Source organism: Rhinichthys klamathensis, unplaced genomic scaffold (assembly GCF_029890125.1).
Source record: "Rhinichthys klamathensis goyatoka isolate OS25496 unplaced genomic scaffold, OSU_Roscu_1.1 h1tg000246l_1, whole genome shotgun sequence".
NCBI lineage: Eukaryota > Metazoa > Chordata > Actinopteri > Cypriniformes > Leuciscidae > Rhinichthys > Rhinichthys klamathensis.
In genome coordinates this window covers 703,609-825,504 of record NW_026606768.1, presented here as the reverse complement: position 1 = coordinate 825,504, position 121,896 = coordinate 703,609, and the positions used below count along the sequence as shown (strand labels likewise).

Here is a 121,896-nt window from a genome sequence, read left to right as displayed (position 1 = left end):
ACAGAATGCTGTATTTTAAAGTGATATGGTGGAGATTATGAGGAGAAACGATTTAGGAGGAAACTGCGGTTTTACCAAGCTCAACGGCTCTGGCCGAGCTGTGATTTAAACGAAACGCTATTGACTATTTTTAAAAAGGGGAGGAGCTGTTCGATATGTGTCGCCCTGTCTTCCTGTTTCAGTGGAAATTACGTCATAATGCTGCGCGTTTCAAGGCACTCCAGTGGGCCTTTAAACGTGTTATCATGAGACTTGTGGTTGAATTTGTAAATTATATCCAGGAAAGTGAATAAGGAGCTCCATTCAACTGATTTCATCAACAGACTAGAAATTACCCATTGATTTCCTATTAGTTTGAATGAACGTCGAAAGGACCTTGATTATAGTTCACTGGAGGTGCAGAAGGACTTGATTGTAGCTTGGTGGAGGTTCAAAAAGACCTGGATCGTAATTTAGTGGAGGTGCAGATGGGACTGTATCATAATTTGGTGGAGGTGCAGAGTAGTATGCTGGAGATGCTGAAGGACTTGGAACGTAGTTTGTTGGAGGTGCAAAAGGGTCTTGTTGGCCCCGAAGCACAATATTGTTGTCAATCATGTAAGGCACATCTCTGTTTATGTAACTGACTGCAACGTGTCTTAACTGAGAGAAACAACAGAAAGAACATCATTATTGCGTCTAAATGGGATGCGGTGACACCTAGTGGCAGCTGTTAACCTAATGTCTAATGAATTAATTAACCAATCAGAGTGGATATGAAAACGAAGTCACTTGTTTCTGTCAAAGCAGTTAAAGGGATAGTTCACTTTGAAATACATTTTTGATATGTTTTAGCTTACCTCAAGGGCATCCAAGATGTAGGTGTCTTTGTTTCCGCAGTATTTTCAATTTTGATATTTTTAGGTCAAACCGTTCTTGTCTGTCAGTCATATAATGCAGGTCTATGGTCATAAATGTAAGTACACATTGATGGCCTAAGACACTAAACGAGCGGTTTGTGTGAGAAAACGAACAGTATTTATATCGTTTTTACCTCTTGTAACCACAACCACGTCCAAGTGATCTGAGGGCGCGGGCGCTTCGGTCTGTGCGTTACAAGAGGTAAAAACGATATAAATACTGTTTGTTTTCTCACACAAACCGCTCGTTTCGTGTCTTAGGCCATCAATGTGTACTTACATTTACGAGTCATTAAATCATGTTTAATTTGGACTTCTCTGTGCATGCTCTGTGAGGTGGTGACCATAGACCTGCATTATATGACTGACAGACAAGAACGGTTTGACCTAAAAATATCAAAATTGAAACTACTGCGGAAACAAAGACACCTACATCTTGGATGCCCTTGAGGTAAGCTAAAACATATCAAAAATTAATTTCAAAGTGAACTATCCCTTTAAATACACATAATACTATATATAATACTAATATGTAAATCCAACAATATCATTGTTGGATGATTCAGTTGCTTAGAGCATAGAACCGTCATTAAACAAATGTTCTTTCTGTCAGGCTAATTTTGTGATTTGTTTAAAAGAAGAGCTAAGGCTGGTTTTCAGTAAAAAGTTTCATTCTTCACACAAAGCTATCATTATTATAAGTCTTAGAATAAATATAGCTGGCATGGACATATGTTTTAATTTTTTGATGCTTTTTTTAATTTTATTTTGCAGAATGAAATTCCCAGTCCTCATTAATCTTCATTATATTGAAGGATGTTCTGTATAATTTCACCTTTTGTGTTCCATAGAAGAAAAAGTACGCCTACTATAATATGGGTATGGAACGGCATGAGGGCGAGTAAACAGTGTCAGAATTTAATTTTGTTTTCAATTGTTACATTTGTAAAATAACTTTTGAACTTCATCTTAAAGAGTTTTACCTTCATCCTGCAGCAATCACAAGAAGATGAGGTAACGATAACAGAGATGATGAAGACCAGAACATCACAGACAACCAAGAGAATAAGAGTCACACCCTGAGTGAGTATAGACAATATGATTATAAACACATGTTTATTAGTCATAAATAGAAATTTGTCTTGAAGAAATGGTCAGAAATGGCACATCATGACTTATTGTAGAGCTTATTAATTAGGTTAAAGTTGAAACCACTTTTATAGTTGATCACACTAATATGAGCACTTTTGATGTAGGTTTGGCAGATATATTTTACTTTTGTGAGATTCGAAGCAAGACGTCTAATACAGACACTTACATCACTGTCAAGTAAGTGAAATGGGATGGAGATACCAGATGCGATGGCATTGAAACAGTTTAGAAATTGTGAGATTCTGACCTGAAATGGGAGAAAGACCGTTTAGATTGATCAAAAATGTTTCAAACATAATGCATTGTACTCTAGTGCTATACTTTAAATAGGCACAGTGAAATGTAAAATATTTTATATTAGATATTCAGACTAACCCTAAATGCGTTACATTTGCATGCGGCTGATACTGTCACAGATCCAGTTAAAACTGACTACAGTGAAGAAAATGAACATTATTGAGTATTTGTTCATTGCACAATGTTGTCCTGGTGTTGAAATAAAATACTTACAATTAGACATGACCAGAGGAGATACAAAAATCCTGTCCAGATTGTTAAGACAATCATCCCTATACCTATTGATATTTCCAAAACCTGGAAGATATAAAACAAGATAGCTTCTGTTTCCTCATTTCCCCCATATCAAAATTAGCATGAAGCAGAAAGAAAAAAAAGGAAAGTCTTTTACCCCCAGGACCTTTGGCTTGATCGTCATGAATTTAGACACCACACGCTGGTCAAATAGCTGCTGCATAAAGCGTGTCACATCATCACGTCTAGGCATCTTTAAACACACTGAGAGAGAGATGTGTGTTGGGATGGGAGTTGTATGAAACTTTAAAATTTGATGCACTGTAACAAGCTAATGTACTCTAAAAAACATACTAAAATTGGTTCCGGTTTATTACGCCTATACAGAAGTTAAAGGCATGTTTTTATCTTTACTGTCAGTCAAAGTGAAATCAAAGTGAAGAGGAACCAAATGTCACTGTGAACATTCTCCAAACGTGGAAAATCTGGATTAACTGGAAGAGTTGCTCAGATGACACATGAGAAGCTAATCTGGCGATGACAGTTGGCTTAGGTTTAGCTTTGTTTTTTTCCCAATGCGACTTAAAAGTACAAACTAAAGATAACGGCACAGGGGATTTCACTATTTTCTGGTGGTCCAAAACAAAGTTGGGAAGGAGCATGTTCACCTGATCCTGCATGTCACAACATCAAATCTGCACGAACTTACAAAACAACTATCTGTACATGATATGCTCGTGCAAAAACCAACGTAAGAACACAATAAGCAAATTAAGAGGATTGATATGTGATAGTTTGCACTGGTATTCTACTTTAGCTTTCACCTAACCCACAAACATAGAGACAGACAACAGAATACTCACACTAAGTAACAATATTTCAGCCCCCAACTTAGAATCCATTCATATTAGTAGTATGTGAAGAAATGGTACTTAATACTTAGGAGTCATTATTGATGTTGATGGTGTGTTTGTCTTCAGCCATTTTCATTTGGTTTTTGATTTTGTTTTTCTCAGTAAGAAGTCTCAAGACTCCACCTCCACAAAATATGAAGAGAATGGTTCTTAAACGTCACACTGTTTCAAGATGTAAACATTGGGTGAATTCAGGTTATAAACTGCAGATAGGATGTTATAACATAAGAACAAATATCCTAAATCTGGGAAGTAAAAAAAAAAAAAAAAAAGACTGGTTGATCTTGAGGCATTTAGAATCAAAAGAGAAATTAGCATGGCACATTTTGCAGTCCAGGAAGTAATTATCATCAAGTTTGAGTTTATCGCTGCTTCACCGTGGTGTCAGAATGGCCGAGCGGTCTAAGGCGTCAGACTCAACAAGTTATGATCCAGTGTTGAGCATTCTGTTCTCCGGGTGGAGTCGTGGGTTCAAATCCCACTTCTGACACAAGGATTTTGGATTGACAGGACTAGAGGAGCCAGCTTCAATGACAGAATGTAAATAAGAGAGTTTTCTAAGATCAAAATGTGTAAGAGCAATGCAATAACTGATCACCATGCTAGTTGTTGATTTGTTCAAATATAACACAGTATAGGAAACTGCCTTTATTTGTATTATGTTAATCATTATATTTAAATAGTTAAATGCTGGAATAGAAACACAAAATAAAGTCATGTGACATTATGTTTAGAGTCTATTTTAGAACTCTATCCATCTACTGTAGCCCAGATTAAAAGATAATACATGCAGAGAAGTTATGAACCACAAGGGGGCATCCCTGTACAAAGATAGACATTTTCGAGCAATTGCAATCTCAGATTGGTACCAATTACCTGAAATAACTGGTTTAAAAAAGCAAAACAATAATAATAATAATAAAAATAAAAATAAATGAATCCAGACAATATCGGTCATAATGTGAAAAAAATCCTGTTATTGTAAAAATGTCTTGTTATTGATTGTCACTAATGCCAAAGTAACACAAATGAAGTCTTTTTCATCTTTTACGACTCTCTGACTTCAATACAGAACAATCTTATAGCTGTTAAGACATCTCATTTGTTGAGAAGGATACTTGATTTTTGATACAAGAATTGTAATCTTAATTCTTTTTATAGATTCAAGTGTTTTGTATGACTCTGTATTCCCCTATTGTTATTGCAATAATAATAATAAAAAAAGTATTTTTCATCATCAATGGTATAAGTATTCAGACAGTCATTCATAGTTGTTTTCTTGTTAATTTTTAAATCAAACAAATTTATTTAATCTTTGTCCACCTTAACTGTATTACTCCATTAATAAAATTAATTTTTAATGCAAATGTTTTGTATTGTTTCAGTCCTCATTTCACTGTAAAAAAAACTTAACTCATTATTTTGTGTTATCTTTTGCATGGTTTTTTTTAGTTTAACTAACTTATTTCGATAAGTTGAGGACAAGAAAACTTAAAATTTCTCGTTGTCTGGACAATCTAGTTATCTCTACACACAAAAAAATAAGTTGAAATAACTAAATTGCTAAAATATTTTTTACAGTGTTGCCACAACACAGCAGTTTAAATGAAACATTTTGACAAAAAACAAAAGTGACCAGTTACAGCTGTGATGTGCAATATGACGGACCTCCAGTAGGCATTACAGATGTCTTCAGATGAAGGATCTAAACAAAACTGAAGGATGATACAACTGAAAAATATTGACTATAAGTACTGTAAAAACTACAATGAATGATACATTTTGGGTCTTAAACCAGTTTGTGTATAACAGATGGGTCATTGGCTTAAAAAAAGTTTGTGAAATCCTGAGTTAGAACCCCTAAAATTTAAATGTATTTAAATGTAGATCAATATTTTCCTTACAATAGGCTACATGTTATTTGTCATACAATCTATTGTTGTAAAAACAACCCAGTCAAGCAGGGGGACAACTACCATTGACATTTAAATTATGATTTAATTAGCATTATGCAATAATGTTTTTTTTGTTTTGTTATAAACTTACTATGGGTTGGCTGGGAGTCAGAGTGGGGGTCAATGGTCTTGTAAAGGTTTACCCCTGCTGTTCAACCAATCCCTACTCAGGCTGTTGAGAGGTTGGATAGTTTTACCAAGACATTCCTTTTTGTTTTCCCATTAGGCCTAATAATAACACCATAATACTTCTTTCAAATCATCATGCTCATCCTCACCACGAGTTCTTTCTCTTCCCTAATATAATATTTGTAGACCACCCACCAATGAACCCCTCCCCTTAATTAATATTCATGTTACAGCGTCGTTCCGAAGCTGTTATTGGCTAGGGAAAACGCCGGTCGCGTGAGCGTGAACGGATGAAATAACCTGTCAATCTCAACAAGGGCGGGATTTGCCAAGCCCCAATATATGTAAAAATACCATTCACACGCTCTCAGTGGCTGTGACACGAGAGAAGGGGCATTTCGAAATATCATATTCAAATCAGTCTCCGGCGAGGGACGGAAGAAGTGCACAGTTTGAACAAATGGAGGAAGATAGCAATGAACAGATGAAACCACTCTTAACCACAGTAAGCATAAAGTTATTTGTTGTTGTCTCTTTAGAGTTGAGAGTTTGGATGCCTAGAGCGTTTCTGCGCGCGTTTATTTCAAAGAAAGAAAAGGGTCGTGGATGAGGGTAATGGATGGTGGGATTGGTTTAAAGCATCACTTTCTCTTGGTGGTTAACGACCCAGGATCATCCACATTGTCTTAGTGGACGTGAAATGTGTTTGTTTTGAGATTGTATTGCTGTGGAAATGTACTTTCATTGTTTTGGGGTGATCACGCTGCTGCCAGGAAGTGTCGTTCAGATCATTGCGTCACAATAACGGTGAAAGACGAGCGCATTAGACGCTCGCTCTCTCTCTCTCTCTCTCTCTCTCTCTCTCTCTCTCTCTCTCTCTCTCTCTCTCTCTCTCTCTCTCTCTCTCTCTCTCTCTCTCTCTCTCTCTCTCTGATAAAAAGTATTCATAAACATACATAAACACATACACGTTATAGCTTTTGTTGTGTTTTATTTTCTTCCTTCTAAATAATGTCCTCTTCTTTATGTGCCACATTTTGAAAATACTGTACAGCAACATACAAGCAATAATGAGTGTTTATTCTCTCTCTATAGATACATTTAGTTTTTAACTGAGATGATCTGCTGTTTAAAAAACAGAAAATTTCCTCTGGTTGTATGTCACTGTCACATTTCCCTTTTATAGTGATGTACTATTACAGAAAAAAAGTCATACTCGCATAATCCTTTCAGAATATGAACACTTAAGATTGAAGTCTACTCATTTTTATCACCTGTTATGTTTGTCAAGATAGGACTATTATAAAATGTCCACCCAGTTAACATGAATTTGTATAGTAAACAATTGATAATTCTCTCTCTCCTTCTGCTATTACTGTTTACATGTATGAGTAAGTGCAGTTCCTCTCTCTCTCCCCCTCTCTCTCTCTCTCCCCTCTCTCTCTCTCTCTCTCTCTCTCTCTCTCTCTCTCTCTCAAATTGAAATTTAAAATGTGCTTTATTGACATGACAATTGTTACAATGTATTGCCAAAGCATTTCTAATGTTTACAGTGAATCTAGAACACATATAAGACATACATGTACAAATAGATACATTAAATAAGAGTAAATAGAACAATTCCTAATTTCTCAAAAGCTCAATTTCCATAATGACTTTAGTATATTTCCTTCACGTCACAAATTATATGCCATCAATAGATAAGATACTAACAGCCTAGTTGCACTTTCAATTCATGTATATATTTAAATAAGGACAGTACTAAATCACTTATTTAAAGTAACAGAAACAACTATTAAGTAAAGAAACAGTATGAATATTGCTCACTTAATATAGTTAAGGGAAACTATACCTAAAAATTAAAATTAGCCCATGATTTAAGTCATCCTTAGCCTGGTTAAAAACCAGACCATTCTCAGTTGTAACTGAGTTATGGTCTGGCAAAGCGTCATAGACAAATCATTTCCAGAGGGGCGTCACCAACGGACGTCGCGGATAGACCTAAAACCAATCAGAGTGATGAAGGAGATGGCGTATGCAGAGCGGGGGGGGGGGGAGAAACATCTCCGAGTGTTGTTCTTTGCTCGGTTTTTAACAAAAAGGAAACGTTCAAATCGCTTAAAACAGATGCGATAGCTGATTCGAACGAGTGATGTTCGACGGCGGCATCCGTCTTTGTAATGTAGGCTACAAAATCTGCTTCAAAATCCCAGCGCTGTCGTCATCGTGTAAAGCCCGCCCCAACGTTTCTGATTGGTGCCTCGATTTCGACGGATTGGAAATGAGCTTGAATGAGCTCTTTGCCAGACTAACTTTCAGAGCAAATCTAAATTTGCCTGAAGTTGTCTGGGTTTTCCCAGGCTAAGTCATCCTAGGTGTATATGACATTCTTCTTTCAGATTCAGACGAATACAATAGGAGTTATATTAAAAAATGTCCTTGCTCTTCATAATGGCAGTGCATGGCTGTTTCTGTTTTGAAGTCCATACATGTGCATCTATCCATCATAAAAGTGCTCACACGGCTCTGGTGGGTTAATAAAGGCCTTCTGAAGCGAAGCGATGCGTTTGTGTAAGAAAATATCCATATTTAAAACTTTACAAACTGTAGTCTCTTGCGCTAACTGTCGGACGCGCGCTCAGAAGAGACTGGCGTTCCAGTGTATGACTTAGGACGCTCTGGTAAGAATATGCGCGACCGGTGTTTTGTTTTGCTCTAACCTCTGTGCTCGCCACCAGAATTTACGCTACGCCTGCGTCCGACGTCATACGCTGGAACGCCAGTCTCTCGTGAATGCGCTTATGATAGTTAGCAGAAGTTGGAGATGACACTTTGTAAAATTCTAAACATGGATATTTTTCTTACACAAACGCTTCGCTTCAGAAGGCCTTTATTAACCCCCCTGGAGCCGTGTGGAGCACTTTTATCATGAAAAGATGCACTTTTATGGACTTCAAAATAGAAACAGCTATTCACTGCCATTATAAAGCTTGGAAGAGCCAGGACATTTTTTTAATATAACTCTGATTGTATTCGTCTGAAAGAAGAATGTCATATACACCTGGGATAACTTGAAGGTGAGTAAATCATGGGTTAATTTTCATTTTTGGGTGAACTATCCCTTTAAGTGTAGCTCATATAAGTAAATGCATACAATGCTTGTAAATTAAGTAGTAACATGGAACACACCAAGCCGACGCCGACGAACTAGCGCTGATGAAAGCCGACTGTGTTGTCGCCTCGCATCGGGGTAAAAAGCTGCACTTGAACACACGAGAGAACTACTGCCGACTGTCAGCTAGAATGCGCGTTCTGCGCCTGTGTGTAAATGAGACAACTGTCTATTTCTGCAGATATATTAGTCCGTATATTATATATATCGTCATTCAAAAAGGGGAAACCGACGCTGCCGGTGTTACACAAACCACAAACAAAGCAGTGCGTGCTTACCGTTTTAAATAGATCCTGCTAAACACTTTCTTTATTCCACTTCGCTCGTGTTAATATTGAAATATTCGCCAAGGAACACTCAGGTAAGATGGCGTAACATAAGAACAGCCTTCTATCTGTAGAGTTTTGACTTCTTTGCTCGCTGTTTTGCTATTATTCTCGTTCATTGACTCTTTCACTAAGCTGAACAGCCAATCAGAGTTCCCTCTTTCACCGACGGCCCCACGCCGATTCAACATGTCGAATCGGCCGAAACAAAGCCGACGAGGACCAATGTCAGCCGACGGCACAGAACCGTGCGGAACACACCGAGGAAACTTAGTCGGCCGACGCACAAAAACTGCCCGACGGCCGACCGTCGGCTTTGTGTGTTCCAGGCTTTAAGTGGAACACTAAATTGCAGTAAGCAGTGGCTGAGAGATTATTTTAATTGACATTTAAATTGGCGGTGTGAACATTGTTACATTTTTTTTATCTTTTCAAAGTGTGTAAAGCATAACATAAGGGCTTATGTTGTCATATAAACAGTAACCAGTGGGCCCTCTCTACACTGATTTTTATTTACAGTTTTACACTTAAGTATTGGTAATACTTAAAGATAACCGTCTCTGACTTGCTACCATCATTCTCTTGTGTTTTCCCCTCAATGGTCCGTCTCATGTTGGTGCAGGTATGTTGTCTGTATTATGTAATGATGATTAAGGTTCAAATGGCAAATCTGAGTTTGACTGGAATCCAGATAAGGAAATGCTTGTACGTTATTGCATAAGTATGTATATTGTTTAGATGTCATTAAACAAAGTTAGCATATTTATCGGAAAATTTTGGAATGCCCTAAAGTTCCTGTTGTGTAACAAAGAGCCTTGTTTTAATTTCCTCCTGTTGCTTAGTTCACTACTACTCATCACTCAGGTGTCTTCAGGACAATGATGCTCCTCTTCTGTTCTCTGCCGTGACTCTATCAGGATTTTTGGCAACGAGGGAAGATTTCATGGTTCGTTGAGTGTGTGGTAATGTTACAGCACTGGTTCAGAATGGAAGATTAGACAGGAAGTTTGTCATTGTTCTCTCAGCTCACGGGGCAGCTGGGACCCTGCAGACAATGCTGTTGATAAAGCCACAGAGGGCACCGCCGTAAGCTCAGCATGGTTAGAGTAGGTGGGGACAGTTGGATGAGGCTCTGTCTGTGACCTGTCAGTGTACAGTAGTCAACACAGTTGCTCTGTTAACTTACAGCTAATTCACAAGTCTTTCTGGTTCCATTTGTTTACATATGTTGAGAGTGATATCTCAGAATTGATCAGACGTAATGTTGGTACAATGGTCTACATGTGTGTTAACTAGGCCTAGAGAGACTCTGGAAACATTTTATTTTGAGGGAGAGTCTGCAGAATAGATTTAAATGTATGTAACAGAATACTGAAGGTTTATTTTGGATCACAAATATTTATTAAATGACAAAAATAATTCATAAATGTGTGCAGAAGTGGTGAGATTTTTCATATAGATTCTCTAAAATCGCATGTAAAAACAGTCTGCATTTCTTCAGAAGTGGGTTTTATTGTTTCACATTTTTGTGCCGTAAAAGATTTTGTTAATCTTAGATGAGAGTTTGAGAGTGTTCAGCAGTGCAAAGTCTGTTTGCCAGTGCCTAGTATTAGTTTAGACTGTTTTATGTTTTTAAAAGCTTATCTGAGAAAAGTATGGTAACACTTTACAATAAGGTTCAATTTGTTAACATTAGTTAACTATATTAGTTAACATGAACAATGAAAAGTACTTCTAAAGCATTTGTTAATATTAGTAAATGTTAATTTCAACAATATTATTAACTAATATTAACAAAGATTAATAAATAATACGTTAACAAATGTATTGCTCATTGTTAATTAATGTAAACCAATGGAACCTTATTGTAAGTGTTATCAAAATTAATAATTGTATATGTTGCTTTAGTATTTTATTCACAAATCGCTGCAATAGATTTAAAATAGATAGTTTGATGTAACGGGCCAGACCACAACCAAATAAAGAAAATATGTCCATGTCCCCACTCCCCATGCAAAGCTCACTGTCTGGTGTACACCTGAAATATCACAAATGTACATCACAATATGTATATCGCAACAGCTTGTGACAACTGAATGATTTTAATACAATACCACCGTGTCTCTACGGACGCAAGCGATGCAACGCAATGAAAGACAATAGAATTTGCCCGAATTTGCAATTATAATGCCTGCGTCCGAAAGCTGAAAAATGCTGCTTTCGGAGGATGCATTCCATGGTAGGAAGGCTTCAAGACACGTCAGAAACCAATGTTAGCTTCACTTCCTGTCTCCTGAGATACCTTCATCTGATCGATTTTTGAAGGTATCATATATGTATCCTTCGCTGCCTTTGATATCCCACAATCCTGTCCGTTCCATTCTGTGGCAGTTGAGCTAAAAAATAAAGATGGCATCTGAAAGTCACGTTTGGTTGTCAGTTTGTGTGCAAAAGTAAGTTTTTGACCAACGTTTTCCACTTTTTATGTAATTTCTACTTTCTAGTGATAAAATTACTATTGTAGTAATTCGCCTTTGGCTAAGCCCCGCCCCCCTTAGTTACTGTTGCTACGTCCGACAAACAAACTTCATCTGGGTTCTGGTATCAACATGTCTTATGCTGTGACAACTCTTCCTGCTGAAATGTTATCAAACTTTTATAAAGCAGCAAATAAAGTGTCCGATAGAAGTAGGCAAAAGCGGCTGCAATATACGTTCGAAGGCTATATTTGCGACATACAGGTGAAACGCAAGGAACAAGAAGGCATCCAAATAGAGGCAAAAGCAGACCGGTCACAGTCAAAAAATGAACCACCGCGTATCCTACTAATGGAGACGGAGGCTGGGACTAACAATATCAAGGAGCAACATTGTTCATGCAAAGCTGGGTAGCTCTCTATTCACTTCTATAATCGTTATTACAACGCAAACCGACTACGCGAGTATAACGTTGTATTTATTAGCAGCGTGTGCTAGACGACACTTGTCAGGATTTGACTTCGGTTTTGGGAAGGGAAAAAAACCCGGACACCCACCTCCAACCTCTCTGGGAAACGCGTATCTGTGTTACAAATGCCCCAGGCACAACGTTTAACCATATTTTTGATAAAACTTCGACGGTAATAGCCGGCCGAGACCAAAAATATGAGACGCCTGTGTTAAAGTCAATGGAGCGCTGTGAAAAAGTGTCGGACCACTGTGGGAGCTCGTTCTTGGCTGCGCTGTGATTGGTCAATCTACATACACAGGGTGTGGCTTAGCCAAAGGCAAATTAAATATTCACTTAGTTATCACCAAAGCTCTCTCTATTTTGTTACAGATCATTAAACTATTACATTGCTACAGAAGTCTGTCTGAAATCAGTTTCGTGAGGTACATTCGTGCACAAACGCTGCCTGCGAAGTCATTGCCTGATAGGACAGCGAGGCAACAAGTCAGCTGCTTAAGCTTTTGGACGCAGCCAATCAGTGGTGCTGTCTACACTCGACAAATCCCTGACAGTAAACCGATGCCTCGTTTTATTTCTGACATGCTCCAAGCACTCGCGCTACTTCTGACATGAAGGACGAATGGATCTGGAATATTCGCTTTGTAGACCGTGTAGTGTAGACAGCCTCAAGTTGTAGCGGCGCTGAGAAAGATCCCAAATTCAGTTCTCTTCCTTTTTGATAAAAAAAATCAAATGTGGGAATGTAATTGGTTAACTTTTGCAAATGCTCAGCACATCAAAATACAATATTCGCTTATTAATCAGTGAATTCTTGAAGCATGCATGATTTTTTGTCTGAAAGAAAATTCTTAGAAACAAATATAACAGTGGTTCCTCCTAGAATAGAATGGGACTTTTTCCCATCCCATCATTCATACAGACTGCACAGCTTTAATTACAGGCGGTAACAGCTTCACTGGCTGAATGGCACGACTTCCTACAAAGGTTACTCTGTTGTCAGGGGTAAATTCTTCCTCTTCATGATCATAGTATCAGTGTGCACTGTGCACATACCTATGGCTTAGTAGCATTGTGTCTGTGTGATAGCAACATTTGTTCTCTTGTACACATTTGATATAACAAATATACTGGACTCTGACACCTTTATATTGCAGGAACTCTTTAGTCCAACTATACATTGGGTTAACTAAAAACTCTCCCTTTACTTGTATAACACACCCTTTATGGTCATCATAGTTTCTCACAAAATGTTAACTACCGGTAATAACTGATTTATGGAATGTAAAGAAATTATAGACAAGAAGTCTATGTGCAATGATTTATTATGATTCTTATAAAAATCAAAAAGGTGTGGACACTGTAAATAAGAGATTGATTGTGCTACACAGGATCATATTGATTATATTGTAATAGTAGCCTATATTGCTTTGTGCCCTTAAACACCTTAGGGCAATGGCATTCTGTCCTTGCTTCCCAGCGCTCAGGCCACGTATAGCTCCAGTGCTCGTGGAAAAACACATGCACGCGTTCACAACAACACACCCTCACACACTGAAACAGCTCTCGGATATAAATATCGCCGCTTGTTTAGGTCTTTGCAACCTGGAGTGAGACCCATCCGACGTCAGCATAAGAACTGTGCACTGGCAGAGTCTTGCAGGATTCTCCCTCACTTCTGCTTGACAGAGTGACAGATCTTGGTAGAAGCAGACTGCCATTTTTTAGGAAGTGCGTGGAGACTTTCTCTTCCACAGATCCTGATTGTAGCTTGCCATTCCTTTTTGCTTTTAAGTAGCCTAAATATTTTAATGCTTCAGGTTGATCTTTTGATCTTTGGTTTTAACATCTTTATTTAGGGGACCATATTTATGAGCTATATCAATTATGATCAGTATCTCCGGACCTGAGCGTTTGCATAATTGAAGTTTTGTGGTCTTAAGTGCAGTTTGATTTTCTCCAAGTGACGAAGTTTTAAAGTTCCTCCCCAGGGTCTGTGAAAAATGCAGGACTTCTGGGGAGATGTTGTGAATTTGAGGACCACCAGAGGATCTACGATATTCTCGGTATGTTTTTCTTTGACTCACTGTTGTGTATCTGACCTAATGCAGTTTTTTTTTTTTTTTTGAGCTTGGCATATGACTCAGATTCTGCGTAGCTCATCAAATAGGCTATGCTTTGGCTTGGTGCTTGCTCTGTGGGTTATGTTTCAAAATATTGCCTTAAGAACACAGTTGTGTGTTTAGTAGAGCTGCACGATTAATTGTTAAAAGATCGCAATCTCATTCCTAAATGACAATTCGCCTGTCTATTAAACATTTGACAAAATCACACCAGAACATTCAAATCTGCGTCGGCGCCCCAGAGACAGCAGTTGTCGTTGATAAGTATGAAACCGCTTCACAAACAGTCTTCGCCCACAGTATCGCTGTTTCTGTGTTACAAATAAACTTTTATCTCAGTTTTGTGACACTTTCTAATTCAGATACAAACACTGATGTCTTCAAAAGCAATCAAAGTAGAGAATTTAATCATTCATTCGGGAGATTTGGTCAAAACAATTCTGATTCATCAAGTAATGAAAACAAGTGAAGTCTTTATGAGTGAGGCATTGAATCATTCATTCAAACCGATATTTTAAAACAATTCATTCAGATTCATTAAACAGTTTGAATATACAGCAGCAATTAACATTTTGTCAGAACCTATAGTAAATTACATGTTATTTTGTTTAGTTGCCTGTTCAGAATCGTGGGAGGATCGTGATCTCTATTTGAAAAAAATAAAAAAAATAAAATTGTGATTCTCAATTTATCCAAAATCGTGTTTAGTTTGACATTTAATTTACATGAGATTGAAATTTGGTGGCATTCTGATGAATAAGGGCAAAGCGTGTCAATGGTCTTAAGACACCTTGCCTGTCACGTGTTGTTACGGTAAAGTCCACATTGTACCCTTTGCTGCGTTTTGCCCTTTGGGATGATATTTGATGCCATGGCACTCAGGAATGCTTGGACAGTGGCCCGTGCTGAGACAGAGCCAACTTGGTTTTTTTTTTATACACGGGACTGTACTAGAATGTACAGGAAGAAAACATATTTATCTCACATCTCACACCATAATATAGTCTAGCAAACTTTGATAGACTTTGATTCCAGTAGTATCAATGTGTATCCCCATGAATGTGTCAGAAATGTGTTTTGTGTGTGTATAAACCACGTTCTACAGGCTAAAATCTATAAATACTGCGCATTTGTACCAATCCAATGTCACAGTTTTGGGGTCTAAACGCTCTATCACTTGCCAAATGTATACAACAAACAATGCTAATATAATTTTGTCCCCGCTATAATTTAAATAAATTTACAAGTCACATCAGGCATCAATAATTATAAATGTAGAGGTGAGATGATTGTTTAGACTACTTTTAAAAACGTGCATAGAAAATAATATAGCATTTAAGGCGAGACACGGCAGGCAAAAACATAGTTTTTTTTCTTCTTCAATTTTGGGATATTTGTCTTCAATGACAGTCTTCTTTCAGACTTGTGGTGAAATAAATTCCGAAATACACATTTAGGTCTTTATTTTACTACACTTTGTCTGTTTGCATCTGTAGATTTCTCATAAATTAATCAAAAGTTTGCATTCTAAATCATCCCGCTGCTCCATGATCTTTGTCTGTACCCTGTCATCACATACACCGTTCTAATGCCTAATTTGCATATTTAAACATTAAATTACAGAAACCTTGTAATAATTTTTTTTCTCATCTTAATGTAGGTAATCAACTGGGAAAGTTTCATGGTGATATCTGCTAGTTAAAAAAATTACACTATTCACCTGTAGTGTCTCGCCTTAAAAAAACAAACAAACAAACACTGAATATCCATTTTTTTAGGTGTACATTAGGGATGTGACGGTGAGGATATTTTCCCACCGGTTAATCGACGTGTGACAACACCGGTAATACTGCTATCACTGGTTTTTAAATCACTAATTTAAAGGCAAACGTAAAATGCGCACGTCCGCACAGGCATTCATAATGGTGCGGAGCAGCACTGTTTTGTTGTTGTGTTTTTCATTAAAGGGATACTCCACTTTTTTTGGAAATAGGCTCAATTTACAACTCCCCCAGAGTTAAACTGTTGAGTTTTACCGTTTTTGAATCCATTCAGCCGATCTCCGGTTCTGGCGGTACCACTTTTAGCATAGCTTAGCATACATCATGGAAGTGGACAAGACCATTAGCATTTCTCATTAAAAAATGACCAAAGTGTTTCGATATTTTTCCTATTTAAAACTTGACTCTTCTGTAGTTACATCGTGCACTAAGACCGACGGAAAATGTAAAGTTGCGATTTTCTAGGCTGATATGGCTAGGACCTATACTCTCATTCCTGCGTAATAATCAAGAAACTTTACTGCCGTACCATGAGAGCAGCAGGCGTAATGATATGACGCAGCGCCTGAAAATAGTTCCGTTGTGTTGACGGAAGGTGGCCTATTTTCAGGCGCTGCGTCATATCATTACGCCTGCTGCACTCATGGTACGGCAGTGAAGTTTCTTGATTATTACGCAGGAATGAGAGTATAGTTCCTAGCCATATCAGCCTAGAAAATCGCAACTTTACATTTTCCGTCGGTCTTAGTGCACGATGTAACTACAGAAGAGTCAAGTTTTAAATAGGAAAAATATCGAAACACTTTGGTCATTTTTTAATGAGAAATGCTAATGGTCTTGTCCACTTCAATGATGTATGCTAAGCTATGCTAAAAGTGGTACCGTCAGAACCGGAGATCGGCTGAATGGATTCAAAAACGGTAAAACTCAACAGTTTAACTCTGGGTGAGTTGTAAAATGAGCCTATTTCCAAAAAAAGTGGAGTATCCCTTTAAGAATAATAGGCTAATGAACTCACCATTCAAGCAATCCGCCCCGAAGTGGCGCTAATTTGAAAGTGAAACTAAAATGTGCACGGCCGCACGTGTTCACGATTTATTAAGCAGACACGTTCAGTTTAATAGTGTCTGTTGTCTAACTGAACTAAATGATTTTATATTTAAAAAAAAATAATCAAATAAGTCACATCGACAGTGGGTAGCGGTGCCGCGGTGGTCAAGTGATGTAACCGGTGTTGCTTCTGAACACCGGTAACACCTACTATCGTAGCAAGCCTTGTACATTATTGAAAATCTAACCCTAACCATAAGCCTTTTCTGAGAACTGTTCTGCTGATAGGTATTTATTTTAAGGTAACCTCATTGATGATTCAGGACATGTGGCAGCCCTGGCACTATTGTATCAAACTATTGGCTTTCTCACAATTGTGATGGCCAACGCATTATGCAATTGTCGGTTGGTTATGGCAGAATTTATTTTTACGTTGTGCTCTTTTGAACGAGCTCAGAAAAATATGCCCTGAAATAGTTTCGTGGTAAGAATAGCTGTGAATGTGATCTGACCATAGTTACATCATCCTTGTCATGCAGCTGCCCAGAGGACGTAGTTACGTCTATTGTTTATTTTTAAGTTCTAATATGCAGGTTGATTCATTTATTCTTAAATTTTAGTTTAGATATGTTTAATGTATTATATATATATATATATATATATGTATGTATGTATGTATGTATGTGTGTGTGTGTGTGTGTGTTAAATATATATATATATATATATATATTTTAACACACACACACACACACACACACACACACACACACACACACACACACACACACACACACACACACACACACACACACACACACACACACATACATATATATATATATATATATATATATATATATATATATATTTATATATATTTAAGTGATGTCACAGGAAAGGAAGAGGTTATTTTGTTTTCTCACAGACCTATGCAGCGTTCTGTCTGGAGAATTGGCAAGTGCAGCAGCAATGGCTGGGAATTGTGGGAATTGGGGTATTATCTAGGGAATTGAAACAAATATGCAGTAGAGGGACTCATGCACAGTCCTGAGAATACCCTGGGTCGCATCTGGAAAAATGTCACATAATCACCATCTCCAATACACCAGCTCCTTCTACAGCGACCACCAAAATGTTCTCATAGACATGCGGGGATCTCTTGGGAAATTCTGGACAATGTCTAGTGCGCACTCGTGTGTCCCCCAAGCATACTTTAGGATCCTTTCTAGGCTGCAAGTGGAACATTTTTCTCATTTCATGATAATCGTTGTGCCTGTAAATTGCGGCTTTTTCCTGATAATAGAGCAAATAGAGTTAACTTGGTTTGGGACTTATTTAAGCTCATTGTCTTTGTATAAAAGTGAGTGGGCAGCATGTAACAATTCTAGCCACTCGTTTACATGGTCACGAAATGTGACTCAACCTTTTAAACCGATGTGGTTGGAAAATATTGTGCAGTAGACGTATTATAGACTGGAAGTGGACATGTGCAGCATGCATTTAAAGAAGTTTAGTCTAAGCCTGGACTTAGACAAAATGATACTTAGTTGAAGCGTCCTGTGTCTTAGTCCCTCATGATGGAGCACCGATAAGCAAGGGTGGAGAAACCATTATCATTTTTGGGGACATACCCCTTATCACTTTTTAGGAGACAATAATTATTTTTCAAAGACTAATGCCTTAATGTGTCCCCACCACTTTTCAGATCTTCCCTGCTTCCCTGCACAAAAGACAGGTGCCAACTGACAGCAGCTGTTAGATGATATGATCTTAAAGCATGTCTTATTTTAGAGACGTGTTATTATGGCCACAGGTTAAACATTTTTTTTTTTAACTTTCTGATGAAATTGTTAGTGGTGACTGATAACAATACATCATATTTTTATATTTGTGTTCAATTACTGATGAGCAGAACCATTTTTGATACAATAAGAACATGATCATTAGACTGCAGCATCAAAATCAAATGCATTATAAATAATTGAATATCATCATTATTAGGGCCCAAGCCCAAAGGGCGAAGGCCCTATTGTTTTCCTTAGGATTATTTATTATTATTATTATTATTATTATTATTATTATTTTTCTGCTACCTTTTGGACACTTTTGGAGGCCTTAACATGCTCAAAAACTCCTGAAACTTTGCACACATGTCAGAACCCGCGGCCATCAGGGCCGGGCTGAAGATGGTACCCGGGCGTGGCAGGGGGGCTCGACAGCGCCCCCTGGAACGGGGTCCGAAAACATGGTCCATAAATCAAACACGCTTGCATGTAATAATATGAAACTCGGTACACATGTAGATCTCCTCGTTTCATATATACTTCACACTCTTACTTTTTACCCCAGCCCAACAGGAAGTCGGCTATTTAGGGTTGTTGGTAAAACACACGCAATGGAATGTGAAATACTCCTCCTAGAGAATTCAAACAAACGGCACGAAACTCGGTCAGCATGAAGTCAAGACATTGAGGATGAAAGTTTGCGAGGGGATTTTTGATATCTCGAACGGTTTGGCCGTGGCGAGGAAACGAATTTATGGCGAGAAACAACAAACAAGAAGTGCGTTATAACTTCTGCATACATTAACTGATCTTGATGAAACTTCAGCAGTGTGATCGCTGTAAGAGGCCGATCACATGGATGTGACTATTGTGAGTCAAAGTTATAGCGCCACCAACTGGCAGCAGGAAGTGTGTCACTTTCTAAATGCTTTTGACAAAAGTGGGGGGGTTAGTTTTATCTACAGTAACAAAACTCGATATGTATATTGTACTCTTCGAGCCGGACAACTTTCTAATTTACCGTAATTAGCTACGACCAACAGGAAGTCAGATATTTTGGTTTGAATGTGGATTTCAGATTCTGAGTTTTTAGCTACTCCTCCTAAGTAGTTTATTTTATTCATGCCAAACTTTTTCAACATGATGAAAATACATTGAAGATGCTAAATTGTGAACAGATATTGAATATCTCAAACGGTTTTGCTATGGTTGAGGGATTCAAGTAATGTCAAAAAAAGAATCAGGGCATGTCTCATATCTTTCTAAAATGTAATTATACACCATTTATTTTTATATAAAATTATACAAATATTAGAACTAAACCCATTTTATTCCTTTTTTTCAATTTAAGAATTATTTTTAAGTTTAAAAACAGCCAGAATGGTTGTTTAGTCAAAAATAATAATAATCCAAATCATATATAGTGCTATACTGCCCTCTTGTGTTCAAAATCAGGTAGGCCTATTGAATTTATAAATATTTATATATTAGGGATGTTACTATGGGAATATTTTCCCACCGGTTAATCAACGTGTGATTGTGTAAACCAATTGTGTAAACCTCCCGCTGGGGGGTTTAAAAACACTAACTTGAAAGCGAAAGTATAATATGGACGTCCGCACAGACATTGAAATGGTGGCGCTCGAATGAATTCCTATGGAAGTAGAAATTAACTAAACGTTCGCTCTGTTCTGCTCGCTCGTCGCCATGGACGCGCACCATTATGAATGCCAGTGCAGCCGCATACTTTTTAGTGTCACTAAAATTAGTGCAATTTCGGGGGCCGATTGCTTGAATTGTGAGTTCAATAGTCTATTATTTTTCACGGAAAACACAACAATAAAAGAGTACAATGACAGATTCGCTTAAATAGGCGTTTTTACATAAAATAGCCTATTCCATCATCATCTTTTCAGTCAGCTCTTCACTCTCGTGATTAATGAAATTTGACTCCTGTTGCTGATATTTGCTGCAACTTTCGTTCAGCTCACAATTTAGTAAGCAAACACGTTTCAAATGTGTTTTTATTTTATTTTTGTGTATGTGTGTGTATATGTATGTATATATATAAATATAGCTTATGTTTCAAATATGAGTTAATTAACAATCGTTGGAAAGAATGATACTTTTAAACATAACACTAAACCGTCATTAGGTGTCGCCAGGCGACCGTCTTAATGAGCGAGTCATTGATTCATTCGTTTGAACGACTGAGTCATTCATGAATGAGATAGATGTTTATGGATTGATTGGTCATTGAATCTTTGAGTCAACCGATTCGTTCAAAATGCTGAATCATTCAGTAATGAGAACGCGTTGCTGTGAGATGCGCGATGGTTCTGCTGTGATCTTTGTTTAACTATTTTCGCTGCTGAAACAGAAAAAAAATCAATATTGCATGTAAAATGTAAGTGATTTGACTTGTGTGTGTGTGTGTGTGATTGTGTGTGTGATTGTGTCTGTTACAGTGATAAGAGTTTAACCCTTGTTAAACTTTAGGCCTTGTCTTTTTGGATATATATCTTTTTATATTAAAAAATAGTCATACAACCCATATATTTTAAATGTATTGTTTGCTTTAAATTACATTAAGATTGTATGTTTGGTAATTGAACCTGAATGAATTTTAAATGAATGTGCTATATTTCAGATCATATATTTGTTTTCCTTAAAATTTGAACTAACACTAACTTTATTCTCATCTGAATGATAGATTATTTATTTCTGTATAAAATAAAAACACATTTGATTTTTCTTTTTTAATCAATGTAGAATGTGTAACTGAAAAAATAAACAGATTAGGGCTCTGTTTGATGACAAGAAATGAAAACCAATGCGATATGATGAATGTCCAAAAGATGGCTCCCACAGACTGTTTTTAAATAGGATTGTTTGATATTTTTTGCTTTTAAACTGTGTGTGTGTGTGTGTGTGTGTGTGTGTGTAAGAGATTTTGGTTGGGTGACAGTTGTAGTTTACAGTTTGACAAGAGTTTATAGCTTGACAAAAGCACAATGTTGTGTTTTATTGCAAGTGTACACAAATATAAGTAAACACTTTGCAGTTTGAATAATGTCCTGTATGAAAAAAAGGACGGAGTATGTTTTTATGTCTACATTGTTCAATTACGCCACACACACACACACACACACACACACACACAAACACACACACACACACACACACACACACACACACACACACACACACACACACACACACACACACACAAACACTATTTTTCTAATCAGATCAGGCAAGTAATATTCTGTCTTGTCTCTTAAAAAAACAATATATATATATTTATGTATATATATATATATATATATATATATATATATATATATATATATATATATATGTGTGTGTGTGTGTGTGTGTGTTTGTGTGTGTATATATATAAATATAGCTGCGAGCAGCGATGAAAGGGCCAAAGCCGGCGGCACCGCCACCCCGGTTATAGCGCCACCAACTGGCAGCAGGAAGTCTGTCACTTTCAAAAAGCTTTGAAATCACCTGATTGCTTCAAACTTCACTACTATGATGTAAACACACGGCAGATGTAGACCTGGATGTAGACCTGACCTTTCAGAAGGTTGCTCTCGCATACTTTGTGGTTGATATGTGCCCTCAATGCACACTTTTGCAGAGCCCACACTGATACAAGCTCTACAGCACACTTCTTTTCGACAGTCAAAGCAGGGTTACGTTTTTGCACGTCGTGCACAATAACCCTAAAGGCACCAGGGTGGCGGTGCCACCGGCTTTATATATATATATATATATATATATATATATATATATATATAAATATAGCTGCGAGCAGCGATGAAGGGCCAAAGCCGGTGGTACCGCCACCCCGGTGCCTTTAGGTAACTAAAGGCACCGGGGTTGCGGTGCCACCGGCTTGGGCCCGTAATCGCTGCTCGCAGCTATATTTATAGTATTATTATTATTTATGCAATTTATGAAATGTGTGTGTTTTTTTATATATATATACGAATATTTAATGTATTTGGCTACAATTTATGTCGTTAGTTAAATAATGTGGGATGAGTTACAGTACATGACAAAGTTTAATATTTTAGGTTAAGAGTTTTTTCCTTAGTATGAGCAATAGTAATTGTGATAGTTGCCTTAGCCACTAATTAGCTTAATATTTCTGTGGACATGTCGTGTGTATTTCAGTTTTTAGTTACTCTTTTTGGCTGAGTTAGCACAGCAGTGCTGTCCACATGCTTTGGTTGATGTGACGCAAAATGAACTAGTTGTTTATTTTGTGACCTATTTCCTTCAGTTTTGTGCCAAGGAGAGCATTGTCAAAAATAATAGTCTTAAGCCCAATTACGTTATAAACTCAACTATTACACAATTCTCAATTACACAGATTAGGGGTGTAACGGTACACAAAAATCACGGTTCGGTACGTACCTCGGTTTTAAAGTCACGGTTCGGTACGTTTTCGATACAGCAAAAAGTAAGAAATGCCAGAGAAATTTCCTATTTGTTAAAAGAAAAAACATTTTTTAAATAAGTTGAGTTTTCCTACATCTTGAAACTTTCAGGTTTATAAATGGGTGTCATCTTTGAAGGATGAACAAATAATGTTTTGGTCATCACATTAAAAATAACATTTAAATATATGAAGAGTTCAGATGCAAAAGCCATTTGAAATTTTCTTTATTTTTATCAAGCTTGTATATTTAAGTTCAGTAATTTCACTTAAATGGCAATGAAGATTACCTATTAATTGTCATTTGAGTGAAATTACTGAACTTAAATATACAAGCTTCATAAAAATGATCATTCTAGAAGAAAATTTCAAATGGCACTTAGAGGCTTTTGCATCTGAACTCTTCATATATTTATTTATATAATATTTGAGTTTTGAAGTGCTGGAAAAAGATGTGTGAAGTACTTGAAAGCATTTCACTATTCCAGCCAAACTGGTTACAGTTATGGTGAATGTTGCTGGTCTGTGGACGTAAAGTATTACTAACTTAGTTCATTCACGGCACAATATTTCTCCTGGTGTCCACGTCAGCGCTGTTTGATCTAATAGAGATCTACGGTTAATAACGGAGAAATGTGAATGCTTCTCACTAGATCTCGCAGCGATGTTATTACTTAAGTGGCGAATTCAAATGTTTTCTTTACTGGATCTTAGCGCTGTGTAGTGACAGTGTCGCTTGATCGAGATTGGCTCGCGCTGCACAGATGTTGCTGGTCCGAACTCCGAACTGATAAACGATCCGTGAAGCACATGAGTAGCGCAGTTTCGTTCCGCTTTCTTTACGCTTGCCATTTGATGTTGCGCAACGTTGTGGTGGTCGCGCCAGCGCGAATTTTGTCGGTAGGAAAAATGGTCCAATGAATCGTTCGGTTTGTATGCGTACCGAAAGCCTTGAACCGAAACGGTTCAATACGAATACATGTACCGTTACACCCCTAACACAGATGAAGGCAGGAGTAACTGGAATGGATTGTTTGCGGACTCTGTTGTGACACACATTCATCCGCCTTTATCTCTCTCTATTCAGGGCAATGACGAGGAAGCTGTTGTTGATCAGGGAAAAACCAGCTCTACCATCCACACAAACTTTGAAAAAGAGGAGCTTGAAAGTAAGTCACTCCCTCCTTTCACATAAACCCCTCCTTTATTTTACTCCTCAAAATCATATGCTTTGTTTATCCTCAAGCATACCATCTGGTCTTTTGGCACATGGAGGTCTACAGTGAATAATATCTGCGGTTCTTTCACATTTGTTACTTTTGGGAGTGTTTTAAAGCACAATGATTAAAACCATCAACCCCCCTTAACCTCATTTCACTCTTTGACTGAGTTCAATGAGCTTTTTGACCTTAAACGAGTCTTAAACCGCCCCCTTCCCCTCTGAAGGCGTTCTCATGGGCTAAACGGCATGTTTCCAGGTGATCTGATCCTGCTATCAGCCTTCTGCATGTGTTCTGGAAGCTTGTACATGTTGGAAAGGAGGCACTAGTTGTTTGGTAACAGCGCTTTGTCAGATGAGTAAGGCAAGGAATGTCTAGAACTCTCAGGAACGCAGTCTTAAAGTGACTCGTACAAAGTGTGAGGGAACATATGACCTACATCTGGCTCTTACAATTATGGCATTCATAGTCTGGGAATTGATTCCCTTACTTTGGCGTCAGTGAATGAAACAAAACTAAGTAGTGGCGGACCGATATGTACTGATATACATAATAATCCAATTCAAGATTGAAATACACAATTTGTAAAAAAAAAATACTGATTATATTGCCTACATAAACAGACAACAATTTAATGTTGTTGACAAATGTTTTCTTTGTTAAAAATAATCATTAAATTGGATTATTTGTGTGTTTAGGTATTAAATTAAATGTTAGGTATTATTTATGTATTTCTATATTTATTTACAAGTTTTTTCATGTTTTTGAAAGAAGTCTCTTATGGTCACCAAAGCTGCATTTCTTTGACTAAAATACAGTAAAAACAGTAATATTTTGAAATATTAATTTTAAATAAATCGTTTCTATTTTAATACATTTTAAAATATAATTTATTCCTTTTAAAGTAGCATGTATGGGCTGCGCTGGCCTCCCGCTCACTTTAATAGTATTACAATGGATTAGACAACAGCTCAAGATCTAATTAATTAAACGGGGCCTGCTCGGGTCATGCATTTGTGCCCTCCAGTATTAACTGCACTCTCTATTTCTTATGTAAAACACCATCTTGCACTGAACATTCCTGTTTGTTCTCTTTCACTTTCTTTTTGAAAGCCTATGTAGTTTTTAAGGGAAGTAACAGGAAATCCTTTGCATATTATTCAGTATAATGATTTTAAAAAGCATGCTTCTTGCATTTCTTATGTAGCTGATTCAAGTTCTTTAGCACAATGTTTAATCTGGTCTTTTCCATACAGTGAAAGTAAATGGTGACCATTTTCATACCAATATTTTCAAGATTTCTATGATTCTCTACACAAAGCTATTATGCCGACAGACTCTTTAAAAAAAAAAAAAAAAAAAAAAAAAAAACATTTTTTAAACCTCAGGATTCTTTTGTTATCTTTGTTCATGCCGTTCTGACAGACACATGTAATGATATAATCGTAACCGACGTGGTCAATGAGTCATGTCATTTTTGTGCCAATTTGATCTCTTCAGCTTCATGCTCTTTGATATCTTTATCATTTTCTGTGTTTTCCCTGCCGACTGAGTGCATTGGCTGATTATTGTAATTAGTAAGGACCAGGATGTGTTTTCACAAGCATGCAGCTCTGCACAGGGCTGTTGTTTTGTAGCTGGTGTTTAGGGGAGTGTCGAGATAATGTGGGAGGAAGGTTAGTGTTGGTCGTCCCACCTCCACTCCCCTTTCCATATTGCTTGCCGTTGAATGTGTTGCTTTGTATCCACACCGTTATTTTCTTCTAAATCTAAATAGGGCACTGTTTTGCATGTAATCTGACTAAAACCATCTAATTGCCATTAGAGGCTTAATTTAGATTTAATAATGTGCTTTGGAGACCTTTGACCCCAGTGTTTATGGGAGTCAACAGTGACTCTGTTTACTTCAAGTTGGGGAATACATGCTTTAAAGGATTGATACACATGAGATAAGGGATTTATCTCTATGTGTCTGAAAAAATTTGCAAGAATGTTTTCATGAGCTGTTGTGGCTGACAAAGTGTGTACTCGAGTCTCAGCCTCCCATGCATTCTCCGCATAGACAAGCGTGTGAAACTGGTGTAGACACAGCAGGCGTTTGCTCAGACCACACATGTGTTCACACACTACTCACCCTGACACTATGAGCGCTCCCTGCACACAACCAGGCTGAATGAAGTTAGGTTCAAATTGCTTGTTTTTTTCCCTTTTCTTTTTGACATCATTCTTGTGACGCATGCCGCTTCTGCTTCCCAGAGATTTGCCTTCAACACAAAAACTTTAAGCATGGGTGGCAGACTTAACTTTTAAGCTTTCCTTAAAGCACGCCAGAGACCGTTAAGATGTTATCTATGTCTTTTTTAAAAGCACATCGGGTTTCTTGCAGTTTGTTCACAGTGTCATATTGAGTTTAGGAGGGTTGCTCCACAGAAGTTTGGGATATGTGTACTGGAACATAGGAGCACTTGTCTCGTTTTTACTCAAGGGGTTTGGTTTTAAAAATACCAGCCTCCATGATGCTAGAGATTTCTTGGTGGATATACAGGTACCATATTGGTTATCCACCGATTTAAGAGTTTTTTTTTCTTTCTCTGTATTGAATGATATGGGATATTTAATTGTGCATGTTTATTCCCCCCATTTTTACATTTAGATTACTTTGGGCATAACGAACCCTTAACCAAACCCTAACCGTAACTCTATAGTAAATGCATGTAATTAATTAATATTACTCAGTACTTAGTAGTAGTAAGTAGGGATGGGCATTTTTCAAAAATATTGCATTCGAATATTCGGGCTCATAAAAATCGAATATTCCAATATTCGTTTATTTAAATGAAGTTTAATGAAAAAGACGTTATTTTTTAAGTTTTTTTTTTTTTTTTAAGTTTTTGTCACCATTTCTGTACGGCCAGCAAAGCAACGTAGTAAAATTCGAATAGTATTTTATTTTTCGAATAATAATTACAGATCGAATATTCGAAAATTTGAATATTCGTGCACATCCCTAGTAGTAAGTACAATGTAACTACGTCACCTTAAAATAATATGTAACCAAAGTTTTTGTTTTGAGAACATTTATAATTTAATAACACTTTTAAATGTAATATTTAACAAATCTCAAAATTAATATCCAGTTTTCATACTGTATATTAGAATATTGTGATGCTTAAGTTTGCTTGTAGCATTTAAAATTCTATATTGAAGTTGTAGGGTTTTATTTTAAATTTTTCTTTTTTAGACAACTTGCTTTGTCTGTACACACACCAGTAAGTGCTAATATAAACCTGTGCTTATTAGTGGATGGAGTTTATTAGTGGATGGAGTCCATGTGTTTTGGGTAGATCTTGTGCATCATTGTGCATTTGTTTGCAGTTTGTTGGGAACATTTTTGTTTTTGCGCATTGAAATGTGGCTCAGGAAGTGCTTACTTATGAGATAGGCAATTCAGACAATGAATAATTCAGCTTGTGTGTCTGGAACATTGTTTGTATGTTGTGTCTTCCTTTTCTTGTCCTTTAAGGACTTTAAAAGGGACTCCTCTCACATGCAGTACAGGATAGGTGGATAAAGTCTTTCTCTTTATAGGTCACAGGGCAGTTTATGTGGGTGTACATGTACCTTTAGGAAGACAAAGCAGACGTAGACATCGCCATCGTGGTCACAAGCACCATCGGAAAAGGAAGGATAGAGGGTCTGAGAGAGAGGATGGGAGAGAATCACCAGCGTACGGTAAGAATAACAGTCTAGAATGTCTCAATGCAGCTAATTTTAATGAATGAATGGTAATAATTTCCTGTTTATTCCTGTGTATTTTGTCTAAGTATCTTCTGACTCATTGGCATTGGTCTCTCTCACTCATGGCTGTAGACACTCCCTCACAGAGGGTCCAGTTTATCCTCGGCACTGAGGATGATGATGAGGAGCACATTCCTCATGACCTCTTCACTGAGCTCGACGAGCTGTCCTTCCGGGACGGAAATATTTACGAGTGGAAAGAGACAGCCAGGTGAGGACACAAAATGAAGCCTGAGAGTGCATGTGTGTATTGGGTGTTCTTGTGTGTACTGGTTTATTGTAAACTACTATACTATATAGATATATATATTGGCCAAAACTATTAATTAGCTGATAATTATAGTGATTTAACACTGACTAAATTAAATAAATATATAAAGTTATTAAATGCATCATGTAATGTTGCAATAAATAAGTGCAATGAAATGTAAGCATAAATAAAAAAGGCATGACATACACTACACAATACATATACACTAATACACAAATAGACTAATTTATTGATTGAAACATTTCATTATGCATTGTTGTTTTGTGATTTATTTGATTTGTTTTATATTGTGTGCTTCATTTTGTTTCAATGTGTATTTTATTTCGTAATGCATTAGGTTTTTAATTTTAAGGTGTATTTCTGGTGGTTTCATCATGTTACATAAAAAATAATGTATTTCATGCCTTATTTATTTGTTCCTACATTTTATTGTACTTTTTATTTGTTTATTGCAACATGTAATTTCATTATATATTTATTTAATTTAGTATAATATATAATATTTAACTAAATAAAGGGCCATTTTGAAATTATTTGCATTGGCTGATTAACAGAACAAAAGTGTACCAGTTCCAAAATGTTGTCAATGGATAGTGTGCTTTTCTTTTTTTTAGCAAATTTGGTATGAATATGATATAAAACGCATGTAAAAATGTTAATGCCCTACTATTATATTACCCAGTGCCCACTCTGTTCTCTAGACATGGACTTCAGCTTTGATCTTGAAAACATAATGGTATCATTGGCCCCAAAAAGTATTTGGACACGGTTTAAAATGTCTGAAAGTCATTGCATTTAATAACAAAATATCAAACCAAGTGGCATATATTCTGCTAACAACATAAAGCTAGACCTTTTATCAGAACACTTTTCGTTGTCATTTTCACAAAGACTTTAGAAGGACTTAAAAAGATAGTTTTGTATGATGTAATTTCCTCAAGTTCACCACAGATGTAGCTCATCACATAAACTATGGACAATCTGAACATTTGTCCACCAGAATGTGTCAGAAATACTTGTCTTAATACATGGTCAACAACAAATCCTATTTTGCAGGTGGTTGAAGTTTGAGGAGGACGTAGAGGATGGAGGAGATCGCTGGAGTAAGCCTTATGTCGCCACACTTTCCCTGCACAGCCTGTTTGAGTTACGGAGCTGCATTCTCAATGGCACTGTCATGCTGGACATGAGAGCAAGCACCATTGAGGAGATAGCAGGTAACATTTGGCTGTTAGATAAACCCTTATGTCTCAGCATGAACACAATGAACGTCTACAAAATGAAGGTCTCTCTGCTCTCAGACATGGTATTGGACAACATGGTGGCGTCCGAGCAGCTGGATGAGAGTTTGAGGGAGAAGGTGCGGGAAGCCATGATGAAGAGACATCACCACCAGAATGAGAAGAAGCTCAGCAATCGCATCCCGCTCGTACGCTCCTTCGCCGACATAGGCAAGAAACATTCAGACCCGCACTTGCTTGAGAGGAATGGTGAGACCTTTTGCTGTGCTTGACTTTCTTTCTAATATTTATTAGATTCTCTTAAATCCACTACTTATTGATCCTTTGTTCCCACTCAAAAACAACAAATGAAGGAAAGTAGGGGTGCATAGGGTCCTTGTGCCTGTGGCCAGCTGTTGTTAAAGACGTCCGGCAGGGAGTGTATGTGACTAGATGTTCGGTTTCTTCTGTGCTAAAAGCATTGGACTTGAATGTGAAGTGCATGGTGCATTTCATTGACTGATTTCAGGCCATCACTGTGTGCTGTGTTGGTTGCATTTCCTGTCTTTACTCACACTAAAAACATTATCGATGAAGAGCTCAAGTGATGGTGTTGTCGTGGTCAAGGCCTGTTCCACAAGAAATGCTTGAACCAGCCATGTGACAGAACAGCGGAGTTATACAGAAAATAATTATGGGTTACTGCGGTACATTATGTTTTATAAATATTAATTTATATCGTCTTGATGTCTAATTTTCATGAATAGTGACATCATACGGTATTATTAATAAGTTTGGGGTCGGTAGGATTTTTTAAAATATATTTTAAAAATAAGAATTATCATGCTCCACCAAGGCTGCATTTCTTTCAATAAACAATATAGTAAAAACGGTAATATTACGAAATATTGTTTAATGTTTTTCAGGATACTTGAATGAATATAAAGTTCAAAAGAACAGCATTTATTTGAAGTGGAACTTTGCTTTTACTTTTTAACTATTTCAATTAAAATATTCATTTCTTAATAATTTTTTTTTAAATGTTACTGACCCCAAACTTTTGAACAGTAGCTTACATACAAATGGTGATTTAATATACATTGAGCAGAACTCAAACACCAAAATCTATTTTTAAACTGCTTGTATCATTTGGATTCAGTCATTCAGACAGACTTACTGAACAGAAAGTGCTGCATGTTTGTTTTACTGCATATTTGGAACTAGCTTCAAACCCAGCTCCCAATTTTTTTTTTAAAGGTCCCCTGACATGAAATTTTCACTTTCTGAGGTTTTTTAACATTAATATGAGTTCCCCTAGCCTGTATATGGTCCCCCAGTGGCTAGAAATTTCAATCGGTGTAAACCGAGCTTTGGCTATCTTTCTCTGCCTTTGAGAAAATGAAAGCTCAGACGGGTAACCTCCCCTTTCCTCCTCTTTCTCTGCTTTGCCCACCCAGAGATTTTGGCTCGCCCATGAGAAAATGAGCTAGTAGGAAGTACGAACGCGCGAGCGCGATTTGAGTGTTCCCTCGAGAGATATGATGGCTTGCAAACGAGCCAAGCATGGCAGTGGATCAGTGTTCGGATGTACAAATGAACACAAAAGTATTTTTTAGTTCCTTCATCCGAGCCTCTGAAGAAACAATGGGTTCATTTTATTTTCTCTGGAAATGCGCCGACACAACTTCCCAAAGTTCCCCCATTTTGTATGGTCCAAACATTTCACCGACGACTGTTTCCTCAACTTAGGCCAATACAGAGCTGGCCTCGATGAACGTCTGAAAATAAATCGATTGAGCTACCAAGCAACAATTTCTGATATGTAGCCTAATTGTTCAAGTTCAGACAGGTAATCTTTCTCTCAAAATCGTTCAATACTGTTAATGCATCAGTAAGTCAAGCCAGTGACTAAAATATCAACTTCACATCTTTTCTTTTAGTAGGATGAAAATAATCTTATTTAAATTGTGAACAAATTATACAGAAGGCGATCAAAGAACAATCTTTCCACACAGCGCAAGTTTATCTGGACAACTCGTTATGAAATCAATGACGCACGTTACACTGCACAACGAAGCTCTTACTGTATTTACATCATCGTGTTTGCATTGGTGAAAGCAGAGAGAGTGCAGAAACTGCTTTGCAATGATAAGATCTTCATGCTTGCGATCAACAGACTGTCATCTGCTCAATGCTCATCACGGCAACATTTTATGTGATGGGAATAGATCTAAATACTTTAAAAACTTTTCACGATTCGTTACTATCGATAGCTGTAATAGTAAAAACGTATAATAGCTGTAGTAAAAATATTCGAGAGAGTTTCACATGTAATACGTAGCTGTTTCATATGCAAGCATGTCAGCCAATCACAGCAGTGGCCGGTTACACTGAATCCCACAGCAGACACGCCCCTTCAAACAGAGCGTTCAAATCAGAGGCTAAAATCAGGCTAGGAAAAATGCCTTTTATTTCTAAATTATGACTATTTTTTATCTTAAAAACATACTAACATTATAAGGGCAACCCAGGAAACATTATAAAATAATAAAATAACCCCGTGTCAGGGGACCCTTAAGAAAATAATATTTGGCTCTTTTTTGCTTCTTAACTTGTTGAGCAAAAGATTGTATTGATTAAATATATTTACCGAGCGTTTTCCAAAAAAATTCTGCTTAGTTGAGAGTGTTGCATTACAAAAATAGGCTCTGTTCTGAAATGCTACTTGAGTGCTGCTTCTGTGAAACAGGCCTAGCTCTGATTCTTAGAGTTGAATGTGGGTTCTGTGATATTAAACTACAAGCTAGCCTGATTTATTAAAATGTTGACGATCAGCGTGTGATGGTCATGTTTCTGGGTGTTGAACCGTGACTGATTTGTACTTTCCGTTCTTGCTGCCATGCCATCTCACGTCCTTACTTCATTCTAACCTTCCCAACTCCCTCATCTACATTTTTGCTTTTATTTTATTCATCAATGTTATTTTATTCCATCTTCAGTCTGTTTACTTTGTTTTCCTCTCTTCATACTTTTCCTCATCCTTTTTGACCTCCTGCACTGGTCCCACCAGGGGAGGGTCTCTCTGCCTCCCGTCTGTCCCTCCTTAGACGTACCTACTCCACCTCCACACCCCCCAGCTCGCGCCGTCCCTCCAGAGACTCCCACGATTCCCGTTCCTCAATCATTTTCAACCAGTTTCTGCCCAGCGCCAACTCCACCCCTTCTGCCACCCCTCAAAACACCCCCCCTACCGCCCACCGCGCTTCATCATCTCTCCGCTCCCCAGGACCCTCTCAGCAGGGGCCCGAGCTGCTGGTGGCGCGGGGAGATAGAGAGGACATTCCAGAGGTTATGGTGTTCCCGCCCGAGGAGGAGGAGGAACCGCAGTCACGGTCTTTCGCCACTCGGGATGAGAAGGTGGTTCATGACCCCAACAGGCTGGCACAGCTATTGCTCCTACCGCAGTCAGGCAAATATCCAGCCCATCAGCATGATGTGTCTCCTGCATGATACATTTGCTCAGCCTCACACTCTTTTTATATTTGTCATGAGTGTTTGAGTCCAGAAAACTAATTATATTAGATACGAAATTAATTTGCTACACTGTGTTCTAAGTAGAAATGTGCAGTTTGAGTATTCTTTTTTCGATTATGGCACATACACTACTACTATTCAACTTTTTATTTGTTTATTTTATTTTATTCAGTAAGATTTTTTATTTGATTTATTCATTTAAAGAAATGAATACTTGTATTCAGCATGGCTGCATTATATTGATCAAATGTTTTTTTTTTTTTTTTTAAATCTTTCTATTCATTAAAGAATACTGAAAAAAGTATCATGCTTGCAGCTTTGCACAAAATATTAAGCAGCACAACTGTTTTCAACTTTGATAATAATAAGAAATGTTTCTTGAGTAGCAAATCAGCATATTAGAATGATTTCTGAAGGATCATGTGTCAGTAATAATGCCTCATTCAGCTTTGCCATCTCTTAAATTATATTTTAAACCATAATAAAATAACAAACAGTTATTTTAAATTGTAAAATTTCACATTATTACTGTTGATTCTTCTCTTTTGATCAAATAAATGCAGACTATGTGAGCTTAAGAGACTTCTTTTCAAAAACATAAAAAAATCTAACAGACCCCAAACTTTTGGAAAGTTATATAAAATATATAAAGAATTATTGAAAAATATTATTGTATAATATAAAATGAATAATGTAAATGTAAACCTGAAATCTCACCAACATCTCGCTAAACTAAAACTTCAGCAGGAAAGTGTGTGTGGTGTGTGTGTGTGTGTTTGTGTTTATACATTAAATACCTTACAATTTAACCATAAAATATATTATATAAATATAATATATTAACATAAAATATATTTTTCATTAATTTTAAACCCAAATCTGGAGTATTTGTCAGTTAATAAATAAATAGACATAAATAAATATATTTGACAAAATAGAAAAATAACACATGAAAAACAATCTGATTATGTAATACACGCTACTTTCAACACATTACCTCCAACACTCTCTCACATTCTCTCCTGTCCCTTTCTGACCCACTTTTCCCCTCTTCCTCACTTTTTCCCACTTTCTGAGCTGTCTCAGTCCCACTTTTCCCTCTCTCACCCTAAGTATTTGAATGTCTTCTTGTCCCACCGTGTCCCCACATATTTTTCTTGAGTTTCACCTTGTCCAGTCAATCAGATGTTTTAAAAAGAGCTTGACTACCCATATGAGACATTTAAACTTGGCACCCTGTTTTATCTTTCCCTGAGAATACACACGTGTATACAGAACATCCAGTAGCAGCACCTGCAATGCTCATGTGTTCTCTTTGATGTTTTATATCAGGTTTTTTTCATGACATTGATTGAAGCATTCTTCAATGTCATGAAGTACAGTGGCCTCAAAAAGTATTTATATTTGCACCTCTGACATATTTTTATTTATTTATTATTAATACTACTGTCTGGGTTTGTTAAAAGTCTTCCACAATTTATGAGGGCTCAGGGTTCTGCTCTAGCTATTGGGGCATATGCACACAAGAAACCAGATCAATAAAACGAATCACCACAAATTAAGAAAAATATAAAGGGTGGTGGTACCTTACAGTTGCTAATAAATGATGTCATGCTGAGGAGCAGAATTCTTCCTGTGACACTTTAGGTCATCGGCCTCTTGGAAAACACTTCAAGTGTAAACTGAGCCTGTTGAAATGGGAGTGGGTGATGTCATGGAGTTGCTCCATGTTTTACATTGCTGCGTTCATGTTGGCAGAGTGTGCAGCTCGCGTGCTCGCAAACCTCCGTTCTGAGTGCCTGACCGGGCCCTAGCAAGGAGGCAGTGACATTAAACAATTGCGATGGCTGATTCGTCCATTCCATGTTTACAGGGAAGACCATAGAAGGAGGGTCATTTTGCTCCCTTTATTTTTAAGTTAGTGTGACGTCAAGCGGCAGGCTCAGATAGCAGGAGAGCTTGTTTCCATGAAATGTCATCCTAGGCCTACACAGTTTTACAGTGCCTCTTTATGGATATTGGGAGATGTTTTCGATTGCTGTGTGAAGCTAAAATCCCCACAGAATCGAGGAACAGTTTATGGTTACCTCATTTAATGGTTTAGCCTTAATGCTCTCCTCAAATGAACTCATCCTGTCATTCCATAAAAAAGGCTTGATTTCTATCCAACAATGGGTTGGAAAATCTTAAAGATCACTTTCTTAATGTTTTCAATTCAACCTTACAGTATAGCCTCCGTGAGCGTACACACTGCTGTGTGATGTTATCCAGAAAGCATGTGACCTGCTCTGCATGTCCACACTCTAGACCACACAATGAGTGTGCCGTTAACCTCTCCTGCATATTAAAGCTCAACACACATATAACACTGTCCTCCTCCACCACTTTCCGTTTTCTCATCCCAACAGGTCTCCTTGCATCCCCCCAGTCGGCCCCGGGGAGCCTGGAGAACAGTAAGCCCAGTGAGAGCCGTATGAATGGCGCTGGTGGCAGCCGGGAAAACAGCACTGTGGACTTTAGCAAGGTGAGCGTCCTCCTCAACACATCCTGTTGTAAATGTTGTGGATAGGCATCACTTGAAGGAATAGTTCGACAATGACATTTGTGTCATTTTCTCATAATTTTTTCTCTCTTGGCTTGGAACATAATAGAAGATCTTGGACTGGAACGTTCATGCTATTTTCCATGCTACTAAAGTGCACAGTGACCTGGGGCTGCCAAGCTCCCAAAAAACACCAACCTAAAAACACAGTATTTATATTACATGATATTAAAAATTATTTTCAAATGATCATGAGACCCACATTATTTCTAGTTCACCTACCTATTGTCATTTAACTCTTATAAACGAAACTTGACCATGGCATCTATCATTTCTTAATTCCAGTGATTCATAGAAAGCCCATTTGTTAAATAATTGTTGGATAAGAAGGATTGTTTTACCTGTTTTAATATTTAAAAGCACTGTGAATGATGCTTTGTGTAATTTGAAGCACTTTTGGACTTTTAACTCTTTCCCCACAATTGACGGAATTTTCTGACTTTCCGTGTTTTCACTGTTATACGGTAGAGGTTGTAAGTGAAGGATGGAGGTACAATTTGTTTGGACAATGGTGCAAAAAGATTTTTGAAGTGGACATCAGGGCAACATTTTGAAAGCATTTTTTAAATGCATCAAATGACCTGTTTAATGAATGGAATGGGATAGTTCTGAACATAAGTCTCATGGCAAGATGGCAGGTATATTCAGAACACTGAACACTCTCCATGTCTGTCTGGTTGGTATCAGGACAGCCAATCCTCTTTTCACTGTAGTTGCAGCTCTCTGGGAAGGGGCAGCAAAAGGCCTACAGTAAGTCTCTACATCATTATAGCTGTCTCCCAGTGTGTCGTCATCGAGTGCTGCTTGAGGTTGTGTTTGTGGCTCTGATCTTCTGTGATGTCTTCTTGAGTGGTTAACCATGTTTTGATTACTGTAGTAGTGTGTGTCGTGATAAATCATGTTTGAAGTGTCTTGCGAAAAGGAACAATGTTTCTGTTTTAATGTTGCAGTACTTCACAATGGTTCTGCCTAAATCTCTGTCCGTAATACAGGCTGTCTTTTTTTTGTGCAATATTCTTGTGGGATGTTAACTCAGGTTAGTTTTAGGGGAGTCCAAAATAGTGGTCAACTGATGTGTGTTTTAAAAAAAAAAAGTTTTATATAATATTATGGTAACACTTTACAATACTGTTTTAATTTGTTAACATTAGTTAATGCATTAGGTTTAAGGCAGTGAAATTAAAAAATTGTTTGTTAATTTCAACTGTTCATTGTTAATTTATATATTCTTTTTTCATAATACATCTAGATTAGTGCATGCTGTTGTAAAACCTAGAATAAGTGCGGTAAAAGTATTTATTTTAAGATACCGAATGCATTTGCTTATGCTAAAAATGTAAAGCTTATTTTAAAGTGTCTTCAGTGTTATATTATGTTGCAAATGAGTTGATTTCTTATTTTGCATCATATTTATTTACTTGTTTATACTCTAAAAATGTAAAAAAATATGTTCATTATCATTAAGACGATTAATGCTGTATTGTATTGCAGCTATTGTTGCCAGTAGGGTGACAAAGAGAGGCAATATCTGTGGGCTCTACTTCAAGTTGCTGTTGAAACATTGTGAAGTATTGGTTTAAATAAATTCTCACGGTCATTGTTTCATTATGACAGCTTTGTTTCAAAATAACACAGAAACCCTAGACTGAAATGCGATTGAAACCTGTTTTTCAACGAACGTCCACCTGTCTTGGAAGAAGTTAGACAATGTTCACTAACTTATTTTCATTCTGCAATTGATCCTCAACTTCAGATGATGTCCTATTTTGTTAGGAGTTAGGTAACATCTTCCCATGTATACTGATCCTGGTTAGAAAAACGTGACTCGCTAAGAGAAAAACATTTCTCCAGACTGAACTGGTCTACACTCTGCTGTCCTGTGGATTGTGAAATATCACTTTTCTCCCACATGTCAGTGGTTTGGTATATTAGATCATAGAATTGTTTCTCAAGATTTATTTTTGTGTTTCATAGGGTATGTGAAGTGTCATTGATAACCATGTTAAACTGGCTTTACCAGAGTTTGGCAGAAATTTAGTTCCTGAAGTCTTGAAACCTTTTAATTACTGCATGATTACCGGAAATAAAGAACCCCATCACAAGACTACACTAGTTTGATTTAGTGGTCTTGTTTTTGTAATACTGTGGAATGTGGTTTAAAGCCCAAAGTATACTTCAGTTTTTACACGTATGCGAAGGTCCGCGTACAGTGCGCGTGATGCAAATTATGTCACCAGAATAGTACGTGTACTGTACGTGCAGTGCATTGAATTTGTTTTGCACTAATCAGTTGTTCCATAAGTTGGCCCGGGCCATTTTTCACAGTAGAAAACTAAACTAAAGAGACGGAACAACAAAACAATACCAGAGACTGCAACAACAATAGACGCCAAGATTGACAAACGCTTGTGTGAGGGGGTTTTGAGATAGCCGCAACTTTAGTTTAAAAGAATACAAAGACATTTGTATTGGTTATAACTTCTGGAGAAAAATAGCACAGACACTGGACAAATATGAAACATTCTAGAGTGCATGTGTCAACTGCCTGTGTATATAACATTTAGTAATGCATTCAACATGTAAAAATATACAATCTACTTGAATTTACTGCAAAAATATGCATTCTTGCAATTCAGGCAAGAGGTCATGCTGTGACATACATATCGATCTTTTACTGGTCACACGTCTTCACGTGATACGAACAAGTTTTCCAAACTCGAACTTTGGAATGTTGCGAAATGCAAAATTTTCCATTGAATATGGTCTTATTATTGGGAGATACTACAGTTTGTGGCTCTACCATTGGAGAAAGTGTAACGTTTAACTTGGATCATGTTTGCCTTCATAACCAATCACATTACATCCTTGAAGTCTTTGAATTTTGTTCAGAGTTGTGCGACAGTCGATCACTGTTTGTGGATACCATAGAAATAAATGAGAAGTGCTGTTTACTGAATCATACCTGTCGTGCAATTGTCTGTGACTTGTCTTATAAAACAGCATTTTTTTTTGTTGTAAACTAAAAATAGACCAATCCAAAATTAATGTTTAAGAGCAAACATGTTGAAGATCAGCAAATGGGCTGTCGATTCATTAGATGATAAACTGTTTTCCCACAAAAGCAGTAAAGCCTCTCCTCCATTGACATCCATTAAAAAAATGGATTGGATTCAAAAATTCACATCATGTGAAGACGTGTGACCAGTAGAATATCAATACGTCACGGCATGACCAATTTGCTGAATTAAAAAAAGAATTTTTGCAGTAATATAGATTGTATATTTTTACAATTTGAATGTATTACTATTTGTTATATTTTTAATTCATGTTTATAAAAAAGATGCTGCAGAGCACGACGTCATACCACGACCGTTGCAGTGTCCAAGGAATTTTGCAAGCTCAAAGTCTAGTGTGATCGCGGCTTTAACAGGCGTTACACTTTTTTTGCTAACCTTGCAGGCTTGCCTTCAAGTGGCTTTGTTTTCGCATGAGCACGCGTTTCCGGTCTGACGCATTCGCATGCGTATGAATGAAAGTCAATTGAACAAAATGTGTAGTGTGACGGCACCCCTGTATACTTTGGGCTTTATGCTGCCTTCACATGCTATAATAAAATTTCCTACTTCCCTCTTCTGAAGTTGTGATTATGACCTTGTCGCATTCAAGTGCCTTGTTGTTGGAAAGAACGGGAATCTTAGAGGAGACCAGGTTTATTTTTGCATGTTTGATGAGAAAATCGTATTAAAGCCAAATTATATATTTAGCATCCCATTCATTGACAACCATATACATATTCTAATATTCTAATAGGCTATTTTCACTCTGTATAAAACATACAATGAGGTTCAAATGGTTATTCATATATGTAAATATGCACTTGTTTAACGACAAGACAAGGCGATGTAGAATACCAGTCACAGCAGAAGTCATTCACCCCTCCGCCATGTTTAAAGTTTATGGCACGCCCAACTCGGGGAATTGGGCATCAAAATTATCCCCAAGCTTCTCAGTGGTAAATACGATTTGGGAGGTCGTTCATGTGGCATTATTAACTAGGAAATTCGTAATTACGATAATCCCGATAGCATGTGAAGGCAGCATTACTCCAACTACACACTCCCAGCAAACCAATACCCCATTCTTGAGGTTCATGAAGAAACACAAACGTCTAAGGTCAGCACTATGTACCTGATCTTTTACATTTTTGTGCTCTTAAGGTGGACATGAATTTCATGAAGAAAATTCCTCCAGGCGCTGAGGCTTCGAATGTTTTGGTGGGGGAAGTTGATTTCCTTGAGCGTCCAATCATTGCCTTCATCCGTCTCTCACCTGCTGTTCTTCTCACTGGACTGACCGAAGTTCCTGTTCCAACAAGGTAATGCTCAAGCACCCCTGAAAATATAACTTGCATTTACATAAATGCACACAAATAACACCCCTTGTACCCCAGGGAGACTTCAGTAGGTTTCTTCTTATGGTATGTATGTGAAGATTTTTATGCAATCTTTTCTTGCAGTTTTATTTATTTCCTCAACTTATTTACAGGTTTCTCTTCTTGCTGTTGGGACCTTTCGGTAAAGGGGGCCAATACCATGAGATTGGCAGGTCTATAGCTACTTTAATGACAGATGAGGTGAGGCTTCTACCTTGAACAATGCTGTTTTCCTTAGTCTGCGTTCCTGTAGCTCAAACAGTAGAGCATGTCCCTAGCAATGTCAAGGTAGTGGGTTCAAATCCCAGAGAATTCATGACCTGAAAAAAAATGATACCTTGATTACAATGCAAGGGATCTGTAAAATCCATAAATGTAAATATAATTTTTTTTGAATGAGTACATTGCTGTGAGAGATAAAGTACACTCCATTCAATAATAAGTTGTATTGTCTTAAGTTTATAGGGCATGTCTAATTTTTTACAACCTTTGCATCTCGCAAATTACGACTATGTTGTAATTACCGTAACGATTCTGAACTAAAAAGCCTTCACGTGGTGCCCACAAGTATATGGCTCCGGCCTTAGTTGAACAGTTGATGACAAGTTACACTACAGTTCAGCATATTATATTGGACAGACTTTTGAACCTCACAGCCTCGATTTCATTCATGTCAAATTAAATATGGCATCTAGCCTGACAAAGGTCCATGAAGATCAGGACAAACTAACCCTTCTTTAAGCCTTCAGTAGCATTTTAATTGTGTTCAGAAGAACTTCTGTTCAGAAGTTGAGAATCAGTAAGTAAAAAAAAAAAAAAAAAAAAATATTCAGCAAGGATGCATTAAATTGGCCAAAGGTCACCGTAAAGACATAATGTTACAAAAGATGTCTATTTCAGATAAACGATGGTTCTTTGAACTTTTTATACATCAAAGAATTTGTCATGGTTTCCTCAAAAATATTGACAATAATAAGAAATGCTTCTTGAGCACCAAAACAGCATATTAGAATGATTTCTAAAAGATCGTGTGACACTGAAGACTGAAGTAATGATGCTGAAAATTCAGCTTTGCCAGCACAACAATACATTACATTTTAAAATATGTGTGAAAAGTTCAATTTGATAATATCACTGTTTTTACTATATTTTTGATCCAATTATTGAAGCCTTGGTGAGCTAAAGAGACATCAAAAAACATTAAACCCCAAACTTTTGATTTGTATTGAATGAGATGATTTTGAAGGATGCTCAGACTGTCTTTACTCATAATCTCAAATTTAAGATTGCAGCAGTTCCATTTACGTCTGCATAATTGCATGCTCATGCCTTCTCTAACACCATGACAGATCTTTCATGATGTAGCGTACAAAGCCAAAGACAGGAATGACCTTCTGTCTGGCATAGATGAGTTCTTGGACCAGGTGACAGTGCTGCCTCCAGGAGAATGGGACCCCACGATACGAATCGAGCCGCCTAAGAGCGTCCCGTCTCAGGTAATCATCGCCTGAGAGATATGGAGTTGGGGCTGTTGTGGAGTAGTGGCTATAGCTCAGATGTGCTTCTCTGCAAGAAGCCAGCCATGAGCCACTGGGTTAACAGGGTGTTGATGTTGCTCTTTTTTAGCCTCTTACATTTTGTTGTTTCAATTTCATGGCTGCAGGAGAAGAGAAAGATGCCTTCCATGCCTAATGGCTCTGCTCCACTATCAGAGATTATCAATGAAGAGGAACACCACACTGGACCTGAACTCAAGAGGACAGGACGGTCAGAGCTAGTACAACCTCCATCACTTTTATACTGTACACTCTTTTAAACACATCACTAGGGATGGGAATTGAAAACCGGTTCCACTCGAGAACCGGTTCTAAGTTTTACGATCCATCGATATTGTATGCCCTCGACGTTAACGAGTCCTCTTATCGATGCTCCTGCTCTGAGTCAGCCATAGTATGTAGGCTACAGACCATGAACTCACAACTGTCCCTTTTGTCCTTTATCAAGCACCATAGCACGGCGTCCAAAGCGAATTTTCTTATTTGATCGGTGAGTAATGTAGATGAACTGCTGCGCTTGTGACAGGGCGTATGTTTAACTGAACGAGCAGAGAGAGAGAGAGCTCCGGTCGCACGCGCACGCCCGCACTCTCTCTTCGGAGCAAGGCGGCTTCACCGTCTCAAAACTAAGCGCTGTCTTGCTCTCTCTCCCTCGCACACATTAATCAAAATAAACGACACGATGGTAAGGTCGGGAGACTAAAGTATCATGTGGAGCATTCGGAGATTTGTTTTTCCTGAATTAGGCTACCGCTGGGTGTGAATTGTGCTAAAATACGTTGCCTTATCTTCTCTGAAAAGCGTTCAGCACATTCAGCTGACATAAACCACACTTTAAATAAACGAAAAAAACTATCCAGTGATGAAATGTCTTCTGTGATGACACATCTTGTGGGATGTCCCAACCGCCGGCACACGATAATGACACGTCCAATTCGCGAACTAATGAGTATTTTAATGAATGGTTAAAACAACTGATCTTTCCAACACTGAACTCACGGGACGTTTAATCGGTAACTAATCGGTAACACTTTACAATAAGGTTCCATTTATTACATAAATGACATAAAAAGTACAGTTTGCTTAGTCAAGTGTAAGCTTTAAAACAAATAAAACCACTTGTTCCCCCCCCCCCCATAAAAAAAAAGCATGACTACCTTTTTCCACACAGTGCTATCAGGAATCGATGAGAGAATCGTTAAAGAATCGGATCGATAAGCAGAATCGTTAGTGGCATTGATATTGATAAAATCTTATCAATTCCCATCCCTACACATCACCCATATTATAAGTTAGTCATAAAACTTAGTCACCTTTAGTATGCTTTCGGATTCATTTGAGGCTTAACTTATATATCAAAAAGGAGAGATTCTGTTATGTATGATTCCCTAAATATGGCTGATGGGTTTATATAAATGACATACTTAGATGTGTTGTGCTCTTACATTAAGCCATTAAGGTATCTGGACTTTAAGGACATGCGGATGTATGTGTGTCAAAGCTGAACCCTGCTGATCACAGTGTTAGAGAGAGAGAGAGAGAGAGAGAGAGAGAGAGGGGGTAATGTTGGATTTACTTAAGTCTCTTTTGATGAAGGAGGACCTTATTATAAACGCATTAAGTGGAGGGGGGTAAAAATGTTTTTATGGTGCAAATTATCTAAGCCTTTCATGTCGGAGGTATTGAATAAAGGCAGTAGATTTAACAGAGGCGCCCCTCTGATGTGCAGCTTAAGTGGCCGGCCTGAGACGGTTGTGTAAGAGTGCCGTTCATTAAGACGTGTTTTAAGAGCCCCAAAGCACTCTGAAAATACAGCACACCCAAACAGCCATTAGAACAAAATGAGAAATAATATCATTTTCAAAAGCATTTCCTAATTTTATTTCCTTTAATGTAATGACTTTACATAGTTAACTCCACTGTCATTACCAAACCTTTGATGCTTATTTTCTATTTTATTATAATTAAGTGTGTATGTTTACTTATAAATAACAACAACTATTATTATAGTTGTTTGTTGACATCTTCAAATTATTATTTTGTCTAGTATTATGATTTTTTTTGTCATTCAATTGTCACAGGATATTCGGGGGTCTGGTGCTAGATGTGAGGCGGAAAGCTCCGTTTTACTGGAGAGATGTGAAGGACGCTATCAGCCTGCAGTGTTTAGCTTCCATCCTTTTCCTCTATTGCGCCTGCATGTCCCCCGTCATCACCTTCGGAGGCCTTCTGGGGGAAGCCACCAAAAACAACATAGTGAGTCAGACTTGTAGACTTGGCTCTGCCTGGAAAGATCAATGGAGGATTTGAGTAGCCCTTTCCAGTGACTTAAATATTTAATTTCTACTTCCACAGAATGCTGTTTTCTTTGCTTGAAACTTTCCCACAGTTTGATGACAATACTTTTGTCTGCGTTTGTTTTAGAGTGCCATTGAGTCTCTGTTTGGAGCTTCACTGACCGGTGTGGCCTTCTCTCTGTTTTCTGGTCAGCCTCTCACTATCCTGGGCAGCACTGGGCCAGTTCTAGTTTTTGAGAAAATTCTTTTTAAGTTCTGCAGGTAAGATGAGACTCACTTTCAATAGTGTCATTCCTTATTCGCTCCTTATATTGTCACTCCTTTCTCCTTATTCTGTGCCTCAGGCATTATTCTCAAATTTGATAATTGGCAATTAGTGATTGTTTATATATACACTGAACAAAATTATAAACGCAACACTTTTGTTTTTGCCCCCATTTTTCATGAGCTGAACTCAAAGATCTAAGACTTTTTCTATGTACACAAAACAGGGTCCGAAAACCAGTCAGTATTTTTTCACCATTTGCCTCACGCAGTGCAACACATCTCCTTCGCATAGAGTTAATCAGGTTGTTGATTGTGGAATGTTGGTCCACTCCTGTTCAATGGCTGTGAAGTTGCTGGATTTTGGCAGGACCTGGAACACGCTGTCGTATACGCCGATCCAGATCATCCCAAACATGCTCAATGGGTGACATGCCATGCAAGAACTGGGATGTTTTCAGCTTCCAGGAATTGTGTACAGATCCTTGCAACATGGGGCCGTGCATTATCATGCTGCAACATGAGGTGATGGTCGTGGATGAATGGCACAACAATGGGCCTCAGGATCTCGTCACATTATCTCAGTGCATTCAAAATGCCATCAATAAAATGCCCCAGTGTTCGTTGTCCATAACATACGCTTACCCATACCATAACCCCACCGCCATCATGGGCCACTTGATCTACAACGTTGACATCAGCAAACCGCTCACCCACACGACGCCATACACACGGTCTGCCATCTGCCCTGTACAGTGAAAACCGGGATTCATCCGTGAAGAGAACACCTCTCCAAAGCGCCAGACGCCATCAAATGTGAGCATTTGCCCACTCAAGTCGGTTACGACGACGAACTGCAGTCAGGTCGAGACCCCGATGAGGACGACGAGCATGCAGATGAGCTTCCCTGAGACGGTTTCTGACAGTTTGTGCAGAAATTGTTTGGTTATGCAAACCGATTGTTGCAGCAGCTGTCCGGGTGGCTGGTCTCAGACGGAGATTTGGAGATGAAGTTGCTGGATGCGGAGGTCCTGGGCTGGTGTGGTCACACGTGGTCTGCGGTTGTGAGGCTGGTTGGATGTACTGCCAAATTCTCTGAAATGCCTTTGGAGACGGCTTATGGTAGAGAAATGAACATTCAATTTACGGGCAACAGCTCTGGTGGACATTCCTGCAGACAGCATGCCAATTGCATGCTCCCTCAAAACTTGACATCTGTGGCATTGTGCTGTGTGATAAAACTGCACATTTTAGAGTGGCCTTTTTTTGTGGCCAGCCTAAGGCACACCTGTGCAATAATCATGCTTGTCTAATCAGCATCTTGATATGCCACAACATCTGTGAGGTGGATGGATTATCTCGGCAAAGGAGAAGTGCTCACTAACACAGATTTAGGCCGATTTGTGAACAATATTTGAGAGAAATAGGCCTTTTGTGTATATAAAAAAAGTCTTAGATCTTTGAGTTCAGTTTTAATAAAAAATGGGGGCAAAAACAAAAGTGTTGCGTTTATAATTTTGTTCAGTGTATATATGTATGTGTGTGTGGGTGCACGTTTATTTGTTAATTCATTAATTCATTAATTCTATTAATTCAGTTCAAACGGTTCATCCTAATGAATCAATTCAGTTTATATCGCTGACAAACTCATGATTTAATTAAAATTTCAGCACTCGGATGTTTATATGAAATATCAGCACTAACCGTTTCTCCAAATGATTGGCTTTTTAACAAACTATTGTATAAACAAGTTTTAAATTAAGTGTGACATGCCACAGTGCAGTCATTGCACTCAACTACCCATTAAAAAAGTTTCAGAAAAAAGTAAATGCTACTCAATCCGTTCAGATGTCAGAGATTGTTTTCTCTTAGGATAGGCTGATTTTTAAAACATACATACCGTGGCGCCATCTACTGGTGCAGAAAAGAGTTGGCGCAGCACTATGGAGATACAAAACACATTTAAGTTCAGCATAGGTTCATTTTTATCCTACTTGTTTGAAGTGTTTAAATATGTGTCATTTGCTTGGCTTGGTTCTATATTTAAGTTAAGATAAACACATTGTTTATTATATGAATAATCCAGACAGTTGAAGCTATTTCTTCATTTAGCAGATGCCTTTACACAGAGCAATATATAACATGTCTATTTGTCTCTACAGTGACTACAATCTGTCCTACCTCCCTCTGCGCACTAGCATTGGCCTGTGGACGGCCTTCTTGTGCCTTGTGCTGGTTGCCACAGACGCCAGCTCTCTGGTGTGCTATATAACAAGATTTACAGAGGAAGCCTTCGCTGCTCTCATCTGCATCATTTTCATCTATGAGGCCTTGGAGAAACTCTTCCAACTGGGGGAGATGTACCCTATCAACATGCATGACAATTTGGACAACCTCACATTTTACACGTAAGGAAGTATTTAACTTGGTGTATAAATGGACCATATATTCAGAGGCTAGATTAAAAATAAACTTGGCCCCTTAATTCTAATTATTATTATTTTATATTTTTCCTTCAGATGTCAGTGTTCACCTCCAGCCAATACCACAGAGGAGATGGTACAGGCATGGAATCAGTCCGGGTTTACTCCTGAGGCCATTAATTGGAGTGAGCTTAATGTGAAAGTAAGCATTTCATTTTTTCAGACTACAGTTGAAGTGTTTTTTAACATGAAATACTATTAACGACATTTACACATTTACTTAACATTTACATTTTTTCATTGTTTTCTGTCCAATTTCAAAAGGCATCAGAATAAGTGTCCAGTTGCCAGATTCTCCTTTATTTGTAAATGATGACAAAACTACTTCTTAACAGCTTATTTATTTCTAATCAAATCCATATGGAACCTTTAATGAAAGTAAAATAATTTTAATTTTTTGTTCAAAAGAAATTCTTGATCATCGAAGCTTGACATGTTTAAAATATCACCTACAAAGGAAACACTATAGTCTGTATTGTAAAAAAAAGCGCTATATAAATAAAGGTGACTATATTCATTAATATTTCATTTTATAAAAAACTATGAATTTTTAAAAGATTTTAATCTTTTTGACAACCCTAATTTTACATTGCATTTGTATCCATATCTAAATAAATAAAATCTTTAATTATTATTTGTTGTAATTGTCATTTTCTCCCTCTCTTTAAAAGGATTGCAAGGTACTCCATGGCGAGTTTGTGGGTCCTGCTTGTGGATATAATGGGCCGTACATCCCTGATGTATTGTTCTGGTCAGTCATTCTCTTCTTCACCACTTTCTTCCTGTCATCCTTCCTCAAGCAGTTCAAGACCAAGCGATATTTCCCCACTAAGGTTAGTAGAGTCATTCCTCCACCTGACCATGTGCTGATACAGTGTTTTACTCTAACGTTTAGTTTCCATCCTCTACAGGTCCGCTCTTCCATCAGTGACTTTGCCATTTTTCTAACCATCATGATTATGGCCTTGGTTGATTACTTGGTGGGCATCCCCTCTCCTAAACTACATGTCCCAGATAGATTTGAGGTACTATGAATGGTATTTTCTATTATTATTATTTTTTTTGTTCATCGTAATCTCGTTAAACTCAATGCAAGAAAACATGTTTGGCTGGTTTTAGGGTTTTTGGACTTTTGACCGTTGTTTCCACTCCCCAAAATTTGGTCCATGTTTATTTTACTAAGAAAAGTTGGAATCAATATTTCTCAGAGCAGTTACTTATGCAGCTTTATATCTTCAAAAACAGTTGCAATGAGTGTATCATCATCTCAAATTTGTTGTAAGCAGACCAAAACAAACAGAAAACACACTTAGCAGGGTGTAGTTGACTCTAAAACCACCCCAGCTGTTTCTGTTGTCTGTTATCATGCTGGGCTTTGACTATTGATTTAACCTCTCTTGTCCTCTTTTTCTATAAAGCCTGCCAAGACCAAATACATTAACATTGCCATATTCAAGAACATGCTAAAACTTACTATTCTGAGAGTTGTCATGATAAATACTGTTCTTTTGAACTTTCTATTCATCAAAGAATCCTAAAAAATCATGATTTCCACAAAAATATTAACCAGTTTTCAACATTGATAAAAAAAGTTTCTTGAGCACCAATATAATAAATAAAAAATAAAAAATTAGAGCACTTAAAACTAAAATCAATCATTTGAATTGTTACAAGTGAATTTAGGCGTCACAAAATTATGTACTGTATGAAAAACGGATATTAATTTAGATGTATGAAAAAGATTGAAGTGTTATTCAATTATTAGTGCCTTTAAAAATCGACTGTATTTCAGCATTAAATCACGGAAAAGGTGATCTACATGTAAAAATATGAGAAAGGAGCATGTACACTAAAATATCCAACATCGACCGATACCAATAATTAAACCCATTTCTAATGTTGGCTGATAACCGAAATGACACAACAATTGTGCATCCCTAATAAATCACATGTTATGTTTATCATAAAAAGAGTGTTTTCCTTCTGTCCCGTAGCCCACCTCTAAGAGTCGGGGCTGGCTGATCTCACCTCTGGGTGATAACCCCACATGGACGTTGATAGCAGCAGCCATCCCTGCCCTCCTGTGCACCATCCTCATCTTCATGGATCAGCAGATCACCGCTGTCATCATCAACCGTAAAGAACACAAGCTCAAGGTCAGTTAAACACCTAGTCCAGCCTATCAGAGCACTGCAGCGGTGCTGGTGCTCATGGTTCTGTTCTGCTGCAGAAAGGCTGTGGGTATCATCTTGACCTTTTGGTGGTGGCTGTGATGCTCGGCGTGTGTTCTGTGATGGGCTTGCCCTGGTTCGTCGCTGCCACTGTCCTCTCCATCTCTCACGTCAACAGCCTGAAGGTGGAGTCGGAGTGTTCGGCCCCGGGAGAGCAGCCCAAGTTCCTGGGTATCCGTGAGCAGAGGGTTACCGGGCTCATGATCTTTGTGCTAATGGGTCTCTCTGTCTTTATGACATCTATTCTAAAGGTACGTTCAGTTTATAGTGCAGAACATTTTTTATAAAATGTATGCAAGTCTACTAAGGCCTCTAAATTATCAACATGATCAAAACTTTGCTGAAAAACCCATTGTACACAATCTACTACATGCCTTCTGTCGTCTTATTGATAGCTTATACCTTTTTTTTTTGCAAGTAAAAGTCCTTTTAGTATAATTCTAAAAAGGTCCCCCTTTAGGTCGTGGTACATTTGTCCTTTTGCTGTGAAATCTTTACCGATTTAATTAAAAAATAACATGTATATTATATAATGTAAAAATACTTAATATTTCAAGATGAACACTTGCTGAACTGAAGCATTTTAGGTTTACTTGATTATCCATACATACCATACCATACCATACCATTTTTATTTATATAGCACATTTAAAAAACAAAAGTTTACAAAGTGCTGAACAAGAAAAAACACAAATATAAAACACATAGAAACACATCAAACAACAAGACTACACAGCTCTCAAGTTGGGTTAAAAGCCAGGGCATACAAGTGTGTCTTAAGACGAGATTTAAAACATTCAATGGTCGGAGACAATTTGACCTGTGATGGTAACTCATTCCACATCACTTTTTGGAAAGATCATGTTAAAATATATTAAGTTTTATGCAAGTTGTCTGCTACAGTATACTGTTATAAAGATCTCAATGAATTACATTATAAGCATTTCATCAGAATTTCATCTTACTTTTTGGCCATATACAAATTGCTTTTTTTTGTACAGTTAGGGCCTCTAAATGAAATTTGAGGTGTTATTTATCACATTCTCCTATATCATACTATATGAGCCTTAAAAACCTGATGTATCGAATATGATACTCTATAAAAACATACAGTATTTGCTTATTTTAAATATTTATTTGTTTTAATATTTTGTTTAAACTTTCATTTAAACAAAAATTCTGACTAATATTTATGCCAGGCTTTACGGGGTTAATGGTATTTCCCTTTTTTGCTAATTTCTTAATAGTTTATACCAATGCCTGTGTTGTATGGAGTGTTCCTCTACATGGGTGTGTCCTCACTCAAAGGCATACAGGTTAGTGCACTTTCATATTCACAATACAGGATTGATGGTCTTTTTCATAAAGGCAGCTCAATCTAAGACTATGATGAATTAGTGGTCATGTTGTTTGTAATCATTGCACTGCAGTTCTTTGACCGTATTAAGCTGTTTGGGATGCCTGCAAAGCACCAGCCTGACCTGATCTACCTGAGATACGTGCCGCTGTGGAAGGTTCACATATTCACAATAGTTCAGCTCACCTGCCTGGTGCTGCTATGGGTCATCAAAGCAACTGCAGCCGCGGTGGTCTTCCCTATGATGGTAAATATAAAATCTCACCCCCACTCGTAGGTACCTTTTACAGTTTACACCTGGCATTAACATGCAATTTGGCTAAAAAAAGATCAAATACACAAAAGGCATTTACACTTTAATTCCAATGCATCTCAGATTTGATTGGATCATGCTTTGCCACACAAAATTTAAAAAAAGCTCATAAGTTGAAAAATGTCGAAGTGCATTAAAAAACGTTATGGGTGCAATGCAGTTTTATCAAGTAAAACCGTAATAGTGATACAAGGATACATTTACAAGGAAAATAAAGAACAATAGGTAACATTTTACAATAAGGTCCCATTAGTTAATGTATTAACATTGACACTGAGCAATAGCTACATTTGTTACAGTAGTTGTTATTTTTTGTTAATGTTGGTTAATAAAAATACAACTGTACTTTGTTTGTTCATCTTAGCTCAGGTCCATTAAATATTAACAGATACAAGTTTTGATTTTAATAATGTATTAATCAATGAACTTAACATTTAACTAAGATTAATAAATGCTTTAGAAGTATTTTTCATTGTTAGTTCTTAGTTAATGTTAATTAATGGAACCTTAAAGGGATACTCCACTTTTTTGGGAAATAGGCTCATTTTACAACTCCCCCAGAGTTAAACTGTTGAGTTTTACCGTTTTTGAATCCATTCAGCCGATCTCCGGTTCTGGCGGTACCACTTTTAGCATAGCTTAGCATACATCATTGAAGTGGACAAGACCGTTAGCATTTCTAAAAAAAAAAATGACCAAAGAGGAATTTTTCCTATTTGAAACTTGACTCTTCTGTAGTTACATCGTGCACTAAGACCGACGGAAAATGTAAAGTTGCGATTTTCTAGGCTGATATGGCTAGGAACTATACTCTCATTCCTGCGTAATAATCAAGAAACTTTACTGCCGTACCATGAGTGCAGCAGGCGTAATGATATGACGCAGCGCCTGAAAATAGGCTACCTTCCGTCAACACAACGGAACTATTTTCAGGCGCTGCGTCATATCATTACGCCTGCTGCTCTCATGGTACGGCAGTAAAGTTTCTTGATTATTACACAAATATATGCAGCATAACTCCATTATTGCATATTACTTGCATAGCTTTCTGAATTAAAATGTGTATTAAAAATGAAAGCAAATTTATTACGCTATCGGCTCTCGGCTACAGGGTCAAGTAGACAGTATACTCAGTTTAACCAAGTTTAGTGCATAATTTCCTCATAAAGCAGCACAAAATTGGATTCTGTCTCTGCATGCTCGTAGATTGCATTTTGAAAAGGGGATTTTTTTTATTTTTTTTTAATCTTCATTCAGATTGCACTGCTCATCATCCATTGTTGTATTCATCTTCTGTAGGTTCTTGCTCTGGTATTTGTGCGGAAGCTTCTAGATTTCTGCTTTACGAAGAGGGAGCTTAGCTGGTTGGATGACCTAATGCCAGAGAGCAAGAAGAAAAAGGAAGATGACAAAAAGAAAAAAGCAAAAGAGGTATTTGATCAGTACTTAGACTGAAATTTTAAAGATGGCTCTCCTGTACCTCTTCATATGCATGCAACATCAATGTGATGCTTTGTTTTACTTCTCCTGATAAGCAGGTTTAGAATATTTCTTAATAGATTTTTTTACTAAGCACCTTTCTTGTCTAAATGTGTCTGCCCAGGAAGCACGGCGCATGCTGGAGGCAGGAAGAATAGAGATCCCCTTTGATGGTAGTGGTCACCTGGGAATCCCCGTGAAGGCCCTTAAAGTCAGGTTGGTGACGGTTCATAAGTCACATACTTAAACATTTCACGGGATCTCTTTTATACTGCAGCTAAGGCATTTCTTTTTGTGGGTTTCTGTTAAGTGACCTGTGTTGGCCCCGTTCAGTAAGTTTTGACCTGTTTCTTTTGAGACAGATCTGAGAGTGTAGCGTCCGGCACCTCATATGAGGAACACACGAGCGGAGTGGTTGGTCTTTTGCCTATACGCAGGCCTGTTTGTGTTCTGGTTCCTGCATACTCCTCTTTACAGGGGCGAATTCCAATTGGCGTTTTTGCACCCTTGAAATGCACTTTGGGAAGGGGATGCCATTGGAAGGGGTGTTACAAACTGAATCCCTTCATGTAGGGCCCTTCCACAAGTCTGTAAGACTTGTGGAAGGTAAGAAATGTGTTTAATAGTATATATGTTAGGTAAATGTGACTACATGCAGGGCCTGAAGAAGAGAAGTGCCCTGTTCCTTCCAAAGTCCCCACTTCAAAGGCTCTCCCTTTCGGTGTGAGTAGGGCATAGGATGCTTTCTCCCGATTGGAATTTGCCCCAGCTCACGATGTTAATCATCACTTATATTTGATTAACAGAGTATTTTGCACATCACCGTGTGAGTGCATGGTTACGAGTCAAAATCTTCTGACAGCTTTGCATTGGTTAACAGTGGTGGGAAACTCATCCTTTAACAATGCAAAACAGCTTCAGATGATGATTGTTGCTTATGATTTACCTTGAATGCTCAGTAATCGACATCCCATGTGTAAACCAGTGCTTAATAATATCTAAACAAATTAGGCAGGCCACTGACAGACTCATTGACAGACCACTGTTTGACATTGACCAATACACTTGTAAGACTTCACTAACAGGTTTCAAGAGCATTTTACTCCATGTCGGAAGGGTTAACTCTATTTACATTAATATTAGAGCAGGGACTTTCATTTAACATTCAAATGACAGTTGAAGTCAAGTTATGTAAATTTACTCTCAAGGCCAAAGTAATCCATATTGTTACACATGGCTCTCTATATTTCTTGATTCTGACTGGCCAATTGTGCAATTATGTGGCAAGATATTTTATGATTAATCATTATTAAAATTATATTCATATCAAATTTGTCCTCAAACCAGAGGTTTCCTCCATGATGATTATACACAATTTAGACATACTGTGCACTACCATTCAAACGTTTGGGGTCAGTAAGATATTTTTTTTTTTGCAAGGATCAACAGTGACAAATCTTTTGTAACATTATGGCTGTGTCCGACAACTTAGGCAGCTGTCTTGTTGAAACTGATTTCGGACAGACTTCTGAGGCAGCGTAACGGTTTAAAAGGATTGTGGGATATCAAAGGCTGTGAAGGATACATCTATGCTGCCTTCAAAAGGTATCTCAGGACACAGGAAGTGAAGCTAACATTGGATTCTGACGGGCCTTGAAGCCTTCATACCTTGGAATGCATCCTCCGAAAGCAGCATTTTTAAGATTTTGGACGCAACCTATAAATGGCTTTACTATTTCAAATAAATGCTGTTCTTTTGAATTTTCTATTCATCAAACAATCCTGTATCATGGTTTCCACAAAAATATTAAGCCGCACAACTGTTTCCAACATTGATATAATAAGACATTTTTCTTGAGCAGCAAATCTGGATATTAGTATGATTTATGAGTAATGATGCTGAAAATTCAGCTTTTCCGTCACAGGAATAAATTACATTTAAAAATATATTCAAATAGTAAAATAGTATTTTAAATTGTAATATTTCACAAAATTAAAGTTTTTCTGTGTTTTTGATAAATAAATGTAGACTTGGTGAGAATAAGATACTTCTTTCTAATAAAAACTTACTAACCCCACATTTTTAAATGGTAGTGTAGTTTGGTATTATTAAACCACTAGTTGCATTTTAGGTTGCCCTGTAAATGTGATTTTGCTTTGAAAGTCCAAAAAACTTTGAAAGTGTAGTAGTTTGAGAAGGTTGTCCATTTTGTCTCAGATCTGCTTAGTGTCCTTTTCATAGTTACTTTATCTAATCTAGATGCAATAGACGGGCCTTACAGAAGAAAAACAATTCAAGAGGTTGATGTTTAGTTTTTAGCAAGGGAGCAAATAAATCTTTGTAATTCTGCTGGTGGAGAAGACTTAATCAAACATGCTTTGATTACTAACATAACATATTGCTTATGAACAGGGATGCACATGACTGGATCTGCACATCATATTTTTTCTCAACACTTAACGTACATTTAAGACTTAATTTAACTAATTTAACTGTTCTTGCGAGGATACTCGACAAAATGGGGATTTTGCCATAATTGTGTGTGTTATTGTCTGTTCAAGCGCTGTCTGAAGCGGCTTTCTGTGGGCACGAGTGTGTGTGTCACATAGACAGGAGATTCACAGACGTGCGTGCCAGTAGTTACACACTGTGTTCTCTTTTGTGTGTTATCACGCCTGAATGGTTTTAAAGCATTTGCTTAAATTAGAGCATGATCATATATTGTAATGCTAGCCAAAGGATGACGAAAAAACGGATACTGCGTTAATTGTGTAAAATATTTGTATGTTAAACTGAAAAAAATTAATCGTGTGCGTTAACACGGAAATTTTGACAGCACTGATAATTAATGAACACACTTGTTATCATCATGATTGCCAGAGATGGAGAATAGTCCTACTCCATTAAGTAAATCCTAAAAATGCTGGTACTCAAAAGTGCTTCCCTCCACGTTTTCTGCGACGCATCGTTTGTTTTTACCCCACATACACACCAGTTATGTGCACCCCTGCTTATGAACATCATTACGACACCATTAAATGCTCACCTCTGAAATGACATGAAGGGTCTGTGCTGGGAGGGTTTGTCTTTTGTACATCTGATGTTTTGTTTCATGCTTTATTAATCAAATGGCCATCAAGCACAGTGCTGCTGGTGAACCGAAAGAGATAAGAGTGTGATGAAGTGTGGCCGACCAGCCGTAAGTGCTCTGATGTGTCTTCTCTGCAGCATTGACCCCTCTGTGGTTAACATATCTGATGAGATGGCCAAAACTGCTGTGTGGAAAGCTGTTGCCATGAGCTCTGACAGTGCCAAAGTATTGAAACATAGTGCCAGGTAGCCATTCCTAACCTCTGACCTCATCCCTGTTCTCCAACACTTTCTCACACATCACAATATTCTGCTTCCTCTCATTGCTTCAATGCACAGCCTGTTTCCTTGTATAGATGTAAAAGCTGTAGACCTGTACATTTTAAACCGTAAAGGCCTGTTCGTCCATTTTTTCATTTGAATGTATATCATTACATTTGATTCGGTGCAAATACTTTGGTAATAATGGGTTTATAAATAATTTAAGCAATAATATATATTTTTTTGCTTCATTTGTAAAAAGAAAAACGTTTATATAGAAAAATATATATTTATGTATTTTATCAAAGTATATATTTATAAAAGTTATTAAGCCTTATTAGTTGTCAAGCCTTATTTTGATATTTTTTTATTTGATATTTCAGATTTTTAAATAAACAAAGAAACGTTATATTATATTTGTATTCAATTAATAATAATTTATTTCGACATATATACTCACTCACTCACTCACTCACTTTAGACTTTTATATGTTTCGATTAGACGCATTTGTTTTCATGTGACCAGGCCTTTATCTATTGTTTAAAAAGTATGCCTGTGAAGAGTTTTGTGTGCTGGATATGCTTTTGCACATATCTGATGTATGACATAATTTTTGTGCTTCATCTAATGTGATACTGTATGTTGCTAGTATGGTGGTGTGATAACATTTAGGAAAATTGTGCTAGGTGACTTTTATTGCAAATTTCCCCTTCATCTTTACTCTTTGTGTTACAGTGAAGAGAAGACGGCTAGCATTAAGATCGATGTGGAAGACGAGCAGGATAAATGTGAGGATGCAGAGACGTCGATATGAGAGAGCTCACTGTGGACCCTGCAGGGCCCTTCCCAGAATCCTCTAGTTTGTAACAGTGTTGCTCTGTTCTGTGAGCCCTACCAACCTGCCCAAGCCAAGCCAAAGTTAGACGTGCCCGATAGAGGGCTGAGAAATGAGTTCCAGGTATATTTATCTAAGTTTCTATTTTTAACCACACCAACAAGCCCTTTTTTATTTTGTACAATTTGTTTTTAATATGAATAAAGCACCAATTTTTTTTAGACATAGGGTATGTTATGAAGAACCCAGGCCTCTTAGGTTTCATATTTGATTTTGATTTTATTTTATTTTATTTTTCTCAAGATAGATATAAAGACAAAGTCTTTTAGAATTAGTTTTACACGCAGAAATCCTGTTTTTCATGGTACCACGGTTTTCAAGTCATCGCTTTAAGATGATTTTCTTTTCAGTACATTAAAATGCCGTTTGTTGCAGAGTGCTGCCTTTTAAAAGAAGCATAATTAATGCACATATGAGAAAATGTCTCATTGAGACCAAAGGTAGTGACATTCAGCTGCATGACTGACCTTCCAAACTGTTTTTGGAAGAAAAAAAAACGTGCTAAGCGAACACTTTAAAATGTCACATGAAGGACATAATCAACCTGAATGCAAAATAAATTATTATTATTGTACTTTAATTGTAAAAATGTCATTCCCAACGACGGTCTGACGGAATGCTTGATGATTTATGTACACATACTATATTAAAACGGAACAGTCGATAGCACAGAATGAGAATAAACTAAACAAACGATTACATTCATTCTTGCAGTCACTCTGAAAATGAATAGCCTGTCAGGACGATTAAAACTAGAGCGATGTAAATTGTTCTAGATTGTGTTATAGAGCTAAGCAATATAAGTTTTGCCCCCATTTTTTTCATGTTTACATAGTTTCTTTTTTAGTGTTATGAAATAGAATTTTGTATTGTTAGGACTTTTGATTTGTACAATGTGTTAATCAACTAATTTATTAACGGTCATTTAATGGTCAAGTATGCGGAGGCGACGGGGCAGAAGGATTGCTGCAGTGTTGTTGGCCTGTCATTTCTTTCCTCTTCTGTTAGCGCTGTTAATGTGCACTTTAGGTAGGCTTGCCATCACCACAACAACTTATTTCATCTAGAGCAGTCTCAGGAAACTTCTTTTTTGTACTCTTTCCCCACACTACTTCATCTACTCAGTGCTTCAAGATCACATGTCCTCCTTTTATGCTTTTTATTTGATGAAAAATGTCTTTGAATTTGAACACTGGACAAAAAAAGTGCAGCCTCTGCCCCCAACTCAATTTTTTTCCACGCTGAAAACATTTTTAAAAGCAACAGATATTGAAGACCCTTTTTTGCAATATTTATGATACTCCAACAGAGCAATTGCCATTTATTTGATGTTATGTATTCTTTCAAGTTGCTAAGTGTAGTTGATTTGAAATGAGTAGTTTACTTGCAGTAGTGAACTAGCTTACTGTCCTCATGCTTACACGGCACTTCATAAATCCCACAATGAAAATGAAATACCTCTGACTACTACATGTGAAGGCTCTCTATGATTTTTGTTTTGTTTTTTAATCAGTAGGTTGTACACTTTTACTCTTGCAGCAAGTTACTTGCTAAATTTGATCAGTTAATGTTGGAGTCTGTGGGTGGGAGTAATATTGAATACCTGGAAGATTGTTTTCTGTCATACACCATTAGTATCTTCCTGTATTAGCATCACAGTTGGACTCTGAACAAGTATTGCTGCCGTGGTGTTCTGAGCTTCTGTCTGCACAATGAACATGTACTATTTCAGAATTCTGCACGGTTCAGACAGATCCCGTGTGAACTGGCCAAATCAAGATTTAAGTAGGAGATACATTGCATTTGGACAATATACAAACAATGGGAGAGAGTTGTCTTTTGTAATGTTGAAGTTGTTTATTAAAGCAATAACGGTGTCTGTTGTCTTTTAATCTACCGTGTGTTCATCATTTTTCCGATATTTCCCTAAATAGTCTAAATGATACTCTTACATTATGTAACTTTTTAGATTAAATATAAAGTTATTCAAATGGGAGTGAAAAAAACTTTAATATTTCAAACTATCTATTTTATAATTTCATAAAACTATAATGATTTATGAGCTATTTCAGAGCTATCAGGACGGATGTCGCAGGAAATTGTATTCATACCTGTTTCGCCGGTTCGTTGGAGAAAAGTAGTTCCGGTGTTGTGCCGAATTTCGACCCCCGCCAAATTATTACCCCCCTAGCATTGGTAGGTTTAGGATTAGTTGTGGGGGAGGGGTTGGGATTAGGCAATAAGGTACTGACTTCAACGAGGGGGGTAATAATTTGGCAGGGGGTCGAAATTCGGGACAACACCGGCTCTGCACTGCAGGCATGAAGCCAAAAGTTTGTCACAACGAACGTGAAAAATGTTCCAAAACCCTCATGAATCTCCGGTTAATTATATATGTATAAACAAACACACACACACACACATATATAATGCTGTATGTATGTCCTGTATCCATGTTCACAGGTGCCTCGGCTCGAACCATTTTCATGTGTGCAGATTGGAGCAGAGCCGAAGCAAAACCCAAACAATAATCTTCCACAATAAACATGTAGTTTTATTTTCAGTTAAATACTGTAGCTTTAAATACCCCTTTTCATATAAGTTTAATAAAATGTAGGACTTTGTCAAATATATGTCTGCTCCTGATCGCAATTTACAAACAAAAATTTTTACAAACATGGCCTCACCATGTAAATAAACTGGCCACATTGTAATATTTACACAAACAACAAAGACCCAATGAAGGATTAAAATAACAAAACATTTAATTAGTGAAATACAAAATGTTTAGTACCTCACATTAAATTAAAAAAAAAAAAACACGAGAACATGAATTATTCACATGCACGTCAAATAAAATGTAAAGGACACTTGAATTACAAAAGAAAATATGCTACAAATTGATACCTTTAATAACTCCATGGCAGTGATTACAGTCCCTCAGCTTGATTTTAAAGTACTATTATTATCATTGACATCGGAAAAGACAACTGAGATAAAAAAAGAAAAGAAAACTGTTGCCATTTCCTAACAATTGCATTTCACTGGCAGACGGGAAAAGAGCACAACACTGGCAGAATTCTGAACACTGATAAACCTCAGTACAGAAAGAGAAAATGACACTGACATGATCCAAATGAAAAAACAGCTGAGCTTGACAACATTTTTAAACCATGAGATAAAATGACAATTTCAGCGGATAACTTCTCTAATACAAAACACTGACCGTGATTTTTACACACAAAACCTAAAAGTAACAAAAAGAGTAACAAGCATTTTATTTAGATGACAAATAAAACTGAGTTGGTAGACTTAAAAAAAATAAGATTATGGATTATCATAATCCTCCCTTAAACTATATATATTTTTTGTAAAATATATATGTAAATTTTAAAACTTTCCACAAAAAGGGTTTTACGAAACTTCACAGGTTTAAAATCCTAAAAGGAGTAAATAAAAAGTCAAATGATTTAGGTCAAGTGAAACAATATTCTGGACCATATGCAACCAGCAGCACGATGGATGGCAAAAACCACAGTCACCCAGACAAAATAAATACATTTCAACAAGCATGAGAGCAGAAGGTTAAAGGCAGATTCAATACTGATGGACTCTCGGCGGTGAATCACCTGATTCTCCACGGTTTAAACATTTCATACAGTTGATCAAAACAAAACGGACACCAAAGTGGCAGAAGCAGGTCTCAATAAAAACAGATCTGACTTTTACAAAAATAATCATTGCTGTGTATATACACACGTATCAAAGACACAAAACAGTAACGTTGAGGGAAATCTGCTGTTATCTCATATCTCTCACTGTTTTGGGAACTCGAAGGACTTTGTAAATGTTGTTGTGAAAGACGGTGGAGAAGTGAGGACGAGAATCCCTCGACATGAGAGTGCAAAGTGGCACTTTTCCTGCATTTTGGCTGTCCTCCACATCCCAGATCTCAGGCATGCTGCAGCCGGGTCTGGAGATGAAGAAAAAACTCGTGTGAGATACAAGAAATTATGGAAGCTTGATTCTGCCCGATATATTTAGGCTGAATATCGATATACGATATATATCCCAATATTTTTTCCGCAAAGTGAGAGCAAATGTTCAAAGCCAAATATGGACTTCACTGTATAAGTTATACATTGATTCTTATTAAAACTACTGTTAAAGTTCTCCATCAAGAGCAGTGAGTGATTTCCTCTGTTTTGTTGTTTTATTAACATTAAATGGATAGTTCTCCCAAAAATATTAATTGTCATCATTTACTCTCTCAAGTTGTTTTAAACCTGAATAAGTTTCTTTCCTCTGTTGAAGTTATTTGGAAGAATGTGGGTAACCAAACAGTTGATGTACCCCAGTGACTTATAGTATATTTTTTTCCTATGGGAGTCAATGGGGATCAGCAACTGTCTGGTTCCCCACATTCTTCAAAATATCTTATTTTGTGTTCAGCACAATAAATAAATTAATGTATGTTTGGAACAACATTACAGTGAGTAAATAATGACAGAATTATTTTTTTGGGGTGAACTATCCCTTTAAGGACAAGCGGCTGCATGTTTACTATTAGGACTACTGTCTCTTTAAGACACGCGCCAGGTCTAATACACACGCAGATTTCTCTCAATTTTCTCGGTTTGCTTTTAGTTTAGACATAACCAACTTTCTTTATGTAAACATTGTGTGTATTTGACAGTATTTGCGCAATAAGACTTGAAAGATGTGCATGTGCGTTTTTTATGTGCGTTTAGTGCATGTGCGCGTCGGGTGTATAGCGCTCAGAAAAGCAGATGTTAGAACAGCGTATCATCGAATGACATGTTTTACCGGCAAGGCTTTTAAAGCACATGCAAACAATGCACTTTTGTGACCTGCAGTCTCCCATTCCTCAGCGTTAACATTTGATTAAGTATTTATATAAGCGAGTATTTGTCGCATTGTACACTAGGCTGTTGAGACGGAAGCGCCAGAACTGATAGAATGAACAATACGACTTCTTCAAAAGCAGTCAGCAGCTGGAGCACGGCGCAAATTTGAACTATATCGATATATGCGATATGGTCTAATTCCATATCGCATTTAAAAATATATCGATATATCTTTTATATCGATATATCGCCCAGCCCTATTCTGCCATGAACAAAAAAAAAAAGGTAAAGATACATTTCCTCACAAATGCAAGTTTATATATCAAAATTTTGACAGAGAAACAAGTTGAGACTTCCGACTTCGTTTCAACGACTTCCGACTAAGTACTTCCGACTTAGTACTTCACTTCCGACCCGACTAAGTACTTCACTTCCGACCCGACAAAGTACTTCACTTCCGACCCGACAAAGTACTTCACTTCCGACCCGGCTAAGTACTTCACTTCCGACCCGACTAAGTACTTCACTTCCGACCCGACTAAGTACTTCACTTCCGACCCGACTAAGTACTTCACTTCCGACCCGACTAAGTACTTCCGACTAAGTACTTCCGACTAAGTACTTCCGACTAAGTACTAAGTACTTCCGACTAAGTACTTCCGACTAAGTACTTCCGACTAAGTACTTCCGACTAAGTACTTCCGGCTTCCCACTTCGTTTTTACGACTTCCCACTTCGTTTTTACGACTTCCCACTTCGTTTTTACGACTTCACACTTCGTTTTTAACGACTTCACACTTCGTTTTTACAACTTCACAATTTTTTTATTATTTTTTTATTATTCACTGTCGGAAATAAACGGAGGCCCACACATGACATGCGGACAAAAATGTATAATTTTCCACAACTTAATTGGTTCCCTCGTTTTAGTAAATTCTAGCCACTTTGCATTAATTTGTTCCCTCGTTTTGACTAAACTAAAACAAGGGAACAAATTACGACATGGCAATGATTTGTCTAAAACAAGGGAATGAATTAATAAAAGTAGAATGACTAAATTTGTGGCCACGATATATTAGGGCTGGGCAGTATATCGAGTTTGTACAATATATCGATATATTTTTCTTAAACAATATGGAATGAGGCAATACTGTTTATATCGATACAGTAGTTTGATACGAGCACATCTGGAAAAAAGCGGGGTGACGCAGTGTGAGCTGCTGCAATGAAAGTACATAATACGATGTGTTCTAAACATGAGCACAATAGAATAGTAGAGCAATAATTCTGACTAAAATATACATATTGCGAAAATATTTGTTGTTGGAGACAATAAATGTGCCATATGTGGAATTTTCAATCTACAAGTATATTTTTATGAAAGTGACCATTATAATGGGGTAATCAAATGCAGGCTAATATAATTAGTTTTGTGCTTTTGTTTTTGTTTTTATTTTCATTTTTAGTTTAGCCTTCAGTCAATTTAAAAACAAAAGCATTATTTTTGTTTTTAGATTGTAATGTTACAAAGTTAGAATGTAATGTGATTTTAACCACCTTTTAGCACATAATATATTGCATAGCTTACATTACATTCACTATATTTGTTTCCATATCCTTCAATATCAACATTGTATGTAGGATATCATTGGGCAGGATACAGATTTTCTTTATCCAAATAGAAAAACGTAGAAAGTACCGAGATATATATAGTATATCGCCAATTAACCAAACAATATACGGAGGTATGATTTTTTGGCCATATCGTCCAGCCATACTATATACATGTATATTTTTTCCCTTATGTGTGGGGCTCTGTAGAAACAAGCTTCCATAAGAAATGATCAAACTCAGTGGTAGTAATTCAAAGTATTACTTGGAGCGTCTGGTGCACCATGAGTCCTCCAAGATGAAATAGTCCACCTGCAGCTTTAATAAGTTTCGCTTTACTTCCTCAGCTGGCTTTCGGCTGTACATGGAGTACACCATCTTTGTTCTTTCTCTGAATAATGACAAGATGAAATCAAACACTTTACACAGACAGAACAATATCATAAGAATGTAATAATAGGACAAGTACTTAAATAGAGTGACAAAATGTATGTTAAATCATGTCTACCTTAATCCCGCATCTTCATAGTGTGGGTGATTTACTATGGCTCTGCCTGTGGACAGTTTCACACTTGCCATGGTGGGCATAGCACCAGCAAACACAGCATCTACAGGAATATTGCATGGATGCAGGAGTCAGAAATTGGTCATTAAATGAGTGGTTTCATTTTGCACAGTTAAACGTGAATCCAAAAGACAGGAGTTTCTCACTAGGGCTTGTGTTGTCCTTGATCCACTCCAGGAGCTCTTCTTGAGGGAAGTTACTGAATTCTCCTATGATGCCCCATTGATTCTGCAGGTTGGCGAATCCTTGAACTGCCATGATGGACAATATTCCCACGACTGTCATCTGAAGTTTAAACTTCTCTCCTACCCAGCCAAACAGCTGCAGATGAAGAGCCAAATAAACCAAAACATTAGTGAGTCCAACCGCATCTTAGATTTGAAAGCTTTTGCCCAAATCAGCTTTTTTGCATTCTGAATATTTTGGAGTGCGTTGGTGAAGAAAAGAAAGTTTCTAATTGAGCGTGGTCAGGTCACCTGTCTGGAGCAGATTAAACAGGACATGATGCACATATGAGGAGTGAGGAAGAGCTTCAGTCTCATGATGAGCACAGCCAGCACTGCAAACGCCACCAGCTGCAGACTGTGGTACACCAGCTAGAAAAACAATGGACAATCATGACAAAAGAAATACAGCCTCTGGATATCAACTAGTACTCCATGAGTCACTATATATTATTGCACATATTTTTTGTATATCATTTGGGTAATAAAAAAAATAAAAAAGCTATCTTACCACTCCTTTCGCCAACACCTGGGCCCTGCAAGAGAGAGAAGAAAAAATATTGAAGGGAAAAGTCCATTGTAAAACATGTTTGAAAGAAAAAAATTTTTACGGTGAGGTGACATTAACGACATTTATAATGTTACAAAAGATTTCTATTTAAAATAAATGCTGTTCTTTATAACTTACTATTCATCAAATAATCCTAATAAACTATCAAAGTTTCCACAAAAATATTGAGCAGCACAACTGTTTTCAACATGGTTAATAAAAATAAATGTTTGTTGAACATCAAATCAGTCTTATGTAATAATTCAGCTTTGCCATAACAAAAATAAATTATATCTTATGATAGAAAATAGTTGTTGTAGACTGCAATATTTCACAATATTACGGTTTTACTGTTTTGTTTTTATCAGATTAATGCAGCATTGGTGAGCATAAATAACTTTTTTTCAAAACATTTGTACCCCAACATTTGTATGTTTAAATTACTAGTGCAATGCCCGTGCAAAATCAGTTTTTGTGTTTTATTTTAAACAAATTAAACAGTGTAGCTGACTTAAGATTCAGTTAGATCACTACTTTCTCAAAAAGAATCGCTACTTTTTCATAGTTCTATACATAGTTTTAAAACTATATATAGTTACATTGTAATAAACGTATAATTACATTGTAATAAATGTATAAGACTAACAAATGTATAATTACATTTTTTACACTTCTTTTTTCAAAAAGAATCGCTACTTTTTCATATACAGTTTTTCATAGTTCTATACAGTTTTTCATAGTTCTATACATAGTTTTTAAACTATGTATAGTTACATTGTAATACAAGTATAATTACATTGTAATACACGTATAATTACATTGTAATAAACATATAATTACATTGTAATAAATGTAAAATAAGACTAATGTATAATTACATTTTTTACGCTACTTTCAAAAAGAATAATGTAACAAATGTATAATAATAATGTAACAAATGTATAATAACACTGTAATAAATGTATAATTACATTGTAATAAACGTATAATAACAATGTAATGTATAATTACATTGTAATAAACATATAACTACATTGTAATAAATGTAAATTCACACTAATAAATATATAATTACATTGTAATATACGTATAATTACATTGTAATAAATGTGTAATATATTTATTTTTTATATATTAATTATACATTTGTAAACAATGTATAATTACATTGTAATAAACGTATTTGAAACGTAACCTTGAAAAAAATCGCTACATTTCTCGAAAAAAATCGCTACTTTTTTAGTAGTAGTAGTAGTAGTAGGCCTCCTTCGGTCGTTTGTCGACCATGGGTATTGCGCCCTAAGAGTTCGTAGTGTTGCGACTAAAACAGCATCGTCGGTGGCTGGTGAGTCCAATGCGGGAATGACAGTCTCTGCTGCACAAAGTGCAGATGTAATTGGTCGTGGCTTGATGTCCGTGTGTGCGTGTCTTCCGACTAGTTCTTCTCTCCTCTGCTAGCTTCAAGGTCTTCTCCTCGCCTGTATTTAGCTGTTTCTTGAGCATACAGCGCCAGCTGCTGCGGTTAGCTGCAATGTCCTCCCAGATATCTGTATTGATGTCCAAGGCTTTCATGTCTCGCTTGCGGACATCTTTGTATCTCAACTGGGGGCGACCTTTGGGTCTTTTGCTGTATGCGAGTTCACCATAGAGGAAATCCTTGGGGATCCGGCCATCTTCCATACGGCGCATGTGGCCAAGCCAGCGCAGTCTGCGTTGTCTGAGCAGCGTGTACATGGTGGGGAGGCCGGCACGGGCGAGCACCTGGGCGTTGGGCACTTTGTCTTTCCAGCTGATACCAAGGATGCGGCGAAGACATCGCATGTGGTAGCTGTTCAGCTTTTGCTCTTGCTTGGCATATGTTGTCCAGGATTCACTCCCGTACAGGAGGGTGCTGACTATGCAGGCTTTGTACACTGCCATCTTGGTTTGGGTGGTCAGCTTGGGGTTTTCCCAGACGCGAGTGGTCAGTCGTCCTAGAGTTGTTGTAGCCTTGCCGATGCGTTTGTTGATTTCGGCATCTAAGGACAAGTTGTCGCTGATGGTGGAACCCAGGTAGGTGAACTGGTGGACCACTTCAAGTTCGTAATTGTCGATGGACTCGTAACCCCGAGTCCCAATGTGGCTTTCGAGCAGATCGTTCTACAGTGGACATGATCTTCTCCCTTCGCCAACTACAGGAGAAGTGTAGGGAACAGCAGAAGCCCTTTTACGTCGCCTTCATAGACCTGACCAAGGCTTTCGACCTAGTTAGCCGGGATGGGCTCTTCAACATCCTCCTGAAGATTGGATGCCCCCCGAAGCTTCATAGCATGATCAGATCTTTTCATGACGGTATGAGGGCAACCATCCAGTACGATGGCAGCATGTCTGAACCATTTGACATCAAAAGCGGCGTGAAGCAAGGTTGTGTCCTTGCCCCAACCCTCTTCGGAATCCTCTTCTCCCTTCTCCTAAAACATGCTTTTGGGAATTCAACCGAAGGGGTGTACATGCACACAAGATCAGACGGCAGACTCTACAACATCGCAAGACTCAGAGCAAAAACCAAGGTGCGTGAGATCATCATTAGAGACATGCTCTTTGCCGATGACGCAGCAGTCAGCTCTCACACTGAACAAGATCTACAGTGTCTGATGGACAGATTCTCCAGGGCCTGTAAAGACTTCGGTTTAACTATCAACCTGAAGAAGACGAATGTGCTGGGCCAAGATGTGGACACACCACCTATCATTACCGCTACTTTTTTACTTAATGTTTAGCTGACAGAAGGTTTATTTTTCTATTTTTAGAACCACAATTTTTAAACCACAACTCTCTCTAATGTCAGAATGTTTATTTTTAAACCACAACTTCAATGTGTGCTTCTTTTACAGATATATTTAACGATTTATTTTGCATTTCTAATCCAAACAACGTCAAACTCGGCACTGCACTTACTCGTGCCCGTAGCAAGACACTTGTCAAGTTTGAAATCCATCGGACTAACGGTTCGAGAGATATTTGATTAACAGACAGCCAGACACACAGACAGACAGATGTTCCTGTAATTTATAGATAGATTTTTATTCAGGATCTCTGTGTGGAGCTCACTGGCTGTTGTCAGACTCCGTGCGCATACAAAAATCTCACTGGATTATTACAATTAATTGCAAAAGGAAAGTTTGGAAATGTAAACTGATATTTCCTACTGACACACTACAGCAAAAGATATAAATAACTGGCGTAAGATACTAATGTGACTAAGACTTTTACACAGTAATATATGTATATACACACACACAGATAGAATAATATAATTTCTTTCCCCCTTTTCTATCATATTTCCCCCCATTTTTTCTGTTCACCATTTATGTCCAAACCAATCATGCCAATAAAGTACTGTAGAATGCATAGAATACTAGAATACAATACAAAACATCGAATACTTACTGCTCTGTTTCATCATCCTCTGACTTTTCTGCCTTCTCATTTTTGAGGAAATTAATAACATCCAGCACAGTCTGTCCTCAGGAAGCAAAATAAGGAAGCATATGCAGGGAGTATTAGTAACTAAATAACTTGGTTCCCCTCTATAAAAGGCTAAACTCTAAACTAACTGATAAACTCAAAAAACTGACAGAAAACTGTAAACTTAGAAGGATACTGGGGCAAACAGATAAAAGCAGGGGACACATAACAAAACTTAGGAGAGGGAAACCATCAATTATCTAAGAGAAATCAACTCACCCTTCCAGCAATAAAACCCACTATCAGCATGTTAACTGGAAGCAGCATGGTTTTGATGTACCGGATGAGAGTCTGAAAACACATGAAATGAGCTTGTGAAAAACAACTTGATTGCAAGAAAATAGATTGTTCTGATCACGTCGCCCACCTCTGCTTCAATGAAGTCAAACTCAGCTGCACACGTGTACATCATCGTGTCAAAGTCTTTGTAGCTTGTGAACTTGGATTTGATAAGGCTGCTGATGTGGGCCTGTAAAAAAAAAAAAAAAAAAAAGAAAGTCAAAAGCCCTGAGAACTGTTTAAAGAACCCCTCAGGCTAAAACTAACTGATGTTCACAGCAGGAGAAAACAGCATATGGTTCACAGCACTGCTCTCATTTGACTCACATCATCTGATGCCCCAAAGATCACAGAAAGCATGAATTTCAGGATGACAGTGGAGACCACCCATGCAAGACACTGCATGACCTAATAAAAACAACACAATTGTTTTTGGTAACTTTCATTGTTCACATTTTTATTGATGCATCAGCATACACTGGATGTGCTCTTACCCATGTGAAGATTCCCGGTTTGAACGTACCAATCAAACGGTCCCTCAGTGCAATAACCCCCTGAAACGAAAGAAGACCAACCAGTAAAGCTGATGTTTCTTCCATAGACTCTAAAAAAATATGGACGTAGTGTCCGTGAGGTTTCTGAAAAGCATTTTTGAAGTCTAAAGTGGGCATAGCCACCCGAAAAAAGCACAAAGATGGCAATACACCTATAAAAAAATAAAATTAAAAAATAAAATTAAAAAAATAGATCACCCCCCTCACAGTTGTCATGAAGGGCAAAATGATCTATATAGACCACTTTTTGCACCAGGCTGTAAACATGGGGGGGTGGGGGGTATATATGGGATAGACTCTCTTTTGCAGCCTCTCTCTAACGGCCAGTGGATGAATTGCAGTTTAAATCTCTTCTGTGTTGGTTTCAAGAGAGAGACAGGAAGGTTGCCGCTTGGTTTCTTCACAGGATGTTTGTGTTTGAGGTCATCGTGTTTGTGTTTGAGGACATTGGTTCTCACACATCAAATGAATGTGCTTGAGCTTCCGTTTACCACAAATGATGTGTGAGGTGATGAATGTTTATATGTGAATAAAAGCCTAAATTCAATCTGTTCATCATAGTAAGCGATTGCGTCTCTTCAGAAAATGTGGACTAAACCACTTTATATGGATTAGTTTTACAACCTCTTTATGAACTTTTTGAAGCATCAAAGTGGTAGTTGTGTAGCTGTCAATGGAGGGACAGAAATCGCTCCAATTTCATTAAAAAGATCTTTATTTGTGTTCCGAAGATGAACGAAAGTCTTGTGGGTTTGGATTGGAACGAAATGAGGGTGAGTAAATGACAGAATTTTCATTTTTGGGTGAAACTAACCCTTTAATCATGGATATTTATTCAGTCAGGCTATGGCACTATTTGCCAAGCATGTTCTCTGGAAGACAACATTCATATCAGCAATCATTTCACAATCATATCAGCTGCTGGTGTCCTTAGAAACCATCTATCCAGAGCAAGTAGCAAATGGATGAGAATACAGTAATGAGACCTCACACCTGTCCAACTCACCCAGATAGAAACCAGTGAAGAGGCGTAGAAGGACGTCAGCAGCATCGAGTTCCCGAACATTAGCAGAAAACAGACGGCCAAGGAGATCTGTGAGGAGTCAGTTCATCAGTGAATCACAAAGACAACATGAGCAATATTGTGGCTCCATCAATCAAGTCTAGATTACTTTACCATGTGTGTCACTAAGATGGACTGCATTTTCGTCGGACTCAGATATCCCAGGATATATGAGGCAAAAAGGGATGCAACCTGTGAAACACAAAAACATCCTTGTCATAGCATCCTTTGCTATCTTGCTGCAAAACAATTTTCTCATAAAGGTTTCAATTTAAAACGCGATATTCCTGAGGCATGCAATCATGTGACTCATCTACAGTCAGTTTGCTTCAGGCAAAAATACAAATTAGTCTGACTCTGGAAGTGAACTGTATACATTTCTTTTAGGAAACATACATTCCCCGTTCAAAAAGTTGGGATAAAGAAGGTATTTCTTTTGAAAGAAAGAAATTAATACTTTTATTCAGCAAGAATTCATTAAATTGATCAAATGTAAAAACATTTATAATGTTGCTAAAAAGCTTTGCCATCAGAGGAACAAATTACATTTTAAAACATTTAAATAGAAAATAGTTCGCAATATTGGTGTTTTTACTATGTTTGATCAAACTAAAAACATTTTTTTTTTTAAAAACCTTTAAAAAGGTAGTGTACTGTATGTCTATTATATCAGGAACACTTTATTAAAAGTCAGATGTAATCGTGTTCAATTTCAGCGGGACATTCAAGGATGAAAGGTTGCAGAAACTAAATGTTACATTTGGCTGCTTGCCTGTACAAATATCAACATTAAGACACTAAGCATTTAGTTTGGCATTCTTACGATCTAGTCATTTCTTCAATCACTTACCTGGGTAAGTAAGACAAATTGAGCAAACTGCCACGGCAGCATGAAGAAAACATTGGAGATTCCCAGAGCCATCATTGTATGCTTGCTTGGGTTCCTTGTCCTTCCAAAAATCCAATAAGAATAGATCTTAATTGTATAGAATAATTAAAATCTGTACTTATAATGATAAATCAAGTACATATCAACACAAACGCAGTATTAAATTACATGAGATTTAAGTAAAAGTAGATGGGTTAGAGGAAAAACACACAAAGATTGCTTAAATGTCTTAGGTGACTATATAAAATCGAAAAGATCTTAAGCCATCTCAAAGTACAAATATAAAGAGTGAACGTGAGCATGAAAGTTTTAATATGAAGTAGGAATACATAGGAAGAAAGCAAGTTACCGGAGGATGCATGTGAGCAGAAGCATCTGCAGAACCAGGAAGGGGTAAGAGAAGCTCTCTCTCAGAGGTGGCGTCCACATGACCCGAGTGCTCTGGGATTCAAGGGTTCAAAACAGAGATGAGAGCTCTAAATACTAGGAGACTGTACATTGTGAAATAAAACACTATCCACACATGCTTAAGAAAACACAAACATCAGCTTTACCTCTCCATGGTTAAAGAAGAAACACAGAACCGTAACAGTGCCACCCAGTCGACTGCCACTATAAGAACAGCCAAAATAGAAAGTGCATATTTTGATTTAGTTTTTGAAACTACACAGTTCGGATCAACCATTTGGAATCATAACTGAACTTCTTAAAGATCCACTTTCTTCTGTATAGATTGAAGGACCTCTGACTGAGGTGTTTAACCTGGGTCATCTAGGCTCCATTACCTTAGATATGTTCCATAAATAAAGAACAGACTCATCATCGCCCCATTTAACAGGAACACAAAGGTGACATAGAAGTATGCAGGGTCTCCCAGACCTGTGGAAAAGCCACTCAAGTAAGTAAAATATCTGCAAAATGAAGAACACAGTCAGTCACAGTCAATAAAATGGCACCTTACGCCTTCACTTTTTCATGCACATCAAAAAACACTAAATAAAACTTTAAAATAAACATCTTTGTGATGAGTGTGTTACCAGAAGTAAAAGTTGCAAAAAATTAGCAAATGCAAAAATAGACTTAAGACATTTCTAAAGCGTGCATTTTAATTGTAACTACAATCAAGGAAACTTTTCAAGGACAGTAAGACAAATTAGAAGGTGATTGTAATATTAAATAAAGTTATCCCATTTCATGATGTTATTTACAATGTACTCTACTTCAAAAGCTCAAATACTTAACAACAAGTAGATGTTTGGGTCAAACAAGGCTTCTCAAATACCTTCACAACTCTCCACTGGATCCATACCCTCTCCTCTGTTGATGGTCCAACACATCTTGGTAGGGAACCCAAAGAAATCCATTGTGCTGGTGAATGCTCTGTACCAGCTGGCCAAGACCACCTGCAGTACAAGAGAAAGTTCATTTCAAAGCTCAAGCAAAAACTGTGGCATGAAGACATTTCATTGACATTCAGAAGATGGCATTCATCTTACCTCAGGGTACAAGTTGAACCTCTTTAGAGTGTTTATCACCAGAGGGTATTCAGTGAGCCGGTCATTCATGATCATGTAAAGACCATCCATGAAGGAAGTAGCCTCAATGATGGTCTTGAAATATGAGTAATACAGTCCCTATAAAGGTGAAAAGTGTAAGGTATACACACACACAGACACTGAGGTTGAACAATGAAACTGAAACACTGGCCAATATAGCGTTGGGGGTTTCATGCCTATATATGCGAAGCCTGGTGGCCAACCTTTACTGATATTACACATTGGTCCATGTCTCTGTGGCTCAACTGTGACTGGGACAGCAAGTCTTTGTGGTGTATCGAGAGCTATGGTTTCCAGGGTAACGTCAGCATGCCTCCATGAAGGACCACATCCAACAGGAGTAACTACTGTTGACGCAAGAGGAAGCTGTCTGAAAGAGATGTCCAGGTACTAACCCAGATTGTATCCAAAAAACATAAAACCACAGCTGCCCAGCTCACTGCAGAATTAAACGCGCAACTCGACTCTCCTGTTTCTACGAAAACGGTTTGTCTGTAGCTCCAACTGAGTCAATATTCATGGTCGGGCTGCTATAGCCAAACATTTGATCACTCGTGCGTGCCAATGCCAATGTCAGGTTCAATGGTGTCACCAGTGCAAATCTTGGGCTATGGACAATGTAAAACATGTATTGTTCTATGATGAGTCCACCTTCACCGTCTTTCCAACATCCATGGGAGTAATGGTGTGGAGAAGCCCCAAATAGGCTTAACACCCGGACTATTGCTGCCCAGATTAAAGCACGGCGGTGGATCAGTGTGTGGTGCTTTGGGCTGCAATATCATGGCATTCTCTCCTGAGCTTAACAGGCACGTCACTGCCAAGGACAACTGAACCATTCTAGAGGACTGTGTGCACCTAACGGTTCAAATATTGTACCCTGAAGGGGGTGCCGGGCATCAGCATAATAATGCACCAATACACACAGCAAGACTTGTGACAGAATGGTTTGATAAACATGATAGTGAAGTTTTAATGCCACAGTCATCAGATCTAAATATTTGAGCTACTTTGGGGTATTTTGGAGGAGCAAGTCAGAAAACGTTTTCCTCCACCAGCATCACAGTGGCCTGGCCGCTGTTCTGGAAGAAGAATGGCTCAAAATCCCTCTGACCACTGTACAAATTTTTTATTTGTCATTTCCAAGATGAATTGATGCTGTAACCCTTGCCCATACTAATAAATTATTGTGGTCTGCCAGGTGTTTCAGATTCATTGTCAAACCACTGTATATAAAACATACATACATACATGAACACACATATGTGAATTCAACAAATAAGTAATAACCATCTCCGTTCGAAAAGCCATCTCCTTTTCCAAGGACGACATGTGTGAAAAGTGTCTGTCATTTTCAAATAGATGTGAGAGATGATACCTGAGAAAAACAGGGCAATTTATTTATTTAGTCTTAAGAGGAACATTATTATCAGTTTTAAAAGTCTAAAGTTACTTACCAGTGTAAAAATGCCGCAATAACAGCTGTGGAAAGAAATATATCAGGTTAGGCGACTTTGCCCAGGTCAGAGAGACAGCTACGTGGCCACATTCATTGGAGGACTCTTATCTTAACCAACCAAACTCTAGTCTCTAGTAGATGACGTATAAAAATGGCCTAGTTTAATACAGATTATTATCAATTATTTGAATTAATTAACATCGGTATTAAAACTCTGGGTGGTTGTCATGAACAAATCTCAGGAATTGTCAGTAAGTTACATGTGTGGTCATCATTGGCTAACTGAAGTGAAATTAAATGTGATTGGTTGCCAAGTACAGTTAACATGTGGACATTCACAAATAACCCAGATTTTAAACTGGTAATTTATTGTTGTTTAAGAATAAAAGCTCAATATAACTTTGTTGTTTAACAGCCGAGCTGCTTGATCCTGAGAACATGCTAGATGCTAATCTGAATAACCGTTAGCTACCTAGCGGCTAAGAAACAAAGCCTTACCGAGAACCAGCACAGTTATGCCTCTTGCAAAAGCAGATGGGCTCAACCCCAATTTGTTTCTAATGAACCCAGCAAAAAGTCCGTTTTTACTCTGGTAAGCAGAGCCTTTCCCATCTTTCACACGCCTGCTTTTCCCCGAGACGGACTGACTCCTGTCCTTCTCGCTGCTCTGGTCCTTGGCATTTGGTTTTCTCGTTTTAGCTACCATGTTTTCATACTTCTGTCCGTAATAGAGGTACAACAGGAGCGTAGATACGCGATAAAATCAGTTGTTTCACTCTTCCAAACGCCTCACATCTGTGTCTCTGAACAGTTTGAGAGCTCTGGGACTTCAGTGATCTGTTGAATGAAGCGGGCATCGCCCCCGTCTGGAAGCAGCGCTCATCTGTCAGCGTCACTTACCATGGCAACGCGATTAAATAACCTGTGGGTAGCCATGATGATGGTAAAGAACCTCGGCAACCAGCGTAAAACCAATCGGTAACTAATAACCATCACGATGAAGCATTTAAATAAAATGCATATACTGGTATATAACATAGCCTTTAAATTACATGTAGCCGAGCGGTTTTCATTCTTGTGCAAGAGACCTCAATCATAAAATTTAAAAGGCACAGGCAGACATATTTTTTCGTGTATTAAGACCCCATTTGTTGGCTACTGTGTATAAATATGTGTTAAAGTATTTGGAAAATATTTAGTTTCTATTACGTTGCATTACTCATACTGTGCCGTCATATTTATTATTAATTGATTTAATTGATTGATCTATTTATAGCCTACGTCTTTTCATTCATTCGTTCATTTATTAATTTAATTTAATTCGTGTGGAAAAACCCTGGCACAAGGAATCATAAGGAATCTAACGTTCATTCATTAGAGTTCATTGACACTTCCACTTACAAATCTTTTAGTATTTTTGAATATATATATATTTCGGAAATATTCTTGTTAATTAATTGACTTCAGCAGTCTGTTGCCAAATTATAGGCCTAATATCATTCGAGGAGACAGATGGGCTATAATAAATAATCAGAATAAAATTAAAACTGATTAGATAGATTAGAAATTTGATTAGAAGATAGAGAGATAGATAGAGAGAGATAGATAGATAGATTCCTGTTTTTGAATTTCTAAAAAGAACCGGCTCATAAGAGTCATTTGTTCTTGAATCGGAATACACTGCTCTGATGAAATCAACCGCTTGATGTCGCTGTGATACAGCAAATCGATCCAGAGGCACCAAAAATGATGGGACAATTAAAACCCCTCACATTTCAAATGTATGAATGCTGTTGCATTGCATAACCAAACATTTATTTAGAAGAAAATAACACAAGTCATTTTACAAAAATAAATTGGGATTTGAATAATCAAACAACAGATATATGTTAAAGGCCTATAGACTATAGGCTTAAGCCTTGCATGTGAAACAGGGCAGTAGAGTCTTCAGGCATTCATTTATAGTTTGGCTGCAGTTATTGCATTTGTAAAAATGGCTTAGAATAGTAGGTATGTAGGCTGTGTTTAGTTCTAAATGTGTAGAGTCATTTGTTTACATTGGTTTAATATTTTATTTAGGCTAGCAATAAAAGTCATCCATTTTTAAGTGTGGCTTATGTCCTAACACTTTTTGTGAAACATTTATGTGAGTTCACACTCACAGTGTAACCTTTTGATGGTACCACAAAAAGTTGAATAACAGTTCTTGAAGTGGGCAAGGAGCTGATGGAACTAAAGCAACAGGAATCGGTTTAGTTTGGAACATGCTGAGAATTATGGCTGGACTCCTTTTTGATGGTGACATCACAAAGGTTTCTCTTCCTTTTGACTTAGGCCTTGGGATCAGAAAAAGCTTACTTTCACTGGAAAACATGCATGAGAACCTAATGGATACAGTGACTTATACAGTTTGTCTGGTTCCCAGAAAGAAATAACGTTGTTTTAATTCCTTGTAATAAATGATTATATTTTTTATAAATTAATATATTGTAATAAATGATTATATTGAACATATTATTAATGATTAGGGAAACATAAAGATGCCCCCCTTAAGAACAATGTGCATCTACTTTTAAATTTGTAACATATTTAGATACAAGTTTAGCATGTGCTAGATGATGATGCATCAGTCAATGTGTTATTATAGAAAATAAATAGAAACATTTGCTAGTTTAGAGTATAAAACAAAATGTAAAATTATTCAAAGAGGTACATTTTTACAGAATGTATAAATGACTTTTGATATAATTTTTTATTGTTATGTATATATTTTTAAAGTGACATTAATAAACAATACTAAATCAACTATTCTATTTAAATGTTCATTTTGACAATTTAGTTGGATAAATGAATAACCAATGATAGACAAAGCAGAATCACAGTAAAAGAGATTCATCTGAAAGTTAAAAATTATTCTGTGACTTATAGGCATATACATATTTAAATATTTAATTTCCAATATTTTAATTGAAGAAATGTCATAATAGCATCACTATGAATGCAAATTTAATTTCACTCAACAAACCTATAGATTTTAATGAATGCGAATGTCTGAAATGTACATATAATTCATGGAAATACTGAATAATAACCCCATTAATTTTAAATTAAATAATATTAAATAAAAATAATAACAACAACACAATTAACAACATGCCACTCTGGGCCTTCTGAGACAATTCTGGGGGGATCATCTTACCCCAAGGGTCTAATTTTATATTTCTTCTTCAAAATTAGAAACTATAACTTTTACTCCACAAATACACAACAAATAGACACAAAAAAATTAGAATCAACATAATAGAGACACAAGATTAGATCAATTAACCTCAAAACTGTTTCGCCTGACTAAATCTCACAAAAGTTGATATTCGTATATATGTATATTATTAATAACAAATTATTATTTTAACAATTATTCATAATAAATTATTTCCTGTTGACAGTCAATGCAAACAGCAATTTTTAATTATTTATCTTATATTTTTTATTACAAATTCTTGGCTTGAGTTGTTTACCTGGTTTAAATGCTTTAGCTTTTTATCTCACATAAGCTAGATGACGACGATGATGATGATGATTAGTTTGAGCCTAGTCTAATCCCATAATAATGCATGAGCTGGTACAAGACAGTCCTGCAACATCCATCATCTAGAAACGGTGTCCATACAATGCCGGTCTCAGGTGCCAAGCGATGAATTGTTTTCTGCCGTTGTTCTGATCTCACCATGACCTTTCATGGCCTCTGAGTGAATCACTGGTGCTAGACATAACCTAAATACAATAACGAGACTCGGTGCCCATCTTGAAAGTTATGGTTAGGGGTGCCACTGAAAATGTCTGTGGTGTTAGCACAGCTTGTGGCCACACTGAGGGAATTTGTTTTTTCAGCAAACATAGCTGAGATCTGGCCCGTTCGGAGGGTGAGGGCGTAGGTTCTGCTGTTAGCTGATGACACCTCCTGTCCAGGCGCTCGGCTTGCCAGGACACTTGGCCCATCATGAAAGCCAACAAGCAGATGCAGCTGCGTCATCATTTAACGCATGTTGGGTGGGAGGATGTCTATTCAAATTTTTTTGTCCTGTTTGAGTTATGCACTAACATTCTGCATTTGTTGCCCTGAAGAGGTGATAACACCACATTTGAGTTCAATCCGATCGTAAAATGTAGTATTATCAAAAGGACATTCAAGCCACCCACTGACCACATGTATGAACGGCCTGGCTGGCTGAAGTGTGAATCAGGGATCATTGTTTATGTAAAGGGTTTTCTGTGCCCTCAATGTTCCCCAAAACTCAAATATCTCACAGATGGGCTAAAGGCGTGCCAGTATAATCATGGGACAGTGAACATTGGCATTGAGCTCTTTTTCTCTCTCCCTCAATCTCTCTCGCTGCACTAAGTTTCTAAGTATGCGAGTGTCAAAACAGTTTAATGCATGAGTTCAATCAAATTCGAGTAATAAAAACTAAATAACACCAATTCAATTTTGTGAATTATATAGTCCTGGCCACTTTATTAGGCACACCTTGCTAGTACCAGTTTAGACCCCCTTTTGCCTTCAGAACTGCCTTAATTCTTTATGACAAATTCAACGAGGTGCTGGAAACATTTCTCAGAGATTTTGGTCCACATGGTCATGATAGCATCACACAGTTGCTGCAGATTTTTCGGCTGCACATCCACGATGCGAATCTCCTGTTCCACCACATCCCAAAGCTGCTCCATTAGATTGAGATCTGGTGACTGTGGAGGCCATTTTAGTTTAGAGAACTCATTGTCATGTTCAAGAAACCAGTTTGATATGATTTAAGCTTTGTGACATGGCGTGTTATCCTGCTGGAAGTAGTCATCAGAAGACGGGTCCACTGTGGTCATAAAGCGATGCATCGTTTAAACACCACAGCCTACCTGAGTATTGTTGCTGACCATCAGCAACAATACTCAGGTAGGCTGTGGTGTTTAAACGATGCTCAGTTGGTACAAGAGGTCCAACGTGTGGCAAGAAAGTATCCCAGACACCATTACACCACCAGCAGCCTGAACTGTTGATGAAAGCAGGATAGATCCATGCTTTCAAGTTTTTTACATCAAATTCAGACCCTAAAATCTGAATGTCGCAGCAGAAATCGAGACTCATCAGACCAGACAATGTTTTTCCAATCTTCTATTGTCTGATTTTGGTGAGCCCGTGTGAATTGCTTCAGTTTCCTGTTATTAGCTGACAGGAGTGGCACCGGTGTGTGTCTTCTGCTGCTGTAGCTCTTCTGCTTCAAGGTTCAACATGTTGTGTGTTCAGACTCAGAGATGCTCTTCTGCTTCAAGGTTCGACATGTTGTGTGTTCAGAGATGCTCTTCTGCTTCAAGGTTCAACATGTTGTGTGTTCAGAGATGCTTTTCTGCTTCAAGGTTCAACATGTTGTGTGTTCAGAGATGCTTTTCTGCTTCAAGGTTCAACATGTTGTGTGTTCAGAGATGCTCTTCTGCTTCAAGGTTCAACATGTTGTGTGTTCAGAGATGCTCTTCTGCTTCAAGGTTCAACATGTTGTGTGTTCAGAGATGCTCTTCTGCCTGTTTAAGGTTCAACATGTTGTGTGTTCAGAGATGCACTTCTGCTTCAAGGTTCAACATGTTGTGTGTTCAGAGATGCACTTCTGCTTCAAGGTTCAACATGTTGTGTGTTCAGAGATGCTCTTCTGCTTCAAGGTTCGACATGTTGTGTGTTCAGAGATGCACTTCTGCTTCAAGGTTCAACATGTTGTGTGTTCAGAGATGCTCTTCTGCTTCAAGGTTCAACATGTTGTGTGTTCAGAGATGCACTTCTGCTTCAAGGTTCAACATGTTGTGTGTTCAGAGATGCTTTTCTGCTTCAAAGGTTCAACATGTTGTGTGTTCAGAGATGCTCTTCTGCTTCAAGGTTCAACATGTTGTGTGTTCAGAGATGCTCTTCTGCTTCAAGGTTCAACATGTTGTGTGTTCAGAGATGCTCTTCTGCTTCAAGGTTCAACATGTTGTGTGTTCAGAGATGCTCTTCTGCAGACCTCGGTTGTAACGAGTGGTTATTGGCCAGTGTATCATATATATATATATATATGATTTCTAAAGGATCATGTGACACCAAAGACTGGACTAATGATGCTGATGAAAATTCAGCTTTGCATCACAGAAATAAATTATATTTTAAAGTATATTAAAATAGAAAAAACAATGAGATGTGTATATATATATATCATGATTTCCACAAAAAAGCAAATAAATGCAGCCTTGGTGCACATAAGAGACGACTTCTTCCTTCAAAAAACTTTTATAAACTTTTATTTATTTATTTACTTTTTTCTTTTTGCACACTTTTGAGGACTATTCAGAGTAGTATTTGTGAAATGATTTTGCAGCTGGCTATTCTCTGTAACATCTCAGTGGTTTGAGCGCAGTGTGTGGTGCAGTGAGGTAATTGCGTTGCAGCTACTGACTGCCCGTCTGTGTGACATGTTTATTACCGGCAAGAAACACATGCTGTCAATGATCACTTATTCTTAGGGCTTCAGTTATCTCAACATTACGCCCCATTAGTATTCTCTGGAAACCAATTCAATTAGAGCCCTCCTGGGTCTCACAGATGCCATTTATCTCAGAGAACAGAGCATCAATCACTGTGAGAGTTTATCAGCTGTCTGAGCAAAGCACAAGAAAAGTGTGTCTGTGCCTAATTCCCTTTGCGACATGCTTTGTGTATTATTATTCAATTGATGATTAAACTATGATCTTCAAAATGCATTCTTTTGTGAATAAATCTTGATAGAATTATCATGTTTATGTGAACTATTCCTTTAAGGTTTCTATCTGCTCTTGTCTCTCAGGCACACCTGCTCAGACTGACTGCAGACCTTGCTTTAATCCCAATACAGCGCTTTCAGGATTACAGCTCTGTCCTCTCAGTGTGTTTCAGTCACCTGATGCCTCTCCAAGGTGATCACACACATGTTGATATCAGGCTCTGCTCCCCGTCTCTCCCTAAGATACACACACACAGTCTCTTTGAGAGGATTTGGACATTTTTAACTTGTTCTTATAGGTGTAGTGTGTGTATTCTTTGTTTAAATGCTAAAATACATCAATAATATATATATATATATATATATATATAATAAATAAAACATTCATAGGTTGATTAGAACATAAAAAGAGGATATTATGAGAAATGTTTTCTTGTCTATACAATAAAGGTAAATTCAAGTGACCATTTTTTGAGTTTTTGATAGTCCTAATATTTTTAATAATGATTCTCAATATCCTAATAATTTAATTTTTTATTTAATAAAATTATCCATAAAGGCAATATATGAAACACTAAAACACTAACTAATTTATTTATATATATATATATATATATATATATATATATATATATACACACACACACACACACACACACACGTATAATTACTATAACATTTATTTAAACAAATAATCTATAACTGTTTCAGATAGTCTATCATTTTTAACAAATCTAAAAAATATGTAGGGTCCAGTGTTGTTTGAATTCCGTCTTATGAATAAAAACAGTTGAAACATTCGAAATGTTTTCTTTTGTGTTTCACAGAAGAACATACTTCAGGTTTGCAATGACATAATGGGGAATACATGCTGTCCGAATTTAATTTTTTTTGGGGTGAATATCCCATTAACTTACATTAACTAATCTTTACCCAAATGGCTACAATCTGTGGCACATACATGCATCAAAACTTCTGCTAAGTTAATGTATTGTGGCGATAAAAACAGGCCCCTTTCAGTCGAGCATTTAATCAGAGTTGTATCAAAAGCACTTTGCGGGTAAGATGTGGTTGGAGGTTTGCGAGAGGACATGATTGGCTTAGTCCAGTGCAGAAAGATTGTTTCCTTTGGCTCCGTTCAGTGATTTCCTGCCCTGTGATCATCTCTTCCATATGATTAGACCGATGTGCAGAACATGCCGTCATGTGATGGACTTATGCCACAGGCCGTCAGTGGGTGTGAGCATAAAGAGAAATGAACTGCAACAGGATTTGCAAAGAGACAGGGTAATTACTGGGAAAGAGCAGTAAAAATCCAACATAATTTACCAGAAGATATTAACATTGGGCCTGATGCCGCAAAAGCAAAGATATTTCTGTCAGCAGCCTACGACAATATTATTTGTTGAAATAGCACAGAACCTCCTCCCCTACACGCACAGAAACACATATGGCACCACAGCTGAGACACACTGGTTCTGTAATGCAATTACTCCGACAAGATGTCTTTTCATTCAAACACAACACAATACACAGAAGCTTTGCTACGAAGTTGCAGCTGCTCCTCTTAAAGTAATACAAGCGCAGAGAACAAACTGTTAAGTAGTTGGGTGGTGCGGACACAAGAGAGCGAACGGGTTGAGAGAGGATTTCAGATTGAAATCAATCATTGGTCTGACATAGCCAGTGCATTTTTTGCCTGCTGCTTAGCATGGCAGCTAATTATGCACAATATTTTTCCACTAAGCCTCTTACTCAAAGATATACCTGATCGTCTATAGATAGAAATGTGGAAAGCCAATTACTTTAATTAAAGTGGAGGGCCTGGGATGATCTAGAACCCCTTGGTGTGTGACGGCTTCAGAATGCTTTACACACTAGAAGAGACTCCCTGTCACTTGTCAACACCCAAATGTTTTAATCTTTCCTTCCTCAGCGCGTATTAAAAGATTATGAGCTTTCTGCATGGCCGGGCGGCACACAGTCCCCTGTTTTGCAGCTTTCTAAAGGTCCCGGCACATGTGGAGGCCCAGGCGGGGCGGGGGGCAAGGGTTTTCAGTTCGACTTCAGATGGCCAGATGAGGAGAGAATCACACAGAAATATGTTCTACTCACAAAAAATCTAAATGATATTTTGAAGGCTGTATAAAGGCTGATAATTTGTATTGTACCGTTATTATATATAGCAAATAAACCAATTTCACCCCCAATTTTTTGTTAGTCCTATTATTTTTAATAATGATTCTCATTACTGTAATATAGTAATGTATTTGAGGGGTTATTGAACTATTAAATTATTGTTTTAAACAAATCAGCATAAAGGCAATATATCAAACACTAAAACAATGTGTAACATATATCCACATATGTAATAACATATAAACACTATAGCCTATCAAATTACAATATTTTTAATTTCTCAATAACATTTTTTTAGGGGGAAAAAAGCACATAGTTGTCATGAAAATAATGTCACAAGGCTAAAAAAGTGATATTATTTTGATTGTTGTAATCTTTTAAATCTTAAATAAATTGAGAATCCAAGTCATAAAAGCAAGAAAAATCAAGTTATGTTGGTAACACTTTACAATAAGGTTTCATTCGTTAACTTTAGTTTATTAACTAACATGAACTAACAATGAGCAATACATTTGCCACAGTTTTTATTAATCTTTGTTAATAAAAATACAGCTGTTCATGTTTGTTCATGTTAGCTCACAGTGCATTTACTCATGTTAACAAATACAACATTTGATTTCCATAGTACATGTTGAAATGAACATAATTAATAAATGCTGTAGAAGTATTGTTCATTCTTAGTTCATGTTAACTAAAGTAGTTAACCAATGAAACCTTGTGCTTTAAAAAATATTAGTGTTAGCATGTGTTTGTGAGTCTCAGGATAAATTTGTCTATGAAAACTTTGCCGCATTACTCCCAGATTCCATCCTGACACTAGCCTCGCTTGTTGGTGCCCATTGAAAAAAGAAAAGTGAGAGAGTGAGAGCACAGGTTTGTATTAACACCCCTTACAGGTAGAGAGCAGAGGCGTAATAGGCTCTTTCAGCACCTAAGCGAGCCGGCGTGCTGCAGTAATCTTTCAGCAACTTGGCTCCCCGCTAACAGGCCTTCTCTGAGAGCGCCTTTCAATTAGCAGTTTATTATTGCAGAGGCCCCACAGCACCGGGCGCTGATAGCCACATGCCAATACTGCTACTGACACTTCAGGGGTAAGCGCTTTCACCGTGGGGGTGGGGAGAGGGCGGACTGACACCTCTCACTTACACCGTCACTGGCATCTGAAACAACTACAGCGCTACCAAAGTCACACCTTCGTCTTTTCATTCTCGGTCTCTAACTTGCATGTCTTTTGATTGCATTTAAATGGCTCAACATCGCATCCGACAAAACACTGCACTTCCCTGTCCTCTCTCTGAAACGCTTTCACATAAACACGCGTGCAGACACAAACACGTGAGCGGCACTGTCCCTCTCCATCCGAACCCTGGGCTTCTATCTGCCAATGCGCTTGTAGAGATATTGTTAGCATTCCATTTGCCATTTACATTTTCTCTGCTTGACATAATTGAAGAATGGATGCTCTTATGAAAATTAAACTTGCGGTCCTCCCGGGTTACTGTAACCCTGTTAAAATGTAATGAGATTCTTTATGCGTCTTCTCGTGATTTTTTATTAAATAGAATATCAGTATGACTAATTCCCCGAGCCTAAATGCAGACTGGGACACAGCATTATTGATAGGCCAGTGCGTAAGTGGTCTCCCATCCCCAGCCTCTAATGGTCTAATAATGCATTATACCAGTATCAGTGGGCCTGTGGCTTGCAGTGCTTATTGTCGTTATTGAAAACACCTGGCCGGACCATTCATCAAGGTTAAATCAAGAGGGCCCATTTGTTCATTAGCCTGTCACTAAACATCTTTATTTAGTTTTGCCGTCCGAGGCAGATCGCCGGCCCTGGAATTCTGAGCAGAGGAGTCCCGAAGAACGGGGAGCGATGCTAAACGGTGTCATTCCGGACGAATGATAAAGAGAAACAGATTATAGCTGTTCCCGGAACACTGGCTATTTCCCTGTGTATGAATTCACCGCACTCATTTATCTGGCCGTCCTGTTTATACGGGAGGGTGAAAAACAGCCCGTCTCGTTCTTCTTCTTCTTCTGTTTACCCACACTAACATACAAGAAACAGTCTGAGAAAAAAAAAAAGCGAGGCTCATTTCCCTCCAAATATTGACATGTGTAATTAATAGAATTGATAATTATCAGACGTTAATTAATTCTCCAAAATAAATGAGCAAGTCCCCTATATGAAATTACTGGCACTGACAACTGAGGTCATTAGTATTAATTATCTTGCCCACAAAGAGGATAGAAGGCAACCATATGAGCGTTTAAGAGCAAATTATATCTCCCTTTAAGCCATTTATTACGAATAAAATCAATAAGGTAATTTTTTATCGTCTCCACTATTCGCAAATGTTAATTTGGAAATGTAAGGCTTCATGCAAGTTAAACTGCGCTTTGTATTTATTTATCTTAAATGTAGTTATTTTTATATCATATTATCATGTGTGTATATATATATGTGTGTGTGTAAATAGGTAAATATGAACATCTTACATTTTAATCTCTTCCGCTATATGCATAAATACAGATATATATTTGGCACATATATTTTGGCAGAGTAATACTTTTCCATAAACTTAATATAGCCAATTATTTTTATGTGATCAAATAAAATCTTTCATATTATATATATATATATATTGTTAAGAAGGTACGTTTTCAAAACAGCATGCCTAACTGGTTGTTGGTGACAGAATAGGATCTATTGTGTATTTCTGACATTTTGACATACGAGGCTAAAACTGCTGCGGTTCGATATACTGTACACTATTCTGTGTGTTTGATTGTCAATATGCAACAGTCAACAACAGTCACTTCCCACTTCCAGGTTCACAGAAACCTGAACAATGGCATCATAAAACGGCAGCAATTCACAGAGACTGTAAATGTCATGAGCAATAAGGAAAAAATAATACACACACACACCTTGGCTATATTAGGCGGAAACCCCGACACGTTAGGTAATGGAGGGGCACCGCGTTGACGAACACATGCGCTGGTCCGAACCCAGATGCCAGAGAGGGCCACGGTGTGAACCCAGTTCACAGAACCATATATCTCTCATGACTGTGGCACACGGGCGTCCACCAGCCTCAGCCGTCTGTCAGTGTCCTGGGTCACACAGACCAAAGACAAACAAACACACGCAGCTGGACCTGCACCTTTCTCAGAAACACACACACACAAAATCACAATTACGGTATACATCTTCACCCACATAAACCTCTAGACACATTTGGACATGGTGTTTTGTGGGCCATTGTGTGTGTGTGTGTGTGTTTTTGCACAACTGCTGATTCTAAATCTTGCAGAGACACATACATGTTCGGTGAAAAAGGAAAAATGGTATGCAGCCAAAAGCTGCAGGGATGCGGGACAAAAGTATATGTTACGAGATAAATGGCTAATATAAATAGTCATGAACATTAGTGAGCAGAATCCCAAGCAAATGCACCGTTTGGGTTTCTGTGGTGTTTATATTGCAGTGAAATGCCAGTAACTCTGGGTGGAGACTGTTCTCATGGACAAGGGAAAAGAAAACGGAAAGAGAGGTTGAGCGCGAAATCAAGTTGGCAATTGCTGACTGTGGTTCCTATCTCTGTTATATATCCCTTAAGAAGACATTTTATATCGATGGATGTTATAGAGGGTCATATTTGCTGTTCTTCAGTATCTTCTTCAGCATCTTTTATAGCTATCTTTGAATGAATATGTATAGATTTGTACTTTAAGTTAAGGTTGTCTTACTAGAAAAAGACTTTCAGAAATATGCTCTGGTCAAAATCAGACACTATAAATTAATTGATAAGGAAATTAAAAAGATGGCAACAAAATGAAAATGTATTAAAAAAACTGAACAGGATTTCAGGAAATAAAGTGCTTTCATGTTTTTAAATGCCAAATTATTAATGATTTCTGTATTCTTTCAAACATAAGGGAATTGTTTTAAAGTAAGACAAGCCAAACTGAAACAAACACAGCTACACAAAAACTTTATAGTTTTCACTGTTATTTATACTGTTGCTTCCCACAAAAAATATCACTTCCTGGAGAATAAAATCAGTTTGGAACTGGCTTTTGTTAGTAGTATTTGACAAACATGACTAACAGAATTGAAAACGACATTAAAAACATTAAAAATATATAGATTCAGTACAAATTAAAACAATATTCTAAGTATATCACTTTCTCTCTTTTTTTGGAATCAGATAAAGGAAAACCTAAAGAAAAACCTGGAATATTTCTTCATAAAATTACAATTTTCCATTCTAGATATTAGTGTAGCAACCGGGAACATCGCAAGATCCTCAAACCAAAGTAGCGAAATTATTTAAAACTGAACCATTTAATTACTGGAACTAATATGAACTGAGTTTAATATTTCATCCAATATATTAAGATACATGTTCTTAATCGCTGCAGGAATGAGCCATTCCCATTCCTTTTACTTTAATACATGTTTTAAGAAAAATAATGACCATAACGCCATAATAAAGGAAGACAAATGTCTCACGTTTGAGTGACTGTACGGTGTTTCAGAGAAAAAATGGGCATGTTTCTCACTCGAATATTCAAGTCTAATAGACTTGATTGTCAGTCAAAAGAGGGAGAAAATGTTGTGGTGTGGATTCATTTAGTAAAAAGGAGAAAATTATTCTTCATTCCTTTTAACAATCTGGCATGCACTTGATGCAGGGAGAAAATTATTTTCAATTGTCTGCATCACTCAAGAAGCCCGAGGAGCTATGAATGGCCAAAAGTGATTTGATTAGGTGGAGCCTAATGACTTGAATCCATCTTCACATTTATCCTCTCTACTTAAATGGAGACAATGTTCCTTGTCAGCAAATTTTTACAACTGAATGGCTGTCTCCTGTTTTTCTGGCGATGACAATGAGGTTTTTTGCAGGCCTGTATGTTGCAGCGAACAGTAGCAACCTCAGCCATCATCATCTGTAGCACCACTCTCTCTCTCTCTCTCTCCATCTCATGGTCAGCCTCTCTCTCTCTCTCTCTCTCTCTCTCTCGCTCAGGGTCAGGCCGAGGGCCTGGGAGGGTGGGAGAGCTTTCCCTCAGGACTGTTTATTTTAATTTGCGGAGTTGCCGGGGACAACGAACAGTGGTTAGTTGTATGCCTTGGCAGCTCTTTTTAAACAGCCTACTTGTCTGATGTCATGACAGGATTAGGGGTAAGCGTGCGAGTAACGCATTGAGGACGCATTCGTAATTGAACAGATCATAATCGGGTCCATATTGATCAACACCTTCAAATGGGAAAAGACATGGTGTGACCTAATCAGCAATAGATAAGTCTGTCAGATGTAATTAATTTAGAGAATTTATCAAGATGAGATGAAGTATGCAAAAAAAGTAATGCAAAGGGAAAAGTTCAAAGCAAGAGAAAAGTAACTAAAATGTTTGTAATAGAGGTCAACAGTCGGGTTCAGGAAGTACAAACTGCCTTCAATTTCTCCATAAGGAAATTGATTTTGAACAATAACTTATAAACCTTTAAAGATAGACCTATTGTGAGCTACGAGGATGTTAATCTGTGTAATTGCTTCTGCTGAAACCGTCAGCCCGCATTACTTCAGCTTTTTTTTTTAAATAATCGTGTTTAACAGTGGGATTCCTGTTGAAAAACTACATTACCCATGGTGGTGTACAGAAAATTACACCAATCAGAGAGTCGAAAATAGCTCTTTAGCTCCACCCACTCCCATGAAGCACTGCAAATCGAGTCGATCTCCCTCAAAATACTGAAACGTTTGAATATATGTGCATATTTTGCAATAAACTTAAAATATATAGTTTGTATACATATAATCAACATTTGTAAATAAGTAGTTTTATATTTCTCCATGGTTTTTTATTCGATTATGAAGTTAGCAATGCTTCATTGTTGTAGTACACAGTCTTGTTCCTTTGTGTCCAATTTTTAAAAACTTTTATCAAAGTTTGTAGTGTTGTGATTCACCTCATAGCTTGGTTCATGGTTGATCAATCTTTAAAAAAAATACTTTAAAAGAAATCCTTGGAAAAATGAAGAAAAAAAATACTTCTGGAACCAACGCCGCTGAAAAAGAGGACGGGCGCTAATGCACTATTATGGACAATTAATTCATAATATATGATTCAAGAAGAGTAATAAAAGAAAGTAAATAAATCAAATAAGTTTAAACAAACAAACAAATACATTTTAAGAAAGTTAGATTTATTTTTGGCAATAATTTTTCGGAAATCATTCGGGAAACACTAATAAATATAGCCTAATTAAAGAAAAAAAAAGGAAAAAAAGGAAATTAATTTAAATAAATAAATGTAAATAAACAATCAAACTAAAAAAATACATATTTCTGAGAAGTTTTTATAACTATGTTAGATTTTATGTTCCCATAATTTTCTATCTGCTGAAATCAATCAAAAACACTAATAAACAGCCCAAGAAAAAATCAAAATGCCTAAATTTGAAAAAACAAACAAATTAATTCATAAATAAATATTTTTTCATGACCTGAGTTTCATGTTTATGCTTAAATTTGAAAAACAAACAAATAAATAAAAAACATATTTTTGAGAAGTTTCTATGTTGGAATTATTTCCAGCTGAAATCATTCAGAAACAGCAATACCCTAATAAAATAAGATTTTAGATTTTCTTAGACCAAGTTATATTTTATGTTGGCGATATTTAATTAATCAATTAAAAACACCAATAAATATAGCCCTACAATATTATATATACACTCTAAAGAGACCATTTCCATAGACCATAGTTACATGGAGCTTTGCCCTGTGTCTCACTTGATCACACCAGCTCAGTGTTTTAGCATTTAAGATGGAGGCAAAGATGCCAGCTGACATCCAACTCATGCATTAAATCTAATAATGAAGTCTTGTTTTTAAGAAGGAGAGATAGCACGCCGGTGGCTTTTATTAGATGATGCCATTGGAGGAGTCTGATTCGGGAATAACCGAAGAGGACACCAGAGAGCCTGTGAGACTGAGTGAAACTGGTGTTTCAAAAAGAGGAACAGAGAGGAGAGGAGACAGGTGGCGTTTACGCCGCTACTACCGCAATCACAGGAGCGTCTGTCGGAGGGATATTGCTCCTGGCGCAAGGGGAAAAAAGAGAAACATTTCACCGCTTGCAGAGTAGAAAGTCTGTTGGTGAGGGGGACCCTAATCACATTACCCTAGAAAACTTTTACTTATGGCTAATGGAATTCGTTTAAAATTGAACCATGGGAGCATAAGTACATTTGCATTGATCCAGATATGTATAGAGCCAAAGTCAGTCTATCTATTTTGTGGGGGAATTAAAGCGGGTAAGCCCGTAGAGCCAGACTGTATAATCCTAGAAGATCAATACGAGCTGGCCCGCTCATAGGCCTTTTTTATTTGCTAAAACGTGTGTACGCGCGGGTGAGCGTTTGTCCGGTGTATATTTTGCCAGCGAATTCTTCTGTGTGTGGGAATTGGCCATCTCCCATGCTTACCTGCTTGTTGGGTGGCGGCCCGGCTCTTTCGTGGCTCTTTGGGGTTTTGCGCGCCTGTTAACGCCATACAAATAAGCAGTGCTGCCCTCCGTTTATTTAGTCTGACACTTGTGACATCCATCGTCTATAAAAGCCCCCGTGACGGCCTGCCCTTAAGAGGAAAATGTAGGATTGCAGGATACCATCAGTCAGTTAAATTTAAAAAAGCACAGTTTTAAAAAATAAAATAAAAACTTTTCCAAAGAAAACCAGTTAAAGAAAAAAAAAATTAAGAAACATCTAAAATATTGCTAAATGAGTAATGAATGAATGAATATTTTAAAAATAATTAAATATTAATAACTTTTTTTAAAGTGGGCCACATTAACCAACACTGTCTGTACACGTATTGGTAGTCTGCACATTATGCCACTGCTAATTTGCATAAATGTAAACTCAACAAAGCACAACTTTTGTAGCATTTCCAATTGCTACAGTTGCTCACATTATAAGAAATCGCCAACTCTCAGTTGCTGTATTTCCATCCCAGGTTGAGAATTTAACTTATGTGCAAAATTGGAATATCGCATAAAACATTTGCGAACAAAGCACCGTTTCCATGACATGTGTTCAAGAGAACAAAATCATCACTTCCTGGGAAATTGGTGCTTCTGGGAGGTAATTATGCCCAACCATTATCATGACAGACTTTCACTTCGGCATTTTAGAATGACCAAACCAACATTTGAGATGCTGAGCAATGAGATTGATATGTTGAGAAGTCACATGAGATTAATTTTTGCGCAGGAATTTATTCAGTAAATGTATTTCCATCATAGTTTATGCGCATTTCTTCTTATCAAATTTTAAAAAATGATCTGCCTTTATTGAGCGTATATGGTTTTTTTAATGCATTTTTTTCTATTTAGGTGCATTTCGCTGTTTCCATCCAGTGTTTCTTTATACCACATCCCAAAATGTACATAAGAATAGGTGGATGGAAACATAGCTATTAAAAATACCGTAACTGATGTCTGGATGCTATGTCATAGCAAGTATGCACAGATGGAATTCACTAAGATTGAAACGCAAACTGGCACAGCTTACATCCAACTTCACACCTTGCTAGGGTCATCCACTACTATTCATTTTCCAACTTTCACAAGTGTTTCACTAGACTCAGTGGAATTAGCAATGGATAAAAAGCCCAATGACATTCACTGTGGCTGGCAGAAGGTAAATCTGATGACTAAGAAACCCAACTATGAGATTAGTCTCGAGCTCTCCTTCCCTAAGTGCTACTCACTACAAATGGGACCCTAAGAAGATAATAACCTTACAATTGCTTTTATAGGGATTGAGTTATTCTATTACAAGGCTATGGAAGAATATCACCTTTATCCTTATGACTGCAGCATCACAGCCATCCTCCAGTTGTCCGGAATGGATCAGTGATGTTGGTGAATGCCATGGGAATCTGGATGATAAATAAGGATGAATATTACTAATCTTAGTAAAAGTCAACATGACAACAAAATTAAGCAGTTGTGAAACAGAGGAATAATTGTTTGCAGCATTTATCATTATATGCTAATATAAACAGTAAAGTTGAATCACACCAACTGGTGACCTGTGAACCAATTTTGAGTAACTTAACCATTGACTTTCAGGTATCTCTTATTATGAAATCACAATATGCTATAATGCTGAAATCAGATATCTCCTTCATCCTTTACCTATAAACTCTGACCTCAGAGAGGCTCCTATATATTTTCCCAATCTCATAAAAGGGTCAGGTGTGGAATAATCTCCCTATTCACACCCATAATTACAGCACTGGTTGCCCTCATACAGTTTAGTGAAGCCCCATGTGGTGAGTGTTGCCACCAAAGACCCTAATAGTATTTCATAGAATCAGCAAAGTGGTCAGTAAAAGTGAAAAGGGTCTAATGGCTGATATCCTTCCAATGGCACTCCTCTTAACACATAATCCCTTTTGTCATCATCTAATGGAATAAAAGTGGCAGGGCCTTTCCCAAACTCCCCCTCTCAGTTTGAAAAACATTACTCTGCAAGGACCAATGTGACCACTTCCCATACACTTACATTGAAAGAAGGACCCGAGCCAAAAATAGGGAGAAAAAAGAGAATTGGGCCAGAAACCAACCACCAGGAAGCCACAGCATAGCAACACTAAACTATCCAGAGCACCTTAGCAGAATAAATAAATAAAGAATTTGTTTTGTTGTAAATAGTACGCCAGAGAGTGTATTCTAAAATGAACCTGTTAAAATAAATACGCAGTCATTATAAAGTATAGTATGTAGTATGAGCAAGACCATTATCTAAGGAAAGATGATGAGAGATGTGCATTCAAATGACTTGGTTTCCATGACTTGGTCTGATTCTTGGTCTAAGGCCCTGTTTACACCGGGTATTAAAGCAACACTAGTACGATTTTTTACCTTAAAATAATGTTTCCAAAATCGTTTCAGTGGTTCATTAAGTCGTAACAGGGTGAAAGGCACTTCTGCCTTCGCTTTGCGGTCCTATATCTGCTATAACCACGCTATGTAAGATTGCCAGATCGGGTCGCGTTTCTGTAGTTCTAATGAGACATAAGAAAACTAAAAATTTGACTTGCTTTACGTCAAGCGTTACAATAGTCATTATTTTGTTTTTCTTCGTTTTTGATGTCGCAATACATCATACTTTCATGAAATCATGCAACATACTCTACCTTGTCTGTGGACATCGTTTATTCCAAAGCCGGTGCTGGATAAACAACGAGCGTGCGTGCGACGGTAGGCTAAATTATTTACGACAGCAGTAATGGACAATTCCGCTTCCAACCTGTAGGGCGACCGCAGAGGAAAAGTTACTTGGTGTTTTGGTCGCTCGGATCACAAGTGGACGACGCTTAATACAGGTGTAAACGGGGTCTAAAACGTTTTGAGCTTGTCCACTTTCGACCACTTACAGATATTGTCGAAAGCGCATTTGACCGGATTGCTTTCGTAGTGTAGATGCTCATGTGATCGAAGGCGTTCGAACAGCCACAAAAGAACGCCTACTTACTTAAAGTATAAACATTATGGGAAGCGCACGAGCCAGACGGGATTTAAACTTTGTCGGCTAAAGATCCAAGTTTGGCTTGAAGACGAAAAACATACCAAGCACAATGTTCTCTCATCATTCCTGATTTCAAACACGCACTCAGTGGTCTTTTCGGGTTGGTCTTGCGGCTGTTAGAGCAGAAAAACGAAAGCTGTTCTCCTTATATTTTTTAGTCGATTTCTCCAGGCGCGTAAATTGTAAATTGCACAAGCTTATTTTGTCCATTAGATTGAACGATCTGGAAAAACCCATACATTTACCCGCCTATAGACCCTCCTCTTGAAGAAATCAGGACAGAAGTGGTTGAAAGTGGACAAAAGAGATGGATTAAAACACCAGGTGTAAACGGGTATGTGTCTCCCTCGTCTACTTGTGATCCGATCGACCAAAATGCATCTAAATACCAGGTGTAAACAAGGCCTATGAAGGGGGATTAATGGAGGTCTTATTGAACGATTTGACTTGACACCTCTCAGTCCTCCGGGTCCTGCTCGGGCATTAGTCATATCTGAATACAGTTAGCCTTAATGCTACTAATCCTTTTAGTGGCTCATCAATAGCTTTCAGTTGTGAGATGCTAAAATCTGAGTTGTTAAAAGTCCCCGGGACAAGACTTTAGGAGCACCGATCTGGGGTAAATCACCCAGCCAAAAAAAAAAAAACACAGCAGAACAAATAAACAGCAGGCTGGAAATGAGCTGTCATGAGCAGAAATCATTTTCTGGCATGGTGACTGACATCTCCTCGACCACCCGGGAAAATCCACGTCCACGGTTTTCATGCTTACTTCGGCCCGAGGTTTAGGCCGTCCTCACAATGCCAGGATGCTGAGCTGTTTCGAGAGAAAACAGAGCATGAATCATCATGTTCGGGGGTTTGGGCCGTGCACGAGGGTGGCGGGACAAACTGGTGTCCCCAGATGTGCTATTTAAAGCCTGCCACCACCAGGCAAAGGAAGAAGCGGTTGTATTTCATTTCAAATGATGTCTTGTTCAGGAAGAGCGTGAGGAAATTAGTCTGGCAGGAAGCCACGGGGGTCCGAGTCCGACTCCCTTTCACACAGTAATGGCTACCGGGCAGTGAGCAGACCTGAGAGAATGATATCATATCAGTGATAGTGTGTTCGAAGGAGTCGAGAACATTAATTTACCTCAGAACAACACATTTAACACACAAAATGAAAACTCATCATTTCCTAACACTATCTTCCGTGGAACACAAAATTTTCACGCTGCTCAATTATGAATAATACAAACAAGCAATAAGTCCATATGACTCCATATGGCACTATATTACTAGTATTCTGAAGTAAAACGATTAATCCACATATGAAAACCATTTGACATCTACAGCAGGGGCGTCCAATCCCACTCCTGGAGTGTCCTACAGAATTAATCTCCAACCCCACTTAAACAAACCTGAGCCAGCGAATCAAGGTCTTACTAAGCATATACAGTACTAGAAACTTATAAGCAGGTGTGTTGAGGCAAGCGGGAGCTAAACTCTGCAGGACAGTGTTTGGACAAAAGCATCGGGCCAACAATGGTGTCTACGATCAATTTAGGCTTGTAATGCTTTTGGGAAACGCAGCCCTGGTCTGTATAGACAGAAAAATACAATATTGAAAATGACATTGCTTAAATGCTTAAATTGATCAAACTCTGGTTTATGTTGCTACAGAAAATATCGCAGCGTCTATACAAGTAAGTGGGGATTACTCTAGCTAGCTTTCAGTAACTTGCAGCTTATCAAAAAGAACACTTTTCTGCCAGCTACTTTAAGAACACTTATAACAAAGAGAGGGCAGACCTGGAGAATTTCAGGCAAGTTCACACAAACAGACACCCTTAAACACACACGCACTACTGCCTCCATCTCTCTGCCTCCTCTGTTTTGTTAAATAAACAAGGTTTTCTTATCATAAATGAGTATTTACTGCATGATTGGAGATAGATGCACATCCAAAAGTACATGTATACATAACCGTACACTGTTATAACAGTATTCTGTTTAAAAGATTGAGGTCTGTAAGATTTTAAAAAGAAATCTCTTTTGCTCACCAAGGCTGCATTTATTTGATAAATATCACTTTTAATCTATTTAATGCATGCTTGCTGAAGAAAAGTATTAATTTCTTTCTAAAAAAAAACTTTCTGACCCCACAATTTTGAATACTAGGGTAAAAATGTAATTGCATTAGATAATAAAAAATTGAAACAGGTGGCATCAGCTTTTTTGAGACATCTGAAACCCCATAAAGTGGCTTGACAAAAGCAGTTTTCCTTCCTGTGTTGATGTGTTTCCTTTTGAAGCAGGAAGTTTTGGTGGGACTTATGAAAGGGTTTGTGGCTTTTTAAAATAGCCAGAAGGCTGTAATTTCTGTCACAGCCATAAACCATTACTTGATAACACTAGTCAGTGGCAATGGAAGATGGCGTTAGGGGGAGGGAACATTCTCCACAGAGAGAGAAAGAGAATTTGACTGGACAGATGAAAGATAAATACAATACACATGCATACATGCACCGTGCAGGATAGGTCTTTTTTTGGTGCTTTTTCCTGGGAAAAAGATTTTTAAAATGCTTCCAGAACATGTCTCTATAAATGTGTGCATTTTGTGTCATTACATTTCCTCAACTCTTGTTTTATATTCTAGCTTCAGAGTAAATCAATTAACATTTTCACTTTGTTAGTAATTTCCTTCACATCAAGCAGGCACTGGTCGCACCACGTCCACCGGCCCTTTAAGACTAACAGTCACGTCTCCTTTACTTTAGTCTCCTGATCTCTTCTCGCCTCCCCAATTACAGCACTAATTTCCCTAATGGAGCATTAATGGACAAACAGGCTGCTGAAGCGACGAGGGAATAAAGCTCACTGCTCAGCACAAAGCGAGCGAACACAACACAAGCCTATTAGATTTCACAAACAATGGCACTGCGATGCCTTTCCCGAGAGACAAACATCTCCCAAGTAGCAGTCACGGCTACTTAGCATGCGGGACAGGAAAGCCAGGGCTTGTTTGCATGTCACGGTGTGACCTTGCTGTGAGCGGCAGCTATTGATTGTGTTCTCCACGTGCTCGCTGTCGTGGTGATTATCTGTGTTGATTTTCAAACGGCTGGTATCCAGTGCCTTCTAGTGCTTTAAGGACCAACGAGTCGACTTGTGCAGTGTATTAGGAAAATTAACTTCATTGCCAGGTTACCATTGCAGGCTCTCATATCCAGACAGCCATGAGTGAGTCGTTTTTTTGTTTTTTAAGATATGTGGTCTCTTGAGCTGATATGATGGCACGGGAGAGCTTTGAAGCTGTGCCTACTACTGAAAGATGAGTAGCTAGTTGTAAGATCTGTTTTACAGTGCTTAGATTTTGGCATTGAAGAAGGGAGGGTGTCAGGAAAGACAGAAATAAAAGATCAACACAGTGGCGCCAAGACCCTCTTCTTATCCTAGTCATTCGCTCACAAGCAAACACACACAGTGTTTTCATGGTTTATGGGGACTTTGCATAGACATAATTATTTGTATACAAACAGTATTCAAAATTCCCTAATCCTAAACATATCCATCACAGAAAACGTTCTGCATTTTTACATTTTCCAAAAAAACATAATTTAGTCTGTCTGTCTGTCTGTCTATCTTCCATCTACTTACATATACAATAAAAAAAAAATATATAATAGGATAGTTTATGTTCTTTGTTTTTTTAACACTTGCAATAACATGTCCTACAAGTGAAGTAAGAAATATCATATTTACCAGTGGCCAGTGGGAAACTTTAAAACTCGATGATATCCATGTTGTTGAGTTATGAGAAGGGGGTGTCCACATGAAAGATGACACAAATAAACTCTGAAATAGATTTGATGAGAAAGAGAAATAAAAGTTATTTCAATTTCAGTTATGCATTTTATACAACAGAACTTAAAGTCTCATGTAAGTTTTATTTTGAAGTAGTGTAAAGCTAATGACTCACTCTTCACTACTTTATGCAACTGAATGAATTATGTGTTAGATACCATGCCTAAATAAATCATGTACTGTATGTAGTGTAAAAGTGATGTATTTACTTATGCTTACCCACTGATGCAACACTGTTTGGCATCGTACAGTATTGATTTGTTGTTATTTGACTGCAATTCCAGAAGTAGGAGGCTCTATAGGTGCACTTTAAAGCAGCTAAATTAATAAAAAAGGAATAAGAAAAAAAATTTGATTCAGTAAAAGTACAACTAATAGTACTCAGGTAAAGTACAGTTCCTCCATAAATTACATAAATAAAGTAAAGTAATGAAGTAAAGTACTTTATATCCCTGCTGGAGTGACATATCTGGAAAACATGAACTGTGGGAGGGAGGAAGGGGTGACGGACAAGTTCAACAGAAAGAAAAGAAAGCAGAGAAATGCAGCCGCTCTAATCTGAAGTCTGGCTCCACAAACAGTCCGGGTGAGAAGCTCCAGAGGTCAGCTGGACCTGGGATCCAAATCCACCTTCTCCGCTCCCAGATGACTCACACTGGAAGGCCTTTTCTGGTGACATCATCTATAGCGGAAGAGGAGAATGAGAGTTAATACGCAAAGACGCAAACAAAGGACTCAGTATGAGAAAATAATCTACAGCCTTGATTTAGGGCACTGCAACCAGTCGTGGTCATCCACATACACTAGTTCTCATGGGAAGAGTTAGGTGTAATGCCTTACAAGTAACTCGTGCTTACGTCATCCAGGGTTTTTCAACTTTTTACAGGCCGAGGACCCATGCAAGGGTGCGAAATACACCTCAAGCCAGATATAGCGCTACTGTTCTGGAAGAAAGAGAACGTATAGCTGATGGTCAGAATATGAACCCTGACCCTTACATACTCGAACTACATGCTTCTCTGGCTCTGCTGCGCTGGGGTGAATTTAAAGGGGCCTGATAAGAACTGGAGCCAAAGAGTTGTAAAGCCGACTGTCTGTTTGCATTCCTCACATGTCTCAGTGCCTCCTTCCATGCTTAAACACTCACGCTACAACATACACATGCAACAGTCGTACTGATCCATTAGGAAGATCGACAGGGATGAAACATAAATCTTCCATTTTAAGTTGTAGCTTCTTGCTCGTAACTTAAGAAGTGGCGACAGCTGAATATAAACGGAAATATTAGCATCATAGATAAATTAGGCTGGTTATGAAAATCAAACTGTAATAATGGTCAGAGTTAGCTATTCACCAATTTTAGTCCAAATTTGATAATTCTTGCTGATTTATCGCAATTTTGTTCTGAGGCAATCCAATATGTTTGAATATCTACTGAACAGTTTATTCAAGTATCCTTTTTTTTTTTTTTAGAGAAAAAAAATAGCAATGAAAGTATTTTTTATACTTCTGCCTTGTTTAGTTGTACTGGACTTTAGGCCTTTAGACTGCATAAATCAGAGGTTGGCAACCCAAACGTGCCATCTTTTTGCAATGGAAAGAGTGATACGAGTGAGAAATTATTACTGGTAAATTTATTAAATTTTATTTAGTTCTTTTAGAAATCCTTCATACGGCTATTTACTTCTAACTGTATTTTTGATTAAATAAATGTAGCCTTGGTGAACTGATTTTCTTTATTCTGTGAAATATGATATTAAAAGAATTAGGGATGTAATGATTCACTCATCTCACGATGCGATACGATTCATGATACTGGATTCACGATACGATTTTCTCACGATTTTTTTAACTAAAGACATTTAAGACAAAAGTGTCCCTTTTATTATTTCTCAGACAAAATGCTGCACATTTCTTTTTAATTTAAAATATAATTGTCAAATAATAAAACTACATAAAAAAAATTCCCTTCAAGGTTGTTTCAACTCAGTCTTTCTGTCTGTTTGGTCAAGAGATTGACAGGGGTTTTACATTGTAATAAAGGCAAGATTCTAATTTTGTTATAATTTGTATGATTACACTGTAAGAGTTAAAAAAAAACTCATTTAGAGGAAGAGATAGTAAAATAAATACAACACCTGCACGGAAACACTGATGCACCTTGTGATCTCCGTGGCTCTCGCATTAATCGTATTAATGACTTTTACATGAAAACGGAGGTGACTGGTGCTTCTCACGGTGGTGATTATTATTAGTCTGCGGAAAGTCAAAATGCCGCCACACCTCCGATTTGAATGAGTCAACGTCAACATCTACGCTTGCCGTCGCCATGTCTACTGTTTGACGGCACGTGCACACACTGGCGCGGCGCGAGCGGAGCAAACCGAGTGTTTTCAGTTCATTCAATGGAAGTTGAGCTTGGCTCACACAATCAAGTTCCATGAATGAAGTGAAAACACTCGCTAGCTTCACGCCAGTGTGTGCTCGCTGCTATTGTGCCTGTAAAGCGAGGTTCACAACTTCACAGTAGGCTATACAGTAAACGTGTATCGCGATTCGTTTAACATTTCAACCGACTTGAATCGTCACAGATTTTTATCGATTTTTAACCGGTTGCGAGTGAATCGTTACATCCCTAAAAATAATATTTGAGCTGTTTTTGTCTACATTATGAAAGTCAATTGGAACCCAAAAAGGTCAAGTTCTAAAAAGGACATAAAGAAATAAATCCATGCAAGTTTAGCTAAGTGTTCTGAAGTGACACAATCACTGAAGTGACAACTATATCTTTAACAAATAAAAATGTAAGATAAATAACCTCTGGTAGAAGAAAAAGCAGTAGGAGAATATTTACAGTATGGGCCGTTTGTGCACTCCATAGTGAAACTCTTCTCAAACCTGTACATATTTCTGAATCTCAAAGTTCTAAAGCATCATATGTAAATAAAAATGCAATAACATCCACACAAATAGAAGAGAAGCCGTCTTGGATACAAAGTTGAGAGGGACAGATTCTACATGACCTATTATTCATTTTCTCTTTGGGACTTGTCCAGTTTCAGTCAGCTCTGTATGCTAGTTCATGAACTACAGCCCTCGTGCCAGGCTGGAGAAAAAATACTGTGAATACCCAAGTTGACATGAAAATAACCTCCCAGTAAAATACTACATCCGATTTCCCAGAGTATGAATGAAAAGGTTGCTGCTTTTACAAGCTACTTAATGATTGTGAGTGTTGCCTTAAACCTTTTGGCAACACTGTTTTGCTAAGGAACAGAAAGTTCCCTGTGTCAATAACTTTGTTAGAGCTCTCTTTTGTTCTGAACTTGACAGTTCATCAACAAGTTCGCCAGGAGCAAAATTTGCTATCCCTCAATGGGAAAAGAGTAGGCTGCTTTCCTCTGTCAGGATGATAACTGAAAACATTTTTTTTTTAACCTTTAAAAGAATAATTCACACAAGAATTTGAAGATTTCAAGCTTCAATAAAGGACAGCTATAAACTATAGAGTATCATAAATGCAAAAAAAAGGTTAATTTGACTCGTATACGATTTTCCAAGATTTCTGAAGTCATTAGATATAGCTTTGTGTGAGGAACAGACACAATTCATCTCATTCTTCACTGATGTACCCCCTTGAAATGAGCTTGGTTTGAGTCAGTTGAACTCAAGAAGATTAATAAACAAATCATTCAGAGTGGTTTTGTGAACTGAATCAATCAATTTATTGAAATGATTCTGACTCAAAAGAATGATTCTTTACATTGCTACTACTACTCTGAAATATTGCAATGAGTTCAAGGGCAGATGTCAAGATTTTCAGTAATGACAATTCTCTGGATATTTTATAACACACATTATCAATGTAAATGGTTTCATAAGTTTTATAGGCTTTTATTGGCAAACACATTCAATATATGCAAAAAGTCAATACTTACATTTTTGACCCTTCTTCTTCATAACCTCTACAATTCAGTCCTGCATGCTGGATATCAGCTTCTGGACCAAATCCTGACTGATGGTGATCTATTCATGCCCTATTTGCGCCTGCAGTTGATCACAATTTGTGGACTTGTTCACTTTCCTTTTGAGGATTGACCACAGGTTCTCTATGGGATTAAGATCCAGGGCTACAGATAAAAAAATCCAATGTAATTATCTCTGAGCCACTTCATTATCACTCTTGCCTTGTGGTATGGTGCTCCATCATGCTGGAAAATGCACAGATCATCAACAAATTGCTCGTGGGTTGTTGGGAGAAGTTGCTCTTGCAGGAAGTTTTGATCCCATTTTTTATTCATGGCAATGTTTTTGGGCAGAATTTTGAGAGATCCCACTCACTTGGATAAAAAGCGACCCCACGGATGGTCTCAGGATGCTTCACTATTGGCACAACACAGGACTCTTGGAAGCGTTCACCTTTCCTTCTCAAGAAAATCATTTTTTTAACTTTGCACCAGTCTTCTGCCGTCTAATCCTTGTACGTCCTGCAGAATTTCAGTCCATCCCTTATGTTTTTCTTAAAGAGAAGTGGCTTCTTTGCTGCCAGGCCATTGTCTAAAAGTCTTGGTCTCACTGTGTGTGCAGATGCACTCGTCTTCAAAACCACCTGGTGCTACTGAACAAGATCTACACTGGTGGTGACATGATTCTGCAGCGACTCCTCACGAGGAGACCGGCCTGGTGCTTGATAGACGCTCTGGGACGTCCTGAAGCCTTCTTCACTGCAATTGAACCTCTTTCCTCGAAGTTCTTGACGATTAAGTAAATGGTTGCAATATTCACAGCAATTTCCTTGCATGTGAGGCCATTTTGATGCAAAGCGATGATGGCTGCACCTCTTTCTTTGGAGGTAACCATTACTAGCGCAAGAACACAATGATTGGAAGCACTTCTTCCTTGCTTTTTATAGCAATGATTACTGATTACTTAATGATATTGCTCGTTCAGACTTTCCCATGTGCTGATCATATGATTAGTGAAATGATGTTAGCTGGTCATTTTGTGGCAAAAGAATTGTGAAATTTCGTGTTTTTTTGTTTTTTGTCAAATAAGCTTTTTGCAATTATTTCAAATCATCTGATCACTCTGCACAATAATCTAAAACAATGTGAATCAACACCACAATGACTGAAGCAGTGAACTTAGCAAAACAGAAAATGTATGTCACTGCCAACACTTTTGACCACAGCTGATCGGATTTATATTTGGTTTGCAGCAAGACATTTATGTGGCCGGGAGTTAATTTGAACAATTTTAAAGGGATACTCCACCCAAAAATGAAATTTCTGTCAAAATACTCACCCTCAAGTTGTTGCAAACCTGCATGAGTTTCTTTCTTCTGCTGAACACAAAGGAAGATATTTTGAAGAACGATTGGAACTTTGGCACCATTGACTTCCATAGTATTTTTTTTTCTACTATGAAAGTCAATAGTGCCAAACAACTGTTTGGTTCCAATCGTTCTTCAAAATATCTTCCTACTTTGTGTTCAGCAGAAGAAAGAAACTCATACAGGTTTTTTTTGGGTGGAGTATCCCTTTAACAAATGGGATAGCTGTCCGATCAGTAAAAATGCCTGAAGTGACCAGGTGCAAACAGGCCCAGTCATCAGGACCTGTCCACTGTAAACATTTCTTTTCATGACTTATCACAACTTTAATTCTTTTGTCAAATCAACTTAGATAATTAGTGGTTCGGATAACATAATATTTTGAATTTCTATTTATTAAACAATCTCATTCATTGTATCAACTCAAATTTTTTATTTCAATGAACTTACTTTAAGTTAAACCAACAATACTTTTTTACAGTGTATGAAATGACATGAGGTTTAGTAAATGATGACAGTTTTCTCTCTCACTCTTTGTGAATTATTCCTAAGAAATGATTCTCCAATTAGAGGAAGTCTTACCCAAAGCGATAAAATGTTTGAGCAAATAAGACATAAAATTGGCCTCCCCCACACTCAGTAGCTTTCATTTGTGAGTTTAAAGAGTTTTGAGTAATTAAAGCATTTAGCTTTTCACACTGCCCTGAGGACTTTGGAATCTGTGTTTTGACAGGAATACATTTTTGTCAATACAGCACACCTCTGAAACCACACAAAAAAAAACACACCTCTGAAACCACAAGTTGCTTTTAACAGATATGCCCAATCATAAGTGTTAATTGATGGATTTAAGCAGCCCATTTATTTTATTTCTGATGGTTACAATAGATGAACTTGTGCTTTCGCATTCATCTTTGTCATACAGGAAGATACGATTAGACTTCAAATGTTCTTACATTCATATAAATCACATTTCATCTGTGCCTCAAGGGTCAGGTTCACTTTCAGTAAGAACATAAGCTACCCATGATTCCGGCTGTCATCGTTGCCATTGATGTATGGAATTATGCCATTTACATAGATAGGAACAGAGTAATGACAGCTGAAGCTTTGGGAGGATTTGGAGACAATGATGGAGCACACTTTGCACTTCTCTTTGCACTTTCTCACACAAAAGCACAGTTTAAATTTCCTCTTCTCACCAAGGCCCCCAGGACTGGGCAAAGTACCTTGACTTTTGAGATAATCCATATGGACACTTATGGTCTCATAATTGTGAGCAGTTTAACATGACTAAATTCATACTGCAAAATAACACCTCAGGTTTTGAGAAGTATCAGATCTTTGTGTTTAAGCCAAGAACCAAATGTTACCTGCGCGTAAAGCTCAGGTGATTTAAGGCTGACGCCCGGAGATTATGTGAAATTATGGAAAGAGTGTGTTGCATGAGGAGAGGTAATTATGTCTGATAGCCATCAGTGAGGGGGGCGACCACAGGTCTCCTCTGTTAATCTCGGACCAGTTGTGGCCAATTAAAATCCCACCCGGCAGCCAAGACTGATGGAGCTGTGGAGGGGGGAATTATCTACTACTTTCATCTGATTAAAATGGCACAGAGAAAAGCCGCTAATGGTTCAGATGTGATTCACAGAGGGGAGATAGAGGATATGCATCACGTACACACTCAAGCTGCACCTGCTGAGAATGTCCACTTAGTATTTAAAAAGTCTTTAATTTGACGTTTCTGTCAACTTCAAATGCAAATGCGATTGATTTTATTAATGTACACTATCACAAAAACATTAAGCAGAACTGTGTTCAACATTGATAATAATAAGAAATGTTTCTTGAGCAAATCAGAATATTAGAATGATTTCTGAAGGATCATGTGACACGTGACATGCGAGTAATGATGATGAGAATTCAGCTTTGTCATCACAGGAATAAATTGCATTTAAAAATAGAAAACAGTTATTTCAAAATGTAATAATATTTCACAATAATACTGTTTTTACTGTATTTTTTAATAATTAAATGCAGCCCTGTTGAGATCTAACCGACTCTTACTGACCCCAAACCTGTGAATGGTAGTGTATAATGATTAAATATTGAACTATAATTTCAATAAATGTATGAAAAACTTATTATTTTTTTCAAAGAAATTGCTCTTAGGGTTGTCTGAGTGGTAGCCAGAACATTGCTTTGTTCTTGGAGGTTGGCAGGGCATTGCTATGCAGTTGTTAGCAAGTGTTTTTTTTAGCACACTGATATGCAGTTATAAGGGTGTTTTGGATGGTTAACAGGGAGTTGCTATGCAGTTGTTTAGATGTTCTGAGTGGAGTTTAGCACATTGCTATGTGTGGCTGTTAGGGCTGTGGTTGCCAGAGCGTTGCTAAGTCATTGTTAGGGGGTTTTGGGTGCTAAGGTGTTCAGTTTTTAAGGTGTTCTGTGGTTTTTAGAACATTGAAATGAGGCTGTAAAGGTGTTCTGGGTGGTTGCCTGGGTGTTGCTATGTGGTTGAGAGGGTGTTTTGGCAATGCTATGTGGTTGCTAAGTCAAATATATTCTAGTAAATAATTTGCTCAGAGTTTTTTTCCTGTTTTATAGTCTGCCAGGCAAAAAAATATAAGTCTGATTGCTTAGAAATGTAATAGCACCATCATTGTTGCCATGATTGATGTCCACAACACAAACAGTGAAGGTTGAGTTACAAGCTAAAAAAAGTTTAATGCTTAGGGGTGTGTTCAAATCCATAACCATAAGTATAAGCAGTAGTAATAGTTGCTTGCCTGAGTCAATGTTCTCTCTAAAGACATCACATATCCCAGAAGAACGTTAATGGTGACAAATCCAGAGACTCCTGTCTCCATTAGCAGCTTCATGAGAATCAGTCAGAATCACAAACTGTAACGCACTAATCCTAGCCAAATCCCAAGCATACTTGAGGGGCACTAGACTGCTGATTCCTGGGCTAATGGGTAAAATGAGGGTGAGGGTACATTCCAGTGGAAGGATGGCCATTGCTCTTGGTCATGGCCTTCTCCAATCACCACCCTTTGGTGGAGTGATGCATGGGATCTATGCACGAGATAAGTTAGGGGTTAAAAGGCCTATTATGTCCTGTAATGCCTTTTGCTCACGCCATGGCCTCCAGAGGAATGAACTAATGCTAAATCACAAAGATCTATGTGGGAAAAACTTTTAAGCGGACTCATACTCACGTTCATTCACACACAGAGAAATAAACACCTGACTCACAGAGAGGTTAAGGTGCTTGTGTGAGAACTTGGACGTCACAGGTTAACAAACACACCGTAAAGCAACAAGGTGGAGACAGGCTCCTCGTCGAGTGCACTTTTTTAACTCCCCCCAAAAACGAACCAAGAGGAGGTTTACACCTTCTGGTACAAGGGACGTGTTTACACTACACTAAAGCCTCCGCATATTTATTACCAGCAGCACGATCCCAGGTACTTAAGGGTCTGCGGACGGAGGGAGATCGGGAGAGAAAACAGAGCCGCCACTCTGTGCTCACCGCTAATCCTCAGGCATCCCGCTCTGCTATCGAATAAGAGGGTCTGGATCAAGATGAGAATATATATATATATATATATATACTCGAAGAACATAGCTAAATTCGAAATATTATACAATCATACTACTCTTACTATTTCTGCAATGAAGATACTAGAAGTGTAACGGTACACAGAAGCCACGGTTCGGTACGTACCTCGGTTTTGGCGGTTCGATAGGAGTTCGGTACAACAGGAAAAAACAGCAAATCCCCAATATAGGTTTCTTTTCATTATTTTATTTAGTGCAAATTACAGTTTGTTCCACCTAGCGGCATGTTAGTCTCCTAGTTGGTACAGTACAGTCTCCTTTAGTGTATTAAGCACTAAGCAGTGAACAGAATGCACACTTGCATAGGTAATATTTTTTGTAGGGCTGATCAAAAAAATCAAAAGGTATCTGGTCACAATCAGCTACAAAACTGAAGTTTTGATTAGTTTTATTAGATTAGTAACTGATTAGTTTTTGCACTACTGTAGTCTTTTTCTGGCTAACTCCGGGGATTGGCACATCTGGATGATGTCATTTTGACATTCTGACCCCACCCCACCCTACAGATTCCTCATTGCTTAAAATTAAAAATTAAGGAATTGTTGATTTGTTACTCTAATTAATAGATTGACCAATGCTGTGCAGTAAAATGCAACTGCTGTTTTCAGACTTATTGATTTGATTAACGTGTTGTAGCTTACGCTGTCATTTTCTTTGCAAGTGAGAGCTCATTACATGCGCTGACAAGGTTCGGATGCACAACGTTCAATATTACGCTTTTTTCAAGAAATCACAGAGAGGTGAGCGAGAAGGAGAAAATGTGCAATCTACATCAGAGCCTACTTCACCTTTCCATGAGGAGACGGCGAGTGAAGTGGCACCTGCGTCTTCCCATTTCTAGGACACGCATATTTCATCACTGGACTGTATGAGACTTCCACGACACAAATCTGCACAATGCCAAATGATTCTGTCTCATAACAGTGGAAACAACTCTTATCTGGTCATACAGATAAGAGTAAGGCATCTAGGGTCTATTTTTATATGCGGACACTACACTCACAATAAAAACAAAACATTGTGCTTTTGTAAAATATAGAATATAAACAGGATGCCGCTTTCTGCCGTCCAGGTATTCTGTGAAGTTTGTGGAGCGTGTCACAAAAAATTAATCGAAACTCAGCGTATAGGCTACTTGCAAGCTCTTGCGTGCCATATGAACTTGTTTTGGGTTGGTGCACAGATCGTCTCTTCTTCTTCTGCTCTTTTTCCTGTTGAGGCGGTTAGCAAAAAGCATTGCATTACCGTGCGAGCGCGCCCCCTTCTGGAATGGAGTGTGGACCGCCTGTGACTGACTGTATTCGTCTTCTGACACCGAAGCATGACATCCATACCGTGACGGTTCGGGACGAATACATGTACCGTTATAGATACGGTAGTATGTTAGTCTGCCATTTCAAACACTGCATGCGTGCAAAATATCAACACTTTTACTATTGCGATAATATACACAAGTTTGTAATATACATAATTTCCAAAAGGCTATGCAATGAATTAAACTTGTAACATGATGGGGTCATGTGACAAACCATGTAGTATGTTAGCATTGGTGTCGGGGCACGGAGGTTTCCAGAATGATTTTCATGAAGACAAACAGCCCCCTCTCGCCTCACACGCCTCTTCTAAGTATGCTGAGGAGAGCGCGAGATGGAGTTAAATGGAGAGAGAGATTGAAAGCGAGGGATGAAGATAAGTGGGACAGGATTAAGTTGTCTTGAGTCTGTCTGAGGGTCTACATGGCAGAATGGCAGCTGCTGAAGTGTTTATCAACAGGAGTCCTGCTCCGACGCTCTGTTTGTTTTCAGCTGTTTGCAGACAGCTCAGCAGTTCACACGCAGAGAAGATCAGGAGGGCGCGAGCTGTTTGATACAGTTATATGTCACTGACGGTGATATACACATGCTCATATCTGCTGTTATGTGATGTACTGTAGCTGTAGGTACATTTTAAAGTCCCCATGAAATCAAAATCGAAGTTTAAGGCTTAAGGCTATAAGCTAGTGTGCTCCAAAACAATGACAAAATCGCATTTAGAATATATGAGCATTCTCTCACTTCCGCCAATATGGATCAACGATTTTGATGACATCACTCAGCACTTCAGCTTCTCGTCAGATTTTCTGTCCAATCAAATGCTCTGTAGAAACTACAGCGTCCCGCCCCCTACATTATAAATAAACACTGAAGCTGAGGCTGAAATCAGTCACTTGTTCACACAATTACTATTTTCTTATGGTGAATGGCACATAGTGCACTATACAGGGGATAGGGAATGATCCAGACAGTGTAAATATGCTTTCCATTGGGGTGAATGAAGTCTGGTTTCAAGTTAGTGTCACGCGAACCGTCACAGCGCACACACAGTCTGCTCCGGTCCAGAGACACGATAGCAGAGCGGATCTTATGCGCGAGTCGGTGCGGACCACAAAACATATCAGAGCCATTTGAATTCTACACAAAATGCTATATTCTAAAGAGATATGGAAACATTTAGAAAGACTCATCCCTGCGAGTAGAAGAGATAAAAGGTGCCAAACACCAACAAATTACACAATTTTCAAACTACACATCCTCAGCATGATTATGATCACTGTTTTGCTTTAGTAACAGTTTCATATTAAATTTAAAAGGGTTAGACTAATCTATTAGACTGTGACTGTCATAAGTTGTCAAATGCGGCTTTACCGAGCGCAACGGCTCTGGCTGAGCTGTGATATAAACAAAATACAATTGGCTATTTAAAAAAAAAGAGGAGGAGCTGCTCGATATGTCCCGACCAAATCAAAACTAACCGTGGGAAACCTCACATCACATCAAATACAGACAAATATATATTTTTTAACTTTTTAAATGTACTTGTTCCTATTTTACTTTCTTAACAACGGATGAGACAGTGGTTTTAGACTCCGTACTAACACTTATCTGCATGGATGAAGCAACATGCAAAAGCAAAAGCAAGAGGTGAGTCACCAATGACATTGTAAAACAGGGATTCCCAAACTTTTGACCTAAAACAATTACTTACTAAGTAACCAAAGGAATTGTCATTAACAAATAACTTATTAACAAAAGTTATTGTTAATATTTCAATAATTTAACAATAAATGTGCATGTTTATGGTTCTCTGATGTCGGTTAATGTCACATGTTAACAAATAAAATATATTTTTTAAGTGTTCTTTTTTGATTGCTTTCATTTTTAATTATATGAATTATATTATTAATAATTCATAATGTTTTTAATTTACAAATTAATTTTTTAGCTTTTTGTTTACCCCAGGGGGTTGATACATGTATTATTTTTTGAGTCAATTATTAATTTATTCCACAGCTGGTCATTTGGACATAGCAACCCTTATGTAGAATAAAACCGCTTCATCGTTATTTTATGCACATGTGCATCATTGTACAACGTCCAGTATTTGTCAAACATAAATTCACTGCTTCATGCGTAAAGCTTTTATTTACTTACATTGAGACGCAAGTCCACATTTGAAGCTGTCAGGCAGCAGACTGAAGTCTCTTATCAATGGTGGCCCTGCAGTGGTCTGGGTTTCTGGTCCTGTGGTCAGCATGGACAGTGTCCATATAGTGGCATCGGCCCTGCTGGGATAAGAATGGCAGTGGTGAGGTGAGGGATGAGGAAGGTGACAGGATCCTGTGTGAACTGGCTGATAGAGGAAGCTATTCCTGCCCATTCCCACGGACAGGCCCAAAAAACATACGCATGGGTGTCAAGAACGCCCGCAACACTGCTGACAATGCAGAAAGTGACAAGTGTGTTTGCTGCCACCTCTCTGAAGAGGCACAGCAAGGCCCTCACGTGTGCGTTTATGTGTACATGCTCTAACAGACATACACACACGCACCACGAGCAGTGCTGATGCTGTGGTCTCCAATGGCTGTTCTATGTAACCTCTCAAACTAATTTAATTGAGGTGCTGATGGCCTTTTCTGCACACTTTGATCATAAAATCTGTAAGGAAACAGAACAACGCACTGACAGGAAGACAGTCACCATGCGGCCAGTCGATTGCCTGTGTTTGTGTTTTGAGAGGTTGTTGATTCTAAGCATCAGCACCTTTGAACTCGGCAAATATTGCATTTACACTTTTGGGGTCGGTAAGATTTTTAAAAATGTTCTTGAAAAGTGTCTTATGCTCACCAAGGCTGCATTTATTTATTAAAAATAAATACAGTAAAACAGTGATATGAAATATTACACTCTAAGGACAGTATGTGTTAATATGAAGGAATTTTCCATATTGATTTTTCACAGGTGTTTTACCCACATTTTGAATTACACATTGCATTGTGTTGTACTTTTTAGGGTTAAAGGAAATGTCTGTCAACATATCGAATAAACAATTACGAGAACCTTTTCTACAGCTTTTTTTTCTTACAAGTGATTACAATTTAAATTAATTGTATTCTATGTTAATATATTTTAAAATGTAATTTATTCCTGTGAACCATAGCTGAATTTTCAGCATCATTACTCCAGTCCTCAGTGTCACATGATGCTTCAGAAACCATTCTAATATGCTGGTCTGCTGCTCAAGAAACATCTATTATTATTATTATTATCAGTGTTTAAAGTTGTTCTGCTTAACATTTTTGTGGAAACCATGATACAATTTTTCAAGACTCGTAGGTATGACGTCAGAACCCAGAACACTTATTCGCCGCTGGTTCCATCAAGATTTTTATGGATTATTATTTTAAGGGTTTAATAATGGGGATTTGTGATTTATGTGTAAAATAAAGCATGTGGTAAACATAATTTGACTATACTTTGACATTTTGTTCTACAACCTAAACTGCACACATGTCTTATCTAGTTTTCATTTTCAAAAATGAACAACTGCTTCAAAATTCACGTTTTCGCTATGGGTGTGTTTTTTTCTATTTACGTTGTAAAACCAAATGTCAAAGTATCGTCAAGTTACGTTTACCACAACCTTTATTTTACTCGTAAATTGAAAAACCCCATTATAAAACCGCATAGGAAAATCCGGAACCAGCGGCGAATTAGACTTCCGGGTTCTGACGTCAAACCTGCACCACTCTATAACATTAGAAATGTCTCTGTCACTTTTGATACATTTAATGAGTCCTTGCTAAATTAAAAGTATTAATTCCATTTTTTTTTTAATCACACTGACGGCAAACCTTTGAATAGTAGTATATTTTTTTGCACTGTTTAAAACTGATCTTGTTTTTAATACACAAAAGGTTCTATCTAATGCGTGATTTCTGCTCCAGTTGATGCTCTTTTCTATTTTCAGTTCTGCTATTTGCACTAGAAAAACCAGGAGTGACATGCTTTGTCTGGCATTGAACTCGTGGTACTAGAGAATGGATGTGCTGGCAGTGCGGGAATGAGCTAAGTGATGTTTCACTCTTTGCCCTGCCTTTTTGCTTTCGCTCCCAGTGTCAGCCGGATAGCATCCTCTCATTCAGTCAGTCTGTGGACAGATCTTCAGCCTGCAGACAAAACATTGTCACCCATCAAAATCGACTGCAGCGGCCATGCCTCTGCAAGAGACCGGCGGATCGGTCCCTCTTTGGCTCGGCTCAAACCCCCAGCTCCGCTGACAGCTCCTGCTTTTGTCCATCACTCAGACCGCCACAAGCCACCCCTGCACGCAAGCCACAGCGCAAACAAGAGGACAAAAAGAGAAAGGAGGACACAGATATAAAAGCCCTCCCCCTGGCTTCCTTTAATCCAATTAGAGGGCTGTAAATTTGATTGGGGCCCTGAGAGTGTGCCTTCAGCTGTCCGTCATTAGCGAGTGGTGAGAGGGGGCTCATACCTCATAGCAGAGGTAAAGACTGAGATCTGAGTACAAGGAGACACGCATGTGAGAATGGAACCGCAAAGGACATGTTTGGATATTGCACAGTGTAAGGAAAAAATCTGTATAAAAATGGAAAAGATGCCATGATGACATTATGAAAAGTTGAATGAAAAGTTTAGGGGCATTTTATTTAACCGTAAAACACAATGCAATGCGTAATTCAAAAACATGGGAACATGGCGTAATTCAAAACCAATTCCTTCATATTAACAATCTATATCCTTATTTTGACTAACTTTTTAACAGAGATGTAAAGGTGCTGAAAAATAAGAGAATATGTGAAATATGAATATAAAATATGAAACATTCAACATGCATGTTAATAACTCAGTCACTTATACATTTTTATTTATAATTAAAAAAAAACAAAAAAAACAAAGCAAAGCGAACCAAAATATGGGATCTTTATAATATACTCTATGCCTGAAAACATATTTTAAAAAAATTACAAAATAAAAAGTCTTGTTTGTGTGGGCATTAATAGAAACTATTAATAAATAAACAAATAGCATCTATAAATTCATCAGTTGTAAAACCGTATCAATTAATTACTACAATTAGTCGTAAACCCAGCTATCTAAGCTGCATTCAATTGAATGCAACAATAGAACGTTTTTGTGGATATTTTTAGTGTTGACAACTCGGACAACATAATGCATGCAAGTTATTGTAATTTTGCTTTGCGTATTGGTTACAACATCCCTTTATATGGTAAAAATAACTGAAACACAAGGCCTTCATTATCATAGACTTGCATCACTGAATTCGACTGATTCTCTAAACTAAAATGTAAACATTATCAGAAACAATACAAAGACAGAGGAAACAACTTTGAAAACATAAGATCTGCCATATAGACGAGTATACTATAATAATACTGAGGTGATTTCGGCTATCTTGTTAGTAAAACAAGAAGAATTGACCAACATTCAACGTAATTTCTCCTTTGTCACACGAACACATGCGTCTCAGAGTGGCTTTGTTGGAGCTGGTGGATTATGGGGGTGGCGCTGGACAGAACCTTGGACGCTGCGGTAACCAAGTTTACTTGCCGCACATACAACGGGACAGCAGGGCCCTTTCTTTAGGTCATTGTGTAATTATTGTGTCAGAGCTGCATTAGTCTGATGGCTGTCACAGGCCTGTCCTCAAGCTCTTAGGGTCAGACTAATGGATGTAGTTACAGTGGTCGGTAAACAAATTGACTGTGGAATCCATACAGGAAAATAAAAAGAGAAAAAGAGAGAGAGAGACCCAATGAGCAGACAAGAGTTAAACAATAGAGAGAATGACAGGAGGATGAAAAAAAGGAGAAGGCAAAAGAAGAATAAGCAGGAGGGAAGATGAAACAAGAAAAGACTAAAATCAATAGAAGTCTGCGGGATCAATAAGAGCTACATTTTCATCTGTAACAGGATTGACTCTCTGCGACCTTATAGAACTATTCCCAGTGCATATGTTGAATAGAGGGAGTCCTGCCCTGGGGACGTGACTGACAAGTCTCAATCATTCGACTACAGTTTGATAGGAAGTGTAAAAAACGAATGATAAAAACAACGGATTAGCAGAGCTGTGCAATTTATGAAACTAAATTGTCCTGGTATGTTTATTATTTTTATCATATATTCACCATAGGGAATACATGCAATCCAATAATCGCCCTTATCTATTATGTTAAATAAAAACAAACAAAAAACTGCTGTAACATATTTCAGTCATTTATTTTTATAAGACGCTAGTGACAAAATATGTTTCTTTAGCTACATTTTTTTTGTGAACAACTTGCTGTAACTACACAAATTTAAAGGGGTATAGTTCACCCAAAACATGACAATTGAATTATTATTATGTCGTTCCAAACCTGTATTTTTCTTTCTTTCTGTGGAACATGAAAGAAAATATTCGGAAGAAAATTGGCAACCAAACAGTTTCTATCCCTAATAATGTCTATTTTATTTTTGTCCATACAATGGGAATCCCAGTCAATGGGAAGCGAAACTGCCAACATTCTTTAAAATATTTTCTTTTATGTTCTGCAGAACACAGGAATCCATACAGGATTGAAACAACATGAGTGAGTAAATTATGACAGATCTTTTCATTTTTTGGGTGGACTATCCCTTTAAGCTACACGAGTTTGATTCACTAAAAAAAACCTGTTCATAAGAGTAATTTGTCTTAGAATCAGATTTGATTTGCTGTTTAATAATTTGATTCACTAAAAAAGAACTCACAAGATTTATTTGTGCAGTAAACCACCAGGGTTGCGAGGTCTGCATAACAAAACTAGCAATGGCCAATCTAAAATAGCCCATATCCAAATATCAAAGCTCAAAATATGCAGCTTCCTAATATACATAATACATTGTTATGCAAATTGGAAACCACTCTATCATACATATCAACACAGCTCAAATGCTCTTTAGTTTTGTGGCCCTCCTTCACAGTTTTATCACTGGTAGAACATAAAATATTTCAATTTCAAGCATTGTAGTCAAATATAATTTATGCAATATGTCAAACCTTTAACCCACGAGGGGGGAAATCAAACTGTGCCAACATTTTAAAAGTAGCTCAACTTGCCAACCCTGCAGGAAACAGACTACAGACTGTTGCCTTTAAACCAGCCAACAGACCAACAAACCAGATGTTTAGCCATCGTAAACCAGCAGGGTGGATGAGTTGCAAATTCAGAATCACTGTAAAAAGCTTGATAAACACACTTATGAGTTATGACAGCACCAAGCTGAATACTATCAATATCTATCACCACAGTTAGACAAATGAACTATAGCTTTGGCAGAGGAAAAAGTGATTATTATCATTAGTGCCATCTTTTTTTTTTACAAAAGTTAAATAAAGTGGTCTGTCTCACACTATAGATTCAGTAGAAATGTTGCAGTGCCGTTTCCTCATCATGGAAGAATGCAAGCACGAGAACCGCTCACAGAAACAGACATTCAAAAATGGAAATAATTCTGAATAAGAACTGGTGTTTGGTTGCCAATTGTATGATATGCATATATGGGACCTAATGGCTCAGAGAGTATTTGTGCCATAATTAATATCCGCAGTGTGCTGTACTCTCCACTAAGGAAATCACAGATACACTCACAGTCTAATCTCTTATTGGCTGGCTCCTCTCAGACTTATCTTTTATTGGCTGGCTGCTCCTGATGAGAACCAATAAGCTGAGGCAGGCCTGCCCCGACTGTCCTATAGCAGATAAGTCTATCGCCACAGTCTGGGAAAGCAAGCCTGTTTCCACTTTCTCTGTCTCCTGTGCTTTTCTTTCTCTTCTAGGCCTCTTTCTTCTTCAGTGTAGGGTATTTGTGGGGACAGAGAGACTGGACAGGGATTAGAGTGTGCAGCGCTCGTATTCATCATCGCCCTCATGCTCTTTTGATCTCGCTGCTGAGAGACAGTGAGGGAAGATGTTCAGAGTCAGGAAGGTTTCCGCTAATTAAAGAGACATGTAAAGAGAGGTCGTTTTTAAATGCACCACTTTGTCTGACATGACCTGCTGGTTTATGAAAATCTGCAGATGACATGACATGCATAACATACAGTAGGCCACGTACAATTTGTACCCATGCTATTTTAAGGATTTTTTTCCTGCTAGTTCAGATTTCTACTTGCTTTGTCAACATTTTCATTTGCTCCAAAAACCAAAAATACATGTTATATTTTTATTTTATATTTTATAAAGATACATTTATAATTTGTATGTATTTAAATTTATCATTTTATATTTACATTCATACTTGTAAATAATTAAATAATCTTAAAACTTGTAATTACATTTTTTTTTAAATAGTTATTATAGACAATGCAGGGCTCAATAGTATGGATTTTTTTTTTGTATATTGTATATGTATTTGTATATTTAGCTATATTTCTTCTTGCACTGTCAAGAATAGCCCAAAATCATATTAAATTTATATCTTTATACATTTATACTTGTGAATTTTTATGCACTTTTTCATCAAATGATGTTTTCCCTTAAAATAGGTAGAAATTATGCATTTTATATTAAACATTATTCCAAAATCTAAAAGACAACCATATATTCATAAACACTTTTGCTGGGAAATGGTGTATGCTGTAGACAAGTAACGAATCAAATATACAAAAAACAGCAGACCTGACTGCGCTGAAAAGACACTAACTTAATATAAAATATTTAGCACAGAGCAACTTCAGTATATTTTGTGTCTGGCTGAACTGGATTATGGGTGGTTAGTGAATGAGACACGTTTTTTTTTTTTTTTTTTCGTACTGAAATACTATGCATTAAAGAAGTCCAAATGTTTAGTGAATTCCCCCTTTAGTGTTACCATGTCAGAGATCGGTCAAGAGCAGACACCAAGTCTCATCCAATCAGTCAGTGACCCCAGACCCCCAAACCCCCAGCCAGTGGAATCTGGAGTCAGGAGCCAAAGTTAATCCCTGGCTCTCATCAGGATCTCGAAAGTTGAGCTGGGCAGAGGTACCATGGTTGTGTCTCTCTCTCTCTCTCTCTCTCCACGCACTGACATATGACAGAGCAGTAAAGAGCATCCTCAGCACTCATCTCCATATCCCTAAATCACCCTAAACTTAAACAAGACATTCCGAACTCAAAGCCTTTTCACCACAGTAGCACCACAGAGCAGAGGGAAAAATCATCACGTCGGCTTTTATCCATCATTCCCCCTGACACCGATGCATTCTTCTCCTGTCAATGATGGAATCACTGTCAACATTCGTATGTTGCTTAGAACAGGAATTTTTGACAGGAAACCCATAAATATGACAATCCCCTTGCAAGAGACCCCCTTCCTAAAATATAAAAATGTTTATTCTGTGTGAGACAAATATTAAGAGCGATATACACAACTAAATTAAGGGGCTATATGTAAGAAGTGTCATGTACTGTATAAATCGCTTTTTAATTACCAATGTGCGCACAGCTTGTGACAAAACTTCCCATGAAAGCCTGCATGACTGATTTTTATGTGAAGGACTTGAGATGTTATTGCCGTGAAAATCCAAAGGGTGTGACGTTCTCTCCCGAGAGTCACCCCTCCTGAAATGAATGCTTATACAATGTTCAGGAGGATAATGCCTGAAAGAGCCATTCTGTACTGTACTTGATGTATTCAAGTCAGAATTAATCTATAGTCTTATACTTTATAATCAAACTATCATAACAGTGTAATTTTAATTACCTAATCTGTCCACATGATGCCGGTGAATTGCAGAGCTTGTGTAAACATAGGCCTAGCCACATAGTTACGATCAAATGCTTTCTTAACTTCTGTTTTCTCACTACTGTCATTTTTTGTTTCGTGTTTATTTTGTTTTTGAGTAAAGTGCTCAGCACATATTTACATAATCATCTAAATACATCAGCATCTGGATGTTCGTTAAAAGTATATCGCTGCAAAGGTATTTCCAAATTCTTTTTACTTGCAAAGAATAAAAAATGAACTTCAGCATGAGTATACAGGGCTTTGAATCACGTTCAGTCTCCTGTACGAGCATGAGCAGTAAGTTGCTGGCTGCAGTTCATGTAACGGCCACCGGTGTCGCTAATAACAAGGGTTTCTAAATTCTACATTTAGTCCCTTAAAAATGTATTTTACAAAATCAAATGTCTTTTATATTGTCTTTTCACTAAAGCAAATAATTAAAACATTATCTGAAAAAATATTTAATTTTTGTTACCTTTTTATTTATATTTTTGCAGACTTTGTTTAAATGTTAAAAACTAGTGCGGTCAGTGGAACAAAATGATCACAATTCATTTTCTGATTTCCAACCAAACTTCAAAAAGCAGAATTAATCAGAAATAATATGAAATTTGGTTAAGGTGAATGATTAAAACCTTTGTCAACTTTTATTTGGAATCAAAAAGTTTACTTCTAAAGAACATGTATGTTCTTTAGAATTAAACTTTATGATACCAAATAAAAATGTACCCCTTCCTAAAATATAGAAACATTTATTCTGTGTGAGACAAGTGCAGGAAAGACGCCTAAATTAAATAATTGTTTTTATAAGTAAATAATTATAATTTGATATTGTTATATTGTCATTTCACTAAAGTAAATTATTAAAATATTATCCGGAAAATACTTATTTTTATTAAGTAACAACTTGAGTTTTACCTGCGACACCCCACCACCTGTCTGATTTCTTGTTTTTTCCACAATTGCTTTTAATAATGTATAGCTGTTTCCTTCACTGGCCAAAACTGTTATCTCTTCTCTTAACTGTTAGCAATTAGTGAGTGGATAATGGGTCCACGGCCACACCAGACACTCCTGGTCCTCATACACACCAAGCCTGGTCCTGTCAATGACGCACAATCAGCCATATGAGTTTCTGCGGCTGCGGTGCAGGTTGGCGGAGCAGGTGCAGCTGTCAGGGAGACTTCTGGAAGAACTGGATCTGTTTCTTTGTTTTGGACAGAAAGGGTGTCATGGGCCTTAGGGCTTCACTGTCCAATATCACAATCAACAGTTAAAGCCAGGTCTGTTTTTAATGAAGACGTTAAAGGGTATTATAGGGTATTTCCCTGCTGAAAAGATCAGCAAATGCTCCTTGTATTAACAAACGCTCAGTATATCACAGCAAGTTGATCTTTTTGTGTTTAAATTAAACCCATGTGCTGGAATAAGTTGGTGTTTTCGGGAGGGTTGCTCTAACATCCATCCATCTCTTTCTCTCTCTATCCGTCCGTCTGTCTTTTTGTCGGTCAGTCTGTCTGACTGTCTATTACAAAAGATTATCAGACATAACATTGATCATTAACGGTGCACAAAAGCTGACAGTACATCATATTTCCTATCTGGAGTAGCAGACTAATTTGGTGAATGGGAGCACTTGAAACCCCTTTCACTATGATGTGAGGAGATAAAGAGAAATTTGACTGACTTGACCGAAGACAGATGATGAATGTGAGACACTGAAGCTGAGACGAAACAAAGTGAATGACCTTCACGCAGCCTCATGAAATCCAGCTTTGTGAAACTGCCACAATCATACAGTGTTGGCTTTAGTGGTGGCATTTTTTTTTACGTTTAAAAGTCCAACACTGGAAGTGAGAAAAATGGTTAAAATATACATTTTCCACACTTTGTTTACCCTGAATTGAAGCATATAAGCCAAACAAGTCCGTCACCAGACAGATCATAGCCTAAGACAGGGAGTTTGAAAACTTTTGATAATAGACGCACAAATATGATGATGAAATAAAAATGATAAACTAAATTGATAAATACACTACTGTTCAAAAGTTTGTGGTCATTAAGTTTTTGAAAAGTCTCTAATGCTCACATGCATTTATTTGATCAAATAAAAAATATTTGGGATAACAATAAAACATATTGTGAAATATTAATGCAATTTAAAGGAACCGTTCCCTATTTTAATATAGTTTTAAATGTAATTTTTTTCTGTGATGACAAAGTATCATTACTCCAGTCTTCAGTCCTTCAGAAATCATTAATATGCTGATTTGCTGCTTAAGAAATATTTCTTATCATTGTTATAATTATGTTGAAAACAGTTCTGCTTCTTAATATTTTTGTGGAAACTGTGATTAATTTTTTTTTTTTTGTTAGGATTCTTTGATGAATAGAAAGTTTATATATAGAATTTTTGTAACAAAGGTAGAAGTCTTCACTGTCACTTTTGATCATACATTCTTGCTGAATAAAGATACATAAAATATATTTTTTTAAAGATTTTTTTAACCTAATTTTTAACTTCAACTTAAACATTTTTTAATAGTGTTTAGTAAGTTTAATGAGCCTTCCCTGAGTTCATTCCCAGTAAAATAATGTGCAAATTTAAAGGCGGCTTGATCTTAATTTGTCTTGCCAATCACAAACCTCGAGAGTCACATTTGCATAAATATGCTAAAAGAATGCACGACTAATAAGGTCCCTGCATATGAAGAATAAATTAATAACTGATATAAGCTTCAGAGTCTTTCATCCAACAGTAAAATATCCTTTTACAACATGACTTTTATGATACATCACAAAACTTTTGCGTCTTTTGTTGGTATTTTTGCCACTTTTAACAGACAGAACACATAGAAGACACCGGAAATTATTTGGGTAGAGACCACAATGCAGACTATATTCAAACCTACATCTACTAAATGATCACTATGGATTAACATTTCTGCTCTAACCACTGCGACAAGAGTTGTCCCTGTTTTCTGATCAATTTCTTTCTGAATCTGACCTAAATGGTGCCCACACTGGCCAGGGTGTGAGAGCCTGCTGAAGGAAAGTTTCCTTCTATCAGTTCTGCTGTTTCCCTCTCCAGCCTGCCTGTCTCCCTCTTATCAGAGCAGACCTCCCCCTGCCGGCTCCTATCAAACCCTGCTACAGCCATTCTCTAACCGTCTACCACTCCGCATTCTCTCTCTCTCTCTGGAATATCTCTCTCTCTTTTGTCTGCTGCCCCACTATAGTTCAGCATAACACTGCAGTAAAGCTGTCGTCCTCTCTTTGGCTTTTCATAGCCTCTCTTGGGATTGGCCTGGTGTCCGTGCCGCACTATCAGAGTGTGAGGGAGCGCTGTGGCTCTGCACAGTGTCTCAGAGCTGCAAGTGTGCGCACATACACAAATATACACTACACCGCTTAAAAGTTACATTTTTTTTCTTTTTTTTCTGAAAGAGATTGATACTTTTATTCAGCAATAAAACAAATTGATCAAAAGTGTTACAACTATATATATATATATATATATATATATGGTACAAAAGATTTATATTTCAAATACATTTGAAAAAATGTAAAATGGTTTCCACAAAAATATTAAGCAGCACAACTGTTTTTAACATTGATATTAAATCTGCATATTTTTTAATGATTTCTGAAGGATCATGTGACACTGAAGACTGGAGTAATGATGCTGAAAATTCAGCTTTGCCATCGAAGGAATAAATTACATTTTAAAATGTATTATAATAGAAAAGTTATTTGAAATTGTAATAATATTTCACAGTGTTACTGTTTTACTGTATTTTGATCAAATAAATGCAGCCACTTTGTAAAACTTTAAATCTACAGTTTAAAATAAGTTCTCATTATAGTTTTATTACTCAAGCTAACTGGATCAATGAGCTATTTGGTTAAATACAGTAATTTGGTGAAATATTATTACAATTTAAAAGGACTGTTTTCTACACTGAAAAAAAACTATTTGTTTCAAAAATTACTCATTTTTTAAGGCAAGTGGTTACACAAAATCTTAAAAATTTACATCTTCATTTTAAACATATTTTTAGTTCTACTTAATGTTTTTTTTTTTTTTTTTTTTTAAACATATTATTCCAACATATTCAAGTCTGTGATTTTGAGTAAATAGAAAATACCTGTTTGCCCGGTTATGACTGTCTTCAGCAAGCACAGCACAAGTGAAAGTACTTGTTATTATTATTATTATTATTATCATATTATCATATTATCAAAGCTATTGCTCATTGAACAAAGCAACATGCATATTTGTACATGCAGTTATCCACAACCTAACTATAAGCTCACAATGGTAAAATCAAAACTTCCACCATAGAAACTCCTTTAAATGTCAAACATAAATAATAAACATTGTCAGGTCTTTCCATTCACTCAAAAACACATAAAATAACATTAAAGGATATTGGGAACTAAAAATCCCCTGCCCAGTTTCAGTTAATGCAACAAAAATCATTCATGTAATCCCAACACAAATGGATTACGTAAACATTAATTTTAAATATATGTAAGTGGATTGAACACTATGAAATTGAGTTAGGACTAAATGTATAGCAATTGTGTTTCTTCAGCTCATTTTAACTAAGCCATTTGAACAAACAGCAAAAATCTTTTTTTTTCCAGTATATTTGTATACATTTGAATCTATTCCTGTGATGCAAAGCTGAATTTTCAGCATCATTACTCCAGTCTTCAGTGTCACACGATCCTTCAGAAATCATATGCTGATTTGGTGCTCAAGAAACATCTATTATTTATTAATATTATTATGTTGAAAACTATTGAACAGCTTAA

General features: G+C 37.4%; 3 protein-coding genes and 1 long non-coding RNA gene across 14 annotated transcripts; 1 reads left to right on the top strand and 3 right to left on the bottom strand.

Moving 5' to 3' along the window:
- Positions 1–224: 224 nt before the first annotated feature.
- si:ch211-135n15.2 (uncharacterized protein LOC557207 homolog) lies at positions 225–3,576 on the bottom strand. The gene is made up of 7 exons (XM_056266247.1): positions 3,446–3,576; positions 2,740–2,846; positions 2,562–2,645; positions 2,427–2,483; positions 2,218–2,298; positions 1,883–1,978; positions 225–642 (listed from the first exon to the last, which is right to left on the bottom strand). The coding sequence occupies exons 2-7, from the start codon at positions 2,833–2,835 to the stop codon at positions 388–390; spliced, it is 669 nt and encodes a 222-aa protein (XP_056122222.1). The 5' UTR covers positions 2,836–2,846; positions 3,446–3,576; the 3' UTR covers positions 225–387.
- Positions 3,577–5,939: 2,363 nt separating this feature from the next.
- On the top strand, positions 5,940–58,013 carry slc4a7 (solute carrier family 4 member 7). 11 transcript variants are annotated; one of them, XM_056266276.1, is made up of 27 exons: positions 5,940–6,085; positions 24,303–24,384; positions 28,024–28,167; positions 28,306–28,444; positions 29,561–29,721; positions 29,806–29,994; positions 32,795–33,193; positions 35,667–35,782; positions 36,548–36,610; positions 40,078–40,235; positions 40,406–40,493; positions 41,642–41,788; positions 41,956–42,059; positions 43,930–44,104; positions 44,273–44,406; positions 46,572–46,817; positions 46,929–47,034; positions 47,564–47,725; positions 47,804–47,917; positions 48,887–49,048; positions 49,123–49,374; positions 50,371–50,439; positions 50,554–50,727; positions 52,093–52,224; positions 52,397–52,488; positions 55,502–55,609; positions 56,361–58,013. In XM_056266276.1, the coding sequence occupies exons 1-27, from the start codon at positions 6,041–6,043 to the stop codon at positions 56,437–56,439; spliced, it is 3,840 nt and encodes a 1,279-aa protein (XP_056122251.1). In that variant the 5' UTR covers positions 5,940–6,040; the 3' UTR covers positions 56,440–58,013. The 11 variants fall into 11 exon arrangements, with proteins under 11 accessions (XP_056122251.1, XP_056122255.1, XP_056122254.1 ...); XM_056266280.1 differs by lacking the exons at positions 5,940–6,085; positions 55,502–55,609 and adding exons at positions 13,727–14,090; positions 52,635–52,686 and having other exon boundaries at positions 56,361–56,396; XM_056266277.1 differs by lacking the exon at positions 5,940–6,085 and adding an exon at positions 13,728–14,090 and having other exon boundaries at positions 29,806–29,955.
- A 2,063-nt stretch (positions 58,014–60,076) lies between these two features.
- dpy19l1l (dpy-19-like 1, like (H. sapiens)) lies at positions 60,077–74,499 on the bottom strand. Its single transcript, XM_056266221.1, has 22 exons — positions 74,144–74,499; positions 73,644–73,668; positions 73,477–73,564; positions 72,127–72,264; positions 71,913–72,033; positions 71,416–71,509; positions 71,185–71,242; positions 70,980–71,071; positions 70,592–70,691; positions 69,856–69,933; positions 69,685–69,771; positions 68,619–68,678; positions 68,452–68,532; positions 68,213–68,314; positions 68,065–68,136; positions 67,768–67,838; positions 64,300–64,324; positions 64,041–64,160; positions 63,711–63,885; positions 63,508–63,607; positions 63,265–63,390; positions 60,077–60,493 (listed from the first exon to the last, which is right to left on the bottom strand). Exons 1-22 carry the CDS (start codon positions 74,349–74,351, stop codon positions 60,322–60,324), a joined length of 2,193 nt encoding a protein of 730 aa, XP_056122196.1. The 5' UTR covers positions 74,352–74,499; the 3' UTR covers positions 60,077–60,321.
- A 10,942-nt stretch (positions 74,500–85,441) lies between these two features.
- LOC130100692 (uncharacterized) lies at positions 85,442–91,538 on the bottom strand. The gene is made up of 3 exons (XR_008808915.1): positions 91,441–91,538; positions 90,067–90,217; positions 85,442–85,729 (listed from the first exon to the last, which is right to left on the bottom strand). It is a non-coding gene; the product is annotated as an uncharacterized LOC130100692 (long non-coding RNA).
- Positions 91,539–121,896: the final 30,358 nt, after the last annotated feature.

Coding starts and splice junctions, on each gene's coding strand:
- si:ch211-135n15.2 (XM_056266247.1), bottom strand. CDS start 2,835: ATGCCTAGACGTGATGATGTGACACGCTTTATGCAGCAGCTATTTGAC. Junction 2,484..2,561: donor TCCTCTGGTCATGTCTAATT/GTAAGTATTTTA, acceptor TCTTCACTGTAG/TCAGTTTTAACTGGATCTGT. Junction 2,299..2,426: donor GCAAATGTAACGCATTTAGG/GTTAGTCTGAAT, acceptor CTCCCATTTCAG/GTCAGAATCTCACAATTTCT.
- slc4a7 (XM_056266275.1), top strand. CDS start 14,028: ATGCAGGACTTCTGGGGAGATGTTGTGAATTTGAGGACCACCAGAGGA. Junction 29,995..32,794: donor GCACTTGCTTGAGAGGAATG/GTGAGACCTTTT, acceptor TGGTCCCACCAG/GGGAGGGTCTCTCTGCCTCC. Junction 44,105..44,272: donor AAGCCACCAAAAACAACATA/GTGAGTCAGACT, acceptor CGTTTGTTTTAG/AGTGCCATTGAGTCTCTGTT.
- dpy19l1l (XM_056266221.1), bottom strand. CDS start 74,351: ATGGTAGCTAAAACGAGAAAACCAAATGCCAAGGACCAGAGCAGCGAG. Junction 67,839..68,064: donor TGGGTTTTATTGCTGGAAGG/GTGAGTTGATTT, acceptor TCCTGAGGACAG/ACTGTGCTGGATGTTATTAA. Junction 63,886..64,040: donor GTTTAATCTGCTCCAGACAG/GTGACCTGACCA, acceptor CTTCATCTGCAG/CTGTTTGGCTGGGTAGGAGA.